General features: G+C 40.4%; 1 protein-coding gene and 1 long non-coding RNA gene across 5 annotated transcripts; one reads left to right on the top strand and one right to left on the bottom strand.

Annotated features, from left to right (window-relative positions):
• The first annotated feature begins 16,739 nt into the window (after window positions 1-16,739).
• Window positions 16,740-113,902, top strand: mypn (myopalladin). 4 transcript variants are annotated; one of them, XM_017722822.2, is made up of 22 exons: window positions 16,740-16,844; window positions 27,936-28,050; window positions 35,245-36,162; window positions 58,124-58,299; window positions 58,593-58,638; window positions 59,025-59,370; window positions 60,951-61,022; window positions 66,522-66,663; window positions 85,345-85,461; window positions 85,907-86,002; window positions 86,649-86,835; window positions 86,978-88,393; window positions 91,007-91,154; window positions 100,100-100,177; window positions 105,632-105,853; window positions 107,401-107,550; window positions 107,639-107,715; window positions 108,697-108,826; window positions 108,912-109,119; window positions 112,402-112,567; window positions 112,766-112,899; window positions 113,634-113,902. In XM_017722822.2, the coding sequence occupies exons 3-22, from the start codon at window positions 35,249-35,251 to the stop codon at window positions 113,798-113,800; spliced, it is 4,992 nt and encodes a 1,663-aa protein (XP_017578311.2). In that variant the 5' UTR covers window positions 16,740-16,844; window positions 27,936-28,050; window positions 35,245-35,248; the 3' UTR covers window positions 113,801-113,902. The 4 variants fall into 4 exon arrangements, with proteins under 4 accessions (XP_017578311.2, XP_017578310.2, XP_017578312.2 ...); XM_017722821.2 differs by having other exon boundaries at window positions 16,740-16,944; XM_017722823.2 differs by lacking the exon at window positions 100,100-100,177 and having other exon boundaries at window positions 16,740-16,944.
• Window positions 108,116-110,801, bottom strand: LOC108442667. Its single transcript, XR_001859067.2, has 4 exons — window positions 110,149-110,801; window positions 108,890-109,856; window positions 108,692-108,776; window positions 108,116-108,234 (listed from the first exon to the last, which is right to left on the bottom strand). It is a non-coding gene; the product is annotated as an uncharacterized LOC108442667 (long non-coding RNA).
• Window positions 113,903-117,150: the final 3,248 nt, after the last annotated feature.

Here is a 117,150-nt window from a genome sequence, read left to right as displayed (position 1 = left end):
GGAACAGAACAATATATTTTAATGAAAAATCTTCTCAAAATTGTTCCAAAACAGCGCCTCAGTCATGAGACAGTGTATTCATAATCATTTCATGTAGGAACTTTCTCTGAGGGAGATTTTAGAGGTGGACATCTGGTTCCCATCACCACCAATGTGAACAAATCCTTTACATCGTAGTGATTGAATTCCCCTTTAAAATCTGGTGACTGTGAAGATCATAGTGCAGAGGTCACTTATAGGCAGACCGCGGTGCAAGTCCTGACCCAGACGCTGTCCTATGCAGACCGGGGCCTATACCCTCATAGACCATGAAGAATGATTTAATTTCAATATGGTGGTCCTATTTTATTCGCCATAACTTTTCTAGCAGTTACGGTATGGCTTTAGCACCAGGGAGATACACAGGGGGTTGCACGAGGCAAGACAGAGCAGTTGGAGAAGAAAGTGAGCCAGAACACATTCAGTTGTTGACTACATAAGGTGTTGTTATAACTACTGGGCTACTTCAGTAAACAGTATATATCACGGTATAATAGTGCAAGTTAGACATTATGATGTTTTGGACCTTTGCTTGAAGAAATTTTCTTTGACTAGACCTTATTGAATTTTAGGTGTTCAGAGACCCTTAATGCCCTGTTGATGGGGATGATGTTCACGTCATGCCAGGTCATGAAAGTCCTGGAGAAACTAATGTAGTCCCCCTTGCGGATTGCTTATCAACAGCAGGTTGGCGTGGACAATGCTGTTATTTATCCTATGTTATTTTTCCCATTTGGACCAGAACATTTGGATAAAATGCAGATGGATAAGTCCAAGACCCCAGTAGGTGCAGTTGGGAACCTGCCTGTCAGACCATCTGGTCAGCAGCATTGAAGCACCTCAGGGAACTGTGTTCTCCCCCTTCAGTTTCACCCTGTACACGACGGACTTCCAATACAGGTCGGACCTCTGCCACCTTCAGAAATGTTCTGATGACTCTGTGGTTATTGGGTGCATTAGGGATGGGCAGGGAGAGTAAAGGAACCTTGTGGAAACCTTTCTTGAGTGGTGTACGAGGAAACACCTGATTCTGAATATGACCAAGACCAAGGAGATGGTGGTGGACTTCAGGAGGATGAGGACCATGATCGGTCCCGTTACTATCACAAGTCAGAAGGTAGAGCTGGTGGATACCTAAAAATATCTGGGTGTCCTGCTTGAAAACAAACTGGACTGGAGGCCCAACACAGAGGTTGTGTACAAGAAGGGTATGAACAGTCTCTACTTTCCTTTAATGTGTGCACCACTAGTCTGTTGTTGCAGGTGCTGTCGTCTTTGCAGCAGTCTCCTGGGGAGGCAGCATCAGAGGGGCAGATGCAAAAAGGCTCAACAAACTGATCAAGAAGGCTGGTTCAGTCTTGGGCAGCTCACTGGATGAGGTGGTGGTTGAAAGGAGGTCACAATAAACTCACTGCTATCCTGAATAACACATCACACCCCCTCCATGATGTACTGGTCAGACAGCGGAGCACATTCAGCAACAGACTTCCAGCTCTGCTGTAGTGAATTACAGTACAGGAGATAATTTGTACCCACAGAGATCACACTGTACAACAACACTTTGTCACTGTGCCAGGACATTACTGTATACTGAGCCACTGACAGGACAGGCTCTCTGGACACGAACTGGACACAACATTGCATCTCTCCACTCATATTACTATGCACTGCCACTTTGTTAATGCATCCATAAATGTTATATTACACAATTGTTAACATGGGTTTTCATTACGGTACATAGTAGTTCATTCACTGTAGAAACTTGCACCATTGCATTGTCAACCACATGGTATTTATGCAAATGTGCTTCTCATTTTTGTACTTCACATTTTTATTGTTTTAGTATATTTTGTTCTATTATTTATCTTTACTTTCTATGTATGTATTTGTAAAGAGTGTACAGCAATACTTTGCTCCTGTTCATTTTGCTCTTGTTTTGCTCTTTACTGTGTTTCCTATCTATCTATCTATCTATCTATCTATCTATCTATCTATCTATCTATCTATCTATCTATCTATCTATCTATCTATCTATCTATCTGTCTTAGGATAAAAGCGGTAAGTCGGATTAACTTGTAACTATTGATTCCTTCTAAGAAGACAGGAGCACCCAAATCATGCTAAGGAAATGGCACACAGCATAACAGAGCCACTAGACCTCCTCACTGTAGGGTTCCAACATTTAGGCGGTGAAGGATGACCCATCTGACCAGATCACTGTTCTCCACATCTTTGTAGACTAGTGCTGATGTATTTTACTCCACTGACCTCTCAGATGGTCATTGGTCTTTGTAATGAGGGGTTTCTGCTGCTCTGCTGTAATGTCCCACTCTACGTAGCAGTGGACGGACTGTTCTTTCTGACATCATGCACTGATGTTTTCAGCTCACCTGAGGAACGTATGTTCTTACATTTCACACTAATACACAAGCATCACACTTACTGAATGTGCACTGTCACCACAGTTTCAAGCCATATTTACTGATGTACACTATATTTCCAAAAGTATTCACTCCCCCATCCAAATCATTGAATTCAGGTGTTCCAGTCGCTTCCACGGCCACAGGTGTATCAAGCCAAGCCCCTTTGATTGGCCGCTGTGTGGTACGCGTCCTCTAATGATGACCAACACCGCAACCAACCTGTAGTGGAGATAGGGAGCAAACGAGGGAGGAGACATACGGAAGCGAGCGAGCGAAAGAGAGAGAAAGAGAGAGAAAAAAAAAACACCAGCCAGAAAAGCTCCCTTTTCCAGACCAGACACATAACGTCATGCCAGCATAGCGTGTTTACCTAAGCAATATTTTGTGCTGCAGTAATAGTTGTATATACTATATATACTAAAATGCACTATGTTTACAAAATTATTCGCTCATCCATTCAAATCATTGAATCCTCGATCCAATCGAATCCATGGCCACAGGTGTATAAAGCCGAGCCCCTAGGCCTGCAGACTGCTTCTACAGACATTAGTGAAAGAATGGGTCGCTCTCAGGAGCTCAGTGAATTCCAGCGTGGTACCGTGATCGGATGCCACCTGTGCAGCAAGTCCAGTCATGAAATTTCCTCACTACTAAATATTACTTCTGGTGCCGGTCCCAAGCCCGGATAAATGGTGAGGGTTGCGTCAGGAAGGGCATCCGGCATAAAACTTGTGCCAAAACTATCATGCGGCTCACAAATATGATTACCGGATCGGTCGAGGCCCGGGTTAACCACGACCGCCTCCGGTGCTGTTGACGAGCAGGGTGTTACTACTGTAGGTCAAAGACCATCAAAGAGGAGAGGAGGAAGGCGGGTTAGAAGGCAGCGAGAGAGAAGGAAAGGCAGGAGTGTGGAGGGTAGAGTAGGGACTCTGAACATAGGGACAATGACTGGTAAAGGCAGAGAGCTTGCAGACATGCAGATGGAGAGAAGGAAGGTAGATATTCTGTGTGTCCAGGAGACCAGATGGAAAGGAAGCAAGGCCAGGAACATTGGAGGTGGATTCAAACTGTTCTATCATGGTGTAGAGAGGAAGAGAAATGGAGTAGGGATAATCCTAAAGGAACAGCTTGGGAAAAGTGTTCTGGATGTAAAGAGAGTGTCAGACAGGATCATGAGCCTGAAGTTAGAGGTTGATGGTGTAATTTTGAATGTGGTCAGTTCATATGCACCACAGGTTGGTTGTCAGTTAGAGGAGAAAGAGGAATTTTGGAGTAAGATGGATGAAGTGGTAGATGGTGTCCCTAGAGAGGAGAGATTAGTGATTGTTGCAGACTTCAATGGACATGTTGGTGAAGAGAACAGAGGGGATGAAGAGGTGCTGGGTGTGTATGGTGTGAAAGACCAAGAAAAAATGCGGAAGGTCAGATGGTTGTAGATTTTGCAAAGAGAATGGAAATGGCTGTGGTGAACACGTATTTTCAGAAGAGGGAAGAACACAGGGTGACATACAAGAGTGGAGGGAGGTGCACACAGGTGGATTATATCCTTAGCAGGAGATGCCACCTAAAGGAGATTGGAGATTGTAAAGTGGTACCAGGGGAAAGTGTAGCAAGGCAGCATAGGGTGGTTGTCTGTATAATGAGATTAGAAACAAAGAAGAGGAAGAGAGTGAAGACAGAGCCAAAGATTAGATGGTGGAAGCTGAAGGAGGAGGATGGTTGCAGGCAGTGTTGGAAGAAGTACTTTGAAGAACTAATGAATGAGGAAAACGAGAGAGAGAGGAGGACAACGGGGGGAGAGATAGTGGATCAGGAAGTGCAGAGAATTGGTAAGGTGGAAGTGAGGGCAGCTTTAAAAAGGATGAAGAATGGAAAGGCAGTTGGTCCAGATGACATACCGGTGGAAGTATGGAGATATTTAGGAGAGAAGGCAGTGGACTTTTTAACCAGGTTGTTTAACAAAATCCTGGAGAGTGAGAGGATGCCTGATGAGTGGAGAAGCAGTGCACTGGTCCCCATTTTTAAGAACAAGGGTGATGTGCAGAGCTGCAGTAACTACAGAGGTATAAAGTTGATGAGTCACACCATGAAGGTATGGGAAAGAGTTGTTGAAGCAAGGCTAAGGCGAGAGGTTCAGATCAGTGAGCAGCAGTTTGGTTTCATGCCCAGAAAGAGTACCACAGATGCAATATTTACAATGAGAGTGTTGGTAGAGAAGTACAGAGAAGGTCAGAAGGAGGATCTAGAGAAGGCATATGATAGGGTGCCAAGAGAGGAACTGTGGTACTGCAGGACATGTATGAGGATAGTGAGACAGTGGTGAGGTGTGCAGTTGGAGTGACAAATGTTTTCAAGGTGAAGGTGGGGTTACATCAGGGATCAGCTTTGAGCCCCTTCTTGTTTGCAATGGTGATGGAAAGGTTGACAGATGAGGTCAGGCAGGAGGCTCCATGGACCATGATGTTTGCAGATGACATTGTAATCTGTGGTGAGAGTAGAGAGCAGGTGGAAGAGAATCTGGAGAGGTGGAGGTTTGCACTGGAGAGGAGAGGAATGAAGGACAGTAGAGACAAGACGGAATACATGTGTGTGAATGAGAGGGAGGCAGGTGGAAAGGTGAAGATGCAAGGAGTAGAGGTCGTAAAGGTGGATGACTTCAAATATCTTGGGTCAACCATCCAGAGCAATGGACAGTGTAGAAAAGAGGTGAAGAAGAGGGTGCAGGCAGGATGGAGTGGGTGGAGACGGGTGTCAGGGCTGATGTGTGACAAAAGGATAGCAGCAAGAGTGAAAGGGAAGGTTTACAAGACAGTAGTGCGTCCTGCTATGATGTATGGTTTGGAGACTGTGGCTCTGTCTAAAAGACAGGAGGCTGAGCTGGAGGTGGTGGAGATGAAGATGCTGAGATTTTCGTTGGGAGTGACAAGGATGGACAAGATTAGAAATGAGCAGATCAGAGGGACAGTGAAGGTGGAGCCATTTGGAGATAAAGCCAGAGAGGCCAGGTTGAGATGGTTTGGACATCTGTTGAGGAGGAATAGTGGATATATTGGTCAAAGAATGTTGGAGATGAAGCTGCCGTGCAGAAGGAGAAGAGGTAGACCTCACAGAAGGTTTATGGATGTAGTGGAGGTGGACATGGAGATGGTTGGTGTAAAAGTAGAGGAGGCAGTGGATAGGGCAAGATGGAGGCAGATGATCCGCTGTGGCAACCCCTAAAGGGAGCAGCCGAAAGAAGAAGAAGAACTGTCAGTGGGATTATAACAAAGTGAAAGCGATTGGGAACGACAGCAACTCAGCCACAAAGTGGTCGGCCACGTAAAATGACAGAGCGGTCAGCAGATGCTGAGGGGCATAGTGCACAGAGGTCACCGACTTTCTGCATAGTCAATCACTACAGACCTCCAATCTTCATGTGGCCTTCAGATCAGCTCAAGAACAGCGTAGAGAGCTTCATGGAATGGGTTTCCATGGCCAAGCAGCTGCATCCAAGCCTTACATCACCAAGCGCAATGCAAAGTGTGGAATGCAGTGGTGTAAAGCGCCGCCACTGGACTCTAGAGCAGTGGAGACGTGTTCTCTGGAATGACCAATCACGCTTCTCCATCTGGGAATCCGATGGACGAGTCTGGGTTTGGCGGTTGCCAGGAGAATGGTACTTGTCGGACTGCATTGTGCCAAGTGTAAAGTTTGGTGGAGGGGGGATTATGGTGTGGTGGTGTTTTTCAGGAATTGGGCTCGGCCCCTTAGTTCCAGTGAAAGGAACTCTTAAAGCTTCAGCACCAAGAGATTTTGGACAATTTCATGCTCCCAACTTTGTGGGAACAGTTTGGGGACGGCCCCTTTCTTTTCCAAAATGACTGCGTACCAGTGCACAAAACAGGTCCATAAATTTACATTTACATTTACAGCATTTAGCAGACGCTCTTATCCAGAGCAATTTACAAGAAGTGCTTTGTGTACTAGAGAAAATGTCTTTGCTAGTTACCAATAGTTTAGAGAAAAAGACAGTCCTGAGCTCAGGTACTGCTAAAAACAATACTTAATTCAAAGCTCATTTAAATGCTGTGTAAAGAGATGAGTGTTCAGTCTGCATTTGAAGACAGCAAGAGATTCTGCCATTCAGACAGCCAGGGGGAGTTCATTCCACCACCTGGGAGCCAGTACATAGAACATTCTTGATGCTTTTCTTCCACACACCTTGAAGGATGGCAGGTCAAGCCAAGCTGTACTCGAAGCTCGAAGGGCTCATAGTCCAGTTCGAGATTTCACCATTGTCAGTAAAAGGAGCACAGCAGTGGGGTGATGTGGCTGAACTTGGGCAGAATGAAGACGAGCTGTGCTGCCGCATTCTGGATGAGCTGCAGAAGCTTGATGGCCTGCATGGGAAGACCAGCCAAGAGCGAGTTGCAGTAGTCAAGCCTTGAGATGACAAGAGACTGCACGAGCACCTGGGTGGCCTCTCGGAGGAGGAAGGGTCAGATCCTACGGATGTTGTACAGGAGATATCTGCATGACCGAGTCAGGTTCACGATGTGAGTCGAGAACGATAACTGGCCATCAGAGTCACACCAAGACTTCTTCAAATCAAATCAAATCAAATTTATTTATATAGCGCTTTTTACAACTGATGTTGTCACAAAGCAGCTTTACAAAAATGGGAATCACAGCACAGAGAATCAGACAAAACACTGAACATAATATACAGAATATACAGAACGCCCGTGAGCGCTGAGGCAAGGAAAAACTCCCTCAGAGCTGGAGGAGGAAGAAACCTCGGGAGGACCAAGACTCACATCTAAAGGGGGGGACCATCCTACCACTGGTCAGACAACTTATAAGTTAAACATTGAAAAGTCAATTTTACATCCACGCAGTTCTAATATATTCAGGTGTGTATAATCAACAGTGGAAACAATTAGAGTTCATATAGATTTGGATGTGATCTGTAGTGGAGAAGCTGCGTTCCAGAAACTTCCATCAGTCTGGTCAATCAGGGGGACAGGGGGACTTGAGGGTGGGACATCCATCAGTATTGGGCCGGACCGGTGGACAGTCAGTAACTCGGAGGAAGGAAAGATTTAGGAATTAGTTTAGACTGTATTTATGAAGAACAGAAAATGTAAAAAATTATCAGAGTGTGACTAATGACTCCGGCAGGTCTGAATATGACAGCCTAACTAAAGGGAGAGAGCCAGAAGGTAACATAGACACGGAGGCTCCCTGAGACACTGGCATTCACCCACTCCACCGTCCACAAACCTGAGTGACTGCATGTAGTGAGTGACAGCAGCACCAGCATCTCAGTTTACCCACAATTCACTATGTCCATGAACCCCTGGATCTGCAGCCTTATCTAAAGGGAATTAACATTAACTACCAAAAGCTAAACTAAACAAGTAAGTTTTTAGTCTAGACTTAAAGATTGAGACTGTGTCTGAGTCCCGAACATTATCGGGGAGATTATTCCAGAGTTGGGGCGCTTTATAAGAGAAAGCTCTTCCTCCTGCAGAGCTTCTCTGAATTTTGGGAACTACTAGGAAGCCAGCACCCTGTGATCTAAGTAATCGTGGTGGTTCATAATAGGAGATAAGGTCTCTCAGATACTCAGGAGCGAGCCCATGTAGGGCTTTATACGTTAACAGGAGAATTTTATAGTCTATGCGGAATTTGACTGGAAGCCAGTGAAGAGCTGATAGGACTGGACTAATATGGTCAAATTTTCTAGTTTTAGTAAGGACCCTGGCTGCAGCATTTTGAACTAGCTGAAGTTTATTTAAGTTACTGCTAGAACATCCTGACAGTAGCGCATTACAGTAGTCTAGCCTTGACGTAATGAAGGCATGTACTAATTTTTCTGCGTCATGTAAGGATAAAGCATTTCTTAGCTTGGCGATGTTACGGAGATGTAGAAAAGCTGTTTTAGTAACATTAGATATGTGTTTATCAAATGCTAGATCTGAATCTATGATAACGCCAAGATTTTTAGCTGTTTAGCTGTTCTTGCCTCTACAGACAGAACAGAGTTCTCAAATGAGATGGTGAGATCATGATGAGGCCCTGTAGTTGCAGGGATGAATATCAGCTCAGTCTTGCTAGGATTGAGCTTCAGGTGGTGAGCTGCCATTCATGAAGAGATGTCAGACAGACATGCCAAGATGCGACTGGAAACCTGTGTGTCAGAGGGAGAGAAAGAAAACATTAGTTGAGTGTCATCAGCATAACAATGATAAGATAAGCCATGAGAAGATATTACATCACCAAGAGAGCTAGTGTAAAGAGAAAAGAGAAGAGCACCCAGCACTGAGCCTTGTGGGACACCAGTGGAGAGCCTGCATGGAGAGAATGTGAACCCTCTACATGTTACCTGATAAGAGCGATCCTCCAGACAGGACTTGAACCACTTCCATGCATACCCAGTGATTCCAAGGTTGGTGAGGATGTCCAGAAGGATCATATGGTTGACTGTGTCAAAAGCTGCTGAGAGATCAAGAAGGATCAGGACAGATGATAGTTTGGCTGATCTTGCAGATTGGAGCTTCTCGGTCACTGCTGAAAGGAAAGAAAGAAGTAATACCAGTCTGTAGTTGTTGACATCAGAGCTGTCAAGCATGGGTTTCTTCAAGATGGGAAGTATTCTTGCAGTCTTGAAAGTTGATGGAACTTTGACATTAACTTTAGACATGGATGAGCCAGTTTGGTGTGGAAGAACTTGACTGGCCTGCACAGAGTCCTGATCTCAACCTGATAGAACACCTTTGGGATGAAATAGAGTGGAGCCAAGCCTTCTCATCCAACATCAGTGTCTGACCTCACAAATGTCCTTCTGGAAGAATGGTCAAAAATTCCCATAAACACATTCCTAACCCTTGTGGAAAGCCTTCCCAGAAGAGTTGAAGCTGTTATAGCTGTAAACGGTGGGCCAACATCATATTAAACCCCATGGATTAAGAATGGGACATCACTCAATGTCATATGTGTGTGAATATTATATTACTCCAAGATACTACACAAATACTATAGATTACTAAAAGAAAGTACTAAAGAAATATTCAAAGCAAAATTATGGAAGTTACAATTTGTAACAGATAAGCAAATAGTTTTGGCAATGTAGTGTATGACACCATATAAGAGGCAAGTGAAAGGTAAGGCAAAGCAAATGTACAGCTCTCATAACTTCAGTTGGTCAGTCATTGGAAAGGAGGAAAGTCACAAAAATTACAGATATCCCAACAAGACAGTACAAGATGCCACACAGATCATTAAAGGAAAATCAATCATGCTTACAAACCCATTGTGACCTTGTGTACTGGCAACATTAGGAAATGTGTGGCAAAAAAAAGCCCCATAAAACTTAAATGGATTACAAATGCTGCCTGAATTTCATTTTTTGAACTGCGTGGCATCTTCAGAATCAGAATCAGATTTATTGACCAAGTATGTTTACACACAAGGAATTTGGTTCCAGCCATTGCTGTCTCCCTTGTGTTAAATGCAATATACAGTGTACAATAATTGACAAATAATACACAATATGCACAGTGTTAAAGCAATATACATGCTATGGACAAGTAATATACAGTGTATGTATTACTTATTATCATGATTGGCCCCAGTCATGTCCATGTGCGTTTGTTTTGGTTTTCTAGTCCTGCCCCCTCATTTCATGACTCCACCCCTGATTGTCTCCACCTGTGTTTGCACCTGTCCCTTGTTACCCTTGTATTTAAGCCCTGTGTTTTCCCCAGTCTGGTTACTGGTCTTTGTTTGAATCTCTGTCTGTGTTGTTGGTGTTATCTGCTGTGGTGTTTGTTTTGTTCTGCTTGTTCTGTTGAATTCTGTTGTCTGTCATGTCTGCCCCACGATCTCTCCGTATTGGCTACTTGAACCTAGACTGTTATGACTATGACCCTGGATTTGCCCTTAACAAATCTTGCTTATCTCAGCACGTGCGTCCGCCTCCTCGCTCCACATCACAGAAAGACCAGTCTCCAAAGGACTCAGCGAGTAAGCGAGACTCCGGTATGTGGTTGTTCCATTGGGACGAAACTCCGGCAGCTTCTACGCAGCCTGAGATCGACATGTCCCAACGCCACCAAGCCAGAGACTGCAAATCCCCTGGCGGTGAGGGAACACGGGCGTCTCGTCAGTCCTGGAGGAAGACAAAGGAGCATCCCGTCTTCGAGTTGGACGATGAGCACTCAGGTAAGCGCCCGTCTTGAGCAACACTGCAGGGAGGAGCGACCTGCAGCGCAAGACGTGGTTAGACGGATGGAGTGATCAGAAAACCCCTACTATGGTACTCGGCTCGTTCTCAAGCACCACTGCGAGATGCCTATCACTCAAGTGATCCTTGGGAATGGCCGAGTGACCCGCCGCCAGTCGCCGCGCCTCCGGACCCGCCGCCAGTCGCCGCACCTCTGGACCCGCCACCAGTCGCCACGCCTCTGGACCCGAGACACCTTCTCAGTTTACTATAATTCCCTGTGTCTATGGACCCCTGGATCTGCTGCCTTTATCTAAGGGGGAAAATTACCTACCAAAAGCTAAACTGAACAAGTGAGTTTTCAACCTAGCTTTAAAGATTGAGACTGTCTGAGTCCCAAACAGTTTCTGGAAAATCATTCCAGAGGTTGGGGGCTTTATAAGAAAAAGCTCTTCCCCCAGCTGGAGCACTTAGGAATTCTGAGGACTATTAATAAGCCAGCACTCTGTGCTCTGAGTGGTCGTGATGGCTCATAATGAGAAACAAGGTCTTGTAAGTACTCAGGAGCAAGACCCTGTAGGGCTTTATACGTCAATAAAAGGATTTTATAATTAATACGGAATTTAATAGGCAGCCAATGAAGTGATGATAGCACTGGACTGATATGATCAGATGTTCTAGTTTTAGTGAGGACCCTGGCTGCGGCATTTTGGACTAGTTGGAGTTTGCTTAAATTCCTGCTCGTACATCCTGACAGTAGCCCATTACAGTAGTCCAGCCTGGAAGTAATAAAAGCGTGTACTAGTGTTTCCACATCACGCAGGGACAGGGCATTTCTGATCTTGGCGATGTTGTGAAGATGTAGAAAAGCTGTCCTAGTGATGCCGCCTGTGTGTTGATCGAATGATAAATCTGAATCAATTATGACGCTGTGATATTTTGCTGCTGAGCCAGGTGTGACTGGAAAGTCGGCGAGATTTAAGATTAAATCTGGTAATTTCATTGTTTCAGTCAATCTCTGAGGACCTATTGCCCTTCATCACGTTTCTCATCAAGGAGTTTGGCGTCGGGTGAAGTTCCAGTAACTTTCAAGATGGCAATTGTACTCCCGATCTTGAAGAAACCCATGCTTGACAGCTCTGATGTCAAAAACTACACTTCTATCACTTCTTTCTTTCCTTTCAAAAGTTCTTGAACGTGCAGTCTATAATCAACTTTCTCTCTTTCTCACACAGAACCAGCTCCAAGACCCCAACCAGTCTGCCTTCAAACCAGCACACTCTACAGAAACTGTCCTCATCGCAGTGACTGAGAACCTCCAATCTGCAAGATCGGCCAAATTGTTTTCTGTCCTGATCCTTCTTGATCTCTCAGCAGCTTTTGACACAGTCAACCATACGATCCTTCTGGACACCCTCACCAACCTCGGAATCACTGATTATGCGTGGAAGTGGTTCAAGTCCTACCTGGAGGATCGCTCTTATCAGGTAACATGGAGAGGGTTCACATCCTCTCCATGCAGGCTCTCCACTGGTGTCCCACAAGGCTCGGTCCTGGGTCCTCTTCTCTTTTCTCTTTACACTAGCTCTCTTGGTGATGTAATATCTTCTCATGGCTTCTCTTACCACTGTTATGCTGATGACACTCAACTAATGTTTTCTTTCTCTCCCTCTGACACACAGGTTTCCAGTCGCTTCTCGGCATGCCTGTCTGACATCTCCACATGGATGGCTGCCCACCACCTGAAGCTCAATCCCAGCAAGACTGAGCTGATATTCATCCCTGTGACTACAGGTCCTCATGATCTTGCCATCTCATTCGAGAACTCCCTCATTGTTCCATCTGCAGAGGCAAGAAGTCTTGGTGTGACTCTGGACACTTGTCTGACAGACAAGTCTGGGTTTGGCAAATGCCAGGGGAAAATTAGCTGCCTGACTGCATTGTTCCAAGTGTAAAGTTCAGTAAGGGGGATAATGCAATGGGTTGTTTTTCAGAGGTTGGACTAGACCCCTTAGTTCCAGTGAAGGGAATTCTTAATGCCTCAGCATACCAAGACACTTTGGACAATTGCATGCTTGCAACTTTGAGAGAAAAGTTTGGGGAATGCCTTTTTCTGTTCCAGCATGACTGTGCCCCAGTGCACAAAGCAAGTTCCATAAAGGCATGGTTGGGTGAGCTTGATGTGGAAGAACCTGACTGGCCCACACAGAGCCCTGACCTCACCCATCATACACCATTGTGTTAAACTAGAATGGAGATTATGAGCCAGACCCCTCAGATACTTGAGGATCTAGTTTACACAGGGCTCTTAGATATCGTGAGTGGGAGTAGTGCTGATGGGTGTCTCTTAAAGTCCACAGTCATCTCCACAGTGTTGAGTGTGTTCAGATCCACGTTTTTCTGATGGCACCTGAACACCAGCTGTTCAACCTCCCTTTGATATGCAGAACAAACTGTCAGAATTAAAATCCATATGAGTGGCCTGAGGGCCGGATGTCCTCTAGTGGGACATGTGCTCACAGCCCAGCACCGTGTAGCTTGATTGGCATTCGCCAGAGAGCACAAGAATTGACAGGTGTGCCACTGGCACCCTATTATCTTCAAATAGTTCACATAGAGCATGTGACAGACATGAAAGAGTCTGGAGAGTATGGGATGCACATTCAGCCAAAAAAAAAGAAAAGCTCCTGCAAAAATTGAAATGAAATATCTTCATTTGCAATTAATTTTTTTTCACATAAGCACGAGTCATGTGTGACAAAAAAAATGAAAACAGCTATTTGTCATTTCATTTTAGTCGTTATTCTGGAATTTCATGGCCAAATCTAAAATGAAAAAGCTAATAGAGAAAATACAAGCTTCACTTTGGCTTTGGCTTTTCTTCATAAAATGCAGAATACATATCAAAACTAAAATTAAAATGTGTTTATATTATTTATGCAGTGTTTATGTTATTTCTTTTTCATAGCAATCGGCTGCATATCTGACAAAATTAAAATTAAAATGCAAAAGTGATAAATCAACAGCAAAATGACAGCTTGTGATTCAGTTTTCAGCGTGGACGTACTTTATGATTTTATGATTTTGATTATGATTTTTTAGATATGCAACCGAAATACAACATAAACATTGCATTTTAATTTTAGTTTTGACAAAGTGAAGCTTGTAGCTAACGTAACTACGTGAAAATTTTAGCCTGTTTTAAATCCAGGGGGAAATTCATGTTCAAGGCTGAAGACTGGCCCAAACAGATCAAGTGCTTTGGGAGGTTTGGTGTTGTTTCAGGACTGGAAACACAAGCAGATGAAAACCAAGTGAATGCACTGAAGAGAGTGAGTTCAACAATGTCAAAAACAAGGTAGATGCTCACTTTATGTAAAAATGTCATCTTTGAGAGTTCCAAGTTTAATCAGAGGCAGCAGGAGTTGGGTGAGTCAGTTGACTGTTTTAGTATAACATTTCATTGCCTGATGAACTGGTGAGTGACAGACTAGTTGGGCTGAGACACAAATCTGTCAGAATAGGTACAAATGGATTCTGAATGAACTTTGAAGGTCCTTGGATGACAGAAATAAATATGGATCACTGCAACATTGTGTGCAAAATAGACATAGGGGCAGAAATAATAGCAGTACCAGAGATGCAGTGCAGGTATGACCAGCTCAATAGACTGGGAAGGTCATCAAAGGTCCTAAAGGGTCCAGGAGAAAGGCCACTAAAGGTTAATGGTAAAATCACAGCCACAGCAAAGAAAGCATGAAAAGCACATTACAGGAAGTATATGTTTTGGGGGAGCTGTGATGATGCTAGCTGGTCTAGCACATCACCAACAGCCATCAACAAGACTAAAACAGATAAAGGTATGATTCAGCGTTTTATTAACGTAAAGAGACAGTTACTTACCTGTTTCCTTGAAAAAGTGGTGGCACGGGCCATTCGGTCCTCTTGTACTGTGACTGTTTTGCCTTATGAATACCTGAATTTAATTTTGGTTTAGTCCACTGGGAGGGGCTATAGGTATTTAAGGTCAAACCAAGTCTAGCTATGCTTAAATTGAGAAGGAGGTGCTGGCTTCCACATGAGCCTAAGAAATTTGCAGAGAGGATATAGGATAAAATTAAGACAGACCACAAACCACTGGTCCCCCTGTTGAGCTCAAAAAACATTAGACACACTCTCACCAGGAATACAGTGTCTCAGGATGACACTGATTAGGTTCTCGTAGATGATTTCGCATGTGTCCAGCAAGAATTTTGCAACAGCAGACATGCTGTATGGAGTGCCTGTAAGCTGCACAGTGGATGGACTTCAAAAGAAAGAAAGAAACCTCTGTGCCACCACTGTCATAGTAAGTCTGTCAGCTACAGAGCATAGGCTCAGAGAGATCCAAATCAGGGCATTGACTATTTTTTCTAGATTCTTTGAAGTCATGAAAATGTTATCAAGCACATCAGTAGCAATGATCCAGCACTTCAAATGCATCTTAGCTCATCAATTTCAGAACTCCGGAATTCCAGAGGTTGTGTGTTTGGACAATGGGCCACATTTTTCATTTGATTGCTTCTGAAACTTGCACAAGATTGACGGTTTAGCCACATGATGTCCATTCCTTAGTTTCTGCAGAGCAGCAGGGAGGCAGAGAGAGTGTTAAAAACAATCAAAGATCTCATAAAAAAAGGCTGATCAATCCCTACTGCACTGCTCCACTGAACTTCGGAGGCAAGATTAGAATGCGTGTTCCTGCCTGACTGGGTCATAACATTAAATCTCGAATGTCATTATGTCAGGTGGCCTCCTCATCTTTTGCACATCCTAGCTGTTTTTCTTTAAAATAGCACAGGGGTAAATGGAGGACTTTTATTTTTAAGGGAAATTGAAGGCTAAAAGTACTTTTAATTAGGGCTGCACGATATGAACATAAAATGTGATGTTTGATAAATTTGTCAGATATCACGACAATACGAGAAACGAGAAACTATTAAAGTAATGTGTCACTGACTGGATGTAATGCAAATGGAGACCATTTTTTTAGGCTGTGTAAACAGAAATCGAACCTCTCTTTAAACCCCTCTTTTAATACAAACAATAGCTTTTTCTATAAAGTCCACATAAATCAAAAAATATATTTATTAAACAGACACACAAGAACAATTACATATTTTGGTTTCATTTTATTAATTTTATTCTGTAGTTTTAAATAGTGGCATCAGAAACACCTTTCATGCTTTTTGTTGAGTGTAGTTAGGCTCCATGTTCTTCGTTGGTCTGGGACTCAAGTTTCTTTATAGTATTCCTTAATATACAGTGCTCTGTGCGAAAGTCTTAGGCACCCAAGACACATATCCAAAATCATATAGATAATAAACAGTGATGTTCTGGATGTTGGTGTGTTTGTTTAACCATCTCCAAGCCTCTCCTCGAGGAAGCCCAGTATTATATGTAGTTAAAAAGCAGCTCCTGGTTTGACCAATCAGTGCTCAGTAAATTGAGCTCATGATGTCATTGATGATATTAACGAGTCTCTGTGGCGGCTGTGAAGGTGTCCAGGAAAAATATGGACCCAAGAAATTCTTGTTACTGTTTATTGTTTTTATGTTTATTTTAATTATGAATATGACTTTAATGTATATTGTGATAAACTCACTGCTGAGGTCTATATATATATGTATGTATATATATATATATATATATATATATATATATATATATATATATATATATATAATGTGTGTATGTTACATAAAATGCATAGAGGAACATAATGTTACTTGGGGCTTATTTGCCCCACATTACATTTCACTATTGCTGAATTAACCCTACTTATTTTTATTAAATCTTTACCATAATCCACTGGTAACAAAATTAAGCTATGCACCAATTTATGACTACTTGCTGCAGTGAAGCCGCTTCAGTAGGATTGCTGTTGCATAGTATTTAACTCGGCCAATAGTACAGTTTTTCTGCAGCGTATGGTTCAAGCCTCTTACCCCCCCACCCCCATCTCCCCCAAAAATAACTCGACGCTACTGCACTGACAAATGTTTCTACTTTTACTGACAGGTTGTATGTCCTTGCTCCTTGCTTCCATACTCCTGGCATAAGATCCAAGGTTAACTCTGAACTAGGAAGAGAACACGGTCACACAATTGTATTTGGACAGCGTGTGAACTCAGGTAATTTTTGAAGAACTGGGAGTTCAGCTGTTGTGAAACTTGACAAGAGCAGAGCAACATATTTCCAGAGTCAGATAGCGACTTTGATGTGAAATTGAAGGTAAACCAAGATTTTTGTTAGCCACCATTTTATCGTTCACTGTCTTGCATGCATCAGTGTACTTTGGTAAACTGGTTTGCTTGTGTTCTTGTATTGTCACTTTCAGTAAGAAATCATGTGGGAAGTATATTTAAGTGTTAAAATTGTCTATGGGTTATTTCAAAGTGGATTTGATAAGTGATTTGAGTCCAATAGATGTGTTAGAACCCCCTAATAGTTTCACTTTTATTATCAAACTATGCATTGCCTGTTTATTATGACATGAATTTATTTTCCGTGCTTTTAAGAGGTAAAATAACACTTTACCATAATTAGCTATGACCCAAGGACTGGAAAACAGTTTGGAAAGGATTTGTGTACACAGCAGCTGCCTGCACAGGTCTGTGAAAGGGCATTACTCCCTCACTTAACTGCACTTATTTGAGTGTCAGTGCCATCTGCACCCCTATCCCATTTCTGGATTCAGTAACAACAGTGTAGCTGTGGTGAAAGCTTTTCACAATCTGTGCACTGTGCAAAATTGCTTTATATGTTCTCAGCAGAGATTATGCTTTACATATATACACACTTGTAGCAAAGTATGTAAAGTTCTTAAAAGATAATTTTAGATAAAAATTTTCAGAAAAAAGGGCCAGTCAGTCAGAAATATACTACAGATATATTATAAATATATAATGGCCCTTTTTATAATTTACTTAGGCATGACATGAATCACAATGGCAACCAACATAAAATATAATAAAATACACAATATTTTTTTCTGAAAATAATTTATTATTAATAATAATCAATACAAAGAAGTATTCTGCTAAGAAATGTAGTTCCAACTATGGACAGCTGAATGAGGAGAATATGCGGTCATTTCATAAAATTTTAAACTTTCTGTAATATAACAATGAACATATGTTAACACAGAACTGTTTAATGCAAAAAAACATTCACTTTATAAGTACTTTTTGGTCACCACCCCGACTCTTTTTAGCACCAATTCAGTGACGCCCCTCTTCTCATGCTAGGACTGAATCTCAAATGGCTCCCTGCTCCCTACATAGTGCGCTGTGTAGGAAATAAACACTGGATTCTGCACAAATATGGTGGAAATATAGCTAAGACGTCATTATTTTTGGGCTCAGCCACATTTCATCTTTTATAAATGATGCACTGTTTGGCTGTAGAGGCTAACATTAGAATTTCTAAACTTTAATAGCTAGCACACTATTTAGGGAACACAGAGCCATTTCGGATTCAGCCTGGATTTGACTTAAACACAAGCATTTAAAGTGTGTAATTCATTCAAGTGACATTTTTTGGACTTTTATTTTGTTGTTTTACAGTTAATCATACAGCAGTACTTATATTTTAAGCCTACGTTATTAATGGCGGAGTTGTTTAGCCTGTTAGCTCACAGACCAGCTCTAGTTCTAGTTAAGAATGTAAGTTGCCAGCCCCTCAGTTTAAACAAAAAACAAGTCTTTACATCATCAATATACTCAGAGGTCCATGTAAGCAGTATGACAGTCAAAGTTTATTCCATTAACAGCACAAGTTTTTTTCAGTTAATTTTCTTTCACTATATTGCACCAAACTTTTCATTCTGGGTTAACCCTAACCCTAATCCCAACCCTAAGCCTAACCCAATACTTTAGCCTAGCTAGCTCTCTGTTTGTTTTCTGCTTGGAAATTGTGCTATATTACAGGCACTAAGATGGTGATTAGAAAAATATCTGGAAAAACCTCTCAAAAACAAAATCTATGTGTGCCATAATTGTTCACAGCCCTAGAAATTCTTATGAGTGAAATCGAAGTCAACAAGTTCCTGTTAATATTTTATGTTTTAAAGTTCACATGATCAATTAGGAACACTAAATGGTCTGCAGTGGCTTAATGTTTTACTGGGCCAATTTCCTAAATCATCCATCACTATGAGAAACACTAGAGAGTCAGCACTGATGTGTGACAAAAGATTGTTGAGCTACACAGATCAGGAAATGGCTACAAAAACATAGCTAAATGGTTAAAAATGCCCATTTTGGCTATCAAGTGCAATATGTAAAAAGCTTAAAGGCACTGCAGACATTAACACTCTGCAAGGAAGAGTACTAATGTCTATTAATTAGTAATTGCACTCTTAGTGAGGAGGATGGTTTCAGTGGCCAAAGAACCTTCAACAATCACAGCTGGGGAACTGCAAGTCTTGAAGTCAGCACATTTCTCAAACTACAATCAAATGGCTCCTATATAACCACAAGTTGTTTGGGAGGGTTAGCTGAAAGAAAGTCTGCCTCTGCTGTCAAAGACCAACAAACCTAAACACCTGCACTTTGCCAAATTTCACTGGAACTTTCTGTGGGATCAAAATAAAGCTTTTTGGCAGCAAACACCAGAGGTGTAGACATAAATATAGCCATGCAGAAAGGAACCTCACTGTGAATAAGGTGAATCTGTGATGATGTGGGGCTGTTTTTCTTCTAAAGGCTCTGGACAACTTGTTCGGATACATGGTGTCTTGACACCAACCAATAGAGAGCATTAGCAGTACTAGCAGATAAAAATCTGACTGCCTGAGAAAGGAAGGTTAGATGGGGTGGTGGTTGGATTATTTTGGCAGGACAATGATCCAAAATGTTAATGATGCAAATGTTGTTAAACACAAAAATGGTTCACTGACCACAGAATCAAGGTTTTGCCAACCCATGTCAATTAACCTAAAACTAATAGAAAGCCTGTGGTGAGCTGAAGAAGAACATCCACATCTGAATGATCTGGAGAGGTTCTGTGTGGAGGAATGGTATCAGATCACTTGGCACGTGTTCTCCAGTCTCATTAAGCATTATAGGGCTCAGAAGACTCAGAGCTGTTATCTTGCAAAAGACTGCACAAAGTATTGTCAATAATCATGGCACGTATAGATTTGTGGAAAATTTTAATTTTCTGGTAAGTTTTAGGTTTTTCTTTTAAAAAATACTTCAAATACATTCTAGATTAATGTTAATATTTTGAATGAAATATTAAAAGAATAGATAATACATTTTTTGTAGCCAGCTTTGCTCAAGCTTAACAGGGGTGCCAACATTTGTGGAGGGCACTGTGTTTGCACTGTATATTTGATTGTTACAGATAGCTCTATCCTGCTGGAACACTTTGCTGCATTACACTTAACATAACGTAAAGAGCTGATAGGGAGGTTCAAATCAATAAGCCTGAGTTGTGTAATGTTTCACAGCCTTGTTTTTATCTGTAAGCCATTCATGTATCCTAAAGTGAGAAATTGGACTGTTTGATTATAGAGGTTCATTTTATATTGAAACTCTTTTAAGAACCTTGCAAATTCACTTGATTTATAAAAATATTCACAAATAGATTTTTATATATTTGTTTTAAATACGTCTATTCCCATTGTCATGTGTAAAAATAGGGTATTAGTTAGTTGGCCAAACTTTGACACTTTATTATCCATGAAAGCAGGCTGAGATTTTCATGCCTTCTACTGAGGACGCCTGCTCCACCTGCTCCTTTTTAGAGTCATTAAATGGCCCAGAGGACTCCAACTCCCATGAATCAGTGGGTGACCACTGCCATCAACCAATGAACATTCATTTCAGCGTTCAGCCTCACCAGAATTTTAAACTGTCACACCTGTTTTTCATTACAGCTAATTAGTCAGTTAATATATAAAACCTGGGCTTTACCTTAGAACTTTGAGAAGTATTGGCAACCTTTTTCATTGCATACTGAGCTTTCTTTGTTTGTACGTTCTTTTGTGTATGACCTGTTTTCGTATTTCTGACCTGCCATTTTGTCATCACCCTTTTTAGTTTGTTCGCTGGATCCTGTATGAGATTTTGTTTTTTAAACTCGGACTGGTTTTGGCTACTCTCTGGATGTCCCGTTTGTTTTGGTTTTCTTGCTGTCTGGTTCTGACCCTCGCCTGTTCTGACTGCGCTCTCTGTACATCCATCAAAACCTCAAGTAAACTTCAACCTTGTCCTTTTATCTGCGAGCGTCTGATCTGTGTTGGCATCATAACAGAATACTTTGCCACCATGCAGATGGCAGATTCTGATCTCTTGTCCTCTGCAGTGAGTAAGCAAGGTCAAATGTTGTGGCAACATCATAAGTTACTTGAGGAACTCTCCCAATCTGTTGCATATTTAACACAACAACAAAATGCGCAGCAGAATCAAATGGGTGTAATAACAGATCGCTTCAAAGAGCTAACTATGCCCTTACAGGCATCATTTACCCAAGCTTCAGCCTCAGTGTCTGACCCTGTTAGTCCATCACCTCCTGTTCAAGTTACTTCCTATAGTGTCAGTAAGTCAGACAAATATGACGGTTTTATGGATAAGAACAAAGGGGTTTTTACTACAGTGTTCTCTGCACTTTTCCAATTCGCCCCCCAGTTCAGATCATGCATGTATTTAATTTTTGATTTCTCGCCATATGAGCAAAGCTTTAGAATGGGCTACTGCCGTTTGGGCAAACATTCAAAATCAGACTTATGAACAGTTCGTGAAGGACTTCCAATCTGTTTTTGACTGTCCCCATGAAGGAAAATGTAATGGGTACCTGCTCACTAAGATTCGACAAGGCATGAGGTCAGTTGCCGAGTATGTGCTCGAGTTTCGTACTCTCGCTGCAGGGAGTGGCTGGAATGAACCAGGTCTTTTGACAACTTTTTCTTGACTTATCTCAGATGGGCTGACTAAACTTGCATGTAAGGATGAGGACCTAACTCTTGAGGAATTGTATAACTTAGCAATTCGTTTAGACCATCTACTGCACTCCAGAAAATCTTGGTCTGGATCTACCAGCTCTCAGTGCTCCAGTTATCCCTCACAACCCCGACTCAGACCACCACCTTTGACCGTGCCAAACTGGCCAGAATCCAACATCGATCCCAGCCCTGTGCAGTGTGACTCTCCTCATCAAACCCAGGAGGAAAGGCATTGTCATCTTCATGGAGGATTATGCCTGTATTGTGGTGCAGCTGCTCATGTTTTACATGACTGTCAGGCTTGTCCTCATAAGCCTCAGGCACCTGGAGAGTACTCCACATGCTAATATGGTGAGTATTCCCACAAAGGGGTTGGTATCAAAGTCTTTTTTCCTACCAGTTACTATTCACTGTCCTCAGAGAGCCTCCATAGAGAGCCCCAACGCTGAATCGAAAGTAGACATTCCTTCTGAGTATATTGACCTACAGGAGGTATTTAGTAAAATCAAAGCCTCTAAACTTCCTCCACACCGTCCCTATGATTGTGCCATTGAGCTCATAGAAGGAGCAACACTTCCTAAAGCCAGAGTTTATCCTCTTGCCAAAGATGAGAATAGGGCTTTGGAGGAATACATTCAGAAAGTGCTACAACAATGGTTTATCCGTCCATCTACATCTCCCATTTCTGCTGGTTTCTTTTTTTTGTAGGAAAGACGGATGGAGGCATGTTCATCAGGTACTCCAAAGATTATTAGAGAGGACAGAAAGGACAGAAATGTGAATATTTCTTTCATATTCTTTCATATTTTTTAAACTCAGATGGTGTTTTTTCATTTTTAGTGGTGGAAGCGAACAGTGCAGGGGTGGAAGTGAGCAGTGCAGTGGTGGAAGTGAGCAGTGCAGTGGTGGAAGCGAACAGTCTGGGTTCAGTGGAAATCAGTGGGCCAGATCCTGGGTTCAGTGGAAATCAGTGGGCCAGAGTCTGGGTTCAGTGGAAACCAATGGACCAGAGTGTGGGTTCAGTGGAAACCAGTGGGCCAGAGCCTGGGTTCAGTGGAAATCAGTGGGCCAGAGTCTGGGTTCAGTGGAAATCAGTGGGCCAGAGTCTGGGTTCAGTGGAAACCAATGGGCCAGAGTCTGGGTTCAGTGGAAACCAGTGGGCCAGAGTCTGGGTTCAGTGGAAATCAGTGGGCCAGAGTCTGGGTTCAGTGGAAATCAGTGGGCCAGAGCATGGGTTCAGTGGAAACCAGTGGGCCAGAGCTTGGGTTCAGTGGAAACCAGTGGGCCATAGTGTGGGTTCAGTGGAAACCAGTGGGCCATAGTGTGGGTTCAGTGGAAATCAGTGGGCCAGAGCCTGGGTTCAGTGGAAATCAGTGGGCCATAGTGTGGGTTCAGTGGAAATCAGTGGGCCAGAGCCTGGGTTCAGTGGAAATCAGTGGGCCAGAGTCTGGGTTCAGTGGAAACCAATGGGCCAGAGTGTGGGTTCAGTGGAAACCAGTGGGCCAGAGTCTGGGTTCAGTGGAAATCAGTGGGCCAGAGTCTGGGTTCAGTGGAAATCAGTGGGCCAGAGTCTGGGTTCAGTGGAAATCAGTGGGCCAGAGCCTGGGTTCAGTGGAAACCAGTGGGCCAGAGCCTGGGTTAGTGGAAATCAGTGGGCCAGAGTCTGGGTTCAGTGGAAACCAGTGGGCCAGAGCCTGGGTTAGTGGAAACCAGTGGGCCAGAGCCTGGGTTAGTGGAAATCAGTGGGCCAGAGCCTGGGTTTGGGGTTTATTAATAATTGGGCTATGCTACTGAGGTGTGTATGTAACCCTTTTTATTTTTTTTTTTATTTCCCCAAAGGCTCTGTGTTAATCCTGAATCCTATTTAAATATTACTGGGTTAATCTTTCAGCATTAATGATCACTATTTGTATTTTAAGAGAAGCTCTTTACAGTTTTAGTTGAGGTTCTAAATAAGCAATTTGTACATCAGTTTACTGTATCTGTGTGGGTAAACTTTCTTGACCACTAATTATGACTCCCCCTTCCTTCTAACTGGGGGTGGTGTAGTAGGCTGCAGCCTGACCTTAATCTTGTCTAGAGAATTGATCTTGTGGTGTATTGGGCTCTAGCAGTTGTAAGTCTTGGGGCTTACACTAGGGTTAGTTAATTAATTAATGTTGTCCTTTCAACAAAAATTAAACTACCTTGGGAGCTGCAACATTTTATGTCTGTTTTACCGTCTTGGCTGTAAGTATATCTCAGTATGTTCTGATGTTCTATTTCGGGATAAATATATAAACGAAAACTCAGACTTACTTTGCTCTGCTAGTATCTTCAGCTCAGCTGTAGCAGCTTTTTCGTTTCTCAGGAAACTCTTCCGCAAGTTTTTTGTAAAAATGTCTCTGTGTTTGACTTTTTACGAGGCTGAAAACGCTTCTCGTTCACCAGCTTCTAATTCGAATTCTCCTGTTCCACCTTAAACGGTGCCTGAGGTGGCAGTACTGCTACATCATTTAAGGTGGAAAGGGAGAAATTGCATGAGAAGCAGGAAAATGAGAATCTGTTGCAAATTAAACGCATCTGGAAACCAGCTGAGCACTTATAACTGAAAATAAGTCCGTCCATCTCCAAATGATCAATGTTCATCTTAAATCTTTTTCTTTGCTGTTTCGTTGTCTGCAGTGCTGTGTGTCCAGCAGTCTGCACGTCTTCAGCGTTAAAGGTTGGTAAATTAGCAGTTATGCATTATTATTGTGAAAACTGTTAGAGCTGTTATAACGATTTTACAGCAAAGGAGGATGTTATTTTACCTAAAAAGCTGATGCTCAACAACGACTCTTGAGCGTCATGTCTGTACTCATCCTGCAAAATTGTTTAAATTGGAGCAGTTTTATTTCAACAGTTGACACTTTGCAGAAATTTGTTTGGTTTGTATTCAGTTATATTTGTTGAGTTTTGTTAGGAAAAACACTGAATGACTGACTTAATTGTTGGTTACACTTAAACTCACTTTTCTGTGATCTTTTTGTATATTTGTTTATTTCTGGCTCAGGATTAAACGCAGTGTCTCGTTCACACTGTCAGCTGGGCTTGTTTGGTGCACCAGGTGGAGATTCACAAACATTCTGACAATCGCGCTTTGAAAGTAGCTGAAACGAAGCCACTGCTTTTCAAAAAGTTGCTAAAAAGTAGCCACTACTCTTTCTGGAAAAGTAGCGAAATTGTTGCTGCTGCAAATATTTCAGTAGCTATCATGGGTACTCTTGACCAAGAGCTAAATTACCACCACAGGAAAAAACACACGTTTAAGAAGGAATAGGTGATTTAATAACCATGGAAATTAATGTTGTAGTTGTTCAGGCCACAGCATCATTTAACCAATTACAATTTTTAATGTGCACTAAACAATTAAAATTCACTAAACAAGCTAATGACATTTTATTCTTTTCTTTTGCTATATGCTCACATTTCACTATAAGCTCAAGTTAAAAGTTTAAAAAACAAACTAAGTTTTGCTGCTCTGTTCAGGTCAAGTTGTTAACTCTGGGTTGGATATCATCTTAAATATATAAATGAAAAATTGAAAAAGGACATTTTTTTCTTTTTAGTTGTTCAGGTCTAATTGATATCTAAAAGTAGAATAATAACTATTCAGAAAATAATTTTGATTAGTAATAATTACATTTTAATTATGCATCTGCAAGACGCATTAAGTTTTGACTAGTAGGAATTACATCACTATCATTTTAACTGTAATGCTATAGTTTTTTTTTTTTCAACTGAAAAATCAAAACTTCCATCGGTATTGGAGAGAGAGAACCAACATCGTATTGGCTACATAACATTGAAACAGCTGATTTTTGACCTTGGGTTGTTTCTGCTAATGTTGACACAAAACATAAAACCTTGTAACGCTGTGTCGGTGCAGCTTTATGTGTTTTATGTAACAGCTAATCACAAAGCTGCTCCTGCTGCTAGTTTGGGTGCTGGCTGTGCTTGCTCATCTGACAGATGTAGGCCTGAAGATAAACATGCAGAAGACCAACTTCAATCAGAGCAGTGTTGTTCCTCAGGACAGTTTTAGCTACTGCAAATGCACCTGTCCCTAAAGATATGCCAGCCCTACCATCTTTCTTAGACCTATCATCCTGGTTTAGCAAATCCATATTTGGCTATGCAACTGTAATCAAACTGCTACATGATGCACTAAGGTCAAGTTTTAATTCTAATTCTATTGCTGCCACTGAAGAAAGCTTTACCCTCTAACAGTGTAATGCCTGCACTATTCGATTTATACCTCCCTATGTACCTTACTACTGATGCATCTCAGCACAGGATAGGAGATGTGCTCACTCAAATTAATCTGGACAAGAATGAACATCCTGTTGTGTTCTCATCTCGTACACTTTCACCTACAGAAAGAAAATATATCACTGTGGAGAAAGATGCACTAGCTCATGTTTGGGGAGTAGAATGTTGGAGATCCTGCCTTTAGGGTTACACGTTGACTCTTAGAACTGATCAGCAAGCACTCATCACCCCGTTAGCAACAAATGGCATAAAAAGACTGGCATAACAAATCAGATGGAAGTCAGCTGGGCTTCTTTGTTTCCACAAACCTGGCTAGAAAAATGTTGGCAACACAAGCATCTTTAAACACATTCATAACATGTTATAATGCATTCATAAGGCAGCATAACATGGCTATACCAATTTATGAAAATGCTTTACATGTTACAGCAATGCATTTGTTATATTAATTGTTAACAGTGCCTTATGAGTACTGTTCATAACAAATTATAAGCACTCATAAGTTGTATTTGTCCGCTCTAAGTAAAGTGAAGCGTACTGTACTAAAGCCTCCTCCAGTGGTAAGAGTGACGCTTCGAGTTGAAGCATTTACTAAAGAATTTACTGAAACACTAAAACATACACAATAAAGCTCATTACAGGCTTCAAATGTTAGATTTTAAACTAACGATGCCATCAGCAGTGTTTTTTTTTTACTTGGTTTGCTGTGATGTAACATTTAAAGTAAGAGCTGGGACTGACTTCTTTGGCATTGACAGTACAACATGTTATTAACACTACTTATAATCCATTATATTAACAATTCATAATGTATGATAAACATGGTTATAAAGTGTAATGTAGTGTAATTCATTTTTGCCTTAGAAATGCATTATAACATGTTATAAATGTGTTTATATATGCTTACAAATGTGACATTCATAGAAAGTGTTACCAGAATGTTGCTGATTGCTTGTCAAGACTGCCTTTGTCCTTGTCTCTCACACATGAGCATGAACCTAAGCTTATTCTTGACATTGCAAGTGAACTGTTCACTGCATTGCCCTCATCAGATTTGATCAGTGCTTGTGAAGCCTGCCCTGAGCTATGAAAGCTTTGCTTATGGGTCCAGAATGGTTGGCCTAAAACAAAGAAAGGGTCAAAAGCTGAGCTCACAGGTTACTACATTAGAAACGCACTGTCTACTAAGAATTTCAAAATTGTTCATTATAAGCTTTTCATACCCCAGTGGTTCATTTAGCATATGAAGGACATCAAGGAATAGTTAGTACAAAAAAGATCTCAAAGGAGTTATTGCTGGTCGCAATTTATTTTTTTCACTGGTTTTTGCAGCATGCATTCTTTGCCAGTTGAGTGACAAAACTGCCCATACAATTGAATTGCAAGGCAGGCCTTTTCAGAAGTTAGCCACTGACATTGTTGGTTGTTAGATGGTGATACCCACCAGATGGAGGATTTTGGCTTTATGTGGGCTTTGTGGTTAAGGTCTGTGTGGGTTGGCCAATGCTTACTAACCTGATTACTCAAGTAGGTGCAAGAAGTGAGTTTATTAAGCGACAGGACATAAACGAACAAAACACTGTACAAACAGAAAGAAAACGCTGTACAAAACAGAAAAAAAAAATATGCACTATTTACAAATGGGGTTGAGTAACAGCCGCAAGGCTGGAACTCCATACACATCCACAAATGCTGACTCTAACTACATGGGCGGCTAGTAGTGAGTACAGGTGAGACCTGTCTGAATGTATTCTGAGGTCCGCTCCAGCCTAGCCCAACCCTGGCGTACATAACTAATACATCCACACACACACACACACACACACACACACACACACACACACACACACACACAACACACAACACATACTCATACTATACAGTAGCATATACCTGCTGGCTGCAAACCATGATATTTCCAGTAAGTATATACAAATATTAAATACAAAGGTCATGATCCCTTATTTGTATTGCTTTACAGGACCCGCACAAGAGTGGACCCCCCCAACCAGGTCAGTGCATCCGGTCCGACTAGAATAAGAGGAGCCATAGCTCTTGCCAGCATCCACCAAAGGACACACATCAAAGGAATTCAGGTAAGTACCTCACATGTCCTAAATGTCCATACCTCTAATGGTTACACTATCAGTCTCTAGCATACATCAGGGCTGGTGATGGGGTGTAAAACTCACCACATCACATGGGTTCTTTTAAAAAGTGCCTTATGAGTTGGCTTTATGCCATCACACTAATTATTACAGTAAATGGCCTGAAGTTATACTTGCTTCAAATGTCACCATAGAGAGCATTACTAAAGTCCTGGCATCTGTGTTCTCTAGAGAAGGAAATAGACTGGCCTGGGTTAGGGACAATGTGCCTCAGCTTGATGCAAAGGGCACATCTGTTGCTCCTCAGACAAACAGTTTATTTACTAATCTCTCTTTTTTATTTACTACCACCCTCTGTGATATCCAAAGACACATAAATCAAGCTACTTACAATAAATAACTAATTATTAATTATAGACAGTGATAAACACAGCGTGAAGGCACACACACCCATAACCCAATTAAGGCAGCTCCAAATAACTGCATGAAAAATGTTCAGTCGCCTACATGTGCATATAAAAACTGAAAATACTAGCTTAAGCAGTACTTACAATTCTTTAATCTCAAGACTTGAGTCTCAGTTTTCATTGTTCCTTCAGGCAAAAGACACTGTCCTAAAGGAATTTTACCACCACCACACACGTAGCCAACATGTGACTCCTATATTCACGCTAAAATATGCACCTCCTGCAAGACACCAGAGTTTTTTTCAATACTACAATTAGCTTGGCTACCAGTTATGAAAAAAGAAGCTAATCTTAACCCTATCTCTAACCCTAACCCTTCTCAATTACCATGGTTATATGGTGTTTCACTTCTTGGATGGGTTAAATGCAGAGGTGAAATTTCCCCGTTGTGGGACTAATAAGGGTCTCTTAATCTTAATTATCATTTCATTCCACAGGGACCCTAAGCAGCACTGTTATGTTCCATACACACTTGAGCACTGGATGTCAGTTAAGAGAACTGCAATTGATAAATACCCTCATTCTGAACATCCTACAGCGTCATAGTCAAACATTCATCTTCAAGAGACCTGCAATGATTCATGGGTAAACTTTCCTGTAGCTTCTGTGAAGTGATGAACCATTGTTCACTAATCCCTGTGCAGTTTCAAGTTCAACTTTTCCACCCTCTGTGGTTTGGAATCCCCCTAAAATGCCTGAATTCCATGTGCAGTACACTTTAAAGAGAGCCACAATGGCAACTGGAATACACCTTTAATTCAAATGTAATTCTGTTGAACAACCCGTGTGATGTCATAGGATCACTGGGTTAAAAACACTACTTTAGAACAACATTCTGCCTTAATACTCTCTAATTTACTTCTGTGTAAAGGGTGTACTGTGTTTTATATTTTGGAGAATTCTACAATATAATGGAGAATTATCTCTGAAGATGTCTGTATGACATTTCTGAAATGATGAGGCACCTCCTTTTCTGATCTATTGCTGCTCCTTTTCTGGAATCCATTATAGGATTGATACTCAATCGCAGCTGTGAGAACAGATAACAGAACAGATTTTGTTGATGGAACGCTTTGAGCCTGGAGTGAACTGTGAAGTTAAATTAAGCTTGGCTCTTATAAGCTTTGTGGAATACCCCCCAGATTTCAGAGTGTGTATGTGTTTGTGAAATAGATGTTTATAGTTTTTATTACTTTGGACCAGGGCACCATGTGAGGGCCAAAAGACAATTTTAAGGACCTGTGACTGACAGGGACCCTAAAAATTCTTAAAACATTAATTCAATATTAAATTATTAACCTGTCATTAACAGAATTTCATTTACATCTTCGAGGAAGTTCTGAACATGTACATTTCTATTTAATATTTTAACTGGCATTTAATCACTGTAGACAATCTTTTAGCAACCTATTCATATTAAATCAGTTGTCCTTTCCTGGTGCCGCACCTAAGAGATGCAGCTTCAGGCTCACCAAATCTGTATCCTCATCCGCATACCAATGAACCAGCCCTATATCCCCATACCCCTTCTAAAGAAACCTGTCTGACTCCCCATACCCTTCCAATGAACCAGCCATGTCTCCCCGTCCCCATATCCCTGGCAGTGAATCAGCCTTGTCACTTCTTCATAGACCCCTACCAGTCAACCAGCTCTGTCATTCCCATCCCTACCAGCAAACCAACCCTACTTCCTATCCTCAACCCCTACCAATCAACAAGCCCTGTCAGCCTATACCAATGAATATCCATAAATCTCTTGTAAAACAAAGTTAAAAGTATGTAGGTAAATACCAAACTAAAGTACTCCCCAACACAAGACAAGTACAAGTAAGCCAAGGTAAAGGGAACATTGTGAAATACATAAAACACAAGCATGCACCTAACACAGGAGATTAAAACCACAAACTAAAATACAGCACACAGGTGGTAACAGTCCTTCCACTCTTCAGCCATTTTAAAGCAGTTTTTATTACACTCATGAGAACTTTGTTTTCTGTATAGTTTTAATAGTTTGACAATGTTTGCATTAGTTTCATCATCATACTCATTCTGCTTTGATGCCAGTCCGTTGAGGAATACGGTAAATGGGGGACTAACAATTATGCAGAAAAACAGACAGACAGTCTGGTAAGTGGATATTATTTAAAAATTAATAAAATTATAAAATAGACATGGAATGTCAAAACAAGGAGATTGTTTTATTGTTATGGCTGATTGGTGTGTGTATAATGCCATTTTTATCTAATCTTTTGATCTGTTTTTTATTGTTTTGTGCTTATTGTCCTGTATATGTATTGTCTGATGTAATTATTGTAAATTTTGCACTCGTTTCACACTCATGTATGTGCACTCTGTATTAAAGAGTGTCAATAAAGACCACTTGACTTCAGTAGAAAGCATAAGACTGTGGTGTGTAGAATCAGCCAGTGACATCTTCATAATGGAAATCTGTAGTATTTATTCTAACTAGTCTTTTTACACTAGACTAATTTCTCTTAAGATATCTGGAATTCAATTATGATGAGTACAAATTAAATAACATATATCTATACTTACTTTCACTGTTTTTACTTTTACTAGTCAGAATTATATTTTAACCAAAGAAGTTGAGGCAGCATTCAATCATTACGCTGTCAATTGCTGGAAGAAACTCCTAGATGAGGTCAGACATGCTCTAAATGCAACCATTTAAAATGTTCTTGTTTAGCACTTTATCTTAGCACTATTTTACTTTCCTTTAATTCCCTATTTTTGTTATTTTGTTGTCTTTTATTCTGATATGTTTCATTCTTCCTTTTAATTATGTTTTTGATCCTATCTTTGCAAAAGCCTTTCTGAGCTAGATGTCACCATTTTAACTCTTATTTTCACTGCACTTAATTTTAGCATTTTTCTTTCACACTTTTTTTTACTTTTATTTATTTTTTTTACAACTATTTTTTAACTGCTAAATTTTATTGATTGAAATTATATTTTAAATATTCACCTCAGCTCTATCAACTGTTTGGAGGTTTTTAAAAGTTTTCTAACATAAGTATACCAAGGATTGATAAATAGTTTAGAAGTTGGTGTTATTTCAAGTAAGATTTTTGTTATTTATTATTATTAAGATTAAGAGATTCTTATTAGTCCCACGACGGGGAAATTTCACCTCCACATTTAACCCATCCGTGAAGTGCAACACCACATACACACAAGGGGGCAGTGAGTACACTTGCCTGGAGCAGTGGGCAGCCCGATCCGCAGCGATCGGGGAGCAGTTGGGTGTTAGGTGTCTTGCTCAAGGACACCTCAGTCATGTGCTGTCGGCTCTGGGGATCGAACCGGCGACCTTCCGGTCACGAGGCTGGTTCCTTAACCTCCAGCCCACGACTATTATTATTATTAGAAAATGCATTCATTTCATTTTAAACATTCATAAAAATAATCACAAATGAAATGAAAGGCAGCAGAAAGAAGACAAAAATCTGAAATTATTTTGAACACTAATAATTTATAGAAGACAAACTAAAAAAAACAACACTAAACAAAAACATCAAGTCATTCTCAACTCTCAACAGTTCACAAAAATATACATTATACTATTTCATATTTTTTAAACAAACCAACTTTTATCATCCTTTTAAACACATGCTTTGATCTAGCATTGTTCAGTTACAGCTGATATTCAACAGGCAAAAACTTTTTGCTGTTCTCCCATTAAGCGGACAAAAGTGGTAGCTTTTGGTGCTGTTCCTCACTGAAGGTGCTGAAAATGACGAGTATAATCAGTTACTTTTCCTACTTATGAACCTCTCTTTGTCCCTACCTGGCCTTACCTAGTCAAAGTGACAAATTTACCAGTAAAAAATTTGTTATGACTTCTATCTCTGGCGGCACTTTGGGCTCATCCTCTTGCCATAGTCCTCTAACTTTTGATTTTGTAAGTTTAAATATTAAGGCAATTATTTGCCTTATTTTTTGAACTCTGTAAACTTTTGTATTTTGCATTTATAGTGGTGATATACTGTAATGATATAATGCCAACTGCTTTCTTCAAAAACAGTAAATGTTTCAATTCTGCAGTACAGAATGCAAAACATAAATAAAAACAGAATACGATGATTTGCAAATCCTTTTCAACCTCTATTCACTTCAATACACTACAAAGACGGGATATTTAAAGTTCAAATGGATAAACTTTATTGTTTTTTGCAAATATTCACTCATTTTGAATTTGATGTCTGCAACACGTTCCAAAGAAGTTGGGACAGGGGCGTATCCACTCCATGCAACCTCTCCACTGGTGTTCCTCAAGGTTCAGTTCTGGGTCCTCTCCTATTTTCTCTCTATACCCGCTCACTCGGACATGTTATTTCTTCTCATGGCTTTTCATATCACTGCTATGCTGATGACACACAACTCATCCTTTCTTTTCCTCCTAATGACACACAGGTCTCGACTCGGATCGCAGCATGTCTGGCAGACGTTGCATCGTGGATGACAACCCACCACCTCAAGCTGAACCCAAGCAAGACGGAGATGCTTTACAACCCGGGATCTTCTGGTATTCGGTGTGATCTCTCAATTCCCTTTGAGAACACCCTGATTACTCCATCTACAGAAGCTCGTAGTCTTGGGGTAGTTGTAGATGACCAGCTCTCTTTCACGGCTCATGTTGCTAACCTGACACGGTCATGCAGATTTCTCCTTTCCAACATCCGGAGAATTCGACCTTTTCTCTCTAGAGAGGCCACACAGGTACTCGTTCAGTCTTTAGTCATTTCTAGACTAGATTACTGTAACTCCCTTCTGGCTGGTCTTCCAATGCGTACCATCAGGCCCCTGCAACTGATCCAGAATGCTGCAGCTCGACTCGTCTTCAACCTTCCTAAATTCAGCCATGTCACTCCACTGCTGCGTTCCCTTCATTGGCTTCCTGTAGCAGCTTGCATCAGACCCTGATGTTGGCCTACAAAGCCAAAAATGGTCCAGCTCCTTCCTACTTGAGATCAATGGTGAAAGCTAGATCCGTACCCAGAGACCTTCGTGTTTCAAGTACGGCTCGACTTGACCCACCATCTTGCAGATCACAAGGAAAACATGCCTCCAGACTGTTCTCTGTCCTGGCACCAAGGTGGTGGAATGAACTTCCCCTAAGTGTCCGAACAGCAGAATCACTTGCTGTCTTTAAACGACGTCTGAAGACCCGTCTCTTTACACTACACTTATCTAATCACTAACACTGTCTATTAAAGATCTTCACCTCTTTTTGTTCACTGTATTTTATTACAAACTTTTTTTCAGCAGGTTTAGTGTTGTGTAGACTCCGTGTTGAGTTGTAGGTATTTTTCTACTTGTTGTATTGGTTTTAGGTCTCAATGCACAGATAACTTCAGGTAGCAATTTAGAGCAAAGCTCTTTAAAATTTTGTCAACCTTTATTAACATGAGATATTCTGAAGTAATGACAAGCACTTTTGTAAGTCGCTCTGGATAAGAGCGTCTGCTAAATGCCATAAATGTAAATGTAAATGTGTTTCCCACTGTGTTACATCACCTTTCCTTTTAACACTCAGTAAGAATTTGGGAATTGAGGACACTGATTGTTGAAGCTTTGTAGGTGGAATTCTTTCCCATTCCTGCTTGATGTACAGTGAAGTGTGGACGCGTCAGACCACAGGACACTTTTCCACTCTGTGTCAGTCCATCTCAGATGAGCTCGGCCCAGAGAAGGCGGCGGCGTTTCTGGGTGGTGTTGATATGTGGCTTCGCTTTGCATGGCAGTGTTTTAACCTGCACTTGTAGATGGAGCGACGAACTGAGTTCACTGACCGTGGTTTTCCGAAGTGTTCCTGAGCCCATGTAAGAATATCCGTTACAGAATGATGTGGGTTTTTAATGCAGTGCTGCCTGAGGGGTCGAAGGTCACGGGCATTCAGTGTTGGTTTTCTGCCTGGCCGCTTACCTGCAGAGATTTCTCCAGATTCTCTGAATCTTCTGATGATATTATGGACTGTAGATGATGAAATCCCTAAATTCCTGCAGTTGCACGTTGAGAAACGTTGTTCTTAAACTGTTGGACTATTTGCTCACCCAGTTGTTCACTAAGTGGTGAACCTCGCCCGTCCTTGCTTGTGAACGACTGAGCCTTTCAGTGATGCTCCCTTTATACCCAATCATGACACTCACCTGTTTCCAATTAACCTGTTCACCTGTGGAATGTTCCAAACAGGTGTTTTTTGAGCATTCCTCAACTTTCCCTGTCTTTTGTTGCCCCTGTCCCAACTTCTTTGGAATGTGTTGCAGGCATCAAATTCAAAATGAGTGAATATTGGCAAAAAACAATAAAGTTTATCCATTTGAACATTAAATATCTCGTCTTTGTAGTGGATTCAATTGAATGTAGGTTGAAAAGGATTTGCAAATCATCGTATTCTGTTTTTATTTGTTTTACACAACGTCCCAACTTCACTGGAATTGGGGTTTTATTATTGCAATTTTCTTTTCATACATTATTGGATTATTTTTTCTAAGTTTGTCTCTTGGTGAGGAATAGATTGCTTGATTTTGTGTTTTCCTTTTTCCTGTGAAATGAATTTCAGTGACATCAAACATGTGTATATGTGCAGCTACAGATTGTAGTTAACTTAAGTCATTTTGAAAATGGAATATATTTGCAAATGTCCCTTCTGTGCTGTTCATGCACTCATACCCAATCACTTTTTTTTCTTTAGCATTATGCAAGAAAATGACAAGGACCAGCCAACATCAGTATCACAGTTCTTGCGAGAGAGCTACTTGGCTGAGACCCATCATAGACACAGTGAATTGGGCTGCTCTGACTGTCCTCATCATGTAATCAATGGCAATCTGAAAGGGAAAGCTGTAAATTCTCAGGTGGAGTCTCAGTTCCCTGATCTGTCTGCATTTTTGAGCCAGGAGGAACTGAATAAGAGTGTTGACCTTGCCTGCAAGTCCTTTGGCCATGAGTCACAAGAGGAAGAGAACAGTTCAGATGTTTGTCCAAAAATTGTGTCCTATGTTGCCCCAACCATCAGAGCCAGTCACGAAAAGATGGAGAACATGCCTGAGAGACAAGTGCTCCAGTCCCCCACCCAGGAAAACAAGTTAATGAATATCAGGACTCCCAGGGAGCCTATTCCAGACTTAAAAAAACCTATAAGGAACTCTCCATATGGCCTAGAAATCCAGTCCAAGAAAGAATTTCTTAATAAGGCAGCTGATTTCATAGAAGAGCTTTCCTCTCTCTTCAAGGCCAACAGTTCAAAACGAATTCGGCCTAGAGCTTGCAAAGGACATCGGAGCCGACATCAAAGTAAACATCAATTTGATGCTTCTTCATTCATCCATGACACAGAGGATCGAGAAAGACCTATTCCCCACAATGAAGCACTAGAATTCCATTTGCATAATGACAAGGACACAGAGGAGCCAAATAACACAGAGACAGAGACACAGGAACCCACATGTGAGATGAAGTGTGAAGCTTCAGTCCTGACAGGGCCTGAAAGTTCAGAACCAGTGTATAAACCCCCACATTTTGTCCAGAAACTCAAAAGCAGAGAGGTGCCTGAGGGCAGCAAGGTTCAACTGGATTGCATTGTCAGAGGATTCCCAGCACCAGAAGTCCGGTGAGTTTGTGTATTTGTATGATCCCTTGTTAGTACGTTAACTAAGTGAAGCTGTTTTTTTATTAATATAAAAACAGCATTAATCTTTATTTTTTGTTAATCTGTTGGTTCTTGCTTTGACTGGGTCTTTTCAGAAAGAAACGTGCACCAATACTTTGTTTCATTATATTTAGCGGTACTTCTACTTTGTTGTTCAAACTTTGTTCTCAACTGTGGATGAAATTAGATTGTTTTTATTTCAGGTCTTCTATAGTCCTAGATACAGAATTATTAGTGTGTTTTCTTGTAAATGTTGCATGCCAACAGTAACCATAAGTGCTTTCGGGGGCAGGTCTTTACACTATGTAAAGGTTGGCAGTTGCCTAGGGCCCACATGAGCCATGGGTTCCATGAAAGTACAAATTAGATATACTGTACATGGTGATGTTAAATGACATATTCAGAAATATTCATATACATTTTAAAAGTAGCTGTAGTAATTCTTTTTAGCAATTTGAATGCAGCCCCTGTCATGGGTATAAAAGGATATTCTTTGTTATGTGATGACACAACTACTTAAAGACGGTAGCAAAAAAAACATGGAGGTAAGCAAAAAGTTTGTCGCTACACTTTCAAAGCCAGCTTGTTTTTTCATTCAAAACAGAATGCTGCAGACTGTACATAATATTAGCGTATAATAAAATTAGTACATAACTCCAGTTTTGGGGTAGGACCTCAAAAACTAATCTGTTTTCTTGTAATGCAGTGGCATTATGTCACTTACTTCATCCTGGAAAAAGTAATCTCTACTCATCACTTTACAACCAAGTTAACAAAAAAATGTTGGGATACTTTAATCCCTTTATTTAATTGAAAAGTAAATTGTAAAGGATATGCCCATTTTGAAATTGATGCCAGCAACGCGTTTCATAAAAGTTGGGACAAGGGCAACAAAAGATTGGTAAAGTTGTGTAATGCTAAAATGACACCTGGTAGAATGTCTCACAACTAATTAGGTTCATTGGCAACAGATTAGTAACTTCACTGTGTATAAACGCTTCACAGAGAAGCTGAGTATTTCAGATCTAAAGATGGGGAGGGGTTAACCACTCTGTGAAAGCTATAGATCAACAGTTCAATAGTCTTTCTCAATAGTCAAGCACTTGGCAATTGGCTGGCTGTGAGGCCAAAAAAAAAAAGACTTGTAGATTCTGTAGTGGATATCACAGCATGGGCTCAAGAACACTTCCACCTGTGAACATTGCTCATTGCTCCATCCACAAATGCAAGTGAATACAGTACTTTCTTTGAAATTATGGATGATGTGTGCTCTGGGCTTAAGAGGAGAGGAATCATCCAGCTTTGCAGTTTAAAAGCCAGCATTCATGATGGTATAGGGGTGTTTTAGTAAACTTGGCATGACTTGCACATCTTGTAAGGTATCATTAATAATTAATAATTAGAGCAGTTGAAATCCTATTGCAAACAAGAATGAGAAAACCTTTCACTTTCAAAACTACAGCAATTGGTCTCCTCAGTTCCCAAAATGCTTATAGTGTGTTGAGAAGGGGTGATGCAGCACAGTTGGAAACATGCCCCCCTCCCAACTTTTTTGAAAAACATTAACTGTAAAGTGCTATAACTATGAAATAGAAGCACCTAGGAGCAACAACAGCTTAGCCACAAAGTCGTAGACCACACAAACTCACAGAGTGAGTTGAAACATACACTAACAAGTTCTAAATTTGACTCTGGAAGCAAAAGAATTGTGCATCAGGAGCTTCATGAAATGGATTTCCTTGACAGAGCAGCTAGATTCAAGATTCAAGAGTTTTATTGTCGTAATTAAAGTTACACATGTGTATGTGCAAATGTGCAAATATGTAGAGCAGCTGTTCATACAGTGCATCAAGTGACAGATGTAAACAGTAAACAGTAAACAATATTACTCTGTGCAGTAATAGATGTAAACAGTAATTTTCTAACAGCAGCAGTGCAGTGTAGGTAAGGTGCAGTTGTTGAGTGTGTAGTTAAATCAGTTCAGATTGGGAAGGGAAGAGGTAGTTAGTGAGGTATTCACCAGTCTGATGGCCTGTGAATAGAAGCTGTTGGTCAGTCTTGTTGTCCTGGACTTCACACTCCTGTAACGTCTGCCTGAAGGTAGGAGTGTGAAGAGTCTGTGCTGGGGGTGTTCACTGTCCCTGATGATGTTTTGTGCCCTCCTGATGACCCTGGCATGATAAGTGTCCTGTAGTGAGGGGACGGCTACTCCTGAGATGGACTGGGCAGTTTTGTTTACACGCTGGAGAGCCTTCCTGGCCTGAGCAGTGCAGTTTCCATACCAGACTGTGATGGAGCTGGTAAGAACACTCTCGATCGTGCTCCTGTAGAAGGTGCTCCTGTAGAAGGGCTGGCATGCCAAATTTCCTCAGTCTTCTCAGAAAGTACAGTCACTGCTGGGACTTCCTGATGAGGTGTGTATTGTGAGACCAGGTGAGATCCTCACTGATGTGGATGCTGAGGAATTTGAAGGTCTTCACTCTCTCCACCTCAGTCTCACCAATGAACAAGGGTGTGTGCAGCTCCCACTTCCTCCTCGGATCAACAATCATTTCCTTGGTCTTGTCTGCATTCAAGGAAAGATTGTTGTCATGACACCAGGCCACCAGCTCAGCCTCCTTCCTGTATGCTGTCTCATCCCCACCAGTGATCAGTCCAACGACTGTAGTGTCAGTCAAACTTGATGATGCTGGTGTTGTTCTGGGAGGACATGCAGTCATAAGTGAAGAGTGTGTACAGAAGGGGGCTCAGCACACAGCCCTGGGGGACCCCTGTGCTGACTGTTCTTGTGCTGGATGTGTGGCTGCCGACTCTGACTGATTGGGGTCTGTCTGATAGAAAACTCAGCACCCAGTTGCAGAGTTAGTCAGACCGAGGGTGAGGAGCTTTTCTGAGAGTTTGTGTGGGATGACCGTGTTAAATGCTGAGCTGTAGTCGATTCTGACATACGTGTCCTTGCCCTCCAGGTGTGTGAGGGCTGTGTGAAGGGCTTTGTGAAGGGCAGTGTTTGGTGCGTCGTCTGTGGACCTGTTCCGACGGTATGCAAACTGAAGAGGGTCTATAGTGTTCGGAATGGTCTCCTGGATGTGAGTTATGACTATTCTCTCTAAGTACTTCATCGCGATTTGGGTGAGTGCAACAGGGCGATAGTCATTTAGGCAGGTCTCAGGCACACAAGCCTAAGATCAAAATGCAAAATGCTAAATGGAGGGTGGTGGTGATGTAAAGCATGCTGCTACTGAACTCTGGAGACATGTGGAAACATATTCTGTGGTGCAATGAATCACACTTCTCCATCTGGCAGTCTGATGGATGAGTCTGTTTGGTGAATGCCAGGAGAACATTACCTGCCTGTTTGCATCGTGCCAACTGTAAAGTTTGGTGAAGGAGGGATAACACTATGGGATTGTTTTTCAGGAATTGGCCTAGATGTTTTAGTCTCAGTGATGGGAAATTTTGCACAAAGACATTTTGAACAAAATAGGCATGACTCACAGCCACAAGAAAGCACGTAACAACTGAAACACTGTCTAAACTGGATTTCTTTTTTGGTCAATACAGTATGCTTCCAACTTTGTGGGATCTTGGGGAAGGGCCTTTTCTGTTCCAGTATGACTGTGTCCCAGTGCACAAAACAAGGTCCATTAAGGCATGGCTGGGAGAGTTTGGTGTGGAAGAATTTGACTGACCCACACAAAGCCCTGATCACAACCCCGTCGAACACCTTTAGGATGAACCAAAACAGAGATAGTGAGCCAGGCCCTCTCATCCAATATCAGTGTCTGACCTCTTTCTGTTATTATTTGCAATTTCACTGTTGTCCCAATTGTTTTGGAATTGGGATTTTTAGCTGGGTTGGAGATTTTAGGTGATTCAGACATAATAACGTAGTAGGTAGTAAAGATGTATTAATAGATTAGTTAGACACCACAATCTTACACTGTGTTTGTCACAGTTTTTCCTGGTTTGTCTCTGAACTTTTTCATTCCCAATAAGTAGATGAATCTGATTATGATCAGGCACCTAGATAGATAGCTAGATAGACAGATAGCAGCAGTCTAGTAGCAAGACATATAATTACATATAAACTGTTTTACGTATAAAACAAAAAAGACATAAAAATATACGTAAGTACAAGAGCAGAAATAAATATATATACACACATACATATATATATATACTGCTCAAAAAAATAAAGGGAACACTCCAATAACACATCCTAGATCTGAATGAATGAAATATTCTCATTGAAGACTTTGTTCTGTACAAAGTTGAATGTGCTGACAACAAAATCACAAACAGCATCAATGGAAATCAAATGTATTAACCAGTGGAGGCCTGGATTTGGAGTCACACACAAAATTAAAGTGGAAAAACACACGACAGGCTGATCCAACTTTGATGTGATGTCCTTAAAACAAGTCAAAATGAGGCTCAGTGTTGTGTGCGGCCTCCACGTGCCTGTATGACCTCCCTACAACGCCTGGGCAGCTCCTGATGAGGTGGCGGATGGTCTCCTGAGGGATCTCCTCCCAGACCTGGACTAAAGCATCCACCAGCTCCTGGACAGTCTGTGGTGCAACGTGGCGTTGGTGGATGGAGCGAGACATGATGTCCCAGATGTGCTCAATCGGATTCAGGTCTGGGGAACGGGCGGGCCAGTCCATAGCTTCAATGCCTTCAACTTGCAGGAACTGCTGACACACTCCAGCCACATGAGGTCTAGCATTGTCCTGCATTAGGAGGAACCCAGGGCCAACCGCACCAGCATATGGTCTCACAAGGGGTCTGAGGATCTCATCTCGGTACCTAATGGCAGTCAGGCTACCACTGCCGAGCACATGGAGGGCTGTGCGGCCCTCCAAAGAAATGCCACCCCACACCATTACTGACCCACTGCCAGACCGGTCATGCTGAAGGATGTTGCAGGCAGCAGATCGCTCTCCACGGCGTCTCCAGACTCTGTCACGTCTGTCACATGTGCTCAGTGTGAACCTGCTTTCATCTGTGAAGATCACAGGGCGCCAGTGGTGAATTTGCCAATCCTAGTGTTCTCTGGCAAATGCCAAGCGTCCTGCACGGTGTTGGGCTGTGAGCACAACCCCCATCTGTGGACGTTGGGCCCTCATACCATCCTCATGGAGTCTGTTTCTAACCGTTTGTGCAGACACATGCACATTCTGCAGGGCTCTGGCAGTGCTCCTCCTGTTCCTCCTTGCACAAAGGTGGAGGTAGCGGTCCTGCTGCTGGGTTGTTGCCCTCCTACGGCCTCCTCCACATCTCCTGGTGTACTGGCCGGTCTCCCGGTAGCGCCTCCAGCCTCTGGACACTAAGCTGACAGACACAGCAAACCTTCTTGCCACAGCTCGCATTGATGTGCCATCCTGGATGAGCTGCACTACCTGAGCCACTTGTGTGGGTTGTAGAGTCCGTCTCCTGCTACCATGAGTGTGAAAGCACCACCAACATTCAAAAGTGACCGAAACATCAGCCAGAAAGCAGAAAGGTACTGAGAAGTGGTCTGTGGTCCCACCTGCAGAACCACTCCTTTATTGAGTGTGTCTTGCTTATTGCCAGTAATTTCCACCTGTTGTCTGTTCCATTTGATTGGAATTTGATTCCATTTGATTCTATTCCAAATTGATTGTCAATCATTGTTGCTTCCTAAGTGGAAGTTTGATTTCAGTTTGATTTGTGGATTGCTGCCCAGCCTGTTCCAGTGCCAGGCTTTGTGGACGCCACCAGAGTTCCTGTTCCCATGGCCGCTACTTGCGGCACTCCAGTTCCCGTGGCCACTTCCCATGGCTGCGCCTCTGGCCCCACCGTCTGCCACCACACCTCCGGACCCACCGCCTGCCGCCGAGCCTCCAGACCTGCCACAGCGCCTCTGGATCACCGCCTGTCTCCATAGATGTCGCTGCGGGCTCGCCTGCCTCGGTGAATGTCATAGCCCCTTTGATCCCACCTGTCCCGCCCTCGCCTGTGTCTGTTGCTCCCTGTGAGCCTCCTGTTCCTCCTGGACTGTCTCGACCCTAATTATGGATTTGCCCTCAATAAATTTTGCTTTTCTCCGCATATGCATCCACCTCCTTATTGCCCACTCACAATCCAGCTTTTAGTCCAGCAACAACATCTAGTCTTACTGATGTTTAGCTGCAGCTGGTTCAGCTTATACCAGCCAACAAATTCTTTCACCAGCTTTCTGTATTCCTCCTCTTGTCCATTCTTCATGCACCCCACAATGGCCATGTTATCCGAGAATTTCTGCAGATGACACGGCTCTGTGTTGCACCTGAAGTCAGAGGTGTACAGGTTGAACAATGGAGCTAACACAGTCCCCTGAGGTGCCTCAACACTGCACACAGCCCTGTCTGAGACACAGCCCTGCAGTTACACATACTGGGGTCATCCACCTGCATCAGCTGTAGCTTCTTCCCTAACAGCACAGGCTGTGAGGTATTGAATGCACTGGAGAAATTGAAAAACATGATCCTCACAGTGCAGCCTGATGTGTCCAGGTGAGAGTACGTTCTGTCCAGCAGGTAGAAAACTGCACCATCCACTCCAATACCATCCTGATATTCAAACTGCAGCGGGTTGAGAGCTGTTCTGACCAGAGGTCTCAGATGAGCTAGCATCAGCCTTTCAAGTATCTTCATTAAGTTCAATGCCATCAGGTCCACCTGCTTTGCTCTGTTTGAGTTTTTTCAGTTCACCCTTCGCCTGATTAGCAGTGAATATATTCCAGTTATGGGGAGAAGGTGGGAGGCATCCACTGCAGACAGTGATTACTGATGGTCACAGGTGTGAATGGCTGTGGTGGAGGAAGGTGAGGCTGTGGATGGCACATGGTGTATTTGTGTAGGTGTGTTAATCTATATATAACACAGACACACGGGAGTTATTCAACTCTAGTTTGTTTCCCAGCTTGGACTTGTACTCCTCTTTGACCTTCTTAATTGAGGGTTTAAGCTTCTTTTGTACCCTCTTCAGTTGCCCCCTGTGTCCTCTTTTCTTTTGGTTCAGCAGAGACTTTTAGTCACTGGTGACACAGGGGTTGTGATTCGGAAAGAATCGGACAGTCCTGCAGGGTACAACAGAGTCTACACAGAAGTTGATGTAGTCAGTAATGCATGATGTTATTTCATCAATGTCCTCACCATGTGGTTCACACAGGACATCCCATTGTGTACCCTCCAGACAGCCCCTCAGTGATTCTACAGCCTCAGGTGACCACTTCTTCACAGTCCTTGTGATCACTGCCTGTCTCTGAAACAGAGGTTTATACCATGAGTTGAGGTGAACCAAACTGGACTATATGGTTGAAACATGAGTGGAGTCTCCACACACTGCAATGAATGGTTTTGGACTCTAGTGATGGTTGAGTGGATGACGTCACACACGACGTGTTAGCAGAAGGTGGAATGTACATAGCACTCAGAGTCACAGCAATGTCTCAGAGGTCTGAGAAGCGAAAGCCTGGTCAGATGAGAACATGTAGAAATAATATTCAGATCCCAAATTTACATATAGTTGTAAGTCTGACACCATATCATGGCCTATCTTGTTGTACAGGCAAAAAACAAAGCTTATCTTACAAGAAATTTAAAAAGGAGCTATTTATGAAAGAAAAAATAACATTTGTAAGATTTCTGTGATACACATCTACTGGAAAAACAAAATTGAAAAAAAAAAACATCACTTTATAAATACAATAAATTCTGTATATTGTAATGCATTACTAACATTCCCAGTAATGTAATATGGTATTACATCATTGGTATAAATGTTATTACATCATGAGTATGACATTGTATTACATTATTGGGAAAGTTATGGCATTGGGTTTTAAAAAAATTGTTGGCCAAGTTTAATGTAAAATGTTATACCATTCCTGAAAATTATTACATTTTTGGGACATTATTACACATTTTTCTTCCTAACCTTACAGGTCATCAAACACAGCTCTTGGTTGAGCCTTATGTGAGTCTGTGTATGTGACAAGTAACATGAGCAGACAGCTGCCACAGGGCATGTGTTTCACAGAGTCAGCTATTGAAGGCTGTGTGATCTCAGGAAAGTTGGTTATACATTTTAAATTCAACTGGAGAATTTAGAGGTGCTGGAAAAACTGCCTCTAAAACATTTGTAATTGATTACTTTCAGTTTAGTAGTTAAAGATGATTGCATTACTTCATGTACAGCTGCTTTTACATTCATGGTAGATTTGCAAAGTGGGAGCACATCCATTGTTTGTGATATGTTAAAATTCTATGATGTTATTCAGATATCAGACATGTTCACCAGGTTCTATGTGATATTAAGATTTATTGAAAAAAAAATTGAAACCAAGAATACCAAGAATACCAAGGCTGAGCAGGGTTTCTTTTACCATAAAGTAAACATTTCTAATTTACTGGCCCATGACACATTGATCTAAGACATGTCTGGTGCATAGCCTCAGCTTAGGGTATGTCTTTATTGAGCTGGGAGGTTCATAAGTGTCTGAGTTGTATTGGTAAATGTTATTGTGAAAGCTGCCATGCTATTTTTAGCTGTGTGTGTGTGTGTGTGTGTGTGTGTGTGTGTGTGTGTTTGTGTGTGTGTGTGTGTGCGTGTTTGGCATGTACCATTCCTGCAAGCCTTGCTTGGCTTGAGTGGGGGTTCTGGTTGTATGGGCTAAATCTAATGGGAACATGGACTCAACAGGTGCTGCTGGGGTGTGAACAGATACTCACAGTCAGACTTTCAAATTAGAACCCAAAAAGATTACACAAAATGCTAGATGGATCCAGGGGTCCAAAATGCTGCCTAAATACTGCTATGAAATCTTTTTTGTATTAGAGGAACTAATCAGATGAAAAAAATAGTCTTTCTCAGTTTTTCAGAAGGTGAGTTGATAATATTTCTTCCAGGCTCTGCAACACTCTAGAATTGACAATGTGAGCATAAGATAAGATGATCCTTTATTAGTCCCACAGCAGGGAAATTCACAATGCATGCTTGACTCCTCTTTTATCATCACATGTTTTTTGGGATTAGTCTGAAAAAACTGAGTAAACTAAAACATTTACTTTTGTTCAGATGTTGTGTACTGAATCAGTGATATTCTAGATATACCATACCACAGTACTAACAGTCATTACAAACAGGTAATATGTAAATCCAGTGCCACATAGGGTTAGGGTTAGGGTTAGGGTTAGGGTCACAGCAACATTCATTCAACCCAAGATTCAGATTATTTGGCTATGTTACTTTAAATTTCTGCAGTAAAATCCTTAATTTTTTTATGTGCCTAATGCGCTGACGTTTTATGTCTCAGCAGTTAAACTGTGAAAAAAGGCAAATTGTTGCTCATACATTTAGAGACATTGTCTCTTTGTCCTCTTTAACACATTAAAATGTGGAATTTATAAAAATTTGAGCTTTTTTGATTGATTGAGCTACCACTATATAAAAGTAGCATATAGTTTCAAGTTTATTTGTCATTTGCACATGTCAGGACATTCATGCATTGAAATACTTGTGGTGAGTCTCAGATAATAATAAAATATAAGATAAACAAACTGTAATATATTAAATATACACAAAATACAGAGACAATATACATTTTAATGTGACTTAAATGACAAAGTGACTTTTATTGTATTGCAATAGTTTCCAAGTAAGTGCATGCAGACAATTTGGATCAGTTAGCTCTAATCTTGATTGGTTTATTGAGAGGGATAAAGCAATGCCCTTCAAAATATATTAGTTACAGTTTTTAATGCTGTTTCACAGTTAATAGGTAATACTATGAATAGGAAATAATAAGTGCCACAATAACACTTAATTTAGTTTAATTGCAAAATTTTAAATACACATGAAAAACTAAGATAACAAATAATTTACAGTGCGGGGAGAGGCAAAAACCTAATAGGCTTATGTAAAGCCTCAACCTAAATACTAATAAATCATAGAAATCACATAATAGAAAACACAAAATTGCATACAAAATATAATAACAACACAGAAATGACATCAGTTAACCATAATAATAACATTACGAATGGGAAAACTATTAATGTTCATAAACCTTTGATATGCAAAATCAAGCAGGACTTTAAATTCAGAAATATTACATTAACTAATAATTAATTTGTGCATTATTTTCTTAGTATCTTTTTATTTAAGGTTAATAAACTTAGAGTACTGAAAACAGTATCTGGTAAATCTGAAATCAAGACCCCACATTTCTTTGTTTTGCTCAAAGAGTAAGTTAAGATGTTATCACTCAGTGTTGCTGAACTTGTAGATTTATCACGTATATTCAATGTGTAGATTTATCAACAAGAGGAAAAAACATTAAGAAAATCCCCAGTAGGAGCATCTTCCTTAAAAAAGATTCAGATTAACATCACTTAAAATGTAACTAAGCGTATCCTCTTTATAAATTCAGTGACCTGGACAGACTTTCATTAATATATTTAATGACAGAGGCAGGTGATCGATAAATAACACCAACAATAACATCCTTTCCATTAGAGGCACCAGAGAGCCTTAGATTCTACCTCAGCCCTGTCTGACTTCAGAGTGAGATCATCCCTAATTTTAAATTCATAGTCATCGTAAATAAACATAATCCGTCTCAAAATACATTCTCTCTCTCTCACACACACACACACACACACACACACACACACACACACACACACACAGACACACACACACACACACACAGACAAAAATACTGACAATTCACACTTCTAAGCTAAGGCAAAGTGGAAAGTCTTCTTCTGTTTCTCTGGGTACAGATACTGCACCATTTTGTTCCCACACTAATGAAGATAAAAGTAAAAAGGTGAATTATGCTGTTGCTGGATAACACAAACCTGCCAGTATTCAGTATATTTAGTTCTGAATTTAGACACTGTGGTTGATATTGTGAAAAGTTGTTGTTAGCTTTTATATCCAAGAGAAAATCACTGATAAAAAGGAACAAAATCAACTACTTGATTAATTAATTCATTTTTAAAAAAACGACAAATCATAATTTTTTCAAAATATGCTATTAGTGTAAGATTAGTGTAAAGGCATCTTACCACACTTGGATTTTAAGGATTTAATCCAATTAATTTTATATGTCCAATATTTAGCCAAAATTGTAATATTATTAACCCCAAATTCTATCTCTTAATTTTCAATACATTCCCATATTTTTAGTTTATATCCAAGTCAGGTAATTTGTATTTTGTCTTTTGCCAATTAAAACAGTTTTCAGAAGATTTTAGATAGCTTGCATGAGACAAAAATGATTTGATTTCTTTACAAATAGTGCAAGCATTCAAAATCAAATTAAATCTGTGTCTTTAGATTTAATTGATGTATGTCATTGATAATTATAAAGTGCACTTCCTAAGCTTTGGGTAAGACGGAAAGGCAAGGCAAGGCAAGGCAAGGCAAGTTTATTTATATAGCACCTTTCATACACAATGGTCATTCAAAGTGCTTTACAAATGAAAAAATACAGAAAAATGTAATTAATGTAAATAAAATAAAATTTATGTAAATTTAAAAAAAATTAAAACATAATTAAAACAATATATTTAAAAGAAGTTAATCAAATTTAAAAGAAGGAGATAAAAAATTAGAATAAAAATAAGAAACATGATCTGTCAAACAGAGCTGTCTATCACAGGGATGTTTTACTCTTCAGATACTGAAGTATAATAATACACTGTAAAAGTATATATATATATAAAACACCACAACGTGTGATCAAGCAACAAATAAGAATTCATTTTCACTAATGCAATCTGAGTTCTTACAGAAATTTTTACACCTTCCTTTGCATGCTGTATTTGCAATGTTGCTGGATGCTGATTTCTTCTCTTTAAATATGTGCAATCCTGGGGACTTAATTTATAAAGAGGAACATAATTTAAGGTTGAACTGAATCTGATGCAACACTCTTGTTGTATGGGTTTGCCCTCTTCTGGACACAATGCACAAAAATAGATCAAATAAATAGTAAAATAAAGCTTTGCTAAGCTTTGTAACACACAGTTCTAGCAGTTTTAACAATAAATGGTCTTAAATGCCAGAATTAATGTATAACTGCTAATTCACCCACCCTTAACCCTGAAGAATGACATGCAACACAGACAACAATTTTGCTTGGAGCCTAATGGAATGGCAAAGAGGAAAAAGATTTAAGTTAAACATCAAGAATTTAGAGACCAATGGAAAGACTCATTTGCATTTATGTGCACTCCAGCTGGTTTCCTGATGTGTTTGTTCTGTAACAAGAAATTGTCAACCACCAAAAAGTTGAACGTCGAGACATATTTCACTAGAAAACATTCTACTTTTGTAGAAAAGCATCCTGCCGGAGATGCGAGAAAAGTAAATAAGCTGAGCTAAAGCTTAAAGCAGAGCAAAATAAGTTTGTGTTTTGTTAATATTGTATTTTTAGCCTGTGCTAGGGCATTAGCATGTAGTGAGACATTTAAACCAGTAAAATGGACATAAAATGTTGCGGCTATCAATGTGGTTTGATTTTTGTTGAAATGAGACAAAGGTAGCTCCACTGAAAGTAAAAGAATAAGGCAGAAATCTTACACTGTGGCATGATGATCATACTCAAGATTTTAAATAGACTCTTAGACAAGAGCATATTTTTCAAGTTCAGGAAACATTCTGTATTAAGTAGCTTTTACTCGGTATGTTTTAGTGACAATAACTTACTTTTATAAGTTAAAGAAACATTATTTATTGCGTAGCTCCTACTAGGTATTTTTTATTGAAACTAACTAAATTTTATAAGTTATAGAAACATTCTTTTTTAAGTCATTATTACCACACATTTTGAGTTCACAGTACACATTAAAATCAAGTACAGATAGCCTAAACATTATTACCCTACACACATTGAATTTCTCAGTAAACAATTTCCTATTTATTTTTCACTTTATGTACATTGAAGTTTTCACATTCAACAAAGATGAAAATTCCCCTGCAATTGGCAACTTTCATTAATTTCAACTCAAAGTTGCATGACAGTTAAATTCTTTTTTGAACCTGATAAAATGTAGCATTGATTGATTCAAACATCAACTTCAACCCAAATCTTTACCACATCCAGAAAGTGCAAACACACCACTTCAATACTAACGTATTAAAACATTATGTTGAACATAAGCCAATATGGAGCGTTCGATAACCATGTTACCCTCAAGCACAACTGCAGTCCTCTCTGGGCAGAACAATGTGGCATCTGTTGAACTTGCACTGATTGAGAGGAGACCACCTGACATGTCACTGATGTCTGGTTCATCAGACTGCATCACCTGAAGACCAGAAGAGAGAACTGTTAGCTCTGTTATTCCAAATTTACAAAAGCCGACTGCTACAAAATGCATTAGTAACATTTCAGGACTCAGTCACAGAGAGCCATCAGTCATAATCCAAAAATGTAATTTCCTTCATTTGTCAATCAATATGTAACAAAATAGAACAGACTTTCTAACCCAAATTTGATCATTTCACCATTGTAGCAATTCAGCAAACTTAAAATTGGTCTGAGATTTCTACAGTGTGTTTTCTATCACATCACACTAACAATTCTGATTCATTTTGATGTAGATATACACTGATTGGCCAGAAAGGTTGCACACCAGTTCTTAATTTGTACAAAATCTGGTACCTCTAATGTTTGGAGTGCCTGCGTTTATTTTTGTGAATTTAGCACCTGTGTTTTCTGTCCTTCACAATCATCAAGGTTATAAGCAGCAGCTAAAACACTGGAGATATCCATCCCATGCAGACTCCCATCTTACAAAAATGCCATCAGTCCTGTGGAAGTGTTTCTCCTGAAAGTCAAATTAAACTTCACATCTCTGCAGATCCCTTCATGCTTCCTGTAACTGGCTGCTCTAATTCCATGTCTCAAACCACTCCTGTACTCTACCTGCCTACCTACACTTGTCTAGTCGTACTGCTCTGTTTTAAACTCACAGTGTGTGTGTTAGGGTTTGTGTGCACTGTTTGGATCCCCATCTGTATGACAGAGTGAAATCTCTCGTATTATTATTTACATTACCGCTTACCGGACAAAAAATGAGGAATAACATTGTGAAGGACCTACTTTGACCTGCCTGTAAGCAAAGTGATTTTTATACACAATCCGTGAAACATACGCATGCAAAATTATCTATTTTCTTCACACTATGGCCTTTGGCATGCCGAAATGCGACCCCTCCTTTTTGCCAATCATTAACATCTGCTTTGTGACCGAATTTCCACACATTCAGTGACCTGTATCACTTCTTCTCCATCTATGACTCCCGTTGCACACCCTGCAGATATTTATTAGTGACAGACCAATTAAATTTTTCTTTGATCATCATTTTAAGCTCATCCACAGAATCTGGGTGTGAACACAGAGTCATCTTCCTAACAATGTCTGTGGAGGTGGAGATGAAATATGAAGGTGTGACTTGCCATTTCCTGTTGTTAAATAGAAGAGAAATACATTAATGAGCTGATGGGAATTTATGTGACCATTATTCTCCATATTGTTCCTGTATGGCTCTTATTGGTGTAATGGATAAAACATAATCCGTGATCCATACAGCTCAATCTCCCCCACGGTTCGGGGCGCACATGAACTGCGGATTGCCAAAGTTTAACCATAACAGTGTGGAATACAGTTTTACTGCAGCTGCTACTTTTTACAGTAAAAATTCCCTCAGTCTCGGTGTAGAGTTGCCATGAAAGAGCAGCTGTCTGAGACATGAATGGAACATGAGGATAAATCCGCTACGGTTTGTAAACACTGTGCCATGTGTGAAAATAAGTTCTCAACATAAAACAGGCCATCATGTCAAAATAGTCACTATTACAAACTAAACAGCAACACAAAATACTTTCAAACTGGAAGCTAAAACTACTTTTATTATTTATTTTCATTGTTTTTGCTGATCCCAAAAATTATCCGTTCTGTGACTCAAAAAACGAGATTTACATGATTTTTACATCCGTTACATGAGTTTTGTGATCCATTATACCACTAATGGCTATGTTCACATTACAAGCCTCACTGATCAGTTCTGATTTTTTTTTACACTTCACATTCATAACTGTAAAAGACCTGTATCTGTTTCTAATGTGAATCTGTCCCCTGAAATGGCAGTGATTCATTTATGAACAACAATCAAAAAGCATCACATTTGTGAATTAATTAGTGCTGTGCTTAAAACAATTAATTAACTAATTAACTAATAAATGAATTAATTAAATAAATAAAATAAAAAAGCAAAACAAGCCATCTTGACCTGATCATGTACAACTTTCAGCTCACACCCACCCCCCACTGGTTCTTCTGCTGGCTGCCGTAACCCTCAGTTCACACATTCCAACACTCAGCAGCCCCACTGCTCCAGTATGACCTTCACAATGGCCCAGGTGAGAAATGAGCTCAGGAAGATCAAGGCGAGGAAGGCTACAGGGCCGGATGGCATCAGTGCCAGGCTCCTCAAGTCCTGCGCAGATCAGCTGTGTGGGATAGTGGAGCACATTTTCAATACAAGTCTGAAGCTTAGGGGGCAGTCGTGGGCTGGAGGTTAGGGAACTGGCCCTGTGACCGGAAGGTTGCTGGTTCAATCCCTAGCAGCGACAGTCCATGACTGAGGTGTCCTTGAGCAAGACACCTAACCCCCAATTGCTCTCCGGGCGCTGCAGATAGGGCTGCCCACCTCTGCAGGCAAATGTGCTCATTGCCTTCTAGTGTGTGTGTATTCACTAGAGTGTATGTGGTGTTTCACTTCACAAATGGGTTAAATGCGGATTTCCCCAGTTGTGGGATTAAAAAAGTTTCACTTAACTTAAGCTGGGGAGAGTACCTCAACTGTGGAAAACATCTTGTGTGGTGCCATTCCTGAAAACGCAGCACCCAAAGGACCTCAGCAGCTACAGGCCGGTGGCACTGACATCACACCTGATGAAGACATTGGAGAGGCTGGTCCTTAGACAACTCCACCCTATGGTGAGCTCATCTATGGACCCACTTCAGTTTGCCTACCAGCCTGGCATCGGGGTGGATGATGCCATCATCTACCTGCTGCATGGAGCTCTTTCTCACGTGGAGAAGCCTGGGCGCACTGTGAGAATCACGTTCTTTGATTTCTCCAGTGCTTTCAACACCATACAGCCTGGGCTCCTGAAGGACAAGCTGGAACAGGCAGGGGTGGACCATCACCTAACGCACTGGATGCGGCAGCATCTCCACTGCAGACAGGAAGAAACTGGACAAACTGGTCAGGAGGGCCGGCTCAGTCCTAGGGACTCCTCTAGACCCAGTGCAGGTGGTGGGAGAAAGGAGGATGCTGAACAAGCTAGCATCCATGCTGGAGAACGACTCCCACCCCATGCGTGAGACTCTGGCAGCACTGGGCAGCTCCTTCAGTGACCGGCTCCTTCACCCCAAGTGTGTGAGGGAGCGCTATCGCAGGTCCTTCCTTCCTGCTGCTGTGAGGATGTTCAACCAGCACTGCTCCCAGTAGACCACACACATACACACTCACACACACACACACACACACACACACACACACACACACACACAATATACACGCATACAATATACACACATTCAGAATGCAAATATTTTTCATTGTGCAATATGTTCATAAGTGCAATACAGATCTTATGCAACTCATTTTATTCTTATTCTTATTCTGTTGTAAATAGTCTAGAGATTTAACTTTAATTTTTATTATTTATAATGTTTATAATGTTTATACTGTTTCCTGTTTATATTACTGAGTGTTTTACTCCTGTTACTCTGCTGCTGCTGTAATACTGTGAATTTTCCCGCTGTGGGACTAATAAAGGATTATCTTATCTTATCTTATCTTATCTTATCTTATCTTATCTTATCTTATCTTATCTTATCTTATGTTTAATGCTCTGATCAAAATAAATCTTTTCTGTGTTAACAGCAAATGTCCATCGATAGTGTATGCTGTGAGACTTACTGTATCGTTTAAGTCTGGAGAGATGTTGTCTGAGTATCTTAGCTTAAATGATCTTAAATGCTCCCTGTACCAGCACTCGTAGTTTCTGCAAAGAAAGGAAACAGAGTTGTTCACAAGCAGTATATGATCAATCCTGCCGAACTTTGGAAGTCCCCCTGTCTGCCCTGCAGAAACAAACATTCCAATTGCGAATTCTGTGCCATTTACAGAAACCTTTGATGTACTGTAGATGTTTTCGCTATCCATCTTGGTCTCTATGAAGTCTTTTGCCACTTGAGGCAGAGTAGAAACTTGGACAGAGGTGACTCTTGAGGCATGTATGTGGGGTCTGAAATATAATGGTGCACTGAGATGTTACGCCATCATGTATTGATGCCTGGTTGCAAGACTTTTCAAGACGTTCTTAACATTCTGTGTGTCATGGATCACCCTCTTAAAAAACGGGGTTTTCCCTTGAACCTCATGGTCCATAGGTGAACCAGAGGCCCTAAACACTTTGTCAGTTCTGGGTAGTGCTCAACATAATGATGCTTGGGTCTGAGCTTAAACTCTGGAAACACTGCTTTAACTCCAAGGTTCTTCTCTCTGAGCCTTTGGAAGACAGCTTGTTGTAGTTGTCTTGTGGTTTTATGCGCACATAAATATTGTTGCTGATGTTACTGACCTGACAGATACCTCCAACACACTCTGTGTAGTGTCTTGAAACGCTTGATAAACATGAGATTAAAAAGTGTAGCGCATCTCCACAATCCTGCATTGTGAAGCCAGATGGTAACTACCACTGATGTCTAGTGTATGAAACACAACAGCACAATCCAGGTCATAAATAAGGTCATCAATTATAAGTGTGATGTACCACTTTATTGCAAACTTAGGTAGGTGTACCTTCACACAAATTCAAAACTCTGAATTCTTTGACTTAGGATTCACCAATATAAGTAGGTTGTCCAGAGGCTTTTTCTATTACCCGGTGTTTCTCCAGCTTTTTGTAGTCATCCAGGAGTTGGCTGACGAGGGCTGAGTTTGCAGGATCTGAAGCAGTGGACAGTGAGTTTTTTATTTTGAGCAATCTTAGCTCTGTAGCAGTCTAGTAATTGAGAAGTTGCCATTAGTGACATATAATCTTGTAGGAACACTGTAAATCTTGGAGCTTACCATTGCTGTAAGTATGCCTCTCAGTGGTAATGCCTCTGTTGACCCAGACACAACTATAGCCTTTGAGCGGCACAGTCCACCATGATGTTTTCATAGATGGTTCTGTCCACTAGGTTCACACTGGTGTGTTGAAGATGTCAACCTGAATGTCTGGTTGTGTAGGCTTTTGCAACATGCAGGCAGTGTACACACAGTGATTATCTGATGAGGTGTCATTCTTTCCAGCAGGGTCACTGAGTGATGGATTACTCCTTCATTGCTGTTGGCTGCACTCTATGCTTGTTCTGTGATTTGTAAACTTTCTGAAAGCTATTCAGTTTTCCACATGCTCTATACTCTTTTGCAGGACAAAATAGTGGGTGAAACTGCACGCTACATTTATTGCAAGTTTTCTGTTTATGTATTGTTTATATTAGGTAGTTGGTGCAGTGTGCTTATGAGATGATTTGGTATAGGGCTGATTAAAGTGCACGCACTGGCAAGTCCCTTCTGTGTGATTGTGTGCATTTTCAGGACCATTAGGACATTTCTTGCACATTTCTTGCAGCTGTGTGATGGTAATGATGTTATGAGGAATTACCACTCTGAATTATCTTTGACTTTATTTCTTTGTTCACATTATTGAGACCACAAACCGATATTATGCCTGTACAAAAATCTGCCTATGTTAAAACATACATTTTTGGATGTCCTCAGACTACAATGTCAGGTTTCACACATCAGAAAAACGCATGTATAAGCTCTCATACATCAGGCAAAACATTTAAATGGCCTTGGATAAAATGGCTTAGGAGAAGACAACAGGCTAAGTGGCCACATACCTTCTGATGGCAAAGTTATATAACATATAACATTCTCAATTCTACTCTTTCTTGCTAGATTAATTGAATTAAGTTTAAGTTTTTAAATATGTTTTTTTACTGAATTTTTCTGAACATTTTACTGAACTCTGTCTTCATCATGTTCTTCTATTTATTTGACAAAGATTTATCTTCAACTCGCACATTGGCAGTGGCTGGTTTCATTACGGGTCACTGAATTATAGCTGTGCTGTACTGCACTCTCTGTTGGAAAAGAGCCCTTAGTCTAAAAAGCCCTTGATGTATTGGGGAAATGGTGTATTTAGTGTACATTTAGTTTGGTCTTGCACATTATACTTCAGGACATTCGAGAGGCCAATAGTGTGCTATCGTGGAGTCTCCTGCTCTGGGGAGACTACACTTACGTACTCCCATCTGCTATTTACTGACACCAGCTTTAGGTCCATGCTGGCTCCATCCCAGTTCATTTCAGGACTTATTAACTACATTTCATGTAGCCCAACAACATTTTTAGTCTAAGAATCTGGATGAACTAAGACATATACAAAAAACTAAATAAATACAAAAGATGCACACAAAAAACCCCTTTATATTCCTGTTTACATGCATACTAGTATAGTCTGATCTCCTTCATGATGCAAAGTGTATCCATGTTTGAGTTTTGACATTTAAATATATAAGCATTCAGTTTATTCAGTTTTTCTTTCTATTTAAGTATGCAGTGATGTCTATTTAAACATTTGACACGAGAGACATCAATTCCTTGCTCCAAACATTCAAACCCCTTTCATCTTTTGCTACATTTTATTGTTTTACTGTTTATTTGCTGTCATCTTGTGTGGTACTAAAGACAGTGCAACAAAAGGGCAAAACAACAATAAACAAAAAAACAAAAAAAATGCTGATTAACCCTTCTCAAATAATTCATATTTATTTGAAAACTCTGTATCTCAAGAATTGCTCATCTAAAAAATTAGAAACATATTTATGAGTAGATTCATGATTTGATTCTGAGATAGCTTCTTACTTTTGGCGTGTGTAGAACATCCAATCAAGCAGAAATTTTGTGAGCACCATATTCTAGAGAAATTATGCAGTGAATTTTTAAGGACAACTTGGTACATTGAAATGTATGTCCACCATCAGGCAATCAGCTTTCACCAGGCATTTGAAAAGCTTAACATTGATCAACCACCACAAAACCTGAATGGTTTGCCCTCTGAGGGGCGCTATTCATGAACATCAGGTATACATGCATATTACACATATTATGCATGATGTATTACATATACATATTTTTACCTATGATCACACAACTTTGCTGTCACAAGGGTGCTTTAAAAGTGCATAGTTCTTTGCAGCAGGAGAGGAGATGCATATGAAAGCGTTAAACTTTGCAAATACAGCTATATCACAAATTATACCATTAGCCCTGTATTTTCGACATACAGTGACAATTTTTAGAGTGTTCTACAAAGTTCAGTGAATCCGTACATATGAATTTAAGCATGTATCATGCTCAAAGGCCACTGCTTTATGGTCCCATGTGCCATATGGGCAAAGCTCAGTTCACAGAATGTATATTGATCAACAGCGCTTTGATCAATCCTCATAAAATTTTACTGCCTTGTATGTCACGTGACTTTGAAAAAACCCAGTCAATAGAGGGCATTATAACCCACAATAACTGTTTCTCAGCTGCTGCATGTCTGATTGAACTGAGACTTTGCAAGCTGTATCTGTGAAGTACTTTAAGGACAACTGAATTGGATTACATCTGTTTTAAGCAGGGTTTCAACTGGCTTAACTTTGGCCAATCTTCATGAAACTTCTTCATAAAATTTGAATGGTATGTACATGTTGGCGTTCTTTAACAGCATATGAAATTTCATATTAATTGGCTGTCAGGGGGCGCTGTTCTAAAAAAAAAGCTTATGTTCAATTACTTTTGATTTGAAGAAATAAAATTTTATTCATGTCATGTAGTGCATGGAGACTGACACATTTCCAAATACAAGTCTTTCAGAAAACTTTATTTCTCTGCCGATTTACCCTGTCATGATGAAACTTGGGAAAAATATAGAAAAAGATAAACTGAAAACACTTTACTAATTTATTACTACAATTCCTAATAATATGTCCCAGTAATAAAATCACTGAAAGATGGGATTAAAATGTTAAAATGGAGCTTGAACCCGATTTGCTCTCTACGTTTAAATGCCACATTAGTTTGAGCCATGTGTGGCTCACCATATAAGCTGTTGCCCTCCCAACCCTGAGGTGTACGGTTTGAAGTCCATCTCAGTTGAGATGAAGAATATCAAATATCAACTTTCGTCACAAAAATTGTTCACAAATGTTGTCTCAATGTTTCTGCAGCAGTACAAGCCTGTAACTTTCTGATAAAATGCCTGTCTTTAAATCTGAGGGTTGACTCTTACCTAGGCTCTGTGTTGGAAAGTCACAAGAGATATATGTTGCTTATTAAAAATGTTTTTAAACAGTAAAAGCTCCTGTAAAGGTAAATGTGGAAGGTATGGGCTGTGATAACTGTGTGCCCTATGAAAGCTGTGAGTAACCTGGACCTCTATGATGTCTGCAGCTATATTTACTTATGTTTTTTCTACAGATTTAAATGCAGAAGTGACTTTTGTCATATTTCCAATTGAAACACTAGCCAGCTGAGTGGTATTTGTGCCTGAAGCCCCTGCGACTAATGCAAAATAATGATAAAATAACATTATAAATCACATTAATCTTTTCTTCTTGTCATCTTGATATAAAATCAAGTTTCCTCTCTGTCTCCTTTAAAATCAAGGGATGCTGACAGCGGAGACTGTATGTGCACATTGAATATATACACAGCTCTTTGCATTAGGACACAAGTTGTGTACTTTTACATCTACTTATGTCCTTGACTGTGTTTTTCAGGTGGTTTTGTGAAGGTAAAGAATTGGAAAACAGCCCTGATATTCAGATTATCAATAATGGTGAGCTGCATTCACTGATTATTACGGAGGCTTTTGAAGAAGACACAGGACGCTACTCCTGCTTTGCCTCTAACTTTTGTGGCACGGATTCCACATCAGCAGAAATTTATATTGAGGGTAAGTAATGTTACCATCTCCATTTTTGTCGATTTTTTATTTTTCTACATGATTTAAGCATAGCATCTGCCCTTTTACATTGTTTGCCCTTTAATTTTGTGCCATTTACAAAGTGTAGAAAATTTAGTGGACCAATAGAAATGCTTCTAAATTGCATAGTATAAAACCTTACATTAAAAGTAAATAACATTTTTACCTACTCTCTAAAGTTGTTTTTTAATTTGGACAGTGACAATATCACTATTACAAAAAAATATTACTTCTTGTTTGTTATTGTTAATATTTTTCTGTAGGTGTCACATCTTCTGATTCTGACGGAGAGCAGTATTTTGAATCACAGTGAGTCTTAATAGAGTTCCATGCCTGTATTATAATGCATAGCCTATATGTTTTACTTCAGTAAAGAATCCCCTATTCTAATTAACTAGAACTAACATCTAACTAACTAGAATAACTAACTAGACCTAGTTTCCAAAGTAGGTTTGGCATAATATGCAAATATCCAAATATTCTCCTAATCCCCATGCACCCACCTCCTGCCCTGGTAATATTCATGGAACATTTTATTTATTTTAACATCTTATTTTATTCAAAATGTTTGTATACAAAATTACATCTACTGGGACAAAACTGTTCTATTTTTGGTTTGAACATGTTGGTAATTCAAGAAGTTGCACAATACATATACCAGGCATAAGCGCTGATTTAGACATTTCTATCCTCAGAATGCACAAAAGAGCTTCACAGCCCAATGTCACTACACTTCTAGAGGCCCCCACTACATCTCTGAATGATGACAACTCAACGTCCCCTTGTTTCAACCAGTTAGCACCACCAGAAAACGTTTCAACTCTGCCCAATCCTCCAGCCTCTTCTCCCACAGCTGCTGGAGGAGACACACAACTTGGTCAAGTAAAATGTTCTACAGAACCTGTAAAGGAACCACCACCTCTACCAACATCTCAGTTGATTTCCACAGCATCCAATGGCCAATCTGTCATTATGCCAACACCTACCCTTAGTCAAGAAACTTCCAATTCTCTGTCTACAATTCAACACATTTTTACTGAGGTAAGATAGAGATTCCAAGGGTATTAATGACATTGTCTCCTTTTCTGCTGCAGTAACAGCCTTTATTCCTCTGTGAAGGCTTTACACTAGATGTTGGAACATCACTGTTAGGAATTGACTGTGTACAGCCCCAACAGCATTAGTAAAGTTGGGTATTGGTTTTAGACAATTATTTCTGGATCTTAAACAGTGGTCCAGCAAATGAATTCAATGGTGCTCAATCTGTCCAGAGAGCACGATTCCACTGATACTTTCAAATTTATCCAATTTTCCACTCATTCTGGAATCGGCAGATAATGTTGGTGACAAACACTAGAACTTAATAATCACCCAAATAGCCCAGATTGTTTCTGCTAACATATGTCCCTGAAACATCTCTCAACCACTTCAAACTGTATCCAAGTCTTCATTAAGGTTGCACAGACTTACTGATATGGTTTACAACACAGTATGAATTAGTATCAGCTAAAATGAACAAAACCTTGATGGGCATCCATTTCCCAGAACACCAGCGCTGGAGTTCACAAAGCACAGTACGTCATACTGTGTCCTAAACCACATTGACAAGTCTATCCATATAATGAAAAAACTCATTTCCCCTGATTTAAAAAAAAAAGAGTTTGTTGTAGTATGTAAACAATGTAATGGTTTCATTACCCAGTCTATATGGTCCAAGGTTAAATGAGCATTGAATTATAAGCTGCACTTATTTTATTTATTGTATTGTATCTTATTGTTATTGTATTGCATTTGAATTGCACAGAGTTCTGCGCTCAACTCTGGTTCTTTTTCTCTTGGTGTCTGCAGTGACAACTTGTTTCTAGCAGTATCTGAGCTCAGGACTGTCTTTTTCTCTAAGCTATTGGTAACTAGCAAAGAGACTTTCTCTAGACTGACAAAGCACTTCTTGTAAGTCGCTCTGGATAAGAAAATGTAAAATGTTTACATATCACTAAGCCGTGTTTCAGCTCCGAGGGCTTTTTGAATGAGGCACAATACAGGATGTTACAGGTGGATGTGAAGGAAAAAAACAAGAAAATTGTAGTATATAGTTTGATGATTTCTTTTTATAGAACTATCTGAATGACCCTTGAGTTCTAGTGTTGGTTTGCATTGTTAGTCTCACTGCTCCAGTTCTAAAGAACATTTAGACTATAAACATGTCTTGGTCAATTGCCTATAACTTTGTGATGATTTGTGGAAAACTGTGTAAATGTTATATTTTTTTCCAACTTTGGATATAGTATATGTACAGGCAAATAACTGATAGGCACTCCAAGACAGTAAGTTATGTCTGTAGTAAGCTGACATGGTAGGTTTCTTGAGGAGAACGCCATACCTGCTCTTCCCTCTGTCTGAGCTGGGAATGCATGCTGTTGTCAGACCACAGTAAAATGGATTTTCAGAGATTAAGTTGGTTTAATGACCTGAAACTAAATCCTTGTTCACTAACAGCATTGTAAGAGCTTAAATAGCAAACAGCACTAATGTGAAATTTTGTGTTTTCCTATCACGATAGAGATGTTATTTATTTATTCATTCATTTATTCATTTATTTCTATTGTATATTCTTTTTTTAGAGTGAAAAAGAAAATGGCTATCCACAAGGCAAAGATGGAAGACCTATAATGGCTGCACCTGTTTTTACAAAGGTATTGAATGTGAATTTTAGAAACTTCCTGTAACAGTGTAACAGACTAAACTTGAAATTTTGTTTCAGATTTTCATATCTGATAAGTTGACAGCCACATGGGGAGAGAGTTTTTTGTCAATCTTGCTTTTTTGGTTCATAATAACAATGTGATATCAACTGGCTGGGAGATTTCTGAAAAAATCATGCTAAAAAAAAAAGGTATCAAATTAACTTTTGCAGGATTCATCTACAGTTCCCTATAGTTAGCCTTAACCAACACAGACAGCAAATATCTTTAAAAACTGTTTATAATTGAGGATACTATTTATAGTAATAATAGTAGGAGATCAAATCGTTCTTTTTTGTTACGTTCTTACACTGGGATGTACAAAGACTCATAAAAAAATCTATTTAAAGGTTAAAGACATATTCAATATAATTTGGTGAATTAAACGCATGTGAGTGGTGATCACGTTTTTATAATGTCCTTTAATTTTCACCATCTTCTTCAGTTTTGTGATTGCTTAATGCGGTGATACTGTGAAACCATGATATGTTGATTAGGTTATTATACTGTGAAAATGTCAAACTATAGTCTACTATTTTAAAATCTACCTTATTTATGTGTATATTGTTTTGTCTTTTTGGCCCACCACAAATATTGCACATTAACCTCCTCAAGACAAAAAAGTTTGGGAACCCCTGTAAAAATGTCACATTGCATGGCTGTTATTCAGTTATCTTAATATAAATCTTTTAGTGTTGGAACAAAACCCAAAACCTTATATCTCAAAACATGGCAATCTTATAAGACAAGAAAAACACATTTACAGCAGATATTTATACAGTCCCTGATGACCAAGCCAAGGTGACAGTTGCAAGGAAAACTCCCCTAAGAGCAAGAGGATAGGATCATAACTCAAAAGGAGTAAATATCCTCCCTTGGTTGACTGGACAGGAAAACAATAATAACGAGGGTTACGAGTGTGAGAATGAGGTGAGCCTAAACATTAAACAGAACCATTCAGTTAAACTAATAAAAAAACTATAGAAGTCTAAGAGACAGAAATAAGTCTGGTCGACTAGCAAGTCATGTTACATGAACATATAAGGAACTCAGAATAATGGACAAACACACACGAGACTTTAGGGACTGTTCATGAAAGTGTCTTTGACATCCAAGTGAAGAACAGAAATGTGAATTGCATTCTTAGAATTATTCTTAAGAAAAGAAGATAGTTAAGAAAAAAAAGTTCTTATGATGTTATTTGCAGAATTTTTATACTTTATTCCTAACTTCTTTCTTAAGAAGGAAGTTAAGAAAAAAAAATATTTAAGAAGATTTTATTTCTTAAGAAACTTTTGTGAATCCAGGCACAGGAGCTGCACATAACAAAACAGCTGGAAAAGCATATAATATCTACATAAAGTAGTAGATTGAACAAGATAATGGACGTCTAGCAAATTGGCATGACACTACGTACAGACATTTAGCTTCAGAGCTAAAAGATATCATAACTAGAAAAAGACGAGTAACGTTAAAATATTATAGCAGGTCATTAAGGCCTTTGGAGATACTCACCAAAACTGTTTTTGTCCTATTTAAACAGGAATTCTTTCTGTTTAAAGTTAAATAATCAAATTCTCATTCTAATGCTAGCTAAACCTAAAATAGGCTAATCATAGAATGAAATAAACAACTCTCGTCCTTTTATCTTCTCCAGTTGCCTTTTGTCTCTTTAAATCATCAATGTGCAGCTACAACCATCAGTTATTTATTTAAGTCATGTGAGAGGTTCTTAAAGGAATGGGCACCATTTAAGTATCATATGAAGATTTTTAGGTTTCTGATTAAATTATAAAACACACACACACACACTTTGAGTTAGTTAAGTGGCCCCTATTAGTCCCACAACAGAGAAGTTTTATCCATCTGTACAGTGAAATACCACAGTAACAAGGGCTGGTGACTGGCGGTCAGGGAACCAGCCCTGTGACCGCGGTTCGATTCCCTTGGCTGACAGTCCGTGAGTGAAGTGCCCTTGAGCAAAGCATCTTCCCCCAACTGCTCCGCGGGCGCTGTGGATAGGGATGCCCACCGCTCCGGGCAAGTGTGCTCACTGCCCCCTAGTGTGTGTGTTCACTAGTGTGCATGTCTGTGGGCGTTTCACTGCACGGACGGGTTAAATGCAGAGGTCTAATTCCACAGTGTGCAAACACAGTGGGCTGATGGTTGTGAATCCAATTCAATTCCAGGACATGAGTGGACATATATATATATATATATATATAACATCGCTGCCCAAAGACAAAACAAAAGATGTATTCCCAATGTGGAGTGACCGACTGTTGGATTGTGTCAGGTTATCTGTAGACTAGCCCAACAGTGTACTGCTCGCCCAAATCCAAAAAGGGCCCACAGTGGGTTAACTGATGTGGGTCCAGTGTGAAATGACCCACAGTGGCCCTGGGTCAGGATATTTGTGGGTGAGCCCAGTAGGGTACTGCTCACCCTTTTCCATAACGGAAGCACAATGTGCAAAATAATGCGGGCCCAGTGTGGAGTGCAGTGACGTACCACCCAAACAGAAACCCTTTAGGGCCCCTGCTCACATGGGCATACTTGCAAGGAGTGGAGTGTCTGCTTTGAGGAGTGGGAGCTATTGATGCCAGCACTTGAACAAATCAGCATTAAACACAGTAAAAAAAATATTAATTTTAATTGTCAAATAGCCTAAAGCAATGTTTATTTATTTAAACAGCCAAACTGCATAAAGCAATGTTTACCAGAAATGATATAGCTGCATTGCATGACCGTCGTTATGTGACCACGATGGTGACAGGGAAGATAGAGAAAACAAAAGTCCACTTTTAACCCTAACCCATAAAAAAATCTTAGAAAAGCTACAGATTTTAGAATATCCTGCTTGTGACCTTTCTTTCAATCATGATGTGAAAAATGATTGTCAAATTTATTTATATAGCATTTTTTCAAGCAGCTGTACACATAATCTGGGTCCAAGCCCCCATAAGCAAGCCAAGGGCTACAGTGGCAATGACAAACTCCCTAAGAGCAAGAAGAACAAACCTTCAGGTGAGCCAAGACCTCAGGCTACAGCTGACATCCCAGTGGGAACTCAGGAGCTGCTGCGTTTGTATTTTTATAGAAACTTCTCTCTTTGTTTTTATGGAAATGTGTGACAGCATTTCAGACATGGCCATTCAGCTAGTGGGCTTTGCTGCACCTGTGCTGAGAGTGCAGCAGCACTGTCCGGAAAAGACCTGCGCTTGTGACTTGTGTGTTTCTTATGAACAATGAATGATGCAGAAATGCTGTAATATTGTCAAGGCACTTATTTTTGTGGTGTACATTCCATCTTGCACTACCGTGAGGGAAGCACTGATCAAACGCTATGGGGATGTCAGACACTCACAGACTGTGCACCCTGATGCAATGTTATTGTCACGGTTGACTTTATAGGAAGTCGATGCTGCTTAAGTGTTGATTTTGTGAGTTATGGACTTTGGACCTTGTTCACATCAATATCCATTACATGTACAAGGCTGTACCCCCTCCCCATCTTCGCTGCACGTACCGCATCTCTGTTATTCTAGCATACAAATGTCTGCTCAAGCATGCCAGATCAAAGGCCCTCACCTGAAAAAACATTTCCAAAAAAGGTGGGATGCTGTGTGGAATGTAAATCAAAACAGAATGCAATAATATAATAAGAAAACCATATTTTTAAAGAAAAATAGTGAAAAGACAACATATCAAATGTTGAAACTTTTTTCAACAGAATTTTTTTTGTTTTTTGAAAAGTATATGCTGAATTTGAATCTAATGCCACCAATCCAGTAAAGAAATTGGGATGGGGCATGTTTACCACTGTGTTTCATCACTTCTTGGGAACTTCCCACTTTGGGAACTGGGGAGACCAACTGCTGTAGTTTTGAAAGTGAAATGTTTTCATGTTCTTGTGTGATATAAGATTTCAGTTGCTCAACCATTTGGGGGCTTATTTGTCATATTTTTCATTTAATAATGCATATAATGCTTTTAGTGGTGACAGTTTGGGACTGTAGGCAGGCCAGTTAAGCTCAGACTGTTTTACTGCAGAGCCATGCTGCTTCCTGAAGTTCTTCTCTGAAAGAAACATCATCTGGATGGCAGCAGATGTTGCCAAACCATGATATGTATCATTCACTCATTCCTGGATCCTGTTTAAATATGTTCTTTACTCTACACGTTTGAGTTTCAGCTTGCATTAGTGAATGCAGCGACAAACTGTGTTCACAGTCAGTGGTTTTCAGAAGTGTTCCTGAGCCCATGCAGTGATTTCCACTACAGAATCATGTCTGTTTTAAATACAGTGATGCCTGAGGGCCCAAAGATCACGGCCAGCAGATACTGTTAAGTTATTATATACTGTATATGACAAAAAGCAAAAGTTCTTTGCTGTTGTATGTTTAGAAACATTATTCCTGAACTGTTGCATTATTTGCTCACAGTCTTTCACAGAGTGACGAACCCCTGCCCATCTTTACTTCTGAAAGATCCTGCCTCTTTTTTATACCAAATTATGTGACTGACCTGTTGAAAATCAACCACCAGGTTTTTTTTCTGCAGTACAGAATTTTACAAGCCTTTTGTTGCTCCCGTCCCAAGTTTTTTGGACCATGTTGATGCCATCAAATTCAAAATGGGCATATATTTTTCAAAAACAATACAGTACGGCAGGAAGTCGGGGCCCGAACGCTCAGCGGTAACGAACCCTTGCCGGGGAGAGAGCCGCGAGTGTGGAGGGGGCGGAGAGTGGCCAAGAGTGACGCAAGTCATGGGAGTGATGGCGGGAGGAGGAGGACAACGCCGGCAAGGAGCGAGACCCGAGCTCCGCCACCTTGGCCCCGCCCCCGGCTACACAGCGAGCTGCTTCACTACACCTCACGTTTGATCCAGGCGGCAGAGCTGCCAGCTGGGGGCGGTAACGCGGGGGCGGAGCAGAGAGGGAGGGACGAGAAGCAGCAAGAGACCGACAGAGCTGAAAAGCTCGGTGAAGCGGACCCACTGAAAAGTGGCCAGCGTACCACTGGCTGTGTTTGGTTTGGTTTGTTTTGGATGAAATTAAAGAAATGGCTGCAGTTCTGAATCCTGCCTCCAGTGTCCTCTTAGCACAGGCCATGCTACAATATTTTTTATTTAAAAAACAAACAAAAAAAAAAACAGTCTTTTCAAATTATTACAAATTCCATTAAACTTTAACAGATTAGTGATGAGACCTCCGCTTCAGAGGCATCAGACCTGTCACGGTCTCATAGGACTTCATGCAGACACACTTTATTGTCCTGTATTTTATTAATGTTAGTATGAAATGTTTTATCTGGTTCCTGTTTGCTGTTGATGTCACATTATTCAGTATTTGCAAAAGTTAATATGAAACATAATACAATCTTAATTAAAAGGCGTTTACTTTTAGTATATTTTGAAGATTATTGATTATTGTTCATTTTCATTCAGAATCTACAAGATCTTCTCGCTTTTGAGGGTCAGCTGGTGGTACTGGAAAGCCGTGTGAAGGGAGTGCCCTCACCCAAAGTAGACTGGTACAGGGAGGGGATGCTCATCGAGGACTCTCCTGACTTCAGAATCCTGCAAAAGAGTATGTCTAATTTTGATCTGAATTGTCTTATACATATGCAGTGCCCCTCACAAGTACTGGGACAGTGAAGGCTAATGCACATCTTCATATTTGGCAGCGTGAACCAAAATGCATATCAGACTACAAATGGGACATCAGCTAAAATACTTCAGAATTCAGTAGCCCAGTCTGCTTACCTCACGTCTTTAGAAAACACCATTTTTCTGCAGAAACATGTGTGGCAGTGTTGTTTCTTCTGAACAGTAGTCATCATTTAAAGTCATGAGGGCAGCGTCGACATTTAAACAAGTACATGTGAATAAATTGTTTATTTATGAACAGTAGAAAATTTTAAAACACAGTCATATTCTCTCACACTAACTATGAAACTCTCTCTCACACACACACACACACACACACACACTATCAGATTCTCTCACACTAACTATGAAACTCTCTCTCACACACACACACACACACACACACACTATCAGATTCTCTCACACACACAATGAAACTCTCTCACACACACACACACACACACACACACACTATCAGATTCTCTCACACACACAATGAAACTCTCTCACACACACACACACACACACACACACACACACACTATCAGATTCTCTCACACTAACTATGAAACTCTCTCTCTCACACACACACACACACACACACACACACACACACACACACACACACACACACTATCAGATTCTCTCACACACACAATGAAACTCTCTCTCACACACACACACACACACACACACTCACACTATCAGATTCTCTCACACACACTATGAAACTCACACACACACACTCACACTATCAGATTCTCTCACACACACTATGAAACTCTCTCACACACACACACACACACACACACTATCAGATTCTCTCACACACACAATGAAACTCTCTCTCACACACACACACACACACACACACTATCAGATTCTCTCACACACACAATGAAACTCTCTCACACACACACACACACACACACACTATCAGATTCTCTCACACTAACTATGAAACTCTCTCTCTCACACACACACACACACACACACACACACACACACACACACACTATCAGATTCTCTCACACACACAATGAAACTCTCTCTCACACACACACACACACACACACACACTCACACTATCAGATTCTCTCACACACACTATGAAACTCTCACACACACACACACACACACACACACACTCACACTATCAGATTCTCTCACACACACTATGAAACTCTCTCACACACACACACACACACACACACTATCAGATTCTCTCACACACACTATGAAACTCTCTCTCTCACACACACACACACACACACACACACACACACACACACACACACTATCAGATTCTCTCACACACACTATGAAACTCTCTCACACACAAACACACACACACACACACACACACACACAATCAGATTCTCTCACACACACTATGAAACTCTCTCACACACACACACACACACACACACACACACACATTTTCAGTGATGTTTAAGTCAAGATTGTGTGGCCATGGCTTGTGCCCTTTTGAGGCAGTCCATCATGAATTTTGACGTGTTTAGAATAATTATCATGTTGTTGACTTGCCCTGTGTTTAACAGCTGAAGTCGTGTTATTTTCATACAATTCTGCACCTTTTTTCAGTTCTCTCTGAAAATGTAGATTGTTTGTATATAAAAAAGTATTAATCCTGCTTAAACACTTTCACATTGGGAAAACCAAAATGTGTTGCACCCTGCTCCCCTACATATATAAGCACCAAAATACACAGCAATATTTCACCACAGATTATTTTTTGTAATCTGAAGAGCGTAATCTTGAGTATACAGTACAAATAGCTGTTTTAATTTAGCTGTTCCATTTCTAATGGAGGGCACTGCAGTAGGAATTTTTATATACACTTATATACACAATTTTTAATGTCTGACAGAATAACAATAGCTTACTGTAGCACTAAATAAATCCACTATTTATGTATATTTATATATTTCTGCAATCATTTTTTTTTTTTTTTTTTTTAGAGCCTAGATCCATGGCTGAATCTGGTAGGTGGATTGTTTGACAAATTATTATATATTAAATCTACCTTTGCTGTTAAAAACTACAGAGTCTGGCCTATTTGGCAATTTTGTGCTTGTGAGAGTAACAGAGCTGGACAAAAACTCACCAAAACTACCCAAGTGGCTAAAAAATAAAAAGCAGTTTTCACAGTGTCCATCTCTAAAAATGGCTACAATTTAGCAGCCATGTTTGACAGTATGATCACATTAGCCTTAAAAACAGCGATTTCCTGTAAAACTAATGCTTTACAGGAGCTGCGTGATATGAAGCTAGCATAGTAGTAGCTGGTGGCAATTGCCTGTGATTTTCATCCACCTCCATGTTTAGTATAGTATGGTATATCATTTTGCTCGTGAGGAAATACAAAACTCATCTGTATTTCGAGCTGTCTGGATTATTATTTTGTAGGAGACGACACCTTTTTGTCCTTTTAGCACCTTTTTAATAACTAGCTGTCGAATGCTGGCAAGACTGAAGACGGTATTAGCATTTTCCTTTAAGCCTGCCGTTCCCTCCTGTGCAACACTGGACAAAGTAAGTTCCTTTTATATTAATATCTATTAGTTAATATATCAATTGCCCTGTTTCTGTTATATTTGGTTTGTTTTGGTTGAACTTGGTTTACAGAGGAGAATTCAGCGAGAGGGAGCATTTGAACAGCTGAATTCTGTGATCAGGTTGTTTTAATTAGTTTTGTTAGAGAAAATGTTTTACATGTGAACTGAGTAACGTTCCATCATCTCTCTGCACAAAACACCACACTAATGTAGTTTAGCTAGTTGGGGTCTATCATGCTGGCCTATGGTTGATATTTCATATAACTAGCTCAGAAGAGGGGGGGGGTTCAGGAATCCATTCAGTGGGGATACTGGTACTTCAGTGAGGGGTAGATATACGTGTGGGGTGCATACTGTTATTATTCTGCCTAAACGAAATAATTAAATTGATGTGTTTTAGTTTTTTGCCACTGCAGTGGCTTTAAAGAGGATGCTCACCCTCCTGGCAACTCCTCAGCTTTTTGCTACTTGCTATGATTATAAAGAATCCACATAAGTCAACAACAATTTTGTATTTCAGCAAAATGGCTCTATCCTTGCTGCAAGTGATTAACTCTTCATTTGTTTTTCTCAGGTGAGAAATCAACAAGCTGTATTGAATGCTGGATGGTCTTGAGGGACGCATCAGCTGTAAGGGCTTCAGGGTTGGGATAGCTACTTTCCCAGAATTTGTAGCTGCTATAATTGAACTAATTTTCCAGAAAGAGTAGTCGCTACTTTTTAGCGACTTTCAAAGCGCGATTGTCAAAACGTTTGTGAATCTCCACCTGACACACCAAACAAGCCCAACTGGCAGTGTGAGCAAGACAGAAAGAAACATTCAATTGAAAAGCTGTAAATATACAAAAAGATCACCAAAAAGCGTGACCAGCAAACCATAGGCACGATATCCAACTAAAATAACCAAATACAAACCAGAGAATTTTGTGTAAAGCATTATCAACTGAAATAAAACTGCTCCAATTTAATTTTTCAGCAAGATAGAGAAACAATATTCAGAGTCCTTTGTTAAACTTCAGCAACACTGGCTGAAGGCTGGCTCTGCGGAGTGCTATTAGTAAGTCTATTATGAAAGCGTTGCCCTGCGATGGACTGGTGACCTGTCCAGGGTGTATCCTGCCTTCCGCCCAATGACTGCTGGGATAGGCTCCAGCACTTTTTGTTTTTTATTCAGTCACTGAAGGAAGTGCATTTTGTTCCTTCTTCATCCCTCCATTCTTCCATAAACTGGTATTAATGTTCCATATTTGACTTATTTGACTTCAATGGCTCCATTAAAGGTTAATTAATCATTTAACTATTTATTTATATGTTGACTTTCAGCTAAAATAATATATTAAACCTACATTAAATGAGGTGATAGTTTCAAATTGATTTCTCTCTGTCTTTGCTTGTCATTTTTGTACCTCTGTACTCACTGATTATTGTAAAAGCACAAATTAAACACGTCATAAAAAGGTTGTCTGTACCAAAGCCCAGCTAGAGGGAAAGATGGCTACTCATATAGTTAATGAAACAAAATATAGTCTAATGTAGCTGTTGATTCTTAATGTTGATACTATACCTTTAATATGCTGGTTTACAATGAACTTTCTCATGTTGCTTGTAATTTGCTATGATTAGGTAACACAATATAACTTTAACTTCACATCTAATCTCTAATACAGCCCACTATGGAGCCTGTAGCTTAAACTGAGCAGCTACTGGAGCTGGACTAAAGCAGCTGATTTGGCAACATTACAAGCAGTTCAAGCAAAAAATGAAATATAGAGTTTTCATTTTACAATCTTAATGTGTTAATTGTGCTCATAAACTCTCAGCTCAACATTTTTGCCATAGCGATGTTGTGTTAGCTTATAGTACGTGTGCTGCATCCCTGAACATCTCAAGAAGTCAAACGTTACTCTGGTTCTCTGGGCTGTGTAGCATCTCGTACAGAGACAAACAGAGAAGGCAGTTCAGTCTATGGCCACAGCTGAGAACTTCTCCCTGCTCGATGTGTCGTTTCATCGCTGTGTGAATCTCATAAAACCCTGAGAAACTTCTGAGGAGCTTGGAGTCCAGACACTAGTTACACTAGTTAATGTCACAGGCGCTGATTACTGAAGTATTTGCAGACAGCAACAATTAATAAGCGGTGATGGGAGGAGAAAATAATGCAGAGCTTTGCAAATTGACTGGCCATGATTCGGTGACAGCGCTCAGAGAACAAATCAAATTTTATATGAAAAATTAGGCATAATTGTCTGTCACCAGATTTAAGATGAAAATCAATAATTTGGAGACAAATGGACTTGCTTGAATTTATCATCACTCCAGCTGGTTCCCTGATGTGTTTAATCTGCAACGAGAAACTGTCAAACACCAAGTCGTGAAGTCAGCTTCTCGATCGAATTCTCTCATTCCACCTTAAATCCTGCAGCAGTAACATACAATCTGGCGCCTCAGACACCATTTAAGGTGAAACGGGATAATTCGAACAAGAAACTGGTAAATGAGAATCTGACTTCAGTCTCAGAAAAAGTTTGATGTTCAGAGACGTTTTACATGTTAGAGTTTCTGCGGAGCGAGAGAAGCGGCTGGCTGACCTAAAGCTTCGAGCAGAGCAGAGTGAGTCTACTTATTCACAGCCAAGATGGTTAAAACCGATATAAAATGCTTTGGTTGCGACTCCTGAGCTCAGCCTGTAAGGGGTAAGTGCCCATTTGCTCCAGCTGTCCGTGGCTCAGTCAGGATTGCACAGTTGCCCCCAGCCCAGTGAACCCAGTGATCTGTGGTTCATTTTGCACGGATTGACTGAAGCCTGTAGCAAAATTGTAGCAAAAATTATCGCTACACAAAAATCTGTAGGCGCTACAGCTACTAGCTACTAAAATTAGCTGCTAACTACAAAACGTAGCACTACTGAGCTACTCCCCCACCCTGAAGGGCACACAGCCAGCTTTCTTAACCAGGCCTGCTTCTGTGTTTTCTACATGAAGCTTCAATCTTCAGAATCAAAGAGGAGCCACTGAAATTCATTCAGAGGTTAGGTATTCACACCCATTTCACACGGAACCATGACTGATGAAACTTGTAAGCTTTTTTATAGTTTAGTCCAGTCCAGTATTATTTAAAAATGTATAAATCAAATTAACTAGAACATTTACTCAAAATGCCTCTAATAGTGCGTCACCATTGTTGCAGTGTGATTTCCTGGAGCTTGCACTTGGTTCTTGTTTACTGAAGGAGAAACAACAAGCTAAACATCTCTTCCAATCCACCTTCTTATATATATATATATATATATATATATATACATGCTGTTTATATTCATGCTTAATGCTTTTTTTGTTGAAATTACATTTTCTAATGTGAAAAATGTGGAAAGGTTTTGCAAGTAGAATCATCACTGTATTTAGAATAAAGCAACACATTTTCTTGAATATTCTCTGCTTTTGTCTCATTTTTTTGTAACATAATTTAAATTGTCATGTCAGCTGTTCCCTGAAATTATGAACCCTTTCATGCACATTGTGTTTCTGGCAAGATTAGCAAGCAGTAAAGAAAAAAAAACAAAAAAAAAAAAAAAAACATTATCATTACAGAAAAATCTGTAGCTATATCTGTGCGTAATTAACTGTTAAGCTCTAGCTGTATTATGCTGTTAACATACTAAATTACAGTTATATCCTGCATTTGTATAAAACGCTATTAAGCTGTACAGTTTTACATCAGTAGGATACCATTCATTTAATGATAAGTTCCTGGTAACCCTGCTGCCACTTGTTTAACATTTTTTTACAGTGAAATTTATTACAGTGCATCTTCTGATAGCTACTTCCAGCATGATAATGCGCCATGTCACAAAGCAAAGGTCATCTCAAGCCAGTTTCATAAAATTACAATGATTTAAATGTAATTGAGTGGCCTTCTCAGTTAACAGATATAAAACCTTTTGGGATGTGGTAGAATGGTAGACTGGCAGCATGAAAGTGCACCTGAAACATCTGCAGGAGGTGCATGATACAGTCATGTCAACAAGACAAGAACGTCAAAGGAATGTTTCCTTTTTTTGTGAAATCCATGCCACAAAGAACTGAGACTGTTAAGAGAGTAAAGGGAGGGCCTTCCAACTATGTATGTGTATGTATTAATATGTGTATGAATATACATATAGTAATATATATACACACACACACACACACACACACACACACACTGACTAAGCACTTCATTAGGAGCACATCCTTGTACCTAGTCTTGTTCATTTTATCAGCTCCACTTACCCTCTAGGTGCTCTTTGAGGTTCTACAATTACAGACTGTAATTGCCCAACTGTTTCTCTCCATACTTTGTTTGCACCCCTTAACTCTGTGAGTCATCCTCACATTCCGAATTCTCCTCAAGGAGCTGAAGTTGACCGTACCTGGCTCTCAAAGTGGACCTTTGGCTCAGCTTGTTCAATTTACTTTGCTTTAAATATGTCACTGCAATGGAGTAAGACTATGTGGGCTTCGGGTGGGACCATACCCATTCATAAGCTGAACTGTCTACACCGGTAGGCATTTTTTTCCACAATTTTGGACACAGTTAATTGCCACTTATCTTGTGTTTGTTTTACAACCACACATTTTGTGACTACTTTCCTCCAGTGTTGACTTCTTTACCGCCTTGTCAAAATGTGACGTCCACTGGTAGCCTAGACTGGCATCCAAAGATCAACTTATACAGGCTAAATCCATTGACCTTATTCTTGGTGCAGTTATAGGCATGGGTTAATTAATGGCTTTGCATAGCCACACCAGTAATTTTTCTCCTGTTCTCTTAAAATTCTAAACATGCCAAGAAGGGGCTTAAACCACTGAACGGGGTTTCCCCTTGGGTGATAGGGCCTTGTGTGCACTTTGTTGATACCAGCTAGGGCACAGAGCTGTTTGAGTTGTGAATCGAAATGTTTACTAAGCAGATGATCTAAAAACCTGTAATGCTATGTTGTTATGGCAACAGAATACTTGGTAAAATGACATAGTTATAATGAAGATGTATTGTGACTGTTAGAGTCCAGGGATAAATAATCCACACATACCAGCTCCAAAGAATAACTTGTTTTGTTGTTTGATTGTTTGGATATTTTCAATACTAATTTTTAGGCACATTGTTTTTCTTAAAACAGTGATGCAGCGTGATACTTTTCTCTACATCCACTCCATCTTAGGATAATCAAATCTTGATTTGAATAAGTCAAGAGTTCTCTCCAAACCCATATGCCTCATATCCTTGAGGAGGCACATCTGATGGGTAGGCCTTAGAGACTCTGAGCATTAACTTAAGCTCCACAGAGTTAGGACTGACACTAGGAATGGTTTCTTCCCCATATGCCCACTGACGGGGTCTTAGCTCTAATGTCAATGGAGTTCCACCTCATTGTAGGTAGGTATGATAGAACACCCCAGTTTTGAATCATTTCTGTATGTCTGGCATGAAGATTAAGAGATTCTACCAGGGTGATAGTAGGTTGTTATCAGCTTTACTCAAGAGATGGCAGTGGCATAAGACACTGACTGTGTCAGTTGATAAGTCTGATAGTAGGTCTGATGATAAGTCTGCCAAGTCTTACTGATGGGAAGAAGTGAAATGCTTCATTTGTTCAAAAAAATTATTTGCTGTTGTAGCAACTTTAACGGTGGGTGGAGGAGAGACGCCGGGCGCAGGTGTGAAGACAGACAGCTTTCTTTTGTTATCACTTATACACAATGCAAAAACGTTCAGTTTTTCAGCCCACAAAGTAAAACAAGATGCTCGCTGGGACTTTCCGGCCCTTTCTTTTCTCTTTTTCTAGTTCAGCTTAGTTCAACTTATTTCTACTCAGCTCAGCTCTCATGCCTTCACTGGACTCCTCTCTCTGGGCTCTGCCACCTACTGAAGGAAGAGATGACTATAAGTAGGCTGGCAGAAACAAGGCACAGCTGAACATCGGCTTCTTAGCCTGCTGGTTCAGGCAGACCGGCTTCTCTGTCCAGCATTCGACGCTTAGCCATGCCCCCTTCTGCACAGCTGTCTTTCCTCAAGAGAAACAACATCTTATGATAATTGATGCAAAGAAGGAGATCTCCATTTTTTTCTAGTTCACCGCTATTGGTAAATTGTTTTTTTACTTTAGATGTGTGCCCAAAATGTCCAGGTCATGTTGGGTGAAAACATTAAAAGATAAGCTTTTAGGCTCTGGGTTATCCTTCTGCTTATTTGGAGGAGGGAAATCACCAAAGTCAATTGTTGATCTGATTTAGTAGGTTGAATGACTGACTGAGAAGTGACAATACAGCATTTCACAATGTCAGCATTTTTGTTTCAAGCAAGTAAGTTGTCATGAATCTCCTTGGGAGTATGAAGTTCAGAAACGACACAGCTTGAGGGGAGCATCATATCATGGTCAGCTTAATTTCTAGCTCACACAGGTAATTTGTTAGGATGCTGCTCAGCCACAGTGAAAAAGGCAGCACTCTACAAAAATCTCACCAGGCAGGGCAGATGTTGTTGTCTGCTCAGCAATTGTGCCTTTACCAGTAGTATTAGCTTTGATATAGTTCTCAACAAGGACTTGCTGAAATTGGCCTGTAACGGTCATTTGTGCACAAGTCTGGGACTACTAATGCTAAAATAGACATTAAAAGCCCTTGTGCAACAAACTTCTTTGGAAATGTAAGGCTCTAAGGGTCACATAGTCATGTATGGAACATGTTGACCATTATCAGCGTCCAAGCAATCGATGGGTTGAATAGTGTGACAGATTGTTGTTGTAGAAAGATGTGGTGGTCACTTGAGACCTTGAGGCTTCCTGGAGTTTAAATTGTGCTCATTTTGTTCTTCTCATTAATTTTGTTTTGGTTTAAACTCTTTGCACTTTACCTCAACTAGAGGTCATCACTACAGGAAGGTGCAAGACCCATCTTTGCCACACTTAAAAGTTCCATGGATGAGGTATCTCTATAAGTTTTAATTCACCCAAGTATAAGAGACTTTCTTCAAGGAGGAACTTGAGTTTGGACTTTGAATTTTGTACATGGCTTGGCAGAAGTCTGGTTTAAACTTTTTCTTAGTAATGCTTTCAGGAAATCATTTAGGATTGTGACTGTGCAAGTTGTTTTTCCAGCTGACGTTCATTGGTGGTCAATACCCTATTGATATGACTGATGGAAAATCAGAATAACCAGAATCAGAATCAGATTCAATGGCCAATTCAATATACATAATATACACAGAATACAATTATATTCAGATTATATATGCTAAATTATATAAAGACAATTTACATATAATTTATACATAAATTATACAAGCAACATACAGAATATATACAGGTTGTATATTGTTGCTGTGTGATGAAAAATGCAATTTAGACATAATTCAGCTCAGAAATTAAAATAATCATTATGATGTTGTAATTACTACAATTTCATATATAAAATGGATGCATATTGTAGACAGCAAACAGGGACATATGTTTTTTTAGTCATTTCCAACAAGTTACGTTAAGTGATACGGCACTGGGAACTGGCTCCGGTCACAGTGCCAGTTCCCTAATGTCCAGCCCATGACTGCCCCTAACTGTTGCCATCCAACAGCCTACACAGCCTGCAGTTTATTCTCTTAAAATTCTGCTAGTATAAATTCATATTTTAACAAAAACAATCTCGTATTACCGTCCTTGATCAAAATCAACACATGTAAGCTTTATTTTGAGTTATAATGGACACACTTGACTTACATTTGATGTGCATAAATGCGTGATCAAAGCAGAACTTTGCAGTTTACCTAGATAACTTAAGGTGAAAACCAAGGCTTTTTAAGAGTTAAAGAGTTGATGGATATTCCTATTGAACAATAATTCTTAACATTTGGCCAGTTACCTGGTTCATTCAGAAATCCTGCTTTATGAAATACTGCATTTGATCCATTTTTTTCTGCACCAACAAAGCAAAATAATACACATTTATTTTGTAGATTAAGATTCTTATTATTTTCACACTATAAATACATTTTTGCCATGTTGTGCTTCTCCAGAAACAGGACTATACCGCTCTAGATTACCATTCAAAACCCTATAAATACCTAATACAATCAAATTAAACACACAATATCTTTGTTTTATAAAACTCTCTTCACTGTACAAGGAACATTCACTCATTCTTTATATATATTTATATATACAGTATCTCACAAGAGTGAGTACACTCCTCACATTTCTGCAAATACACACACTATCTCTCACACACACACACACACACACACACACACACACACTCACACACAATTTTCTATGCCGCCTCTCCTTCAGGGTCATGGGGGGTGCTGGAGCCTATCCCAGCAGTCATCGGGCAGAAGGCAGGCATTTCTGCAAATATGTTATTTTATCTTTTGATGGGACGACACTATACAAACTAATCTTGGATATAAGTTAAAGTGGTCAGCTTGTATAGCAGTGCAGATTTACTGTCCTCTGAAAAGAACAACACACAGACATTAATGTCTAAACAGCTGGCAGCACAAGTGAGTCCACCTCACAGTGAACGTGTCCAGATTGTGCTCAGAGTGTCCATATTCTGTGTGACCACCATTATTATCTAGCACTGCCGGAACCCTCTTGGGCTTGGAATTCACCAGAGCTGCACAGGCTGCTGCTGGAATCCTCTTCCACTCCTTCATGATGACGTCACGGAGCTGGTGGATTTTAGACACCTTGCGCTCCTCCTCCTTCCGATTGAGGATGCCCCACAGGTGCTCAGTTGGGTTTAGGTCTGGAGATGTACTTGGCCAGTCCATCACCTTTACCTTCAGCGGGCAGTTGTCATCTTGGAGGTGTGTTTGGGGTCGTTATCGTGTTGGAAAACTGCTGTGCGGAGCAATTTCTGAAGGGAGGAGATCGTGACCACAGGACATGGTTCCAGTAATCCATGTTCTTGGACTGCTTGTCTTCAGCAAACTGTTTCCTGGCTTTCTTGTGCATCAGCTTCAGAAGAAGCTTCCTTCTGGGACGACGGCCATGCAGACCGAGTTGATGCATTGTGTGGCGTATGGTCTGAGCACTGACAGGCTGACCTCCCACTTCTTCATTCTCTGTAGCAATGCTGGCAGCACTCATGCATTTATTTTTTGAAGCCAACCCCTGCATATGACGCTGAACATGTGGGCTCAACTTCTTTGGTGGACCCTGGCGAGGCCTGTTCTGAAAAAACCTGTCCGGGACCTGTTCCTCAAGGCTCTGGATGTTGGGGGGCTGTCTTGGCTGACACGCCTTTTCAACATTGCGTGGACATCTGGGGCGGTGCCACTGGACTGGCAGACTGGGGTGGTGGTGCCTCTTTTTAAAAAAAGGGACAGGAGGGTGTGTTCCAACTACAGGGGAATCACACTCCTCAGCCTCCCTGGTAAGGTCTATGCAGGGGTACTGGAGAAGAGAGTCCGGCTCATAGTTGAACCTCGGATTCAGGAGGAGCAGTGCGGGTTCCGCCCGGGTCGTGGAACACTGGACCAACTCTTCACCCTCTCCAGGATTCTGGAGGCTTCATGGGAGTTTGCCCAACCAGTCCACATGTGCTTTGTGGATCTGGAGAAGGCATTGGACTGTGTTCCCCGGGGTATTCTGTGGGAGGTGCTTCGGGAGTACGGGGTACATGGCTCTTTGCTACGAGCCAATCAGGCCCTGTACAAACAAAGCTGGAGTTTGGTTCGCATGGCCGGCAGTAAGTCAGACTCGTTCCCAGTGGACTCCGAGTTGGACTCCGTCAGGGCTGCCCTTTGTCACTGATTCTATTCATAATTTTTATGGATAGAATTTCTAGGTGCAGTCAAGGGATGGAGGGTGTCTGGTTTGGTGACCTCAGGGTCACATCACTGCTGTTTGCAGATGATGTGGTCCTATTGGGAACATCAGGCTGTGCACTTCATCTCTCGTTGGATCGGTTTGCAGCCGAGTATGAAGCGGCCGGGATGAGAATCAGTACCTCTAAATCCGAGACATGCTGGCGTGACTATATCGCCCAGCTGGCCTGGGAGCGCCTCGGAATCCCCCTTGGAGAGCTAGTGGAAATGGTTGGGGAAAGGGAGGTCTCTGGGCCTCATTGCTTAGGATGCTGCCCCTGTGACCCCAGGAGAAGCGGAAAATAATGGATGGATGGATGGATGGATGTATTTTAAATGCATGAACAAATATGTCCATATATTGTCTTTATATATGCCATAAAAGTGTGTTAATCTCTCTCAGACCGAATGATTTTAATGTCAACAGAAAAAGGGTAATGTGTCTTTAATGCTACACCAGGCGATCAGTAGTTCTACTGTCCAAACTAGCCATTAGCTTAGTGATTAATGTTAGCAAGCTGTTAGCAATAGCAGTCTTTTTAGGGCATTGATACAGTGATACAGTATGAACTGAAATACTCTATATGGACAAATGTACTGGGACACACTTCTCAATCATTTACTTCAGGTGTTTATTCAGTCCCATTGCAACAGGTGTACAAAATCAAGCATGTAGCCATGCAGTCTGCCTAGTCATTCTAAAGAGCTCACTGAATTCAAGTGTGGTTCTGTAATAGGATTCCACTGTTGCAACAAGTCAGTTCATAAAAAGTCTTCCCTCATAGATCATTCCATGATCGATTGTGAGTTATTTTTTAATAGTGGAAGCGTTAAGGAACCACAGCTACTCAGAGCAGGGTCAGTGAATGCTGAGGTCCACAGTGCATAAAGTCGCCAATGCTCTGCTGACTTTATAACTGCAGAGTTCCAAACATCCTCTGGCATTAAAATGAAGACAAAAACTATATACCAGCAGCTTGATAGCATGGGTTTCTATGGCCAAGCAGCTGCGTGCCAGCCTGACATCACCAAGCGCAATGCCTAGCGTCAGATGGAGCAGTTTAAAGGATGCCGACACTGGACTATGAAGCAGTGGAAACATATTCTGTGGAGTGATGAATCACGCTTCTCTATCTGGTAGTCTGATGGACGAGTCTGGTTTTGGTGAATGCTAAGAGTACATTGCCTGCCTGACTGCATTGTGCCAACAGTAAAGTTTGGTGGTGGAGGGATAGTACTATGCACTTTCAGTGGTTGGCCTAGATCCCTTAATTCCAGTGGAAGGAACTTTTAATGCTTCAGTGTACCAAGACATTTTGGACAATTGTATACTTCTAACGTTGTGGGAAGAGTTTGGGGAAGGCCCTTTTCAATTCAAGCTATACTCGAAGCTTTCACCATTGCCATTAAGTCGGTAGGGGCTGGTCCATTTCTGGCTTTGTAGGCCAGCATTAGGGTTAAATCTGATGCAGCTACAGGAAGCCAGTGAAGGGAGCGCAGCAGTGGGGTGACGTGGCTGACCTTGGGCAGATTGAAGACGAGCCGTGCTGCTGCATTCAGGATGAGCTGCAGAGGCTTGATGGCCGCATGGGAAGACCAGCCAAGAGCGAGTCGCAGTAGTCAAGCCTTGAGATGAGCAGAGACTGCACTAGCACCTGGTGACCTCTCGGGTGAGGAAGGGTCGGATCCTACGGATGTTGTACAGGAGAAACCTGCATGACCGAGTCAGGTTCACGATGTGAGCCGAGAACGATAACTGGCCGTCCAGACTCACACCAAGACTTCTTGCTGCACTCCACCCATCGCATAGATTTCTTCAATACCACCAGAAGAACAACTGTATTAATGTAATGGATGATGCTATTTTTGGAAGCGAATGCCAACCGTGCCATCTTTAAAGGAACTGGTTAGCTACAATGAAAGTCAATGAAAATCATCTTGGTTGGTGCTGGTTTGATTTAATATGTCAAGATGGAGGGAAACAGCCTAAACAGTAACAGTTATCTAGTGAGATCAGTTGAGTAGGGAAGGTTAAATACCGGTTGCTGTCTTGCTGAATTAGTTATTCTGAGCACAATCTCTCATCTTAGCACCATCTTTCTCTCATCTTCTTACCCATTTGGCAAAGTTGTGAACACAAACCACAATGATGTAGGATAGGTGACTAACTAAGCTAGCTTATCAGATAGTATTAGGAGATTAGGGGCAGAGAGTTGGGAATGGGAGTCTGTTGACATCTTGATGTAGCTATGCTGTGCTCTAGTTTTGTTCATCTTTTCAGCAACTGGCCTGGATGAATCTTCTGGTTCTCCCAACAGTCCCAGCCTAGAAGGAGCACAATAAAAATAACTTGGCTGGCTGGTCGCCACAGGCCCATTCCACTGTGTTCCCCTGTCCCTTTAGTAGTTAGTTACTGCCTACACTCTAAAAAATGCTGGGATGAACCCAGCCTGTGTTATTTGGCAACTTAGCACTTTAAATAAGGAAAGGGCAAGGGGATGTAGTAAGCCAAGTGATGAGTTAAAAAAGATAAAAACCCAGAATTGGTTTACACCACCAACCCAAATGCTAACTAATGACCAAAAGCATGTTCTTTTAGCTATATTCTTCAAACCAAGATATTAATAACGTTTTATTGTATTTATGTTTATTTGTATTCATAAACCAGCCTACTATCATGCGGATCACAAATATGATTGCCATACTGGATCGGTCGAGGCCCGGGTTAACAACGACCGTCTCCGGTGCTGTTGACCAGCAAGGTGCCGGTGGAAATTGGACTACTGTAGGTTGAAGACCATCAAAGAGGAGAGGAGGAAGGCGGGTTAGACGGCAGCGAGAGAGAAGGAAAGGCAGGAGTGTGGAGGTTAGAGTAGGGACTCTGAACATAGGGACAATGACTGGTAAAGGCAGAGAGCTTGCAGACATGATGGAGAGAAGGAAGGTAGATATTCTGTGTGTCCAGGAGACCAGATGGAAAGGAAGCAAGGCCAGGAACATTGGAGGTGGATTCAAACTGTTCTATCATGGTGTAGAGAGGAAGAGAAATGGAGTAGGGATAATCCTAAAGGAACAGCTTGGGAAAAGTGTTCTGGATGTAAAGAGAGTGTCAGATAGGATCATGAGCCTGAAGTTGGAGGTTGATGGTGTGATTTTGAATGTGGTCAGTTCATATGCACCACAGGTTGGTTGTCAGTTAGAGGAGAAAGCGGAATTTTGGAGTAAGATGGATGAAGTGGTAGATGGTGTCCCTAGAGAGGAGAGATTAATGATTGGTGCAGACTTCAATGGACATGTTGGTGAAGGGAACAGAGGGGATGAAGAGGTGCTGGGTATGTATGGTCTGAAAGACAGAAATGCGGAAGGTCAGGTGGTTGTAGATTTTGCAGAGAGAACGGAAATGGCTGTGGTGAACACGTATTTTCAGAAGAGGGAAGAACACAGGGTGACATACAAGAGTGGAGGGAGGTGCACACAGGTGGATTATATCCTTAGCAGGAGATGCCACCTAAAGGAGACTGGAGATTGTAAAGTGGTGCCAGGGGAAAGTGTAGCAAGGCAGCATAGGGTGGTTGTCTGTAGAATGAGATTAGAAACAAAGAAGAGGAAGAGAGTGAAGACAGAGCCAAAGATTAGATGGTGGAAGCTGAAGGAGGAGGACGGTTGCAGGCAGTTCAGGGAAAAATTGCAACAGGCACTTGGGGGCAGTGAGGAGCTGCCTGAGGACTGGGAAACTACAGCTAAGGTGGTGAGAGAAACTGGCAGGAATGTATTGGGTGTTTCGTCTGGTCAGAGGAAAGAAGACAAGGAAAGTGGGTGGTGGAATGAGGAAGTCCAGGAGAGTATTCAGAAGAAGAAGGCAGCTAAGAAAAAGTGGGATAACCAGATAGATGAAGGAAGTAGGCAGGAGTGCTGTGAGGCTAGTCGCATAGCGAAAAGAATGGTGGCAAAGGCAAAGGCTCAGGCCTATGATGAGCTGTATGAGAGGCTGGACAGTAAAGAAGGAGTAAAGGACTTGTATCGATTGGCTAAACAGAGAGATAGAGCTGGAAAGGATGTACAGCAGGTTAGGCTGATAAAGGATAGAGAGGGAAATGTACTAGTGAGTGAACAGAGAGTGTTGAGTAGATGGAAGGAGTACCTCGAAGAACTAATGAATGAGGAAAACGAGAGAGAGAGGAGGACAACGGGGGGAGAGATAGTGGATCAGGAAGTGCAGAGAATTAGTAAGATGGAAGTGAGGGCAGCTTTAAAAAGGATGAAGAATGGAAAGGCAGTTGGTCCAGATGACAGAACTGTGGAGGTATGGAGATGTTTATGAAAGAAGGCAGTGGACTTTTTAACCAGGTTGTTTAACAAAATCCTGGAGAGTGAGAGGATGCCTGATGAGTGGAGAAGCAGCGTACTGGTCCCCATTTTTAAGAACAAGGGTGATGTGCAGAGCTGCAGTAACTGCAGAGGTATAAAGTTGATGAGCCACGCCATGAAGGTATGGGAAAGAGTTGTTGAAGCAAGGCTAAGGCGAGAGGTTCAGATCAGTGAGCAGCAGTTTGGTTTCATGCCCAGAAAGAGAACCACAGATGCAATTTTTGCGTTGAGATTATTGGTAGAGAAGTACAGAGAAGGTCAGAAGGAGCTGCATTGTGTCTTTGTGGATCTAGAGAAGGCAGATGATAGGGTGCCAAGAGAGGAACTGTGGTACTGTATGAGGAAGTCAGGTGTAGCTGAAAAGTATGTTAGGGTGGTGCAGGACATGTATGAGGATAGTGAGACAGTGGTGAGGTGTGCAGTTGGAGTGACAAATGGTTTCAAGGTGAAGGTGGGGTTACATCAGGGATCAGCTTTGAGCCCCTTCTTGTTTGCATTGGTGATGGACAGGTTGACAGATGAGGTCAGGCAGGAGGCTCCATGGACCATAATGTTTGCAGATGACATTGTAATCTGTGGTGAGAGTAGAGAGCAGGTGGAAGAGAATCTGGAGAGGTGGAGGTTTGCACTGGAGAGGAGAGGAATGAAGGTCAGTAGAGACAAGACGGAATACATGTGTGTGAATGAGAAGGAGGCAGGTGGAAAGGTGAAGATGCAAGGAGTAGAGGTCGTAAAGGTGGATGACTTCAAATATCTTGAGTCAACCATCCAGCAGTTTGGAGATAAAGCCAGAGAGGCCAGGTTGAGATGGTTTGGACATGTGTTGAGGAGGAATAGTGGATATATTGGGCAAAGAATGTTGGAGATGGAGCTGCCGGGCAGAAGGAGAAGAGGTAGACCTCAGAGAAGGTTTATGGATGTAGTGAAGGTGGACATGGAGATGGTTGGTGTGAAAGTAGAGGAAGCAGTGGATAGGGCAAGATGGAGGCAGATGATCCGCTGTGGCGACCCCTAAAGGGAGCAGCCGAAAGAAGAAGAAGATGTTTATTTGTATTAATCCTTATATTATATACAGTTACTATGGGCAGAAATGCACTTACCTCCAAAGTACACTTTTACACAATTTTCATGGCTCCCTAAGACTTTTGCATAGTATTGTCCAGTAGACAATTAACCCGTTAACATTTTGCCATACTCTGTGGCATGTGTAAAATGCTAAGCAGGCCCATTTGACCGTTGACTTCAATTTTAGAAGAAGATCGAAAGAGGAAGAGGATACGACCCAGATGGCAAGAGCTTCAGTCACAAAGACTTTTTAATGCACTAGTGTTTTAATAGAAACAGAGAGTAACGTGTGCATTTAGAAGGGAAATACCTCATAAAAACAGTACCTCAGTAAAAAGTGTTAAAAACTGTGCTGAAAAGCACATTTTTAGTGACCACAATGCAATGACCATAATTAGAGGTGAGGAAAAACACAAGAGTAATCTTCAGGTGATCAAGAATGTGAGCAGGATATGAGCAGATTGTGTCAGTCTCTCCATAAATACCCAGAGAAGTATAACTGTGTTTGTTAATGCATGTAAATGAAAGAAAATGATGGGCACCTTCTGTGGGGTGCACAATGCCCAGACCCTCCGTTTCAAAGCCATCATGTGTATTAATGTTAACATCTAATGGGCCTGGACTATAGAAGCTGCAGCATATGTAGATTAAAACACTGGGAATTACATTTTCTACATTGAAATATTTTTTTTTTTATTGGACAAATTTTATTTTGACAGTCCTAACACATACACCAATAATGTGTCTCTTCTGTTGTTTGGTGATTTTAGAGAATATATGTACTTTGGTTATTGCCGAAGTCTTCCTTGAAGATTCTGGAACCTTTACTTGCACAGCGAGCAATAAATATGGCACAGTTTCGAGTGTTGCTGTGTTGATGGTGAAAGGTAATAAGTAACTTTTTTCTTTAAAATGCATGTGAGTTTTTGAAATTCCTGACTTTATGCAGCCTCCCACTGCCAGTATAACATTAGAGAATACGCTCTTATAATGCTGAATAAATGCTTTAAACATTATTCATTTATACAAAATATAAAGGCTCAGTTTGTTGAGTAGTAAATTGTGGATGACAATTTCAGTGTCAGTTAGATTTTTTCACTTTGATTTCAAGGGATGCCAATAACTGTAAGATGTAGTTTTAGGGGAAAAAATTACAGCTTTTAATTGCACATCTTTACCAAGATTGCAAATCATTCAGCAGGACACTGTACTTCTTAAAAGCTGTGTGTTTATGGTAATTTGATAACATATAATTTTTATTGCATGACCATTTCATAATATCGTATGCTTATACTGAACTGTATGCATTTATATTTTTCTGTACATCTACAGGCAATGGTGATAACAGCAACCACAATAAAATGTTAAGCACTTTATCAACAGAACCCTGTCACCATGACCCAGACCACTTCACAATAACTTCAAAATGTAAGCTAAAGGCTGCTCTATAAAAAATAAATGAATAAAACTAATATATGCTTTGTTTTGCCAGTGCCCCTGAATCGTCTGGTTTGCGTTAACTCAAAATTAGTCACTCAGCATAAAATGCTTTCAAATTTAGTCCTAACTCCTCAGCTTCAGCACACCAAAGAGGGTTCTTCTAACAATAGAAGAACCCATTTTGGTGCTATGTAGAACCCTTATCAAAAAAGTGCTATATAAAACCATCTACAGCAAATTCTCCATCAGTCTGAAGAACTCTTTTATGGTGCAAAGAACACTTTAATCAGGCAAAGGGTTCTTTGAGAGTTCACAGCCCTTTATAGAACCATTTTCTGTATTAAAGTACCCTTGAATGACTATATTTTTTAAGAATATGCTTTAGCTACTTCTAAACTTGGTTTAATAAACTAGACAGTATGGAGGTGTAGTGTGATGAAGCTTGAAAGGATGTCATGCTGAGAGGCTTGAAAAACTATATCTTCAAGAACCCTTGAAGATCCATCTATAGTCTCAATTTTATGGGGATATACCAGGACAGAACCTTTCTAGGCTAGAAACATGACACCAAATCTGTCTTGACATAATTGCACCTTCACTAATCTCTAGGGACTATCATGTGTAATCATTCCAGATCCCCTTGCGTCCTGCCTGAAGACTAAATCAAAGAAAGTGCTAGAAAGCCACAGTGAGCCACAGTCCAGCTCTCGAGTAGGTCGCAGGGTAACCTTTAAACTTCCAGAGGATGAAGAGAATTCAAACAGCAATGAATACATTACACCCAATAAAGATCCTCCGCCAGTGCTGGCTAAACCAAAACTGTAAGTATTATTTACACTTTTTATTACAACGCATCAGAAGATCCATCTCAGAAAACATTTTTTACATTTAAGTCTGGGCATCAGATTTTCAATTTTGATTTACTATTTTTTTGGTGTTTGTTTTTTCCCTTTTGTTTGAAAGTAATCCACTGCAACTTCAGATTCTTCACAAACAAGTACTTTTGGAGCAGCAGCAGGAGGGTGATACTCAGAACCTAGAGCAGTCAGAGTCAGACGAGGAAAGTCTTAATCAGTGCAATCAACAGGTTCTCACTTCTTCAGATCCAGTGACATCACCACTAAAACAATCCCCTTCATCCTTTTTAAATACTGGTCCACTGCCACAGATAAACCCCTCACCCATTTCTTTAGTGAGCAACATTCCTGCTCCATCGTTTAAAACTGAGCCCATTTCACCACTGAATATGGCCTCTGCAAACCAGACTGATCGTATTCTTTTGCCAGAGATCAACCCATCTCTTACAGTTGTCCTCAATAACCCTGCCACATCTCAACAGAATATTGCTCTAAACACCGTCCCTACAAATGTTGGTCTTTCAACACAAATGCCACATATGATTTTAGGTCCTGCTGCCCTAACACCTGAACTTAACATGGAGGCAAGGCCCTCACTCAGTTTGGCTCCAGTATTGCCCATTACACATTTAAATGTGATGTCTGCTAATCCCCTGGCTCAGCTTACAACAGCTCTTAGTGTATCAGTGTCTCAGCCAGTAACAAGTTTGGCTACATCTTTTCCCCAGGTAAATGTGTCTCCAACAGTCCAGCTAAATACTGGCCCAACATCCAAAATAAATATGATTCCACCCATTCATTCCTCCCCCATGTCTCAAATGAACATTGCTCCTGCCACACAGATTAAATCAATCCCCATTACTCAAGTAGACATGCATTCTGCATTAATAAATTCTAGTAGAACCAAGTTAAACAGCACCTCAGTCAATCAACAAGTCATGGAACCAACATTGGTCCAAGGCACAAATTCCCAAAATTCAACCACAGTGCCGCTTAATAATGTCACTTCCTCTCATTTGTTAAAAAATACACCTTTATCTACACCTCCTGTCTCCATTACACAGACTCCACCAATCTGCATCACTTCAATCTCAAATGCCAACTTTTTGCAGAGTTTCAGTTACACTAGGCCTAAGGAATTCATTGCAAGCCACACTGTCTCACAAGGAATGTGTCCTTCACCAACTCTGTCATCTGCCGCACAAAATTTACCCAGATCTACCACAAATCTTACCTCACCCAACAATCAACTTACTCCATCCCTGCGTGTTTTCCCTACAAGACATCCAGAATCTCCAAGCAGTCCTCCATTTGTTGCATCACCCCCTCTAGTATGTCCTGCTCTGATAAATTCAGTATTTGCTTTACGGCCTCAGTCACCACCACAGGCCTCCTCTCCAACTTCTAGTGGCTCCACATCTAGCCCTATACAAAACCCAGTGGCCTTCCTCAGCTCTGTTTTACCCTCATTGCCAACAAGTCCTCCAACCAATGCCATGGGACTCCCCATGAGAGCTCCTAGGTAAGCTTATAATTTAATTATTGACTGTAAGTTATACTAGAGCTTCGAGATTTCTGATTCTGGCTGTGCAGCAAAACATAAATCTGACTAACCTCTCCTTTAAGCAAATAGCAAAATTCATTATTGCGAAAAGTGCACAATAAGTTTGAAGGTCAGAGGCCAGCATTCACTCATTTAAATTCACAGTCAGAATGGCCATTAAGGTTTTCAGCATTTCAACATCAGGAAAAAAGCAGAAAACATAAATAAAATAAATAAAATGTCAATAAAAATAAACAAACTGTCAAAATGTTTTTGTCACACAAACATTGTCACGATTGGCCCCTCCCAGTCCTGTCCATGTGTTGTGGTTTAGCCCGCGTGTTCTTTGTTTTGGTCTTGTAGTCCAGCCCCCTTGTTTGGTGACTCCACCCCTGATTGTCTCTACCTGTGTTTCCACCTGTCCCTCGTTTGCCCTTATGTATTTAAGCCCTGTGTTTTCCCCTGTCTGGTGATTGGATGTACTGTTTGTATGTTTGATTCTGGTTTGTCTGTCATGTCTGCCCCCCAATCAATCTGTCTTGGCTGACGTCACTTATCTCTGCATATGCGTCCGCCTCCTCACTCCCAACCATTACAAATATTTAGTGTGTATTCCCTGCCTTTTAAAGATTTCATTCTTTTCAAGAGATAGTTGTTCAAAGAAACCTCTAGGGAATGTTTTCCATACTTCTGGTAAAAACTTCCAAAGTTCAGTTTTAGAAATAAACCAAATACAAACATCGACTCATCAATCCATAAAACCTTACTCAGATGACCAGTCTCTTTTTTGTCTGCAATGGCCTCCTGATATCTAGATACTCTGTGAGGGGAAGACTACACGCACACACCCTGCTTTAAATAAAGGATTTGCCTCATCCCCATTTTGAACATTGCCACGCTTTAATGTTTTAAATCATCACACTAATTTTAATATTAGACAAAAATAACCCAAGTAAATACATTATGCTGTTTAAAATAATGATTTATATTACTAAAGGAAGAAATGCTGTTGGACACTACCTGGTCATTTGTACAGAAAAGTAACTGCCCCTTTAAACCACCAGTTAACCAGATTCAATTGGTTACTGGTTAATTGGTTCAATTTCACTGACCACACCCAGGCATAATTGCTGCCAGACCTGTTGAATCTAAGCATCACTTAAATATAACCTGTCTGGCAATGTGAAGCAGAATATAAGGTCACAAAATGCAGCACAGATGCAAAACAAAGTCATTGAGATCTTTTAGTGTGAAAAAGATTACAGAGCCATTGCTAAGGCCCTGAGACCAAAATTTCACCAAGAGCTCATCAACTCATCCTGGAGCTCACAAAATAATCCAGACAAAAACCTAAAGAACTGCAGGTCTCACTTGCCTCATTTTAGGTCAATGTAAATGATTCCACAACAAGAAAGACACAGGGCAATTTGCATTCATGGAAAAGTTGCAAGATGCAAACTGCTGCTGGCCAAAAAGAACACAAAGGCTCATCTCACATTTGCCAAAAACATCTCAGATGATAATATTCAGTTGAGTCAAAGGTGGAATGTTTTGGAAGACATGGGTCCCATTACATCTCATGTAAAGCTAACACAGCATTCCACCATAAGAACTTAATACCAACAGTCAAACATGAATGTGATGGTCTGGGGCTGCTTTACTTCTACAGGATCTTGTCATAATTATCAATATGACAACTTGTCATAATTAATGGAACCTTAAATTCTGCTCTGTATCAGAAAATCCCGAAGGAGAATGTCTGGCCATCAGTTTATGACTTAAAGCTCAAGCACAGTTGGTAAATGCAGCAGGACAATCATCCGAAGCACACAAGCAAGTCCACCTCTGAATGGCTCATAAAAAATAAAATTAATGTTTTGAGTGGCCAAGTGAAAGTCCTGACTTAAATGCCATTGGGATGTGGTGGCAAGACCTTAAACAAGTAGTTCATGCTCGAAAACCCTCCAGTGTAGCAAAGTAGAGGGGACCAAAATTCCTAGATATAAACATAAAAGACTCATCGCATGATTGGAGTTGTTACTGCCAAGGCTGGCCAAACCAGTTATTAGGTTTAGGGGCATTTACATTGTCTCAATATAGGTTTATCTTTAATAACTGTAACAATGATTTAAAAGCTGTATGTTGTATGTACTCATGTTGTCTTTATCTTATATTAAAATTAGTTGGATGATCTTAGATCTTTTGAATGTGACAAATTTGCAAAATCTAGAAGAAATCAAGCGAGGGACAAATCCTTTTTTACAGCAGTATATCTGTATATAGCTTTGCATGTGTGTGCTTTGTAATTTGCTGAATAGCCATGCAAGACGAAAGAAAGCACATAACTGTTCTTATAATAATACTAATGGCTCCTGATACCATATTCTTACTGATTCTTACTTTGCCCTGCATGCATGCAGTGTAATTTGATCCATCGTGTATCTGCATTCTTTGTCTTACAAAATGATATTGTGTTAAGAATAAAAATATGATCAGTAAAATAATATCTAATATAAAATTTATAAACAATCATGCAGCTTGTATATTTAATTTTTGGTGAGTTGAACTGAACTTCTGTTATTGCATGTTCAGACCTCAAGTCACACTGAAGAAGAGTCACAGAAGCTCTTGGTCCAGACCAGATGAAAATGAAGATATCTGTGATGGCAGAGTAACTCCTTCACATGACATTGAGAAAAAGCTGCAACTGAAAAATGAATTGCCTCTTTATGGACAACAGGTAAATTGACATTACATAGCCTCACATCTGTGATATGCATCACCTTGTGATTTCTCATCCAGTAGAACTTGGTACAGACTGGTTTATGGTTAATGAATAAGGAGTCAAAGCCATAAGGAATGTGCAGATGGGTGAAAAAGATGAGAAAATGGTACAGGCTTGAATGCTTGACCCCTACAGTGAAGGGCTGATAGTTCTATGTTGTAGGGGCATTTTTGTAACATACCATTGGCCTCAATTTACACAAAAATGGTGACAGTAATATAGCCTGTTTAATGATAGTTTTAATGCTAGTTGTAGTTTATTGTATTGCACTGAATGGCTCAGAGTTCTGAGTTCAGCTCTGCTCCTTTTCTCTCTGTATCAGTGACTGTGTTTCTATCAGTATCTGAGCTCAGGACCGTCTCTCTCTCTAACCGACTGGTAACTAGCAGAGAGACGTTCTCTAGACAGACAAAGCACTTCTTGTAAGTCGCTCTGGATAAGAGCGTCTGCTGAATGTATAATGTAATGATGGCATGTTAGCATTTTAGTCTTATTACCATTCCAAATTCCTAAATCCATGGTATATGCTTAACCATGACCAACACGGATGGTATGCAGAGAGAGTGGTGCCACTATGCATAAAATAGAAACTAAACCATTTTAAAGTACTATGGAACTTGAAAATAATAATAAAAATATTGTCCAAGAGTATATAAGTCAAAATATTTGAGCCTGTTGTTTCACGTCATTTGCCTGACCCCCACAGAATTTCTCTTGGTTGCTAGGTTTTAAAAATAAACATAGCTAATTAGCAGCTTATCTGGTTAATGATTTGCAAAAATCATTAAAATCCTTCAAGCTGATTGCAGATTTTATGCTATTTTGCAGATGTGGTCAGATGTGGTCATTCAGCTAGCTGGCCTAACCGCACACCAGGCCATTCTATGTCCCCAGAGCTTTCTACCATGTTCGCTGTATATTCTGCCCAGTTCCATTAGGAAAGTGCTGAGTGAACTATATAGAGCAGTGACCTACAGACTGTGCACCCTGAAGACCTGTAGCAGGAGGCTAATCATGCAAGTCAGGAGTTCGTCCTGCCTTAATTGTACCAGCACGTTGATTGTGTAACTCATGGAGTAAACATATTGGACCTCACATTGGTACCTCAACATCCACAGCGTATACAAGGCTGTACCCAGCCTTACTTTAACTGCTCAGACTACGTCTCTGTTATACTAATTCCAGCATACAATCCTCTGTTCAAGCCTGCCAAACTAATTCTGAAACAGGTGAGAACCTGGAAGGGGTACATTCTCTGCACTTCAAGACTGCTTTAAGAACACAAATTGGAACATATTATAAAGGCTGCTACCTATGATGATTCAACTGATTTGGAGAAATATACAGCACCTTTGACTGGCTACAATGGCAAATGCATAGATGACATAACTTGACATGAGTCAGTTTTGCTGAAAACCCAGAGTGCTGTCCTTAGGTCAGTCAACAAGGCAGCCATCAGTAAAGTGCTCTTACACCCTGTCAGAGAGGCAGAGTGCAACTATGGACAGATTATCCATGGAAATTTTCTAGTCACCTGAAATACATGAGAATATAGAGAAAAGAAAAAACAAACTAGCCTGTCATTGGAAAGAACTATTTATACTAATTAATGATAACTGAGGACTACAGGCTTATCAGAATAACAACGAGAAATAGATCAATGAAAATCAATCACTGTTACCAGTGAAAATTGCTGACTACTAAGCATATTACAATGAAAAAAACATGAATGTCAGTGACCACTGTTAGAAACCTACAATAGCCACGTTTACATGCAGCCCGATAATCCGTTAATAATCCGACTAATAGCTATATCGGAATTTAATAAATCCATGTAAACATCTCCATCAGAATAGTCTAATCCTATTGAGGCCATTCAGAAAACAATTTCTGTCTGAATGATTGAGGTGGGTAATCCTGTAAATAACCCGTCAAATAGAAGAAGAATATCCGTGTAAACGTCTGTATCCGATTACATTCCCTATCGGAAAGTTTAAGCCCGTTCTGCATGTGCGTCGCGTCACAGTGAGAGTTTATACCGTTCAACACGGCGGAGCAGAAACTGGTCTGCAGAGGAGACGAAGTTCATGCTCTGGTCTTTAAAAGACGGCGGTGGGACGGACGTCCAGCTTATGTGTCAGAGCACGTTCTGACGAGTCTGACGTCATTTTAAAGCAGTTAAAAATCACAAACACGGGAAACTGGAAACTCATCTCACGCTGACTGGACTCACGTGATGTTCGCTGTCATGGTAACGTTTACACTAAGCATTGTTGAGTAGAGTGAGAATAAACACCTCAGTCTGTAATCGGAACGTGTTCGATCGGATTGGCAAATATCTTTGCATTTGAACACGGCCAATGATGATATATTAGTATGACAACATTACAGGTTAGATAACGCAAACAAAAATTCAAAAGTAAAAATATTGTAAAAAGTAACTAAAGAAGTAAAATGTAATACACTTATGATCAAATAATGAAATTAAGATTTTAATCAGCCTAATAAAATAAAATAAAATGATAGGATTCAAATAATTTAAATAACAGTTACAGGTTATCTGAAGTTGGTTAAAGATTAAAAGTTTAAAACGACTGCGTGACACCAGGGAGCTGAGTTTTAGAGACTCCTGTAGTGAATTCCAGCTCACAGTTTGTCAGTGAGTGTGAGAGGTTTGATGGTGAGTGTGAGAGGGTTTGATGGTGAGTGTGAGAGAGTTTGATGGTGAGTGTGAGAGGGTTTGATGGTGAGTGTGAGAGGGTTTGATGGTGAGTGTGAGAGAGTTTGATGGTGAGTGTGAGAGGGTTTGATGGTGAGTGTGAGAGGGTTTGATGGTGAGTGTGAGAGAGTTTGATGGTGAGTGAGAGAGAGTTTGATGGTGAGTGTGAGAGGGTTTGATGGTGAGTGTGAGAGGGTTTGATGGTGAGTGTGAGAGAGTTTGATGGTGAGTGTGAGAGGGTTTGATGGTGAGTATGAGAGGTTTGATGGTGAGTGTGAGAGGGTTTGATAGTGAGTGTGACAGGTTTGTCAGTGAGTGTGAGAGGGTTTGATGGTGAGTGTGAGAGTTTGATGGTGAGTGTGAGAGAGTTTGATGGTGAGTGTGAGAGAGTTTGATGGTGAGTGTGACAGGTTTGTCAGTGAGTGTGAGAGGGTTTGATGGTGAGTGAGAGAGTTTGATGGTGAGTGTGAGAGGGTTTGATGGTGAGTGTGAGAGAGTTTGATGGTGAGTGTGAGAGGGTTTGATGGTGAGTGTGAGAGGGTTTGATGGTGAGTGTGAGTGGGTTTAATAGTGAGTATGAGAGCGTTTGATGGTGAGTGAGAGAGTTTGATGGTGAGTGTGAGAGGGTTTGATGGTGAGTGTGAGAGAGTTTGATGGTGAGTGTGAGAGGGTTTGATGGTGAGTGTGAGAGGGTTTGATGGTGAGTGTGAGAGGGTTTGATGGTGAGTGTGAGAGAGTTTGATGGTGAGTGAGAGAGAGTTTGATGGTGAGTGTGAGAGGGTTTGATGGTGAGTGTGAGAGGGTTTGATGGTGAGTGTGAGAGAGTTTGATGGTGAGTGTGAGAGGGTTTGATGGTGAGTGTGAGAGGGTTTGATGGTGAGTGTGAGAGAGTTTGATGGTGAGTGAGAGAGAGTTTGATGGTGAGTGTTAGAGGGTTTGATGGTGAGTGAGAGAGTTTGATGGTGAGTGTGAGAGGGTTTGATGGTGAGTGTGAGAGAGTTTGATGGTGAGTGTGAGAGGGTTTGATGGTGAGTGTGAGAGGGTTTGATGGTGAGTGTGAGTGGGTTTAATAGTGAGTATGAGAGCGTTTGATGGTGAGTGAGAGAGTTTGATGGTGAGTGTGAGAGGGTTTGATGGTGAGTGTGAGAGAGTTTGATGGTGAGTGTGAGAGGGTTTGATGGTGAGTGTGAGAGGGTTTGATGGTGAGTGTGAGAGGGTTTGATGGTGAGTGTGAGAGAGTTTGATGGTGAGTGAGAGAGAGTTTGATGGTGAGTGTGAGAGGGTTTGATGGTGAGTGTGAGAGGGTTTGATGGTGAGTGTGAGAGAGTTTGATGGTGAGTGTGAGAGGGTTTGATGGTGAGTGTGAGAGGGTTTGATGGTGAGTGTGAGAGGGTTTGATGGTGAGTGAGAGAGAGTTTGATGGTGAGTGTTAGAGGGTTTGATGGTGAGTGTGACAGGTTTGTCAGTGAGTGTGAGAAGGTTTGATGGTGAGTGAGAGAGTTTGATGGTGAGTGTGAGAGAGTTTGATGGTGAGTGTGAGAGAGTTTGATGGTGAGTGTGAGAGGGTTTGATGGTGAGTGTGAGAGGGTTTGATGGTGAGTGTGAGAGGGTTTGATGGTGAGTGTGAGAGAGTTTGATGGTGAGTGAGAGAGAGTTTGATGGTGAGTGTGAGAGGGTTTGATGGTGAGTGTGAGAGAGTTTGATGGTGAGTGTGAGAGGGTTTGATGGTGAGTATGAGAGGTTTGATGGTGAGTGTGAGAGGGTTTGATAGTGAGTGTGACAGGTTTGTCAGTGAGTGTGAGAGGGTTTGTCGGTGAGTGTGAGAGGGTTTGATGGTGAGTGTGAGAGAGTTTGATGGTGAGTGTGAGAGAGTTTGATGGTGAGTGTGAGAGAGTTTGATGGTGAGTGTGAGAGGGTTTGATGGTGAGTGAGAGAGTTTGATGGTGAGTGTGAGAGGGTTTGATGGTGAGTGTGAGAGAGTTTGATGGTGAGTGTGAGAGGGTTTGATGGTGAGTGTGAGAGGGTTTGATGGTGAGTGTGAGAGAGTTTGATGGTGAGTGAGAGAGAGTTTGATGGTGAGTGTGAGAGGGTTTGATGGTGAGTGTGAGAGAGTTTGATGGTGAGTGTGAGAGGGTTTGATGGTGAGTATGAGAGGTTTGATGGTGAGTGTGAGAGGGTTTGATAGTGAGTGTGACAGGTTTGTCAGTGAGTGTGAGAGGGTTTGTCGGTGAGTGTGAGAGGGTTTGATGGTGAGTGTGAGAGAGTTTGATGGTGAGTGTGAGAGAGTTTGATGGTGAGTGTGAGAGAGTTTGATGGTGAGTGTGAGAGGGTTTGATGGTGAGTGAGAGAGTTTGATGGTGAGTGTGAGAGGGTTTGATGGTGAGTGTGAGAGAGTTTGATGGTGAGTGTGAGAGGGTTTGATGGTGAGTGTGAGAGGGTTTGATGGTGAGTGTGAGTGGGTTTAATAGTGAGTATGAGAGCGTTTGATGGTGAGTGAGAGAGTTTGATGGTGAGTGTGAGAGGGTTTGATGGTGAGTGTGAGAGAGTTTGATGGTGAGTGTGAGAGGGTTTGATGGTGAGTGTGAGAGGGTTTGATGGTGAGTGTGAGAGAGTTTGATGGTGAGTGAGAGAGTTTGATGGTGAGTGTGAGAGGGTTTGATGGTGAGTGTGAGAGGGTTTGATGGTGAGTGTGAGAGAGTTTGATGGTGAGTGTGAGAGGGTTTGATGGTGAGTGTGAGAGGGTTTGATGGTGAGTGTGAGAGAGTTTGATGGTGAGTGAGAGAGAGTTTGATGGTGAGTGTTAGAGGGTTTGATGGTGAGTGTGACAGGTTTGTCAGTGAGTGTGAGAAGGTTTGATGGTGAGTGAGAGAGTTTGATGGTGAGTGTGAGAGAGTTTGATGGTGAGTGTGAGAGAGTTTCATGGTGAGTGTGAGAGGGTTTGATGGTGAGTGTGAGAGAGTTTGATGGTGAGTGTGAGAGGGTTTGATGGTGAGTATGAGAGGTTTGATGGTGAGTGTGAGAGGGTTTGATAGTGAGTGTGACAGGTTTGTCAGTGAGTGTGAGAGGGTTTGATGGTGAGTGAGAGAGTTTGATGGTGAGTGTGAGAGAGTTTGATGGTGAGTGTGACAGGTTTGTCGGTGAGTGTGAGAGGGTTTGATGGTGAGTGTGAGAGAGTTTGATGGTGAGTGTGAGAGGGTTTGATAGTGAGTGTGACAGGTTTGTCAGTGAGTGTGAGAAGGTTTGATGGTGAGTGTGAGAGAGTTTGATGGTGAGTGTGAGAGAGTTTGATGGTGAGTGTGAGAGAGTTTGATGGTGAGTGTGAGAGAGTTTGATGGTGAGTGTGAGAGGGTTTGATAGTGAGTGTGACAGGTTTGTCAGTGAGTGAGAGAGTTTGATGGTGAGTGTGAGAGGGTTTGATGGTGAGTGTGAGAGAGTTTGATGGTGAGTGTGAGAGGGTTTGATGGTGAGTGTGAGAGGGTTTGATGGTGAGTGTGAGAGGGTTTGATGGTGAGTGTGAGTGGGTTTAATAGTGAGTATGAGAGTTTTGTAAAAGGTTAGTTAATTTTGGCCTAAACAGCCTCATATCTGTGTGTATTTATGCAAGTATATATACACATATATATTCACAAAGTAGGAAAGTATTTCTGTTGCAATAGTGGTTGTTTTAGAAAATGTTGAAATTTTGAAGTTTATGAACCAATTCAGTGACTTGTTTCACTTGGTTCGCTGCTTGCACAACTTGAGCAATGTTGTGTTTTATACAGATGTGTTGAAAATAGCATTAACTATGTTAAGAATTTTATTTTAAATGGTTATTCTATATGCAAAACATTCGTGTGTTGAATAACACCTTAAATTACTACAATTATATTTAAATAAACATGCTGAACTATCAATCTCCCTATCACCCAAGACATTCAAATAATACAAGCACAAATTAGCACAATGAGGCCTATGAAAATACTTGTAATTGAGAATTTGCTTGGATCACTGCAGTGCACGATATGGATTAATTTTTTTAAACATTTTTTTTTATTTTAATTTTGAAGTAAAATTGAGAGAGAGAGATACTTGATTTTACTGTTGGAAACATCAGTAATACTTTTGAAACTTTAGGTATTAGAAAGTGCCTAAAAGGTGAAAATGTCCAAAGTTAAAGATGTGAAATGAAACTTGATTGGCCAGGGCACGTCACATTTTTCTAATTATCTGGTCAACCTTAAAGGTCCTCTTATGCAAGATACACTTTTTGTCAAATTCAGTGAACATCTGCTTATTTTCTGCTGTCTCAGTATTCTGCATGCGCACTGGAAAAAAGTCAGTGTTTGAACGCAGACCTGCCTCTGAAAATGGGAAATAAACAAAGTGTCCCGAGCCACACAGCACTATTCCAGCCATTTAGCAGCAGGGGGTGTTTGTGCTTGTGCACAGGATGGGGGAAGCGATGGGGCTATGTGCTGAACTCTATGCGTGGTCAAGATGGAGAGATAGTCAAGAAACAGTGAAAGAGGAGAAGATATGAAAAACAAAGGAAACTAGAAAGACTGAAAAAGAAGCTCTTTGATCAGGCAGGAACATTTCAATGATGGAGAGACCTCCGAGAGTTGACAATGCTAGAGTTATCTTCCTATTCGCATTTTCCTGCTGATATTGTGCAGGAGGAGCAAGAAGCTGAGGTGCAGGAATGTAACTGCTGCAACGTTTAAGGTAAAACAGGAAAACATGATCAAGAAGCTGACTCCAGTTTCATCGAGAGTTAAAAGGAATGAAAAGGGATAGATCACAGTTGGTCACAAAGCACAGTAGCTTTGACAACGTGCATCATGTTGTTTACATGTTGTTTAATATGCAAACGGCATATTATCAGATGAATGTGGTATAAGTGTGCTCTCAAGGATGTCCTAGAGGTTTACAATTCTATATCTGATGCATTGGCTGATTCCTTTTGATTTTCCCATGGTGGCAAAAGCTTCTAAGGCCATGACGTAGTTTTCTGGAATTTTCCAAGCTATTTAACACAATAATTAATGTATGTAAACTTCTGACCAACTGGAATTTTATGTACAAAGTAGAAAACCTGATCACGATGCTGAAACCGTAGTTCATAGACGTAGAATCTGTTTAGATCAATAAATGAGTTTTAATGATTTCAGCCTAAGTGTATGTAAACTTATGACTTCAACTATAAGTACTACTGCTGATTATGTGTAGTTAATATGCTTTAGACTATGCTTTAATGTAAAACTGTGACTGTACTCTATGGCTTGGTCAATGAGACAAATGTTTAAACCAAACCTAAACCTTAGATCCTTGTAATGACTTTCTTGCTAAGTTTATTAATTCTTAGTTATATTTATTGAAGAATGTTACTTCATCATTATTAGAATATTTTAATGCATTTTAAATTTTAACAAAACATGACAGGCCAGCATGTGATAAATTTCAGCCAGTAATATGAACCCACCTTTCCATTAAAACACAGATCTATTTGGTCTTCCTTTAAGACCAGGCTTATTTTTTACTTATTAGTTTAATCCTTGTGTGGTGTTCGGGCCTGTGGGACCCATCATCAATGTTTAACAAAAGTAGTGTGTGTGTGTGTGTGTGTGTGTGTGTGTGTGTGTGTGTGTGTGTGTGTGTGTAAATGTGTGCATGTATGTGAGGGTGGACAGCATGGACAGGCTGCTAACTGGCTACCACTGCTAAAGGAGAACCCTACATTGGTCACTTGTGATATTTTAAACATCTGGTATTTTACGTTATTTTAGTTATTATGGCTGTATTAATTAAAAAAATAATAATGATGCAGTGGGTCCATCACACCACTGAGTAACAACAACAAGAACACCACACAGGTGTTAATATTACAAATTTAACTTAAATTCCCTGTAACGGAATATTCCTGATATAACTGCTGATACATCCACAGCAGTATAGTGTGTAACTGTCCGTGTGCTCATGAGGTTTTCTATATTCTGCATATCTAAGATATCTGAAGGTCTCTAAACTGTATTCTGGTTATTATATGTCCTCTCTCATCCACTTTGGGTTTCTGAGAATGTATGTCACCTGTCACGTAAGTCCACATTATACCTGAGTGACGCAGTAACGGTCATGCGTTTGTGGTGCTGCGTTTAGGAAGCCTGCTCATGCTCATTTCCTTCATCCCTATCCTTCATAGAAGCTGACTTATGGGGGGGAAGCAAGCAGACCAGTTGGACCAAACATTCCAACAGCAACTCTCATTAACTTTGATGAGGTACAGCAGATTTTTTCCATTCCAAGTACTGCTCTGCTCAGTGGCACTATTGTGGCATTTTAAATGCTTTTACCTAATATAGTGCTTCAGCTTTTTCAGCTAATTTGATCTGCATGGATTATCAAGATTTATAACCAGATCACAACTAAGAAAAAAGCACTGTTAGTAACAGCCTTTAGTGTTGTAGCGTTCTGCCGCTGCGGGAGGAGGCGCTCAGCTTTTCTACAGGAATGATAGGCTGTCTCTGGCTCTCTGCCTTGCCTCACACATGGGCGGGGAAATGTAAACGTAGGGCTCTAAGCCTAAACTCTGTCTTTACTGGAATTCTGTGAAGCTGCTTTGTGACAACATCCGCGGTAAAAAGCGCCACAAATAAATTTGATTTGATTTTGATTTGACTTAAAAATTTGAATTCACTGAATATCTAATAGTAAGTTAACAGAACAATAATGTTTTACATTCTGTTAGCTTTGAAGTTATTTGAAACTCAGTGAACTCATGGAGCCATTTTTACATTGTTATTCTATATGGTAAATCATACAACTTCACACCACCTTTACATTTTCATAGGAATGCTAAGGGAAATTAGCATTATCCAATCAGCTAAGCAGATAATTCTCTCCAACGGGAGAATCGAGCGGAAACATCTCCATGGCTGTTGTTTTCTTCATCTCTACCTATATTTGCAGTTTATCCAGGTTTTAGGACACCGTCTTCTTCATGGGTTATGAATATTAAATATTACTCGTCATGTTGTACTGCACTGTACATAATCTGCACCCCCACATCCACTGATAATTCGAATGGCATCATGTGTGTCACGTAAGTATTTGTTGCTGGAACGCATCTTTCGTTACTACAGATCAAAATATTGCCCTGTCCTGCTCCCGACTCATTTGGCGATGGATGCACGGGAGGCGTGGCCATGTGGAGCAGGTGGTGCAGTAAGAGAGACTTTAATCTGTAAATAGTTGTTGTGGGCTCAGGGATGTATATACGTGTTGTTTGTGATCTTCTGTGCTGGGCTTTGGGGCAGGTTGGGTAGGTCTAGTGGTCATCATGGACTGGATACATGTTGCTGGAATTGACCTACTCTGCAGCACGGCTCTTCAGCTGCACTGACCGGCAGGTCTCCCCTTCTGCTGTGTCAGCAAACGAGCACTCATTCAAAGCACTATGTTTAGTGGGGTCATCCCCTTGCAGACTGGTGGGGAGTGACAAACTCAGTGCCAAAATGATGGAAAAGAGTCCAGCCAAGGTCTGCAGGAGAGGAACAGTGCTGACAGTGGTGCCCAGCTAGAGGATGATGGCTGACCATGAGAAATTGCTGGTGGCAATGCTTAGATGGTGGCATGTGTGGTATGGCTGGAGACTGGAAGCAGTGAAGCGAGGCACAATGATGGTGTGGTCAGTCAGGGCTAAGAGTTGGAGCTTAAATGCACATAAGCATATGCTTGCATTACGTGTGTTTGCTGGGACAGTGGACACTCTGTATCCCCTTTTGCATGGTGATTAGGAGGGGAGGGGGCATCATTTCAGGAACTCTTTGCCTGGACTTTGTTCAGATCATTTTCGGCTGCTGAGACGAGCTGTGGATGCTTGGCCATGCAAAGCAGCAAGCGCAGAGCACCATGGGTACTGCTGTCTCAGCAGTAAGGGTGACTTTTGTTTATAAAGTTTTGCTATTCAATATTTAGTGAAGATAAAAGGGCAGTAGCATCACAATACTTACATATTTGCAGAGGCCTTCAAGTTGATTTCATAATGATTTCTGGGAACTAAAAAAAGTCACATTTCTATTCAACAGAATTATGTCTACAAGTATCACAGTCCTAATCGTGTTTTATTAAGTTTTGGATGGAAACAAGGGTTAAATTAAATGCCCAGTGAAAAATTAGGAAATGTTTTTTCTCTGTGGTATCTAGGAAGATAATAGCTAAACAAGCTCTCCTATTGGTTAGGACATCAAGGCCTGAAGAGCAGTCCTAACACATCAGATTGACCATCAGTATGAATTACACATTGACAATTGACAAGGAATCAATATATCACAATCATTTCCATTAGGTGGGACCAATTTTGTGAGAAAAACGTCACTCTAGGCCTTCTGGAAGTCCTAGATACATCACTGACTGAGAATATGGGTGGCAGCCTAATGAGTGGGTTGTTAGAACTGGAAAACCAGGCCTCTCTCCTGAAATTCCCTGTTAAACTGCTGCAAGGTCAAATCTGCCACAGGCTTCAAGTAAAACATAGAATTTAAGCTTCAAGTATCCATGTTTAATCTACAACAGCCAAAATAAGTTGAAGATACACCAGCCTAAAGTGTTATAGATGGTTCTGTGTCTCACTATTATCACTGGGTGTCTGATGTTGCAGAACAGAGTATGCAAGTAAATTAACTTTTAATGAAGTCTTTTCTACAAATGCACATATTTCTTTAATAATCCTTTGCCTAATCTATGCACCTAACCACAGTACTGTAGTTATTTAGCAAATGATGAGGGTGTTTGGATGACTGGCCAAATTGCTACTAACACTACCACACTTATGGTTAAACTTAACCTCCATAATTTATCACACAGATTGAAAGTCTGTCTACTGCCAGAAAACAGAAGCACCAAAGAGAGGGAACAGTGTTACCTTGCCGCTGTCAATCAGCATGCAGTCTGAACTACGCAGCAGGGAAACTCAAGTTTCTTTAGCTTTTAACTCCATTTAAAATACTATTTAGATTTTTTGTAACACTTTATTTTGATAGAATACTGTAGATGCTCAGTCTGTCTTTAAATAACATGCAACAAATGACTAATAGGATCTGAATTTGAAGTTGAATGTAATGGAAATTAAATTCAATGAAATCTAACCCTAAATTTCCCCTTACCATAATGTCAGATTGTGAAAAATGGACAAACAAAACTGGACAAAACAATTTTATGATAATTAAGGAAAATATGAAAAATAGAAATCAAGACAAAAATCATGCTAAAAATGGAAAAGTTTTAACAAGATGATGAGAAATTAAAGAAATTCCACCCCAGCGAAAATAATAATAACGGCCTTGGACGTTATGAAAATAAACTCAAGGCACAAAAACATCTAATCTAATTATAACTGACTCACCATAATTCATGCATATATGAACACTTTTAAAATAACACTCCTGTAACGGTCATATTTCTGATTCTTTAATACTATTGAAAAAAATATAGTTTGATGGGCAAGATCCCCAGATCCCTTACAGTAACACTGCTGATAATCACCCATTACTAGAAAGTTTGTTAATAACTGAAGTGACTGTAGGTCATCTATAGGAAACCATTCAAATAAAATGTGACTAAAGGTTTTTTTGTTGTTTTTTCCTTCAAATATGACTTTGGTTAATGATAATCAAATCACAATGATCATTGAAATCATTGAATTTTAATATTTTGGATGGAGTTGCCAGCCTTTGTAAAAAAAAAGCCTTTGAATACCAAACAGAGAAACGAACGCAAATGTAATGAATAAACATTCAAGTATTATCACAAATAAATCAGGCCGGCCTTATTGTACTGCATGTGAGGCGACAGCACAGTATGCTGTCTATAGTTTAGGTGTATCTGGGTATATGTTTATCATCTGAAGTACACAGATCAGGCATCACATTCTGACCACCTCCTCGTTTCTACGCTCACTGTCCACTTTATCAGCTCCACTGACCGTATAGCTGCACTCTGTAGTTCTACAGTTACAGACTGGAGTCCATCTGTTTCTCTGATACTCTGTTACCCTGTTCTTCAGTGGTCAGGACCCCCATGGACCCTCACAGAGCAGGTACTGTTTGGGTGGTGGGTCATTCTCAGCACTGCAGTAACACTGACGTGGTGGTGGTGTGTTAGTGTGTGTTGCGCTGGTCTGAGTGGATCAGACACAGCAGTGCTGCTGGCGTTTTTAAACACCTCAGTGTTGCTGCTGGACTGAGAATAGTCCACCAACCAAAAATATGCGGCCGACAGCGTCCTGTGGGCAGCGTCCTGTGGGCAGCGTCCTGTGACCACGGATGAAGGTCTAGAGGATGACCAACACAAACTGTGCAGCAGCAGATGAGCTGTCGTCTCTGACTTTACATCTACAAGGTGGACTGACAAGGTAGGAGTGTCTAATAGAGTGGACAGTGAGTGGACACAGTGTTTAAAACCTCCAGCAGCACTGCTGTGTCTGATCCACTCACACCAGCACAACACACACTAACACACCACCACCACGTCAGTGTTACTGCAGTGCTGAGAATGACCCACCACCCAAACAGTACCTGCTCTGTGAGGGACCATGGGGGTCCTGACCACTGAAGAACAGGGTAACAGAGTATCAGAGAAACAGATGGACTACAGTCTGTAACTGTAGAACTACAGAGAGCAGCTATACGGTCAGTGGGGCTGATAAAGTGGACAGTAAGGCGGTCATAATGTTCTGCCTGATGAGTGTATGTAAACTGTGTTACTCTATTTCAGCTCTATAGGAGACTTCATGGATCAGTCATGTGGAGAAGGAATAGAACTCTTGCTTTTATAGACGTGTCTCTGTAACGCTATTGAAACCTAAACTTAGGACCACACTGACAGGGATGGTTTGGTGAAAACCATGTTGGGCGACTGAAGTTTGCTTCTTTAGTTCAGCACTGGAGCTACATGCAACAAGTATGGAAGTTTATGGTTTCCCAAAATCTTTTCCAAAAATATGGCTACATATTTCCCTCAAAAGGCGTCCAGCTCTCAAGTACTTCAGACTTTCCAATGTGGTTTAGGACCCAGTGTGACTTGAGGAAAATGGAGCTGAATGTGGCAGTCATTTCAAATTCACTGGCCGTTTTCAAAGTCAAGGATGCAGCCAACTGTGAGGGCCGTGCTTTTTTGTAGAATTCTTTGGAAGCCCCTTCATTACTAAGACATCAAAGGACTGAACAGGTGTGGCTCTTGTGACCCTTTCTCACCAACAATGCTTTACTTGCATTTCAAAACCAATTGAAAAACGACAGAAACAGCTGAAAGTTGTCAGAGTTTGTAATGACATGGAAATTAAATGTAATGTTTCTATATGGAAGATTTAAATATGTCAGTTTGCTAACATCAGTAAACCATGGTCATGTGTTTATGGAAAGGACATCAGACATCATTAGTTTCATAGCTCTAGTCCAAAACTAAAGAAGCAAAATCTGAACACCAATCATGTCTTGGCTGGTAGGCCACAATTAGGGTAAGTGGGGTAAGATAAATGGTTTATTTTAATTAGATTTTTCAGATAACTATTTTTAATATGATGAACGAGAACCTGTTGCTTTTCCCTTTTTTCATTAATAGTGTTAAATTTTCCTGATTAAAGCCTAATAAAGGTCAGGGAAAACGTTTTTCATTGTACAAAGCAGAAAGGAAATGTTGATCAAGCACATTCTTAGTCATTTGTTGTATATTTTAGGAATACAAGGTCTCTAACTTTGAACAAAGGCTGATGAGTGAGATTGAATTCCGTCTGGAGAGAACACCAGTTGAAGAATCAGACGATGAGATACAGCACGATGAAGTTCCCACAGGAAAGTGTATTGCCCCCCTTTTTGACAAGAAGCTGAAAAACTTCAGGGCCATGGAAGGAATTCCTGTCATGTTTACCTGTAAAGTGGTTGGAATTCCCATACCTAAGGTAGGCAGTTCTAAGCTTTTATGCTGTATTTTATACATGGACAGATATCAAATGGGCTTTGCTAAATATGTGCTTGGCATTATGTCTATTAGAATAGTCTATATCAACGAGATATCGAATACCTGAGTGACAAGAAACTATCACTGTACTTTAAACTGTGTTTAATCAACTACAGTTCTTCAATTAAGGATTTGTTATGCAATGCACTGTTTCTTTTTAGATTTATTATTCTATGCTTAAAACCACTGCACAACAAAAAACAAGGTACACTAGTGAACACACACACACACTAGGGGGCAGTGGGCAGCCCTATCCACGGCGCCCGGGGAGCAGTTGGGGGTTAGGTGTCTTGCTCAAGGGCACTTCAGTCATGGACCGTCAGCCGAGGGGATCCGGTCACAGGGCTGGTTCCCTGACCTCCAGCCCACGACTGCTAGGTGACCTAGAGCCAAGTTCAAACAGCCACCATACCGATCGGCAGGCCGTGGAGTTACCGCTACGCAACCGGGATGCACAAAGTCATATACATTTACCATATGATCCTACAGAACTTCATTAAATGCTTGAATTCTTTTGAATCCTGCTTTTGTATTACCTTATGCGATGATTCAAAAAGTAGAAAAATATACAGCACTGTGTGAAAGTCTTACGCACCCAAGATACATACACACATACATATATACACAGTGATGTTCTGGATGTTGGTGTGTGTGTTTACCCATCTCCAAGCCTCTCCTCCTCGAGGAAGCCCAGTATTATATGTAGTTAAAAAGCAGCTCCTGGTTTGACCAATCAGTGCTCAGTAAATTGAGCTCATGATGTAATTGATGATATTAACGAGTCTCTGTGGCGGCTGTGAAGGTGTCCAGGAAAAATAGGGGCAGAGCCCAAGAATGAAAACAAAAACACAACTGTGACCAACGGGGGTCTTTGTATGTATACATTACATTTTTTTTTACATTTTTACATTTTTTCTTTCATATATTTTAACAGCTTATTATAAAATATTAAATATTTCAAGTTGTAAAATAATGAAAAGATATTCCTAAAGACTCCTACGTGGTATTTCAGGCCCCCTCTATTATAAAAATAGAAACTCCTCATTCTAAAACATGTAAGCGTGTAGATGTGAGCTCAGTCTAGCAGTCTGACATTTCTCTAGCGGAGGCGCTATTAGTGTTAAGTGGCTTTAGCCTTCATCATCTAAAGAGAAGAAACAGACATGGTGATATGATTGCAGGTTCTGTATGATCTTATATTTTATTTACACGTTTTTTATTTTAATTTCCACTCTAACATGAGACAGTCTGAGGTGCACATTGTGTAGTTATTATTACTGCTGTTTATTTATTACTGTATAAATAGGTCTAGTCATTTGTCTTGAATACAATCCTGCCTTTATATCAAAGGCTGCTGATAGACTGTTGATTTATAAGAACTCATTCTATGTTTCTTCATAAAAGCACTTGTTTTATTAACTGCTTAATGTAAACACATCATTAATCAAATCATTTAAAGGTGTTTGTGTTTTTGTTCTTCCTACTCAGGTATATTGGTTTAAGGATGGAAAACAGATCTTGAAGAAAAACAGACACTTCAAAAGAATAAGAGAAGGTGATGGCACTTGCTCTTTATACATAGAGGCTGCTACTAATGATGATGATGGCAATTATACCGTGATGGCAGCAAATCCTCAGGTCACTATTAACACTTTGTCAATCTGGGTCTCAACATTGCACCCTCAGCAGTAATATAGGAGTCTAATCTGTCCATAAATATTTTTAGGGAAGAATAAGTTGTTCAGGTCATCTGATTGTGCAGTCGGGTCTTATGAGAAACAGGCCCATGATCCATTCGCAGAGGTGAGTTACGCTAATTTGTGTTTTTCCTATTTTCTAATGTTTTAATATTGCAGGCCAAATATTCATGATACTAGCAAACGTCATGACATCATGTACATAAACTGCATAAAAGTCCGATGGTTTATTAAACAGTGATTTCTCACAATAAAAGTGTTGATTTAAATTAGAGTCACAGGAGAAACTGCTAATATACTAAAGTTCCCGCCCATCTTCTCAGCGCTGTTGTTTTGCTGAGTAATGCATTTCCTGTTCTTCACCCACCCCTTCACTTCACTCCTCTACACGGCAATGACGTCTCCTTTCCTTTTCAGCACTTTAACTGCTTACTGTACGTGAATAAGAGCTGCATACACACTCAGAACATGGACAAAACAGAGCCTGTCACGTTATTCATGGAGCGCCTTGTGCTAGTTACCGGCAGGCCCTCAACACACTGGGCACCACCTCCTTTAGGGAAAGGCGAGAACAGAGCAGCCTCAGTTCGCTCGGGCTCTCTGTTTTCACACTGGCGTCCACAATCTAAAAAAAAGAGATACCAGGATTATTTTAGGATTAAGACTAATCGAGGACTGGTCATTACTGCTTTTTCTATCCTCTATGTTACTCGACTTATTGATGAATGTGAATTGTAGATGTTGCTCATCATTTTTATATTTATTTGGGATATGTTGTTAAAGATGACTAAATAGGTTTTGTTTGTGTTCAGGCTTTGTAATTTACATAGTTACTTTTTTTAAATATGTAGGTACATGATAGTCTGTTTACATTCATTAAAATTTGTAAATCAAATGTGTGAATTAATGTGTGAAATCAGTCAGAATGACTGTGATTGTTGGATTACTCCATCATTTAAATACTTCCTAGACTACAAAACAAAATCATATTGGTACAACTGCATTAATCAGCTCAGGTTTAATTCAGAGACTCGTTTGGAAAGATATTACTATTTCATTGTTTTGACATTTCTCTCACTTACCACAGGGTGAAAACCCGTGTCAAGCAGGTGGAGGAGGGCGAGCCTTGTGAAGAGAGGTTTTTTTGTCCTCACTTCTTGCAGGCCCCTGGAGACATGGTGTCACATGAGGGCAGACTTTGTAGGTTAGACTGCAAGGTACAGAACACATTCATTCCACAAACACAGGCAATGATTTTTACAGTTCTGGACAATCCTCACCAAAAATCTCCCTGTAATTCAGGTAAGTGGACTGCCCCATCCCGAAATTATTTGGCTTCTGAATGGAAAACCAATTTGTCCCGATTTGACTCATCGGATGCTGGTGAGAGAAAATGGGATCCACTCTCTGGTTATTGATCCTCTCACAAAAGACGATGCAGGAACATACACATGCATTGCTTCCAACAAAGCTGGACAGAGTTCATTGTGCCTTACTCTCGGTGTTGTTGGTAAGTTTGAAATAACTTGCCTTTTCCAGATTGTCACGCAAACTATTTGTCTATATGTTGAATATATTCTGTTCGTGTTGTGTTTGTTTAATCTATCTAATCTATTAATAGATTAGTCTGTTTTTAATCTATTTAACCTTTAATCTTATACCCTACAAATAAGCAGTTGGCACTGCAAAAATCACGTGACTCAAACACTTTAAACATTTATGATGACTCAGTAAATGTTTATCACTGTCCACTACCTGTCAATATCACTATACGCCCAAAAGTTTATAGACGTTACTTCTGACTGATGTTGGCTGATTAGCTCTGGATTACAAACTGCACTCCAACTCATCTCATCACCAATGGGCGCGATTAAAGTTAAACTTACTAAATATAAAGTGTGTCTGGACACTGTTAGAAACAAACTATAAGGTAATTGTGTCTAATGCATTCATACATAGCTAGTTAGTAATTGTGAATAATTTAAAGAAACAGTACCTCCCCTCACAATCTGATCCACCTGACTGCTTTTTTAATACAAAACTGCACAGAGTGAATAATTACAGTGCCAACCAACAGCAATGTATGAAACAACAAATGGCCTTACTGTTTATCAGCTTAGGCTGCAGTTTAGCCTCTGGCTTCCGTTTAACAACTGGGTTTTCTTACAGGTTAAAGTGGAACAGTTTGATGAGTCATGCTTGGTATGACCAGGTGCATCAACACGGCCACTTCTGATTTCAGATTAACTGTAAAGACAGATTCACTGATTAACTATAAATTACAGTCTGTACAGATGGAGTCACTGGATCAACACAGCAGTGCACAGGGGAAACATTTGCACAGAGAAAATGATGTAGCAGAATTTAAGTATTGGGTGATCAAAGTAACGTGTGGTTGAATAAAGGCTCAAATCCTAACATTTCTAATTAATACAACATATTCAGTATTGGAGGCTCTATCTAGCTCTCAGTATAAGCAAAATTAAAATTCATGAAATGAGTAGAATATTCCATATCCATGTCCATACAGCTCAGTTACCTTCAGCCTGAGTCTTTCTAAGCGTAGGTTGCCCTCTAGTGGACTGGCATGTGCACAGCACAAACACACAACTGAAAGAGGAAGCTACAGAGACAAAAGAGGTTCCTACTAATATGTCACAATGTCATATTTTACATGATATTTTTTTAAGGTGAAAAGCATGTTTTACAAACACTAACAAGGCACATTCAGGAAAAAAGGCAATGGCTAAATGTAATGATGTCGGATCTGCTCTGACCTGAAATGTGTCAGATCAGTAGTGCAGCAGTGAGTCAAAGCACTAAGTAATTACTTGTTTGGCTTTATTGTTTTGCCGTTAAATCGTAAACTGAGTATCTAGACATGGATGTTATCTTTCAAAGAAGGAGTTGCACACCCCAAACACTCCAGATGGCTGACAGATTAAGGGGAAAACCAAAATAAAATGTCCTGTAAGGTGTTGGGCTCCACGAGCTGCCAGAACAGCTAATTCACCTGAGGAACTGTTGGTCTTACAGTGCCCGCCACAAATATTGGCACCTCTGGTAAACACGAGGCTGTAAGAAGCATTTTTATTGCTCATCCTTCTGCTCTTTTACTCATAATATTAATAAAACTCACACAATTTACTGAAAGAAAAAAAATCTGCTCATGAAGTAAATATTTTTCTTAAATCTATGTGCTGCAATCGTTGGCATCTCTTATTTAATAATTTGTGCAGCCTCCTGCAAAGATAACAACTCTGAGTCTCCTATAATGCTTAATGAGACTGGAGAACATATGGCAAGGGATCTGATTCATTTCTCCACACATGATCTACACATAAACATAACCTTTACAACTTTGGGTTCTCTTTATGAGTGAAATCTAAAGTATATTCCCATTTACACTTTGTTTTTAACTTCACCTAAACAATTAGGAACATTTATTTAATTAGCCTAGACTTCCTGTTCCACTGGGGTATAAATATGAGGTGACACACAGGCCAAATTCCCTTAGTCATCCACAAGTATGAGAAACACCACAGAATGCATCGATGATGTGTTCAAAGGTTATTGAGCTACAAAAGGATATATTCTTACGAGAGAGCAGCTGAACAGCTGACCGAAATGACCATTTCCACTATCAGGGCAATACATTATTATTTAATAAATAAAACGTAAAGCAACTAAAGATGTTAAGAACCTTTCAGGAATAGGATGTTTGTCTATATTGACCCCACGCAGCTAGGGAACTGCAGACATTAGTTAGGTCCCGCGGTCAAAACGTCTCCCAGACTACAAACAGATGCCACCTGCATAACCACCAGTAAGTTGTTGGAACAACCAGTAGGTTCTTTGGAAGGCTAGCCAGAAGAAAGTCTCAACAAACTCAAAATGCCTACAGTTTTGCAAACACTACTGGAACTTTCATGCTACAGTGTTCAGTGGTGAGATGTGACCAAAACAGAGCTTCTTGGCAACAAACACCAGAGGTGGTGTGATGCTGTGGGGCTGCAAAGGCCTTGGGATCATAGACTCCATCAAGTAGCAGATAATAAATTAAAATCTAACTTAAACAGGGCTGGGATTGGGTATTCCAACAGGACAGTGATCCAAATCAAAGCACCCCTCAAATTCAACACAAAAAAGAGTCGCTGAGCGTAGAATCAGGGTTTGGCCACGGCCATCCCAGTCTGCTGACCTGAACCCCATAGAAAACCTGTGGGATGACCTTAAATTGGAAGGATCTGGTGAAACTCTATGGACGACTAGTCTCAGATCTCTTGCCACGTATTCTCCAGTCTCATTAAACATTAGTGAGGAGAAGACTCCGAGATGTTATCTTTGCAAAAAGAGGCTGCATAAAGTACTAAATTAAGGGGTCCCAATAACTTCGGTGCCTATAAATCTCAGAAAAAAATGTTTATTTCACGATATTTAGCTTTTTCTTCCAGTGACTGTATTTTTAATAAAGGATAGATTTTTGTTAATATTTTATGTAAAAGACCAAAAGAATAAGAAATGTTTTTTTACAGTTTTGCTCATGTTTACCAGGAGCGTCAGCATTTGTGCAAGGCACTGCGTTTCATTATATGGCACTAATGCAAGAGGATCGTGGTCATAGAACGTATGAATTTGACCACAGTTTCTAACCCTATTAACTTTTCCCACAGGTCTACAAACCTGTATTAAAGTTTTTTTTTTCTGTATTAAAGTTTTTCTTTGATGTGTGAGACCCATCTGTAGTTTGATTTCTCGACGCTTCATATGAACTAAAATATAACTTTTTCAGAGAAAGAGATGAAACAAGCCCCACAGTTTGTGGAAAAGTTGCAGAACACAGGCATCGCAGAGGGTAGCCCAGTCCGTCTGGAATGCCGGGTAGTGGGTATGCCCCCACCTGTGCTTTACTGGAAGAAAGACAATGACACCATCTCCGACTCCAAGGAAAGAATTAGGCAAGTTTGAAAAGAAAAACAAAAAATAAAATGAGAAATAAAAGCTCTTTTACGTGTTGTTCTCTTCCTAAGAGATGAGCTTTTTTTTTCTTTATGTATTATATATTTTCTTGAAGTTATAAGTTATTATGAAACATCTAAACTGCAATTGCTAAGCGTCCTACTAACAGTGTACTCTGTGTAATCTTTTAAACCTAGTTTGCACCAAGATGCCACCGGATACGGTTGCCTGCTTATTCAGCCAACCAGGAAAGAGGATGCTGGCTGGTATACAGTTTCTGCTAAAAATGAGGCTGGTATCGTTTCATGCACAGCCAGACTTGACATTTATGGTGAGTCTTTGATGTATCCTTTGTAGGTTTTGACATGATTCGTTGTTCTTTTATCATAACATATTATATAATATCAGCCGTATTTTCATGAAGGTGAAAGTGGTGCAACGCTACAGAGCTTCTCATTTATTTAGACACAAAGGTATTTTTCCTTTTTGCGGTCGGTATTTTGGTGACGAGAAATGATGCCAGCTTGGGCGGAGTATCATGGCACGGATGTGGCATTTGAAGTGACCAGTGAAATACGCTCATTTTCTTAACACAACTCAAAATGGTGTCTTTGTGCAGGTGTGTGATGGATGTACATTATTTATGGTACAAATCTCAAAACTAAAGCCAAATTCTACTTTTATAACTAGATCATTTCTATTTTACTAAATAAATACAAGCTCTTTATTTTTTTGTAATGAAAGCCTGTGATGGGTATAAATGTAAACTGGACAATGAAAAGTCACCACACACAGCATCATATAGCAGATATAGTATATCTAACAAAACTAAAATAAGACTGACTGAGTCACAGTCAAGCTGCTGTAAGTACTCAGTGAACAGGTGTGGCCACATAAATCAGTTAATATTGAACCACCGTGTCGTTCGTGAGATGCTCCTTGATTGGTACGTTAGTTTAACTCAGTGTCACATTATAATGACTAAATAAATCAACCATACAACAGTTTCTCACACAAATGTCTGTCCTTACAAAACCATGAATCTCATTTTTGTTTCCTCTGCAGCCCATTGGCATCAGTGGGTCCACCCACCGATTAGGAAAACGCCACTTACTGGAAGTCATTTCGCAGCACTAACTGGTGAAGATAAACTGGTAAACATTAAACCAGAATGTCCCATGATATTTACCACCTTCCAAGATGAACATATTGCTGAGAGTGAGGAGCTCTAAATGCCACAAGTTTATAATAATCATACTTTTTCTTTTTTATTAAAAGCACCTAGATGTTCAGTAGGAGGCAGCCTGTGGTCTAATAAAAGCATGCATATATTACATGGATGTCACCTTCTTTGACATTTTCTTTGATATACTTTTGTTTACAGTGACATACAGATAATTTGATATTTCAGGTAAAATCTTACATTTTAAATATGTCCCAGCATGCACAGCAGAGTTCTCAAATCTGTTATTCTAAGGAAAGAAGATGCTAAACTGGTGCAGCAGAATTTGACTGGCTTCCCATTTGTTCAGTACGGCTGAATGGATCTGAGTGACGTAGTCAAACATTTATTTATTTATAATCTTTTAGCGTTTCAAAAAGAAAGTTTTACTAGTAAACATTCTGCTTGGAGGTCACACAGACGACTGGGTTTGATATTAGAGCACAGGCAGCCAATATCTCATCTTACATGGCTTTCTTATAAACTGTAGATCAAAGATTTTTCTGTGATTTTTGTTTTTGTTTGAGTTTGTGTGTTTATCTATGATAGCATATTCTGGACTTACTTCAAATTTTGAACATACTACTGAAATTGTGTATTTACAATTGCATTTCTGTGAAATATTTAAAACACAGATCAAATTCAAATCAAATTGTGTATAATAGTTGGATCTATATAAAACGGAAAAGCTAAGTGCTTGTGACATTTGACTTTCATTGTCCTAACGGTTTGACTCCACGTTAAAAACAGAATAACACGCATTTGCAACTGCACTTCCTTATTGTCCCGCTCCAGCTCTGCAATCCTGTTTCATTGATTAATTAGGAGGCGCAGGAACGCTGTGCTTCCCAACCCATAAGATGATATTGGAAAACCAGCTGCTCAGCTTGTTAACAACCCCTGAGTTCTCACCATGGGTGTGTTAAAGCAGTGAAGCACTAAAATGTGAGGATTAGTGTTTTCCAGCAGTTCTGGAAGCTCCTAGTCTGAGTCAAAAACACTGGCGCTTGTGAAGCCACGAGCTTCAGAATCACTTCCACACAGAAATCACTTAGAATTATGCGTAGTCACAGGGAAATGCTGCTGCAAATACAAAACTCAATTAATATTGTCACATGTTGAATATGAAAAAAGTCTGAAATATGCTGCCATATTTATATAATATGGTAAAATTTATTGACACTAACAATTTTCACAATATCATCTGTAATAAAAAAAAAAGGAAAAAAGTCTTCAAAACAAATTAATTGTGTGTGGGAGTGGGAGTGGGGGAGGGGAGTGGGAGTGGGGGGGTGAGAGTGGGAGTGGGGGGTGAGGGTGAGAGTGGGAGTGGGGGGGTGAGAGTGGGAGTGGGGGGTGAGGGTGAGAGTGGGAGTGGGGGGGTGAGAGGGGGGGTGAGAGTGGGAGTGGGGGGGTGAGAGTGGGAGTGGGGGGGTGAGAGTGGGAGTGGGGGAGTGGGAGTGGGGGGGTGAGAGTGGGAGTGGGGGGTGAGGGTGAGAGTGGGAGTGGGGGGGTGAGAGGGGGGGTGAGAGTGGGAGTGGGGGGGTGAGAGTGGGAGTGGGGGGGTGAGAGTGGGAGTGGGGGAGTGGGAGTGGGAGTGGGAGTGGGAGTGGGGGGGGGGGGTGAGAGTGGGAGTGGGGGGGTGAGAGTGGGAGTGGGGGAGTGGGAGTGGGAGTGGGAGTGGGGGGGGTTGGAGGGTGGCAGACAGAAGATATAGTAAAAAAGGCTAAAAGCTGCTTGGAACTTTGCTTCGTGAACCGGTGTGATTTGCGTCTGTAGGCACAGCAATGGTGAAAGAAAATGGAGCAAAATTAACAGGAAATATTGAAGGAAGAATAAAATTAATTTGAGTGAACATTTTGGAGTTCACACGCACGATTTCTGTTATTTGTGGCCGCGATTTCTTAAATCATCCCTCGTTTCCTTTTAGCGTGCGCACGTTTTCTTTACTACATGGACACATTTTTGTTTGTGATCGTGATTTTCTACTGCGTTCTGGTTTTTTCACCGTTTGTTTTATTTTTAACTGAACGCACGTTGTTTGTGTTCTGATAACAGATCCCTGAGACTGTCTGACGGGCTCTGCTGAGGTCATGACCAGAGATGCTCATCAGGCCTGATTCTGATTTGGGGGTTATGAGGAAACTGCAGCTCCTCACAGCAAACGGTGTTTCTGCTCCCGGTCAGACGCGTTAGAGACCGTCACACAACTACAGGAAGAAATGATCGGCGTTTCAACAGCCTCACATTAATATAGCCACATTAATATAGCCACATTACTATAGCCACATTACTATAGCCACATTACTATAGCCACATTAATATAGCCACATTACTATAGCCACATTAATATAGCCACATTACTATAGCCACATTACTATAGCCACATTAATATAGCCACATTACTATAGCCACATTACTATAGCCACATTACTATAGCCACATTAATATAGCCACATTAATATAGCCACATTACTACAGCCACATTACTATAGCCACATTACTATAGCCATATTACTATAGCCACATTAATATAGCCACATTACTATAGCCACATTAATATAGCCACATTACTATAGCCACATTAATATAGCCACATTAATATAGCCACATTACTATAGCCACATTACTATAGCCACATTAATATAGCCACATTAATACAGCCACATTACTATAGCCACATTAATACAGCCACATTACTATAGCCACATTACTATAGCCACATTACTATAGCCACATTAATATAGCCACATTACTATAGCCACATTACTATAGCCACATTACTATAGCCACATTAATATAGCCACATTACTACAGCCACATTACTATAGCCACATTACTATAGCCACATTACTATAGCCACATTAATATAGCCACATTAATATAGCCACATTACTATAGCCACATTACTACAGCCACATTACTATAGCCACATTAATATAGCCACATTACTACAGCCACATTAATATAGCCACATTACTATAGCCACATTACTATAGCCACATTAATATAGCCACATTAATATAGCCACATTAATATAGCCACATTACTATAGCCACATTACTATAGCCACATTAATATAGCCACATTACTATAGCCACATTACTATAGCCACATTACTATAGCCACATTACTATAGCCACATTAATATAGCCACATTACTATAGCCACATTACTATAGCCACATTACTACAGCCACATTACTATAGCCACATTACTATAGCCACATTACTATAGCCACATTAATATAGCCACATTACTATAGCCACCTTAATATAGCCACATTAATATAGCCACATTAATATAGCCACATTAATATAGCCACATTACTACAGCCACATTACTATAGCCACATTAATA

Source organism: Pygocentrus nattereri, chromosome 5 (assembly GCF_015220715.1).
Source record: "Pygocentrus nattereri isolate fPygNat1 chromosome 5, fPygNat1.pri, whole genome shotgun sequence".
NCBI lineage: Eukaryota > Metazoa > Chordata > Actinopteri > Characiformes > Serrasalmidae > Pygocentrus > Pygocentrus nattereri.
Note: the sequence above shows the minus strand (reverse complement) of the source record. Positions and strands in the feature narration are given on the sequence as shown.

Excerpts from the sequence above, each read along its gene's own strand:
- mypn (XM_017722822.2), top strand. The coding sequence starts at position 35,249 with ATGCAAGAAAATGACAAGGACCAGCCAACATCAGTATCACAGTTCTTG. Across the intron at positions 58,300-58,592 it reads AGCAGAAATTTATATTGAGG|GTGTCACATCTTCTGATTCT; the intron begins GTAAGTAATGTT and ends ATTTTTCTGTAG. Across the intron at positions 112,900-113,633 it reads AGCCAGACTTGACATTTATG|CCCATTGGCATCAGTGGGTC; the intron begins GTGAGTCTTTGA and ends TTTCCTCTGCAG.